Here is a 141,818-nt window from a genome sequence, read left to right as displayed (position 1 = left end):
CAGGAGACAGGTTGAGGAGTTCAAAAAATATGAGCATTATTTTCATGCCAGAATAACACACAGGAAAAGCCAAAAGTTCCAAAGTCCTTGAAGGGTAGAAGGACCTGGAAAAGAACTTCCTCAGAAAGGAAAAGGTGTCTGCATCCCAGCATCACAGTGTAGCTTCCTGCTGGTGTGGTGCCCTAGCCAGGTTTTGCCGTCATCCCTGTCCAGAGACCCAGATCTCTCCTTGCTTCTAAACCAATGAGGATGGGCTGAGGGCAAGGCTTCCAGCAGCTCAGTCTCCCCGCACCTCAGTGTGAAGGAGGAGAGTCGCTGGCTGCGGTTAGGGCTACCAGGCACGGTTGTGCAGGTTGTCAACTACATAAAGGTGCTTAGCCAAGTAGCTAAGTAGGGGGCAGAAATCCAGCCCTGCTCTGCTTCCTGAACCCTGTGCCCTGGTACAGGGCTGAGTCCACTTGGATGAAGGGGTACTGTCTGCCAAAGCCATACCGTTATTGGGGCTGTGCTCATGCAGAGGGAGTAGCTTCCTCTAAGCTTTTTACACAAAGGCACTGACAAGACTACTTGTGGCTCTGGCTGCCATCAGCCATGGGCTCCTATGCTCCGTGGTGACCCATCCCCAGGCTCCTAAGCTTCCCCACTGAGGCTCCCTCCCTCCCCGTGTACATCCTGGTCCCAGGCTCTTTGTTCTTGCCAGCCACCCTCTGAGTACGAGGGAAGAAATCCAGCAAAGGCAGGTGTCTTGGAGGCCGGGGACCACCATATGAAGAGTCCTAGGCTTCTGAGCTCCCTGAGCCCTGCATCCTTCTGGCCCTGCGCTCCGCCCACCTGTTCGGTTCAGCCGCCACATCTTGGATGCCTGCTCCCTTCCCAGGAGTCTGGTGCCAACTGCTTCTCCGAATCGGGGCTCTGACTGCCGTGGCCCCTGTCTTCTGTGCCCTCCCCTCCCAGCTGCCTCTCTGTAGTCCGCCGTCAAAGCCAGAACACAGCCCGTAGGCCAGGAGGGCCCAGATGCGAGGGCGAAGGGAGGGGGGTGCCAACGACTCGCCTGGAGCAAAAGCAGTTTGTTCTGGCTCCCCGCCTGCTGGTCTGGATGGAGGCCTCCTTGTCGATGCTCTGCACCACAGAGGAGCATATGTGCAGGGTAGGCCGGGAGGATGACGGCAGCCAGGAGTCCTTGGCTGGAGAGTTTTGTCATATCCACATAGTGCAGTGGAAGGACCCCACCAGACACCCAGCCTGTTCCCCTGGGACTGCAGGGAAGGGGCTGTGTCAGGAGTAGGAACGGTCTGTAGAAACCTTCCAGGTGTGAGGGCGAAAAGCGGCCAGGTTGTCCTTGGGATCAGAGTAGCTCCTTCTGGCTAGGCCTAAAATGTCCCCTCCCCAACTCCCTGACCACACAGGCCCAAGGCTTCCAAATGAACTCAGCAGGCCCTCCCAGAGGCCAGTGGATTATGGGGCCAGATGGGCTGAAACAAACCACCCAACAGAGTGCTGCTGGGGAAGAAGGGGGCCTCAGGTCAGGACCAGCATGGTGCTAGCCAGAGGGGAAGAGACAGGGAGCGGGGGGAGCAACCAGATTCCTGAAGCTTCTCCACTCTGAACAGGGAGGCCAGCATCTTCTCAGCTGAGCCCCTTCAAGTGAGGACAAGCAAAAGCCCTTGAACAAAGAAGAATGTGAATGGAACAGCAAAGCATTTTCCCTCTCTGCCTCCTCCCTCCTCTTCAAATCCCAGAGCTAGAAGGAGCCAGACAGTGGAAGAAGGGGCAGGGAAGGAAAGCAGAGGGCCTGCCATCAATCTTCTGCCCCACAAGCTGCGTGGTCATGGGCATCACTGGCTCCAGCTGACTCCCCTGGGGAGGGGAGCCGGGTGTGGGTCCTGGCCCGGAAGAGCAGGGGGTTTGAGACACAAGGCAGTGGCAGTTGGGTTCTGGGTCTTAGAGCCAGGACCAGGGCAGAAGGCTGGGATGTACCTCCACAGTACCAGAGGCCCCAGCAAGCCAGGGTAAGTCCAACACCGAGTGGATACTGGACAGGAGCCAAGCCTTGTAGAGTCCAACAGCAGTTCCTCGGCTGCCTCTTGGGGAATAGAAACCACTGGTTTCCCAATGCTTCTTTCACCACCACATCCACACATCCACCCCCCCCCTCCACCCCGGGACTTCTCACAGCCCAGGCCATTACCCATAGGTGGGTGCAAAGCCCAGACAGATATTGTTAGCTAACTGGAAAGGCCAAAGATCTGGTCATGCCAAGGTGCGAGGGTTACAAAGAGGAGGGAATCCCAGATCAGTTAGCTCTCAGTCAGAAATGTCTGCTTCCCGGTTATTTGAACTCTCCTGAAAAGAACCGCACAGCCCGGGCGAATGTTCCAATTTAGTCACGCCAGTGGGCTAAGCCAACCGAGTAATTTGGTGAGGGGGAAGGAAGGGAGAAGGTGGCCTGCAACGCAAGAGCCTCTCATGCCGTGGAGCTTGGGTTCCTCTGCTGGTGAGGCCCTTCTTTCTCAGGAGTCTGGCTGAGGACCTCACAGCAAGAACTTATCTGTTGGGAATTTCTCGGGGGGTGGGGACAGTGGGCGGGAAGATGGGGAGTGCAGGAGAGAAGACTGAGACAGAGAAGAGCATTCCCAAACAAGCATCTACCAGCTCTGGAGAAAGTTCCTGAATCAAATTAAATGTTCAGTCCACTTGCTTAAATTTTGTTCAGTATGTTACAAAATATGCAGCTTCGTTCTAGATTTAATTGGTTTGCTAGGTCTTAAAAAGCACCCCAGCTCTGTGTTCAATAAGAAAAGAATCTGAGTTCCATGAAGGAAAAAGTTCAGCCAAGTACACGTCTCATTCACGGTTTGCTCAACTCAAGCTCCTATGCCTGGGGGAGCCGTGGTAGCCTCTGGGACCTCGGGCTCCTTGCAACCTCACCTTATCTCTAGCTCTTGTACCAGGGTGGAGGGCTGGGATGGAGGGAGGGAGGAAGGGAAGGAAGGAGGGAGGGGTACTGAAGAAAGGGAACCCTTCCTCCTTGATTCTGTCCTGCTTAATGGTTTTCGCCCCAGAAGAGCACTCATTTGTCACATTTAGCTTCAGGAGGTATGACAGAATGATCCATCCCTCAGGCCGGGGCCTATAAAAACCAGAGACTTGGCACCTGCAATCTGCCATTCTCTCCCTCTGCCTTCTCTGGCTGCGGCTAAACTACCCCTGAAACGCTGACTCCTGCATTATACATCATGGAGTAGCACGGCCTGTAGAGCCTGCTTTATTCAAAGCTGCATAAAATGCTGGAGGGGTAGGGGTGCCTGAGTGGCTCAGTGGGTTAAGCATCTGCCTTCGGCTCAGGTCATGATCTCAGGGTCCTGGAATCGAGTCCTGCATTGGGCTCTCTGATCAACAGGGAGCCTGCTTCCCCCTCTCTCTGCCTGCCTCTCTGCCTACTTGTGATCTTAGTCTGTCAAATAAATAAATAAAATCTTTTTAAAAAAATGCTGGAGGGGTAAAGAGTGAGAAGGGCCAACAGAGGGGCAGGGAGGAAGACACTGGTGGCCTGGCCAGATGTGGGAGGAGCCCTGTGAGGCTGGGGTGTGTCTGGGTCTTCCCTGGGGGCCGTCCCCGGGCACACCCAAAGAATGGGCCCAGCTGTTCCAGACCTTTCTCGGATGGGTCTCTCCAGTAAGCAGCTTCAAAGCCCCTACATGGTGTGCTTTGAAAACGTCCACACGTCCCTCCCAGCCACAAAATACATTCTCCATGCTTGGCCATCATCCCCGAAAATTATATTACTGTGTGTTGAGTCATTGTCCTCCTCTGAAGACCCTCATTAAAAATGGACATTTTTTTTTTTTGTCTGAGAGAAGTTTTCATCATCAGACTCATTGGCTTCTACCTGTCAAAAGCAGGGTCACAAATAAATGAGATCCGGGGCAAATATAGCCTGATGGGAAGGGGAGACAGGATATGTTTGCAGCGAGGTGGATTGCAGTGAGCTAGCTAGGTCGTGAGTGATCATCGCTCAGCCAGGGAAGGGAGGACTGGGGACAGCCCAGGAAAAAAATCGAACAACTGGCACCGGTTATCCCTGGAATCTGGTTGTCCATGTGTTCTCCCCTGCCTCCCCAAGAGATAAGATTCCTTCAAAAATCCATGCCCTCCCAAATCTCTGCATTTCCAGGGAAAGCCTCCCTTCTTGTCCCCCACCCTAGGCTGCAAGCACCTGGTTCTCCTGAGAATTCCAGCCACGCTGGTGGGGCTACACCCAGGTTGCTCATTCAGAATCATCTGGGGAGCTTTTAGGAGCTTTGATGCCAGACCCCCCCCACCCCAAACTAAACACATGAGAATCTCCGAGGGGAGGCCCCAAGGGCATCTCAAGGCTTCTCGCGTGATTCGAATATGCAGCTAGCGATAAGAAGTGTGGGTTTAGACCTTCCACGTCTTGTATCTTTTCATGCCGACCAAAATGTGGAGCCCGGTCCTCTTCCTTAATCCCACCCAAATAACCATCCTCCAGAGGCATTGTGCGTAGAAGGCTTTTCGAGGACAGAGGGAGTGAGCTCACAGAAGCACAGACAACTTAAAATGTGAAGTCAGGAAACCCCGGACCTAAGGAGTCCTTGGTCACTCTCCCAGTGAGGCTCTCACCTCCCATCCTGTTCCTGCTCCCCTCTCTTCCCTCCGTTTATTCCCCTCCTCTCTGTTCCCCCACACCCCAAAGTTCTGTTCCTCTTCACCACCCAGCATTACGCTTTCTCCTCTGTTGCCTTGGCACCTGCCTACCCGTGCTGTCAAGGCAAGCAGCTTATCAAAAATCTTTCCCTGAAGACAGTTCCAGTTCTCTCCTTCAGAGGGATTCTGGTGCCAACTGGCGAGCTGATTGAAAGTTCACCCCAGATCCACATGGTTTCGACAAGAGCCCTGGATGGCCTCATCGTTTCGATCTCCACTGCCTCCAAGAACCATCACAGACGCGGGCTCTGCTATTTCCATCCAAAGAAGCAGGGCCCACATCTTGCAGGGGAGGCCCAAAGTTGGCAAAGCATTTGAAGAGTGACTGTCTGTGTATCCACTTGAGGGAGTCTTTGTGTACTTGTGGGTGTCTAGCCCTTATGGCTAATATTCAAATTTGGCCCGTTTGCAGACTCCCAGGACTTTCCCGGGGAAAAACATCCCTGACACAGGACCTGAAAGAACATATACTGTGACTACAAAACGACTTTGAGGTGAAAACATGGCAATCTATTCAGTGGATATTTACTGGTCATCATATGCCAGCCACTGGGCTAGGTGCTTTGGTTTGGGGGTAACCCAAACCTATGTGCCTGGTACTTCTAGTCTAGTGAGTTCCAGCACTCTCTTTTTTGAGTTCCTCTGTTTGAACTAAAAGGCACGATTTCCAAAAACAAACAAACTGAACACTGAGCTCCAAGTCAGGAGTTTCCACACACTGGAAATTCTGCTTGGCAGACAGGTGCGTTTCTGTATACAGCCTGAGCACATTTCCTTTTTATGTGTGTCACATGGTAGCATTTAAAAGACACTTGGTGGTCTTTTGTTAGTCTGTCTGTGATTCTCAAACTGGACTGTGAGGACACCTTGACTCGTAAAACCTTCCCAGAGCTCCGTCAAGTTCTCGGACACTGGCTCAACTAGCTAGCTGACTAAGAGCTCTCAGCACTTATGATACCCCAGGCACCGAGCTTGTGGCTTCACATAGGCCGCCTCATTCTGCCCTCACGACTAGATAACTAGAATTATCATACCTGTTTTACAGCTGGAAAGACGGCTCACCTACTACTCAGTAGCAGAGTCGGGATTCAAACCCAGGACTGTGTGACCACAAGCCTTTCAAAACTCACCACCTCCTGACACTAGCCGCCAAAGCAGGGCTAAGGGGAAGCAGGCTCCCTCATCATCATCATGGTCACTGTCATCCTGTCAACATCATGTCAGTGATCGTTTGTCAAACACCTTTGTACCAAGCACAGCTTTCAGTAATAATAAACCGAAAGAATATTACCAACAGTTAAGAGTTAGTGAATTCTTATTATGTGCCAGGCACTGTCCTAACCATCTTATCAAGATCACCCTAATCCTTCCTCACTCATCCTTCCTCACTGTACTGCTGTCAGATAGATCCTAGTCATAGCCATGTTCTAGAGAAGAGAAAACTGAGGTTCAGACAGGCTCCCAGCAAGCGTGTAGCAGAGTTAGGGTGTGGCCTCAGTCTGACTCCAGAACCTGATTCCCTGTGCCGTACAGCCTCCCACGTCAGGAGGTACCTGCCTTTCCCTTGCTTTCCAGTTCAGGAGTGCTGCCTGCCATTGGCTTCTGATAATGGAAGAGCTCTCCCAGATCCATCGGCCAGCTGGGGGAGGGCGTGGCGTAGCGGACCACCATGGGCGTGAGTAGACACCCTCCTACAGGAGCTGACAGCCCAGACCCTCTCCTTCCCGTAGCCAAGGCTGTGAGCGCGAGAAATCCTCCCAGAGAGGGCCTTCCAGGCCAAATACTTTGCACAGCGGAACCTTGGGAAAATAGGCAACCGGACCCATATAGGCAGGGGTCAGGCAAATGAGGTAACTCCTCCTTTGTGTCTTTTCCTCCTCCTTCTCTAGGGGCTGATTCCAATAAGTGTATATTTTCTCCTCATTATGACCACACACACCCCGCCCCAGGGCATCCTGCCCACCAGCATCTCTTGCTGATGCCTCCCTCTTGCCCCTGGCCTCCACTAACTCCTGGGTCCCTCACCTCCTGTCTCTTCTCAGGGTTATTTCTTCATCACGTCCTTCCATTCCCCTTTGGAAAATGCCTGTTCCTCTTTGCTCCAAATCACCTTACTTTTCCCTGCTTTCATTTCAGCTCAAGCCACATTAAGGTTGTAAAGCATTTTGGAAAAGAGCAGGCATGGCAGGACGGTAAATAGAGTTTTATGGTGTTTTGCTGTCATTGAGCTTGGAGCCTGAAAACCAATGGCAATCCACAACCGTGGCTTACCTTCATCTCTGCAGGACTGTTAACTGGCCCCAGATGAGGTCCCCGGGGCCGTGACCCCAAATGTCTACTTCTCAGACGATGCAAAATTACTCTGGGTGGAGGAGTATCGGCCTGAGCAGCACTTCCCAAACTGGCTTCCATAGTACCCTGAGTTTGAGGCATTAATAGGTATCACGGGGAGAGGGGGAAAAAAAGGTTTCTGAGTACAAACGAGTTTTACAAATGCTGGGTTAGAGAAGCTAAAGTTAAGACACAGGGCTTCGCGGAGCTCTTCACATGCTAATGAGAATGGTGAATCCCCAAGAGGACTGACACTTAGACCCTTGCCACCCGAAGTGTGGCCGAAGGATCGGTGGCACAGGCACCACCATCGCGAGCTCGCTGGACATGTGGACGCTCAGACCTCCACCCCAGACTTTCAGAGTCAGGATCGGCATTGTAACAGCATCTTTGGGTCATCTGTGCACAGGTTCAGTCTCGAGAAGCGCTGGTTCAGAGTGCCTTTATGGAGCTGCTTCTGTGCCTTTTGTCCTCCGAGACATACTTTTGGGGGAGAGACTAAGGCTAGAAAGGCCTTCGTAGGAATTTCTCATTGTCTAGAGACTCCATCAGAAGACATCAGCCAAAAGGACATTTAGAAACGAGGTGGGGGGGTGGATTCATTACATGGTACCCACAGACTCACTTTCCTGGGGCATTTTTTTAAAGATTTTATGTATTTATTTGACAGACAAAGATCACAAGTAGGCAGAGGCAGGCAGAGAGAGAGAGAGAGAGGGAAGCAGGCTCTCCGCGGAGCAAAGAGCCCGATGCGGGGCTCAATCCCAGAATCCCAGGACCACAACCCGAGCCGAAGGTAGAGGCTTTTCACTGAGACACCCAGGCGCCCCTCCTGGGGCATTTTTTAAACAGCACTGCTTGGTCTGTTCTCTGGCCCAGATCAACGCGTTCGTTTCGGAAACCTGGAAGCAGCTCTGGAGTACTAGAGCTCAGGATCCAACCCTCTAAAGAATGTCGCATGGTCAGTCCCCTGCTGTAGGACATGAGAAAGGCAATTTTCTAAAAGCTGGGCAACTTTTCAGTCCGGTGTGTTCTGTTCAGTTAAGCTGTCGCTGTTTTTCTCTTAGGCCTTTAAGCTATTGTGCCAAACACTACAATAGCGCTAGATATTTTGTATTCATATCTTGCGACTCATTTGGGGGCATTGTTAATATTTTATAAGGAACTTCTCATTTTTTTCCATTCACATTTGTGATTTTCAAGTGTGTGGCTGCATTGCATTCATAAACGTGATTTTTATTAAGTCTCAGGGCTCCATGATTTTTTTCCTCCTCAGAGAAACACATCTCCAATTTTATGTAAGAAGTTAAATGGAAAATAGCCTTTGATATGTGAAAATTTGATTTGCAAGAAATTTGTCCAGGAGGCAGTCCTTCTGTAGAGGAAGGGGCTGCCATGCCCAGGCTCTGGTTAGGACACGTGCAAAACTCTCAGCGAGGCTTCTTAGTGGGTGTCATCTGGGCCACCTTCTCCTTGGCCACTTTCAGTGGCTGGCCAGGATTGCCTGCTCAGAGCACAGTCACATGAGAAGAGGAAGTGACGCGAGCAGCAGGATGTCATGTAGGGAAGTGTGAAAGCGGCCCCTCAGGCCAGAGGGCCTGCTTACCCCTGAGGTTTTCTGCTCTGGGTTTGGAACCATCGCTCGGATCTCTCCCGCCCTCCCACCAGGACAGAAGCGGCAGAGAAAAGAGGGAATGGATTATGGACATACCTCCTCACATTAGTTCGGAAGATCCAAGGCTTCACCTGAAGATCTCACCTGCTCAGTGATGCTGGGAACGCTACTCTTCTGAGCCCCATCAGTTTAGAGCTTACTTCGAACCCACCCAGGAAAGGTGTCCATCGATGCCAAGATCATCTCAACCTCTCTCACGTGACAAATGCCCATTTGTAATGTTAAAAAATGTAGGACACTCCCCATGATAGCGATTCTACTTGAATTTTTTTTCCCACTCTACTGATAGATCTACAATTGACATATTCAAAAATTTTCCTTGCAAGATATCCATAGGCTTTTAGGGGACTGAAGGCACACAGATTGTTCTCTATGCTTTATACCTAGGTGTGAATGAATTAAGTATGGCTTCCATTTTGGGGGTGTTTACTATGTGCCAGGCACTGGGCCCAGCATTTTACATGCAGGACTCATCTAATCATTGTAATACCATACAATCCCCATTTTAAAAATAAGGCATTTGAGGCTCAGAGAAGTAGGTGACTTACCCAAAGAAAGTCACAGCGAGTTAGCTGCCAAACCATGAGGAAAGCCCAGATCTGGGGGGCTCCCAAGCTATGCTCTTTATTCATCAAGCTGGGGGACTGGCCTTCATGGCAGAGAGCATCAGAAAGCCTCTGAATTCTGAGGGAAGCAAATGGGGTCCCTGGAAAGCGAAAGGACTAGGGTGTCGAGGAGTGGTAGACATGAGCATTTGCCTCATAATTTTGCCTAGAGCTAGGCCTGCAAGCTAGCAAAGGTTAAGGTTAAGGTTAAGGTGGACCTCAAAAGCCACCTAGAGGTCTGAATCCACCTCTATACACATAGCCATTCATACGCAGTGTCCCAGACCAACTTCCAGGCATGCCGGCCTCCTTCATAGTCCTTGGTCGCTTGAGACACACTCCGTCCCTGGGTCTTGCACATGCTGTTCCTTGTGCTTGAGAGAATCTTCCCCCTGCGAGCCATAGAGCTCACTCCTTCTTTTCCTTCAAGTCTTTGTTCAGCTGAGGAGCACTGAGGACTTCCCTGACTGCCCTTTTTAGAATTGCAACCACTCATCCAGAAACCCACATCCCCTTCCTTGTTTCATCCTTCTCCAAAGCACTCATCATTCCCTAAAATATCAATCATTTCACCTGTTGATCTGTTCATTGTCACTGAAATGCAAACTCTGTGAGAACAGGGATTTGTGTCTGTTTTGTCCACTGCCATATCCCTGGCATCTAGAACAGTGTCTGGCACATAGTAGGAGCTCAATAGATACCTGTTGAACAAGTGACCAAATACGCAGAGAGCTTTAAACATCCCCCCCTCTGGGGCGCCTGGTTGGTCAGTCGGTTGGGTGATTGCCTTCAGATAGGGTCATGATCCCAGGGCCCCGGGATCGAGCCCTGCGTCGGGCTCCCTGCTCAGCAGGAAGCCCGCTTCTCCCTCTCCCTCTGCTGCTCCCCCCGCTTGTGTGGTCTTTCTCTCTGTCAGATAAAATAAACAGAATCTTTAAAACAACAACAACAAAAAAAACCATGGCTTCCCACCCCTGTCAGATATGCAGAGACACACAGGCTCTTTGAGCTAAAACAGGAGGTGAACATAAAAGAGAATGAGTGCCTTTGTAGGTGAGAGAATGTGGGGAGTACTCTGTGCACAAAATGCCCATGATCCTTAATCTGGCTAAAGTCGGGGAACCATATCGTGGACCTCTCTTTTTTTTTAAGATTTTATTTATTTATTTGACAGAGAGAGAGAGAGATCACAAGTAGGCAGAGAGGCAGGCAGAGAGAGGGGGAAGCAGGCTCACCGCTGAGCAGAGAGCCCGATGCGGGGCTCGATCCCAGGACCCTGAGATCATGACCTGAGCCGAAGGCAGAGGCTTAACCCACTGAGCCACCCAGGCGCCCCTCGTGGACCTCTCTTGACAGCAGTTTTACTCTTCACATCCGGTGATTGAGGAACGTGGAATGACCACAAACTGATATAAATGTATGCCATTTTAACATGAATTTCGTTAATTATTATGACATCTACCTAATGTTTGGAAAATAGTGATATGTATCTGTGTGGGATGTTTTAGGGTAGTGCTTAAATGCCAGATCTTTGGCATCTGTCAGCCAGTGTTCAATTTCTGGCATTGCCACCAATTACCCATATGATATTGATCAAGTTGCCTAAACCTCTGTCTTCATGTCCTTGTCTGCAAAACAAGGCTAATGAGAATACCAAGGTTCATAGGGTTGTTACAAAGACTCAATGAGATCTTGCAGGTCAGGCTTATGTAAAGTCTCCGCCATGGAGTAAGTGCTCTTCATCATCATCGCCTATTGATTGACATATCCACAGGGGATGCTGCCAAGGGTACGGCTGCCATCCTTCCAGCAGTCTTCTGCAGTCCTTGCGATCCTGGGCCCACAGTTCTGGGAGCCAGAGTGGTAGACAGTGGATGGTTTTGGAAGTCCAGGAAGAAGGGTTGGCTGCTGGGTGAATAGGGGCAGGGGCATGGGCATGGTGAGAGTGGGAAGGTAGACAAGAGGGAGAATGGCCCCGGGCACCACCTGGGAATGGTGGCCAAGTGCACATAATCAGAGAGGAGGCCAAGCACCCACACAGGGAGCCTTCCAACCCTTCTGAAATCCTCACTGTCCTAAGATGGCTCAGGAAGATGGACAAAGGTGATTATCACCAAATAGCCCCAATAGAAGCTGGAAGTGTTTTATCACCTCCGAGTGTTAGCTCTTGGCATGTGATGAGGCTGCTGTGATCATCACCCCAGCTGGCCTTGCATTCCAGAGAATCCTGAGTTCCAGATGGTAGCCCATTGGTGGCAGGTTGGTCTGGGTGACCTGGACACTTTCTCTGCGAGATTTTCCTGCTCGCCTGCTTCCTAGCCCCCAGATGGGGGCTCCAGAAAACTGTTTTCGAGACACTCTGTGGGGGCTGTGGCACCAAGAGCAACCAACCCGTGGATAGTGGATCTAGGAGCAGAAGTGGGTAGCCAGTGTGCAGGGGTACTTTCTACCATGGCACTTACAGAGCGGGAAACACAGGGCAGATTAATCAGGGGGTTCAGTGAGTCCTGGTGGTTCAAGAGATCAAACAAGAAGGAGGTTAGGGATGGAGTTCAATGTGGGGGGCAGGGGTGAGGAGGAGTGGCCACTCTCTGAGGCTAACCACTATTAGACAGGAGCCAGTCCACCCATGCAGAGAGCATGCAAGCTGTGCCCATTGGTTGATTGATTTGATGAGAGTTGAGTACGGTCGGCGATTTTTTTTTTTCTCAAAATGGGCAGTAGAGCCAATTAAATCTTCCCAGGGAAGAATAGGGAACCCTAGATTTTGGTTTTATTTTAGGAAGCTGATCTTTCTGGAAAGACAAAAAACTCCACTGACACTTGGTAACATGCCAAAAGGAGGCTTCTTCCTGACCTTCAGGTGGAGAGCTCCAACTCTGGCACAAGTCAGGAATGTTTGTCCTCAGACCAAGGATCTTAGAAAGATAGCTCTGTCAGTCTTGTATGAATTGGCCGGGGCCCCTTTCCCATTCTTCTGGAAAACTTGTCTTCATTCTCATCATCATGTAAGTGGACCATTTGTACCTGTCCAGCCCCTTTCTGGACCTGATGGGGCGTTCTCCTCTGGGGCATCATTTGCATAGACAAATGCAAACTGGCATCTGTCAGCTTAGCACCTCAAGCCAAGGAGCTGGAGCTGCGACGGGCAACCTTCTGGGCAAATACCCTAGATATTGGATTCAAAAATGACAGTGTCAAATTGGGGCTAATTTGCATAGGCTTATCAGGTTAATTACTACAATGTCTCCAGGAACTTGAAAATCCTTGAATTCTTATGCAACCAGAATGCTCAAAGTCTGTTGCTATGAAACTTGGAGTGTAAATTACCATGAATACCATTAATCTGTTCACTAGGAGGTTAATTTGCAATTTGTTGGCAAATTACATGTGGGTCTTATAGCAAAAATGTGGGTGGTGTTTTAGTGCCAGCGTGTGGCCCCGCCTATGTCTCTGGGTGTGTGTGTGTGTGTGTGTGTGTGAGTGTGTGAGCACCCGCACACACGTGCGTGCATGTGGCATTGGGACCCGCACTCTATGGGAGCTCACATCCTTGGCTTTCTCACTGCTTGCTAGGTCTCATCGGGCTCTTCTGGCACATTCTGGCTCCTAAGGCATGTGTTCTCAGGGTTGGAGGGCTGTTGCGCCGAGCAGTCTTTGGCCCAGTGCCAGTTTACGAGACATTAGCTCCTCCTGAGACAGGATTGCAAAGGTATCCATTAATGCTTTAGAATCATCGGACTTTTCTGAAAGATGCTCTTTCCCGTTAATGGTTCTCAAGTTGTTTTTGTATGCCAGCAGGTTACTCCTGGCAAAGGAACTCAGTCATCAGGAGGAACCAGGGCAGGGATGTTGCATGGGAGTAGGAGATGGTGACACAGACCACCCTGGGTCCAGGTGAGGAGGAGAAGTCTGCTGAGCAGAGCCGGGAGGCTTCCGTGGCTGCCCTGGATTATTGTTCATGGCGGGGGGCAGACAGAGTGGGTGATAGAGATCTCACCCCAGCTGTCCTCACCTGCTCCCTCACAAAATACCAGTATTTACGACAAAGTACAAAAAATCCCCTGTTGACCTAGGGGACAGGCTGTGAGGTGTGACTGAAGGGGTATTGGAACCCCTCTCACCTAGAAATAGCTCCCCAGCTAGCCTCCCTGGGCTGGCAGTCCACTTTGGTTGGAGGCATTGGAGATTCATATTTGTTTTCTGGGAAGGAAGACCCTCATGGGAGGGCCTAAAGGGAATGGGGCCGTGAAATATCTCCATGTGGATGTGCAGGAGGGATCCCCCAGGAAGTGCCTGGTGCTTTGGGGACACCCTGAACAGCCTGGGAGATGGAAACATGTGAGGGGCTGTTCAAAGGAACCAGGGCATGCTGAAAGTTGGGGAAGGCTGCAAAGCAGCACATCAGCCTGCCCCTGCCCCACAGGTGAGCCTTAGCATAACCCCGGGGCGGGAGGGACATAGAGAATTGATGATGTGAGTTTGAACAGCTTGGCGGTGGCGGGGAGCAGAAGGAGATTTAGGAGGTCTGCCGGACCAGAGAGCCCCAGAAAATGTAGCTGCTAGGCTGTCCTCTCGAACCTTCCTCTTCCTGACATCCCCGTTCCCCCCTCCCCCTGCCCAGCCCATGTCAGTCAGCATTTCCCAAGTACCTCTACTCTACTCCCTTGCCCTGCCCCCAACAAGCTCACATTCTGAAGGAGGGTAGACCTTTAAATTTGCACCTCCTTTAAAGGAGGCAGGGGAGGCTCAGCATGGGGGTCCCGAAAAAGGTGACTCAGGCAGAGTCCAGAAAGATGTATAGGAGTTTGCCAGGGAGACAAGGTGGTGGGGGGCATTCTGTGCAAGGAAAGAGCAAGTGTAAAAGCATGGAAGTATGAAAGAATTTGGCATGATCTCCATAAGCAGGGCAATACTGCCTTCTCCCTAGAGAAGGAAATGCCATCCTCCAGAATAAAATGTGACCCAGAACTTCCACGATGGCCCCGAGAAGGAGACCGTTTCAGCGCGGAAGAAGCATCTGTAAGATTCACCTTCCCCTGTCTCGTTGACCCATCACAGGGTATTGTTTCGATCAGGCGGACACTTTCCAGACAAAACCCTATATTAAAGGCTAGGGGATGACAAAATGGAAACCAACATTTGTCGAGGACTTTCTCTGAGCCAGGCGTTATTCTAAATATACATGTATTATTATACTCATTGAATCCTCAGAATAACCCCATGAGGTAGGCATGGTCCTATAATTATCATTGTGTCCATTTTATAGATAAAGGCCAGGAAGCTAATCTAGACAGTTTGCCCTGGAACGTACCACCCATCTTTCACTGCCAGGGTCCTCTGGGGACCCATTCTTCCTTCCTAACTCCCAGCGTGCCTCTATGGGCCAGAGGCCACCTATACAGTCCCAGTCACCTACAAGTGCCCCCCACAATGAGCACCCAGCCTTCCCTCTCCCCACATTAAAGAGGCAGTCAAGGGGGATGGGGTGGTTGGCCAGGGCCAGAGCCAAAGGAGACAATATATTCACTAGGGCAAGAGCAGATGTATGCCCAAGAAATATTTCATTCTCCTCTTTATTGTTCTCTTAATAAGAATAGCACCACAACAGGACCAGAGCAATATTGAATGGCAGCCCACACCTGACCCCGTGGCTAGGGTACAAAAAGCATGGTGGGGTTTGGAGTGACCTGGAGAGAGCCCGTCCCCTCATCTAGAAGGGGCACTGCTCCTTAACTCCAGCTGCTCACGGTCAGGTGGGACTTCACAGGCCCAGGGTTGCCAGGTAGCCAGAAATCTAGATTCTTCCATGAACTCTGAGGATTTTTCAATGCTAGCAATGAATCAATTGTGTGTTTTGTTTTGGTTATTTTTAATGCTGTGCAGGCCAAACAAAACACACTTGCTTACCAGCTGGGTGAACTTTGGGCAAGTGACTTCACCTTTGGGGCCTCAGCTCCCTAATATAAAGGAGGGGTAATATCACTACCTACTTCAGGGGATTAAGTGAGCTAAAAGAAGTGAAATGGCGGTTAGGGTGATTATTATTCCTTGGGAGTTCCCATCTTTTACCTGAGTAATATCTCTTCCTAGGTGATTGACATGAAAGTCTCCGTCCTTCACCTCCGGAGAGACCTGAAGCCGTAGTCAGGGAATTTAGCTCCACCCCTGCCAAGCAGAAGATTCTAGGGCTACACTTACACAGTAATTGGCCAGCAAGTATACATGGGGAGGGGGACGTGTCTCTTTCTTTATACCCTTCCACACAGCACGCTCAGAGCTGAGTGATTTACCCAGCCATCTAGGGCCTGGGGAAGGGCTGAGAAGGCCTGCAGGATGGTTCCCTTCAGGCAAAAAGGAGGGAACTGAGGCAGGGAAGCGAGGCCATCGTCCATATTCCAGTCTACCTACCTTCAGTTTTTCCTGTGGACAGCCACGGTTTTCAAGAAAGCTCTCCGCTGCTAAAGCTTTTACACCCTCGTCTTCCTTTCAGGCAGTGGTTCTCTTCCCACCCCTGGGTGTATATGAGAAACACTGGGGCAGCTTTTAGAAAAGGCTGATGAGGGGGGCCTGACCTTGAGAGATTCTGTGACTCCCCCCACAACACACAATCCTAAACAAAACTGGATATGCACGCGTACACCTCTGTGCCGTTTTCTGGGCACTTGGCTGGGGCCTCAGAGGGCAGTGTCCATAGTGATGGCCTAAGCATGCGGGTAACAGCTGTGGTTCTAGGATCACACAGTATCTGCCCACACAGACTGGCCTTGTCACCTCTAGGAGCCCCAGATTTCTCCCCGGCCCTGCAGGGCGCAGTCATCAACACCCTTTTTTTTTTCTCAGCGGTGGTGTGGGTGGACCGACCTACGGAAGCGCCCACAAGGAAGGGCTTTGAAAGAGCCTCACCCCCTCTCCACAGGGGAGGGCCAGTTATTACAAGGTTAAGGAGGGTGTGGGTGGGGAGGTAACAGAGGCAGGAGGGAAACAGCACTGCACATGGAGAAAAGGCCACGCGCACAGCACTGCACATGGAGAAAAGGCCACGCGCGTTAACAAAGCAGCTCACAAATGCGAGCAAATTAACACAGGGCCCAGCGAGAACAGAACATTCGCACCGCAGGGGCAAAGCACCCATTGGAGCAGCCAGGCCTTGGCGGGGGGCGTGGGGGTGGGACGGAAGAATAGCAGAGGGAGTGGAGACAGGGGCCAAGCGAGGGGGGTTTTCAGTGCTAGGGAAGCTTGCTCTGGCGAAGAGCAGAAGGGAACCATGGGCGGTGGGATACGGAATCAGTGCCCCCTTTGGGGACTAGTAGGAGGGGGGGTGCCTCCAACTTCAACACATTTGCCTTCACCCGCTGGCAACTGGATCCAGACCACAAGGCGGAGGGTTACCAAGGCAGCTGCTACTAACTACAGAGCCAGACCCCCCACTTCCTGCGGCTTCTTTCTTTTCCTTCTTTCTCTGAAATGACCAGGACCCACATGACTCAGAGGCAAGGAGCCGGGCATCCCTCTGTCTGCGAAGCCCTTGACAAATCTTCACAGAGAAATGGCCGGGAAAGGGGGAGGGGCACTGGATGCAACTGGAATCCCAGAAGAGGGTGATATTAAGAATATCCCTAAAAAAAAAAAAAAAAAAGAATATCCCTATGGGGGTGCCTGGGTGGCTCAGTGGGTTAAAGCCTTTGCCTTTGGCTTGGATCATGATCCCAGAGTCCTGGGATCAAGCCCCACATCGGGCTCTCTGCTCAGCAGGAAGCCTGCTTCCCCCTCTCTCTGTGCCTGCCTCTCTGCCTACTTATGATCTCTGTCTGTCAAATAAATAAATAAATCTTTAAAAAAAAAGTAAAGAATATCCCTATGGGTGTATGGCCTGGACACTGACCAGCAGGATGAACTGCCCCGTAGAACTAGAGCAGTGTTCCTGAGGGCCCCTTCTGGCCAGGCATTAACCCTCTGGTTGCTGGATCAGAAGGAGGTCGGTACCCGTCAGAGGGCCCTGGCTGTGGGGGTGGGGGTGGGGGCGTGTTGAGTGATCACTAAGTCAGGAATGTAAAATCTGACGATGTGATGGTGTCGTGGGACAGGTGTTCACGGGTAAGGTCAGCCCCGACCTGGGACAACTGGAATCAGCCCTGGAGGGCACCAGACGGATTAACCTGCAGAGAGCTGCTGCTGGGGACCTGAAGGGTCCTGTCTGCAAGATGGGGCGGGAGCAATGAACAGATTCCACCTTTGTTCCCTGGCAAAGGTGGGTCGGACCCTGGTTGCGCTGCTGAACAGCAAGGTCAGGCTCACGCCCACAGCGCCAGCCCTTCGCCCCCATCTAGCTCCTGTGCACACACAGTGCCATGCCTAGTGTTCTGGAATGAGGGCGCATGCTGGAGGAGACATCAGTCTACTTCAGTGCTGTATAGCCTAGAATCTGAGCCTGGGAAGAATAGGAAGGGACCCTACAGATCAGCTCTCTTTTGTCATGGAGAGACCGAGCTCTAGAAAGGGAAAGTGTAGGGCTGTACATCTAATTAGCTCCAGAGCCCGGATGAGCAGCAAGATGTCCCTGCTCCCTGCTCGGTGTATTTTCTATTGCTTTCTTTGCTGTTATTCCAAGTCTTCATTATAGCTGAGGGAAAATGCCAGAATATCCTCAGGGCCAGCCTTACCTGTAGGTAAACATGATGTGATCAAATATGTCTCTTCAGTTGCCTGTCACTCTGCCTGAAATTTCACCATCAAGGGAGTCTCTCCTTTGGATCTTGAAGCTTTCTGGTCTTTCAGGGGAATATAGGTGTGGGATTTATTGACAATCATTGAGAGAAAGACTTTGCAAATTGGACTCAGGCTATGTCATTGGAAGAGAGTAGCAACAGCCGGCCCCTGGAAGAAGACATGGGTTGAGGTAGGCTTGGGGACTCAGGCTGAGGATCTGAATCCAGAGCCCAGGCCATGGTGGTGGGGTTGTGGGGGGGGGGGTCAAGAAGGAGTAGTCGATATGCCCACACCCAAAGCTTCCATCATACCTTGGCTCAGGTGCTCAGGAAACGTTTCTCCAAGAGGGTACTGTGACCCAGGAGGCCTGAATCACTGTTGTGTGGCCCAAGCTGGGGAGAAGGGTGGGTGAGTGAAGGATAACATTGGGCTATCTAGAGTGGCCTCAGGGGCACTTTCTTAAGAGGAGCAGCCTAGGAGAGATGGATGTGACAAGGGAATCTATGAACAATGAGAGGAGCCTCAGCTGCAAGAGGAATGGGGTTCCAAGACTGCCAAGGGAGGCTGGGTGTGTGGAGTCGGCCTGTTCGGTGCCTTCCCAAGGCACCTGCTGGCTGAAGGTGCCCTGGCCAAGGCTGGGCTCCTTTCTCTTGCCGCCTCTGACTTCCATTCTCCTGTGGCTCCAGAGCTGGGAAGAGCCACTCCAGGCTTGGGCAGCCCTGGTGCCCAGGCTCCTGAGCCCCCTTCCTGTTCCTCCTCAGTTCTAGCACTTTCTTAGGGAAGGGGCTTCAGGGTGACAGTCTGATGGGAAGGGGGAGAGGGAGGAAAGAGGCTATCGGATCTGTCTGGAAAGGGTTTGGCTGGCGTTTCCTTAGAGTCTGTGTTCACTTGGAGTGGCAGGGGGTTGGGGAGAGTGCTTTGGGAACTTGGGGGATTTCGTTCAAAGCTGCATTTGCACAGCAAGCACGGTGTCGTAATTTAGACTGTGGCTCTATTTAGGTTGAGGTGGCTTGCTGGGGTGAGCTGAGCCAGCTGAAGACCCTCCTGGAGGCTCCTCTAGTTCTGCTATAGATCTCAGCTAGCCAGGCCAACCCAGAACTCCTAGCTCCCTGCCAGAGAGAGCATCCACCCTCAAGGCCAGCTTGGGCTGTCTGGCATAAGCCTCTTGCTCCCTAAAGGGGTGTCTCTGGAGGCCTCAAAGGGCTTTCTACCCGTCTCCGTGTGTGGTCCTGGGCTTGGTGGGCTCCAGTCGGGGGAGGGACGCGGCTGTTGCCAGGAATTAGAGAATTAGAGACACAGAGCCAAGACTGTCCCCTGGGTCCACTCAAGTCCCCCAAACAATCTCCCTGGCTTAAAGCCAGGCCATCACTAACCCGAGTGTCAGGGGCACTGCTGAGGGAGGACGATATTTCACAGAGCAGAACCTCCTGCCCAGGTGCAGGACTGGTGATTCGGGGAAGACGGAATTCAGTGCAATCAATTTGGGAGAGTCAGCCAGGAATTCTTTTAAGCTTTACTTCCCAGCAGCCCTGCTTCCACCTCGGAGAGGGACTAATCCTTGACATTTGTCTAGTGGCTTTATACTTTTCAAAGCTCCTTCGCAACCATTATGTCCTCACAAACACCCCCGTGAATGAGGACAGGAAGGTGTTATTACCTCTGTTCGACAAACAAGAAAACTGAGGTCTCAAAAGGATACATGACTCATCCAGGGTCACACAGCTATTTAGGCAAAGAACTGGGACTTAAAATCTGTTTCCAAACTTCCCCCCCTGGGGTCCCCCCCCCCCCCCCCCCGGGTGCGGACGCCCCCACAGAATCGTGGAGGTGCCCAGCATCTGGCATGCTGCCTGGCATACAAGAGAGCCTAATAAAGTTTGCTAAATGAATGACTGAATGGATAAGCAGGAATGAGGCAGAGAGGACTACAGACTGCTCTTTTTTTGTGATCAGAATGTAAAGGCAGGAATACTGTGTTGTCTCATTGTTTTGACCAAAAAGGAAGGAGTAAGAGATGGTTCCCATTTCACAGATGTCACTGTCAAGGTAGGAAGATGAGGATAGCTCCCTTAGGGAACCCACAAGGCTTAATCTCCCCACTGGCTGCTTTCTACACACACTCGAAAGAGGAATGAGTGACGTGGGCCCTCCCTCACTCCGGGACCAGGAAGGAGTCACAATCAGCCCTATAGGAGGAACACCCTCCACACCCCGTCCCTCTGAGTCTCTTCTCTCCCCCGGTCCCTGCTAGAGGCTCCGTGAGAACACTGGCTGCTGGCCCCCTTAGGGCCTCTGCACCCCCCCACCTTTGATCCTTCTAGCGTAACCCAGACCTCCCAGGCTCAGTGCCTCTCTCCTGTATGGCACCTGGACCAGGACTAAGTCCTCTACCTTCTCCGGTGTCCCACAAGGCCAGGCACACAGTAGGTGACTCATCTGAGGTAGAGAGGGATGGCCACTCCCTGGCACCCAGCACTGCAGACAGTAAGTATCCTGCTTCCCGGGGTCCCCACCTCCACCGTCCCCAGCAAATCGGCTGGAGTCGCTACTTATCACTAGTCCTGTCACAGAAAGGGGGAAATGGGAAGTGGAGACGCGGGTATTCAAATGTTGCTTTGCAACAGCACAGAGGGGCTTTTGAGGCAGGCGACAGCGAACCTGAGATCCCCCCACTTATTACTAGCCCGTGTATCTGAGGTTATTTGCTTCGACCCCTGGACGTCGGTTTTAATTTCTATGAGCTAGGGAGGATGCCCGAGTGGGAAAATGGATGTGGAGCACGGGGGCCGGTCCCAAATGCTCGCCTGGCCGCAGCTGTATTATCCGCACAGGCCCTCCCCGGCTCCCCCGCGCCCCCGCCCCCCAGCCCCGCGGCCGAAGGAGGGGGAAGGACGGGAGGGGGGCTCCTCCGAGGCAGATTGCGGGCGGCCGAGAGGCAGCAGACGCCGTGTTTACCAGAGGCCTCGCTAGTTCGCCACCTCAGCCGCGGCTCTGGGGCCGAGCCAGTCGCCTCCTTCTTTAAGATTCTGGTCACAGCAGGGGCTGGGTTTCTAAGGCAGTCGTGATCTTTCTCTTCTTACAGACGCCGCAGCCGCTACGGTCGGCGCGGGGCACAGTCCGGGGCAGCGCGAGGGGCAGACGGCGACAGGGTTCCCGGGGCCGGGCAGCAGCCCAGCCCCGGCCCAGAGAGGGCGCCGACAGTAAGTACGGCGCTCCGAGCAGCCGGGGTCGGGCTCGCCTGGGAAGGGGCCGGAAAGGGTGGCACCCGGTCGCGGAGGCTGGGGGCTGCCGGGGACGGGACGGTATGGGAGTGGGGGGCCGGGGCCCGGCAGCCGAGCGCTTTGGTCTCCGCCGGCCCCTCGGAGTGACTCCCGGAGGCGCGGGCACGTCCCCCCGGTCCCGGGCGCGCGCCCCCTCGGCGCCCGCTGTCAATGGCGGGAGTTGGCGCGTCGGGAGCCAACCTCCCTCCACCCGGCCCAGAGCCCCTAAGGGAGCCCGCGGGGCCCCTTCTCCGCACCGCCCGCGAGGAGACTGGAAGACAAGATGCGCGGGGCTGAGGATGTGGACGCCCGTGGAAAAGTGGCGGTGCGAGCAGGAAGTTTTCCGCCGGAGGGGGGGAGCGAGGAGGGCGAGCAGGAGCGAGGAGAGCGGGAAGCCGGGAGGGCAGCCCCTGGCCAGGGGGGCAGGGGCGACCCCTCCAGGGGCTCCGGCTCCGCTCCCCTCGCTCCCCCCCCTACGCTGGGCTTCCCCCGCCCCAGGCTATCTTTCCCACCACCCTCCTACCTGCCCCTGAGAGAGGAGCTCCCCCCTCCTCCACTCCGTGTCAGCAGCGCCCGGGCTTCCAGGCTCCCTGTCCCCAAGACCCTGGCTTCCCCAGGGCCTCGGCCCCCTGGCCGGCCTGCCCTCCTTGGAGTGCTCTCAGCGCTCACGCAGCATCATGAGGCCGAGAAACAAGATCATCCCATGAAGTGGTGCGTTACTTGTAGAAACCTTGGCAAATCAGGACACGCAGGCACATACCTGCCACTTTCTCTTCTTGAGCTGTGTACCATACGAGGGGGGGGGGCAGCTGAGATCACAAAGGTGAGTTTATCCTAAGTCACTTAGTCCCACCCATGCTCAGAAAAGATCCCCCTTCCTTCATCAGCCACCAGTCACTCATCTTTACTGACAGTAGGGGTGATCACAGTAGGTACTGATCGCTTTTGTGCTCGTGCTCGGCATTGTGCTAACTCTTTAGGTAGCAGTAAGAATCCTGGTACGATAAGGAAGGTAGCTGGCACTCGGTCAGAGCTTTCTGTGTGCCTGCCACAGTTGAAAGTGCTGGGCATGTATTATATTTAATCTTCACAACCCAACCGCCTCCCCTTCCAGGAGATAGATCTTCCTATTATCCCATTTGACAGATGAGGAAATGGAAAAGATGGAAATTGAAAGGTGGACAAGCCCCAGGTCCCCACAGCCGGTGAGAAGCAGAGCTGGGATTTCCACCCTGTCTTACTTCAGCAGCCCCACTATTAACCGCTAGAAATGTTCTGAGAAATGGGTTTTGCCGAAGTAGGAAAATGGTTTGTCTTACCCCACAGAAAAGCTAAGTCCTTTTGTAGATCTGAGGTCAGGGCTCAAGGTCCAGAGAGATCTGAACCACCCTCATTACGTTCTGTGGGGAAAGGCAGACCAAGTGGGCTGCAACAGGAAGGCAGACCCTGTTGGTAGGTGCTTATCTAATAATCATTGCTAATAGCCATGATCTGTGGAGTGCTCACTTTGTATAATCAATCTTAACGGAGGTGGGTTGAAGGAGGTACTAGCAGGAGCCCCCTTTTACAGATGAGGGAACTGAGACTCGGGAGCTTGAGTAACTTGCCGCAGAGTTGGGATTCCAGCCCGGATCCACTACCTCCGGAGCCCAGACGGGAGCTAAGCTTTGGGGGATGTGTGCCAGAAGCAGAAATGCCCCCATCACCTCTCCTCTATCCCAGCTGGGCCCCTTGAGCTGCCCCCGACCCCCGCCAGTTGCCTGGAGTTCTGCGCTGTTCCCTCTTTTCCTGAGCCCCGGTTGGCATGAAAGAAGGGATCTTACAGGTTGCAGAAGAAAGGGTTTCCTAAAGAACATGCAGCATTCTGCATGGATCTGGGCTTTGTTGTACTACTTAATATCATGCCTGTAACATCAATAAGTTGTTCTGCTTTATAAGTTTTATTAATTAGGCAAGTATCTGGTCTGCTGGCTTGGAGTTGTTAATCCAACATTATGGCTCTATCTGAGTACCTCTGTTAGGAATTATTTTCTGAAAAGTTTTTGGAGCCTTACTTGCAATGCTGAGCAAAGCTATCTTCCCACCTCCTGGGGAGGGAGAGGGGGCTTGTTTCTTGGCCAGGATTCCAGCAGCAGGAAACACTGCCTGTACTTAACTTGCCTAGTAGAATTGCCCAGGGCCTGTTGATAAGTCATCCCTCCTTCCCCCAGGGTAGTCCCCGTGGGCTGAACAGAATGTGGCCAGGTCCCAAGGGGAGGGGCTCTTCCTGCGTCACTTGTAGTCCTGCTGTGGTTCTGCTGGTAGTTAGCTCCCCACCATGGGCCCCTGCCCATTGGATAGAGCTGGCTTCCGCAGGCCCTCTTCAGTGTGGGCATAATAGGGTATGGGAGCATTGGGACTTTGGTCTCCATTACCATGGGAGCATCTCAGTGCATCTGCGGCTGGTCTAACCTTCCCTCTTCCTTCTGTGATGTGGTGGGGGGGCCTCCCATGTGTACCTTTTGGGTAGTACATAGGGTGCATGGCTGACGACCCAAGGGCTGGGCGGTGTCCCTGGCTGTCAATGTGGCCTCTTCTGAGTGCAGCACATCATCTCACAAGGCCGCATGAAAGGAACCCGTGGGTCACATAAATCCTCTGCCCTCATTCCTGCAACCAGAAACTGAAGACTCCCTTCACTATTGCCTGAATTGGTTCTCTGATTTCTTCTTTTCATTGCAGTGGCTTAAATACCTAGAAGTTTCCCTCTTTCCTAAATCGTCCTTATTATTTGTTTGCTGTCACGTTTGACATTCCTTTCCTGGATTGTCCTTCTCTGCCTTGACCATTGGCTGGACTCCTCCTCTTTACCTTCACCATTCAGCTTAGCCTGGTGGGGTGGGTGTCTGCTGGAATTCGTGGGGGTGGTAAGCAACGGGCCCTCCTCTGGACTCTCCTCACATCCTCTGCTGCCCCTTGTGGTTCCAGGTGACACATGGTTTTATGTTGTTCACATACCTGCCCTCCCCCCCCACACCCCCCACACCCCTCACTCCAGACTGCAGCCTCCCTCAAGGGCCTATTTTCTCTTCTTGTCTCCAGTACTCAGCACCATGCCCGGGCACATAGGAGGTACTTGGTAAATTTTTGTTGAATCTATGAATAACGCATGCCTGAGTGAATGTATCTAAAAACTGGTGGGCAGAGCCTGTGCTCAAGCAAGGGACTCTGCTCTTATTCTCCTTATAAGAAGGGAGACAGGAACAGAGCTTGCCTTGTTCTGGAATAGAGTCCCACCTCTGTAGATTTTAATCACTGAAAAAAATACAAATACACTGAAATGCCAAAACCCCAAAACCTGAATGCCTGGGGAAGGGCTTTTCTGGTTAATAGAATGTTCTGGGTGACTGAAGCTCAGGCAAAGAAAAACAAAAACAAAACAAAAGCAAACAAACAGAAAAAGCAAAAAACACCCTTTTTTCCTTACCCTTCTCTCTTCTTTCTGAAATGCCTGATTCTGGTTCTCTACCTTAGTGAGTCAAGTCTGGGGTCCGTTGTTGAATCTGTGTTGCTGAGTAGGGAGCCTGCGAGCTCTCGGGAGCCCCTAGGATTCTGTCTCCCCCCAAGCCTGGTTGGAGAGTAAGGTGCCATCTCCTTACCACCACCATCCCCACTGGAGACAAGCTCACAGTCTCTTTGAAGTTTGCAAATTGACTGTCCCCACCTCCAGGAAACAGGCATCCCCCACCCAAGACTAACATCACAGGAGAAGTGCAGAGTGCTTGGGTGCTCGCTCATGCTCTCCGAGATACTAACTCTGAACCTGCTCATGCCCTTGGCTTGTATTCTTAGGCAGAGGGTCCACCAACCTCCCTCCCCCTTTTTTGATTCCATAGGCTCTTCCCTTTTCTTTAGGAAAGACCTTACCATTCCTTCCTCCTTCTCAGCGGGGAGAGGCAATCAGGCAGAATAGAAGGGTTCTGCTCCTGAAGCTGTATTTGGCACCTCAGGACACCTCCAGGCCGGGTGATGGGAACTTACCAGGCCTCCGCTCACATAACCTCTTTTATGGAGCTGTTTCTTGGCCTGATTCCTGCACTGCCCCCACCCAGGTACTCCTGCAGGGAGAGCAACAGTGCAAAGACAGAGCACAGGGGGGAAGCCGAGGGTTGCTTCCGTCTGCTCCCTCCCAGGAGGTCAGCCTGGTGCCTGCTGGGCATGGTGCCTGGGTTTCAGATACCACCTGCGGCGTGTCAGGCAAGGAGAAGGCAGACGGGCATGGAGGCAAAGCCACGGGATAGATGGGCCTTTCTTTGTCCAGATATAACTAGACTGGCCTGCCCATCTACTCACAGGCTCCCCACGGGGGCACTGGGGAGAAGACCTTCTGCCCCAGCAGAGCCTGATGAGACAGAGGGAGAGAGCGAGGGAGGAGAGGAGCAAATGTTTACTCTCCATTTCCCTGCGTTGGCTCAGCTTCCTGCTTCCTGGCTCACCTCTCCCTGCACCCCCTCCCCCACTCCCGCTGTCATCTTCACACCCCTGCCATAGTCCCCTACTCCCTTCTGTCTCCAGACCAGCATGCTCTCCGTTCCCGCCCTGCGGACTTGCCCAAAGGCAGACCCTTCTCTAGAAAGCCTTTCCCTGCCGCTTCTGGAAGTCTGTAGAGGGTGGGCAAGGGTGAAGTAAATAACCTCCCAGGTCCATGCCAACTGTGGGATTTGGCCGTTTGACCAGAGTCAGGGCCTGGAGGCATCCCAGGCTGGTGGCCCAGGCCATCAGTGCCTGACAGCCTCACGGAGAGGAGGGAGACTGCACAGCCAGCCAGCCGAGGAGGCCCCTGTTTGGCTTCAGGAGGCTTTGCTGGGAGCCCTGTACAGCCAGAACCTGCCAGGCAGCCCCCTGAAGGGCACTATTTAAGCCCTGGGTCTTTGGCTGCTGGAGGCAGCCACTTGTTAGGATGCTCCCAGCAGCTCCTGCCCACACCTGCTCCCCCTCTCGGGCCTCCAAGCCTTGTTTACAGTTCAGCCCTTGGCAGACTAGCGGCTAGGATCCAAGAGGAGAGAGAGAGAGCTGGGTGGCCAGGGACCCTCTCCTGGCCTAGCATTCTGTGCCAGAGCACTGCCACCCGGCCTGGCCTCGGAGAGACGTGCTCACTGAGGGGAATAATTCAGGTCTGCTGCTCCCTTCTCTGCCAATTCTACTTTTCTCATCATGACCATTCCCTCCCACCTTCTGGAATCCTCTCCCCTTCTGATTTTCTCCAACTGAGTTCATCCTCTTTCACAAGAAAAAAGCACAGCCTCTGGCGGCTGGGGAATCAGGCCGAGTTCGGATGGCGTCCTGGGTGTCTTCCTCAGGCTGTTTCAGAGGGGCTGCCTGGCTCACCATGGCCCCAGCCATGAGACGGGCAGGGCCGTCAGTGGTGTCAGTGGTGCGTAGTCACAGTGCCCTTCCCCAAGAAGCTTGGTCACCCCAAGTCCTGTAGCAGAAGGCTCTCATTGCCCGCCATGTGGCCCTCTCATGGCTGCGAGAGACTGAGGGCAGAGCTGGGGGTGGCCTGGGCATTTAAAGAGCAACCTGCAAAGGGCTAATGCAGACTGGAGTTGGTGGCCATGGGTTCCCTGCCGGGCTTGCCTTCCTCAATCAGGTCCTTTCTCCTTCCCCGTCTCGGAGGCCATCCTCTTGTCTCACTGCTCCATGTCTGTGTTTTTCTCTGCCTCTTGTCATGCCCCCTCCCCCCACCCCGGTTTTGCCGGGCCCCCCTTCCCACCCAGCTGTCTTCTCCTCCATTCCTTGTCCTCTCCCCACGGTCTGGCTCAATCTCTGCCTTTCCCTCCCTCGGAAGTGGAAGTCTTCAGTGTGGCATGTGGACAGTGGGGGCTGGGGTCCCCAGGGCTCTCCGGAGGGACACAACAACTCCTCTCAGCTCCTGTGAGGAGTCCATTGCTCCAGTTCCCCCTCCCCCCATCTCTGCCAGTGACAGGTGAGTGGGGACTCAAATGCGAGGACCTCCCCACTAACTCTGCCACAGCTCAGAGGCAGCCGCTTAGACCTTGTGACCCGCGGTGCCATATGGCATCAGCCTCACATCTGGCACAGGCCTCACAACTGTCACTGGGCTGGCAGCCCCAGCAGGAAGGGTTTAGGAGCGTGTCTGGGCCTATTAGACAATGTGTCTGAGGCTACAGGATGCGTAGCCCCTGAGGGGAGCAGTAGGGAGGAGGGGGGCGCTTCCCAGAGGTCCCCCACAATGTCCTCCCAGAAGCATCAAAGGGTCAGTCTTTTGTGAGGTGACTCCGGGCTCCCAGGTGTTTGTGGAAAGACAAACAGCCTTTGTCTCTCTACCTGCCCCTCGTGAGCTGCCAGAACGGGTGACAGGTGTTCTCCATTCCAGCCCACTGGGGAAAAGCAACTGTTTGGACAACCAGAAAATGAATCCAGACACCAGCAGGTTTTCCAGAAGATGCCTCTCCAAGCTCAGCTGAGGAGGAAGTTGCAGGGCCATGAAGACCTGGAGGAACAGAGGGAGGGAGGCAACCCTCAGAAAAAGAAACAGATCTTCTACCCAGAGACTGCCAGGAATGGGAAGGGCTATCCGAAGTCAGCCTGCCCACCACCCCCCAGACCTCTGGCCATTCTGAAAGGAGAGTTGTTTGCCCTTAAAAGAAACATTCCTTCCCTGAGAAGGAGTAGCTGTTAGATTTCCCACCCTCAGGCCCCCAAAAGGACTGGAGCCATGCCAGCTTCCATCTCTTCTTAGATCGTAGCCCTCCCGGAATTTTCCTTTCACTCGGATTCCTCCCTGCCTTTGTCTCTGCCCAGAGATGTTAAGGAGTTTCTCTCACTGGCCACACTCCCCATCCAGAAACCTTTCACAGGCTGAGACAGAGCAGTAGGCATTCGGTAATGCATCACGTGGACTGCCCAAAGAATCATGATCTGTACGCCTCAAAATCACTCCTACCCATGCATCCATCGACCCATTCAGAAAATATTTATTAGTCACCTCCTAGGTGCCAGGTACCATACTATCTGGTGGAGACACAATGTTAAAGAAAAGAGACCCAGTAAATAGTCTTAGGGAGTTTATAGACAAATAATCACATAAATGAATATAGATCGTGATGAGTCTCCTGAAGGAAATGAACAAGCTGTAGCAATGGGGATCACCAGGCCAGAGTTCTCAGGGAAGGCCTCTGTGAGGAGGTGACATATGAGTGGAGACCTGAAGGGTGGAAGATCAGCCATGTAGAGAATGGGGAGAGAGGTTTTCAGAGGAAAAAGGAATACCAAGCAGGAAGGCCTTGAGGTGGCAGAGAACTTGATGTGTTCAGAGACTGAAAAAAGGCCAGTGGGGCCAGACCATACCAGGCAAGAGTAAGAATAGCAGGAGACGGGGTCTGGCAAGGAGGACAGGAGGAGACCACACGGGCCTCTTGTAGGCCAGGAGAGAAGAGTCTAGATATTATTCACTTGTAGCGGGAGAGGTCTCTGGGGTTCTAAGCAGGGGAGCAACAGGATCTGATTTGGACTTGGCATTATCTCCACGGGGAGACCAGGAAGGAGGCTGCTACAGGAATCCAGGGGACAGATGATGGTCGCTTGAACAGGGTGTTAGCCGTAGAGATGGAGACAGTTGGGCAGGTTGTGAAGGAAGAGCTGCCAAGACTTACTGAGGGATTCGCTGTTGGGGGGCGGGGGGGGGGGTGGTGATGGAAAGGGAGAGACAGGACTCCAGGATGACTCTGAGGTTTCTGGCTTGAGTCATTAAAGAGATGATGGTGCCACATACTGAGATGAGGAAGGCTGAGTGAGGCCTAGGCTAGAGGAGGAAAAGAAAATCGAGAGTTCAGCTTGGGACATCTTAAGTTTGATATCCCTGTGAGTCACCAAAGCCGAGATGTTGGAAGAGATCATTGGAAATAAGAGTTTGGGAGCTCACAGAGAAGGTGGAGGTAGACTGAGAATGTGAGATTGTGTGCATATGGGTTGTACTTAAAGCCAGGGGACTGGTGAGATCACCTGGAAAGAGAGCAGAGGAGGGAAGGCCTGGGACTGAGTCAGGAAGCATGGCAATATCCAATGGTTAAGTAGCAGAAGAGAAGCCCATAAAAGAGACGAAGAAAAAAGCGAGCAGAGAGGTTGCTGGAGACTCAGGAGATCATTGCAGAAGTCAAGAGAGGAGAGCACCTTGAGGGACTGGCCAACTCTGTCCACAGCCAGGGAGAGGTTGAGTAAGATGAGAATGGAGAATTGACCTTGAAGGCCACTGGTGACCCTAACAAGGACGACTCTGGGGAGTAGTGGATGTGGAAGGCAGATTATAGGGGATCGAGGGGCAAGTGGCAGATGACAAAGTGGAGACAATAGGTGTAGCAAAGTCTTGAGCAGTTTTGCTGTGAAGGGGAGCGGGCCAAAGGGACCATGTAAGGGGACCAGAGTGGAGGGAAGCGATTTCTGTTTATTTTCTTAAGAATGGGTGATTTTCATCAGCATGCTAGCATGATTCCAGAGAGGTGGAGAACTCCATGATTTAGGGAAGAGAGTGAATGCCCAAAGGAGCAAAATCCTTGAGGAGATGAGGGGATGGGACCAGAGCATAAATGGAGAGACCTGCCATTGGTAGAAGAAAAGAAACATCCCCCATTTTCATTGGAGGGGAAAGGGAATCATGGGTTCAGAAATAGGTAAGGTGGAGTATAGACATGGTGTTGGTAAGATGAAGGGGTTGGGGTAGCTCTTATTTGATGGTTCACGTTTTCTCAGTCACATATGGGGCAAGGTCATCAGCTGAGGCTTGTCGGGGCCAGTGGGGGAGGGGGAGAGGTGTGGAAGATCGAGGAGAGAGGAGGAGCTATGACATAGTCATCTGAGAGAGTGAGAAAATGGTGGCCAGACAGCACTGAGAGCCCACACCAGGTTGGAGACAGTGAATATAAAGTGAAAGCCTTGGACCCAATTGTGTGGTTTTTCTCCAGCTGCCTTCAACTAGTTGGATGCAGGCATGGGGAAAGCATATAGTTGATTTCATCACGGAATGAGGTTTTGCAAGGCAAGAGTAGTAAAGGGAGAAGAAAGGAAGGGAGTTGAAGGTGGGTACGAGAGAAGGATCAGGTGGACCAGGAGCTCTAATTTGAACATGAAGGGAAATGAAGATAAGAAGGAGGTTGGGGGACGGTAAGAAAGTAAACAACTAGGAGAAGGGCTCCAGGAAGGCCTCTCGGAGGAGATGACATTTAATCAGAGACCTGAAGGATGACACAGTCATCTTGCCGATGCAGAGACTAGAGGAAGAGATTTCTAGGGAAAGGGAGTACCAAATGGGAAGTGAATAAGCGATCATGATGCTTCTGATTATTGCTGCAGTGGGGGTCCTGCGGAGGGAAACTGGCAGGATAAATGGGGTATTAGTGTAATCTTTTTTTTTAAGATTTGATTTGTTTATTTGACAGACAGAGATCAAGTAGGCAGAGAAGCAGGCAGAGAGAGAGGAAGGGAAGCAGGCTCCCTGCTGAGCAGAGAGCCCGACCCTGGGATCATGACCCGAGCCAAAGGCAGAGGCTTTAACCCACTGAGCCACCCCAACACCCCAGTGGGGTAGTAGTGAATGGGATGTTGGCAAGGGTGACCAGGGAGGTGGTGCACGCCCCAAGTCTAAGTGTGACGATGGAGTGAGTGACTGAGTGGAGGAAGCTGTTGTTGGAGGCCTCCCCGTCATCATGTCTATGCTCAGCTCGCCAACGATGATATCAAGAGTTGGAGTGGGCACACCCACTAGGACGGTTATCATCAAAAAACAAAAACCAGAGAACAGTACCAAGTGTTGGAACGCATGTGGAAAAACCAGAACCTGTTGGCACTGTGGCTAAGAATGTAAAATGATGCAGCTGTCGTAGAAAATGATAGAGCAATTCCTTAAAAAATTCAACCTAGAATTGCCATTCGATCCAACAACACCGCTTGTGGGTATCTATCCTGAAAGACATGAAGGCAGGGACTCAGACACTTGCACACTTAGGTTCACAGCATCTTTATTCACAAGAGTCAGAAGGTGGGAACAAGCCAAGTGTCCATTGACACATGAATAAAATGTGGCACATATATACAAATGGGATATTATTTATTTTTTTAAAGATTGTATTTATTAATTTGAGAGAGAGAGAGAGAAAACACATAAGCGAGGGGGTCACAGACTGAGGGAGAGGGACAAGCAGACTCCATACTGAGCAAAGAGTTCAACTCAGGACTAGATCCCACGACCCTGGGATCACGACCTGAGCCGAAGGCAGACATTCAACCTACTGAGCCACCCAGGTGTCCCACATATGGGATATTATTTAAACTTTCAGAGGAAGGGAATTACGACCCATGCTACAACTCAGATGACATTATGCTAGGTGAAATAAGCCAGTTACAAATGTCCTACGCATCCGCTTATATGAGAATTCTAGAATCGGCAAATTCATAGATGCAGAAAGTAAAATGGTAGTTGCTGGGGACTGGGGGAGAGGAGAGGGGAATGGGGAGTTGGCGTTTCATAGGTCCCAAGTTTCAGTCTGGCATGATGAGAAGATTCTGGAGATGGATGGTGGTGATGGTTGCCCAACAATGTGATAAAGTCCATGCCACTGAACTGTACCCTGAAAAAGTGACTAAAATGGTACCTTTCATGTTCATGTTATATTTTGTCAGAGTAAGGATCGGAGTAGAGGGGAAGATCACATGCAACCAGGAACTGAAGTCCTCAGTGAATGTGGGGGCTACCCAGGAAGCTGTAGAGAGCAGTAATGGGGGAAATGGGGTGGTAGAAGTGGGCCGCAGGCGTGGTGCTCAAAGGAGCAGGATTTCTGGCAAAAGGAAGGGGGAGTACTGGCCTGGAGGTAGCACTGGCAAGCAAGGAGGACACCTACCCCCACGTGTAGGTCCTGAAGGTGTTGAGATCTGAGTGTGGGGGGGAAAATCCAGCTTCCATTTGAGGGAACTGGTGGGCAAGTGATGTTTGTTCCTCGAGGAACAAGTGAGGCCTTCGTGGGGTAAGAAGGGTGAAGGGTCCTTTCAGAGAAGAAATTGGCAACGTGGGAGAATTCGCTGTTGACTGAGAGTTCCAGAGGGCATAATGGAAGTGTTGGAAGGGAGGGGAAGGGTATCATTAGTGTGTGAACAGACCACTGTGGGGAGAGGAGAGTGTAGGTGTCCGAGGGACAACCGGAGGTCAGGGGACATCTTTCTGGTGATGACTGAAGTTAATGGGCCCATAGTCAGACCCTATGAGCTGAAGCCCCCGCATGGGAGGGTGGACTTTGAGGCGTGTGAGAGGTCAGTTCTGAGTTTGCAGCGTGTCTCCTCCACTGGGGTGACTCAAGGGAGGCCGCTGTGGCAGAGAGTGCAGGGGTGTGTCCCATTTCACTTGTGGAGGAGGGGTCTGCTGAATCCTTCCACCTGGTCTCCTCGATGTCACCCGCTGGGCATCTGCTCAGGCCACAGGCTCTTGGCAGAAATGGTGTAGGAAAATGAGTTGCTTAATCTCTCCTCCCAAAGCTCAGTTTCCTCATCTGTAAAATGTGTCGTTGTGGGACCAGAGTGAAGCCATATGTGGACAGAGTTGTTTTCTGCACTTTCCTGTCTTTGTTCATCCTCCTCGCCTTAGTCCTGGATGTCTCGGGTCCTCAGGCTTTCCTTCTGCTGACCAAACTCTCCAGTGGAGCTAACTCAAGCCCACTCTGTCCAGCCATTCCTGTCCTTTTCCCTCATGCAACCTCACTTGTCCTATTTCATATCCACGTAGAGCCCTCCCTATTCCCTGGTTCAGCCAGTGAATCCTTCGTTGGCATGATTTTATGTGTCCTTTTTCCAGGAAAGCATTCTTCTTTTAACCGGGGCCTCCGATGCCATAACCCAGTGAAATAAAAACCCCTCTGTCCTCCCACCGGACTGTGACCTTCCCATTGTCTGAGAATTGCGTTCTTTTTAGATCCTTGCTTCTCCGGGTGTGGTCTGTGGACCAGCAGCATGGGCACCACCCTGGAATTTGCTAGAATCTCAGTCAGTTCTCCATCAGCATCATGGTAGCAATACCCCTAGGTGATTTATATGCGCATGTAAGTGAGTGAGGAGTAGCTAGCCAAAGCAAGGCCCCCTTAAAAGAAGAAGGGTTTGTGCCTGAGCTCCTTACAAGAAGACACTCAGGGCAGCGACTTCAGAACCCCAAGGACCGGGCTCCCATCCCTGACACCAGGAATAGACGGCCTCTCCTGGCGGCCCAGCTGCCATGCTGGATCTCTGGAGCTTCTGGAAGAACCCGGCTCCTGTGATTGGAATCAGAGGGCTAATTGGTCCCACAAGGCTCCAAATCCTGCCAGTTGCGAGGGGAGTGACAAGACTCCCTAAGGAGCCAACCAAATGTAAAGAAAAAGGAGCCAATGGCCAGGAGAGATGGAGAGCCGAAAGCTGATGCCTGGGAATCTAGCTGTTACATTTCTATCTTCCTGCCCAGAAGTGCCCGGGAGAGAGCATTAGCTCCGAACCAGTCCATCTTCTCAGTTCGCCTGCCCCTTAGCCATGTCCTGCCTAACAACAGTTGTCGGTAGGCGCTGCAGCTCGTGGTCTGTCTTTGGACGGCAAGGAGGGATTTGTTTAGCCCACAGAGGAATTAGTGTTAGTGTCCACAGAGAGCCAGGCCACCTGACGGCTGGATCAGGGACGGAGCTGCCTGGGGAGCAAGGGGACTGAGTCCACTGTGGGGCTGCCCCTTGCAGGCAAGGAGTTGATGGGGGACGGGCCTGGGCTGCAGGAAGCGGGTGAAGTTTATCTTCAGCTTCCTCTCCCTGCCCCTCCAGCCACCCAGATCAAGGCTACGGCTAATGTCGCCGCCTCCACAACTATGGGATGCGTATAACCTTCCAAAGTGCTTCTGTAGCCATGATCTCATTTCATTCTCCCAACAACGCTGAGTGAACAGGATCAGAGACAGGTTAATTAGGACGTGGGCCGGCCTTCCAGACTCAGCCAGGACGTGGAGTGTTGTTGGCCGTGGGGCCAGGCCAGCCCTGCAGTGAGGACTGAACAGCCAGAGAGAGGGTCCAGGCCCCTGTGTGACTGTAAGCAGTATGGCGGGGTGGGGGTGGGGGGACGCCAGGATGGAGGGCCCCACCAGAGAGAGACTTGGCTCCAGCTGGGTTGCTATTGTGCTTAGCCTCCGTGGGTCCCTACTTCGTCACCTAGCTTGGAGGCCGGGATGAAGGAGGAGCAGTCACCAAGCCTCTCTGGCAGGATAGTTAGACTGTGAAGAGATAATGGATGTGAAAGCACCTTTTCTCAGATGAGGTAATGGGTGTAAAAATGAAAAGAAGCACTTGGCTATGAAGTGTCACTGACTAGAGGGGGCAAGCCTGGAGCGGGGCGAAGGGACACCTTTCGGGGGCCTTGGGTAGGCAGGGGTCAGAACAAAGGCATTGCACGTGTCTGGAAACATAGAGCAGGTCCCGGAAACGAAGCTGGGGTGGGGGTGGTGGGTAGGGGAGGGAGGACCACAAGCTTCAGCTGCTCCATGATTTTGTTCCCGATTGCCCTGTTGGAAGAGATCAGAAACCAAACATCTTTCAAAGTGAAATTGCCTCCCCCTCCCACCCGCCCCAGGAGGGAAGCCATGTGACCTGTGGACAGCTGAGCTCCTGTCATCCATCACCGCTTGCTTTCATTGTCACTCCCAAGTCTCCAGGCACTTAGCAAAAATTTCAGAGAGACTGCACTACTGTCCCTGAAAGATGCAGACCCCAGGAGGGAAGGGCCGACTTCCATTTGCGCTGTAAAACCGCCTTCTGTCTGGTAATGGAGGTGTTTCTTCCCTGACCCGAGATAACTTGGGAGGGCTCAGGCAGTGGAAGGCAAGGGCTGCTTGCTGACTGGGGGGGGCGGGGGGGGATCTAGTTGGGGACAGTTAGTCCAGCTCGGTTAGGGACAGCCCAGGGGCGAATGTGCTTCAGGCTCACCTGGGAGTGAGACATGTCTGCGGCTCTAGGAGAGGTAGCTGGGATCCCTGGGCGAAGATGGGGTGCCCATGTCTAACAAAACTTAGACCTTAATTATGGACCTTCGCTACTGTTCTTAGTTACCACTCTGATTCTTCTGTTCGGTGTACACCTCTCTTTCTTCCCCCACACTAGATTGGAAGCTCTTTGAGGGCAGAGACCTGTAGCTTATGTGTCCCTCGAAGCTCTGAGTAGGCACTCAATAAATACTTGTTGATGAAGGATCGTGAGTCAAAACAGGAAAGCAAAACACCTGTGTCACAAAAGCCTCTTAGTGCACTGGTTCTTCTGGCTCCAGGAGCGGTTCTTTGCATCATTATTGGCGGGGCCTTCGGCCCTGCCAAGGGTCAAGTGTGCCCGGCTTCAGAAAAAGGAAAAGGCAGCAACACTGAGCCTGCGGCAGCCAGGGGGCCCTGAGCTCAGGACAGCGTACTGAGTGAGTTCTGGAACCCATGCCTGGGAGTTCCTTGCCAGTGTCCCTGCTCTCCGCACACATCCTCCAGCCTGCCCTGGCTGGGGCCCATGTCAGAAAGGAGCTGGTGTCACCCTAAGAAGAGGCTCCTTCGGGTGCCAATGAGATGAGGGCCCGGAAGGCGAGGGGCTCATTTCGGAAGCAGCCCCCTGGTGAGGCAAGATAGCAGCTGCAGGAAAGATGCTCTCTGTCTCTCTTCGAGGCCAAGCTCCTGCCTGCCACCTGGCTCAGACGCGAGAGAGGTGCCAGCCTGGGGCCACCGTCATCAGGGCCCTGTCCTGGGAGGGTGCCTATCTTAGGACAGCAGCCAGCCACGGTCCAGCTTCTGAGTGACTTTCTATTGAAAGTGACCATTTGTCCTACCAGCGCAGGAGGGCGGGAGCCAGTTTCGGAATTTGCCTTCAGGGGCCCTGACCACATCCTGGCCAGCCCCTTCTGCCTCCCTAAGGGACGATAGAAACCCCCCAAGCTGGCTTGGTTGGGTGCAGCCAGAGTTAATGTGACTGGCATTCAGGCAGCTGTGGTCTGCCTTCCTCCTTGAGGTCTTCTGTGAAAGAGACAAGCCCCAGACTATGTATTTCCCTTTTGTACAATTACTCTAAATCTCCCACCACCACCGTCCCCCCTGCTACCGATAAAGAGTCCTAAAGTCTAATTATCGAATTTGTGTCCTGATAAACAACCTAATCGCTTGAAACCATTTGCAACTGAGGAATCCGGTATCCTGAGCTCTCCGGCAATCATTCTCCCCGTGTCAGAACCTCCCACCTCTTTTACGAACCTTATACTAGTTTGATTAATCACCTCCCGCCCCTCTGTATCTTGTTTCAACGGGCCCTGCCTGGAACATTGGTTTTCAGGAATACACACACTGAGGCTGGGGAACTCAGCCCCGTTTGTGAGACCAGAACTCGCCTGGGGCTTGAGTGGTGCCACATCCTGGAGCTAAGACTCTGCGAGCCTCTTGGCTCTGGTGCCCTCTCACCTGCACCTGCCCCGGCCTGCCCATTGGCCATTCATTGCCCTCTTTACCTCCTTCCCTGCCTCTGGCACCTGGTGCCCTCCCAAGCTCCACGATCCCTGTGCCCTTAGCCTGGTCCTTGCTGTAGAATCATTCTAAAGTCCTCGTGTTAATTTTTCTGAGCTTCAACGACTCCATCTGTGGGCATCAAGAGAGCTGTGTGAAGTCTCTTCCAGGCACCAGGGCGGTGATTCCCCGCAGCCCATTGGGGTTCACATCTGCTGGCAGCCACGAGACACAGCTCCCCTGCTTGCCCATAGGAGCCACTTTCCTGTTGTCCCATTACCTGAAGTAAGTCGGCATGACGTATGACTGAGTGCGTATGGTAATGGTCCTCCGCATCAGCACATTGGTTTATGTACGCCAACTAAATAGTTTGCTTTTATATAGAACCTAAGGGATATCAGAGTTTAAAATTGCCCAAGGACTTCATGAAGGGCTATTCTGAAGTGACTTCGCCTTCCTTCCCCCACTTACTTGCCCGCCTCGTGGTCCCTTCCTCGAGGTTCTGGTTTCCCTTAGGGAGCCACTAGCCAATTCAGCGGGTGTTGCCAGTCAACCTTTGGAATAACATACCTGCACTTAGGCTCCTTCTAGAGTCCCAGTATCTTGGAGGAAAGGGCTGACTCTAATGTCAAGTTCCGTGGCAACAGATTTTTTTTTTTCTTTTGGCTCTGGCCCCGTAGACAGTGGCTTTTCCTTGCCAGATTCCTCTTTCTCCAAACTGAACTGTGAGGCCGTCATTGCCTCTGCTGATTCTAGAGGACACTGGAAGCCAATCGTGTGAGCCCCCATGTGCCATGGCCAGCACCCTCCTCCGTGTCCCCTCCCAGCCACTTAGGAGGCTTAGTTGCCTTTGCATCTTGTTTTGCTCCCATCTCCCCCTTCCCTCAGTCATGTGATGCAGGAAGAGAGCACAAATGCTATGGAATGGGAGCAGCTGCCAACAGAGACGCTCCGACAAGTGACCATTCACCGAGACCCTATATATGACTTTGGCTTCGTGGCTGGCAGTGAGCGGCCCGAGGTGGTGCGATCTGTGAGGCCAGGTAGGTGTTCCTTAGAGTGTCCCCCTGGCCCCAGCTCCTTTTCCCCCAGCACCCACCCATCTTCCCAAAGAGCAGGGCTCCCCCCATTCACTGTGGTGATCCCAAAGAATTCACAGACAGCAGGTAAAGTCTCGCTGGCTAAGGACCGTGTGAGGGAGCTGGGCTTTAAGAATGATGGACACAAACCCCTGAGTCTTCCTGGGGCCTAGACAGAGGCTGCCGTTGATGGTTTAGTAGAGTCTTGGTAGAACCTTCATAGTAGAACCTTCATAAAAGAGCCAGGCTGCATTGGATGAGAAATGTCTATTCAATTCCATTCAACAAGTATCTATAGATTGCCCACTCTTAGCGAGGCAAGATGATAGGGAAGGATAAGACACAGTTCCTGTCCCCAAGCACTTAACCACCAGGCTGTGGAGACTGGTACACACTCAAAAGAAAGGTCAGCCATCGAGGGCTGGATTCAGGATATGGACCAGAAGTGGGAGAGGAGGGGGAGGGGAATGAATCTCCAAATGCCACAGTGGCTGTAACAACAGCTGCCATTGATTAAGCGCCTACTGTGTGCTTTCCTTGTCTTGTTCATTCCTCCCAGCCAATCCTGCAAGGTGAGTAGTCCCCCTTCCCTGTTTAACCAGATGAGGAAACCGAGGCATAGAGGAAGAGAAATGACTGGTTCAGGGGCACTCAGGTAGGAGGCAGCGGAGCCGGGATTTGGACCTGGCTGGGTCTGTCTGATGCCGATGTGGGAGAAGCGGGGCTTGACTGGGACCAGGTGGGAAGGAACAAGTGGAAGCCCGCACCTGAACTGTGGAATCCCGCTGTCATGAATAAAAGGGGCAATGGCCTAAGTGCCCTTGCGTTCCACATCCGCTAGGCGTTGACAGAAAAGACAGACAGAAAGGAGCTTTATTCCTGACTTGCTGGGCCCGAGGCTTTAGATGTTTACAACAGTTTCTCACTCAGTCAAGAGGAGCAGCCAGAGTACAAACTGGTCTAGCAGAAATTTGATGAATTTTGCAATCCTCAAAGGAAAAAGAAAAAAAAAAGGGTTTTGTAAGCTCCCTTTTCAACTAGAGGGCATAAAGGAAAAAACAATCCAGTACAGGAGTTCATGGCTAACCCCAGGCTCCCGAGTCAGTCGTGCAGTCTGCTGGAAGGTTTTTGAGTCCCTGATCGGAAATCAAATCTGTCCTGGGTAAGAGGAATCGGGAAAAACTTAGTAGCAGGCCACCAGGAGCCCCCGCTTTTGACCTCAAAGGAGACGGGATTTACAGGGCCAAAGGAAGCCCCTAGACAAGGGGGGGGATCGGCTTCAAGCCATGTGAAATTGAAGAGGCGGAGTTGGAGGGGTGGGGACAAAGGAGAGCCACAGGTAAGAGCCATGGAAAATCATGGGCTTGGCAGGCATAGCCCTATAAAGACATAGGCTGCTCCAGATTGCTGCTTCTGGCCAGGTGGCCCTCAAGTGCAGAGGATTTTTTGGTTCTGTATTTAAGATGGTAAGATGAAAGACAAGCAGCATCCCATAGAGGACCAGTCATGGTGGGGCCAGCCTCCGGGAAAGTGGCAGTAGACTGACACCTACCAGTGCCAGCAAGAGTTGAGTTTCATGAGGTTGGCTTCCATCAAAAGGAAGGGAGGGAGTGGGGAAGGGGTACGGTGGCCGCGCTACAAAAAATATTGGCATGTTGGCAGGAGGAAATAGAAGAAATGCAATGAGTTGAAGGAATTGCCCCCGCTGGAGGATTGTAACTACCGTCTAGCAAGTTCGTACTGACATCAACCACCTGAAGTGCTATGCGCTCATCATCTCATGTATCCACCCCGCGTTCTTATAAGGTAGAGAGGTACTGTTATTTTCCCATTTTCCAAATGAGGAGAGACTCACAGAGATGAAAGGTCTTGTCTAAGTTCACACAACCAGTGAGTCGCAGATTTGGAATTCAAGTTCGAGTCTGGCTAGCTGACAAGAGCAGGGCTTCTGCTGACCACTACCCCCCCCCCCGCCCTGTTCCCTGCTCCCGAAGTCCCTGTGCTATCAGGAGACTTGACCCCGGGGCGGGGGGCGGTGGCCGGGGCCAGTGCAGGTGGAGTGGTAAGTCTCCCTGGCCGAGTTGCGTCGGCTGCCTCAGCTCACAGACCCCACGCTCCAAGAGCCACCGGGTCATGCTCAGCTGACAGATTGTTTTGTATGTTCTTGCTTCTGGCATTTGCACAGCGCACTTCTTTGTAGAGAGAGGAACAGTTGGGATCTAGCCCTTGGAAACAGGCGCACACAAGAGCCGAGGCTGGTTCAAGAGTGGGCCCTTTCAGTCCACATTTCTTTGGGGGCTTGAGTTAGGCTGGGCCTGACTTATCATTCTCCCTGAATCTCTGAAAAGCTTTTCTCCAAGGTCTTGGCTAAACACCAGATTCAGCACACCCTGTGGTACCCCTTGACCCCCATCCTTTACCCCAACCAAGAAGGTATGGCCCTCAGACAGGTCTGCTTTCTTAACCTCAGCAGTGGAGATGGGAAGTGCAGAAAGCCAATTTCCAACTACCCGTAATTTGGGGTCTGTGCTTGTTCCCCTCACTTACTGAAGAGTGGTGTCTCTCAGAGATGAGAGAAGATAAACCCTCTGGGTCTTTTAGTCCATCCCCCCGTCTTCAGGCAAGTGACTGCCTAAATCATTCCCGACCAGCAAGTAGAAATGTTGTTCAGGTAAGAAGATTCCTTGTGGCTCCTGCCTTCACTTCTACCTCCTTCAGTGATCTGCAAGTCATTCCTTGGGCCTGAGCAGATCCCACCTGGTGAAAGGGAAACCTATGTCCCTCTTTAGAACCCAACCAGGAAAGCACGTATTCACCTGCTCTGGGGGCCAGGCCTAGGCTTGGGACCTTTTGCTCCCACACCACTGGCAGCCACAGGAGGTCCGAGCTATGCTCTTTCTTCCGTCTTCTGCCTTCTGTCTAGCACAGGCAGCCGTGGCACGAACACCGCTACCACCAGGCCGTGAGGCCTACACTCTTTCCCGCAGGCTCCGGTACCGGCTTCAGCTCCCTCAGGCGCTGATGGCTCCTGCCCAGGCCTGTGCTCTCCCAGCAGTGGTCCCAAGTCCTCACACCTCTCTCCTCTCCTCTCCTCTGCAGGAGGCCCCTCTGAGGACAAGCTCCTGGCGGGTGACCAGATTGTGGCTATTAATGAGGAGGACGTGAGTGAAGCCCCCAGGGAAAGGTTCATAGAGCTTATCTGGTAACAGGGGCCTCTTGGGCCTTGGCAGGAGCTGAGCACGGACCCCTCACCCAGCCCACCAGTGACATGGGGCTTCCACCGTCCTCCCTGGCCCTGAGAGGGAAGCCCTTGAGGCAGAGCAGCCCTAGCCAGGGATCTTGGCTACCCAGGGCTCCAGAGGCCAGCCCTGCTGGGACCCCAGGGTCCCTCGCGCTCTCTGGCTTAGCTTTCTCCAGTGATGTGGACAGAGAACAGCCTTATGCAGGAACTCACCTCACCTTCCTCCCCTTTACTGTGTCCCTCACTGAAACCCCTTGGTTTTTGACTTTCAGTGCAGGGGGACAGACCCAGTGAGCGATGAGAATCAAACAAGCCATTAAAAGAACACTCTGGAAAAAAAATTTTAAAGGGAGAAAGAACACTCTGAGATAAGCGAAGTGTGAGCTAGTTATTTTTTTCTCACCTATCCATATTCCCCAGCACCAAAAACAAACAAACAAACAACAACAACAACAACAAACCTGAGGAGAAGAAAATCTGAATCCTTGGCTAATGGGTTGAGGAAGGGAAGCTGCTATTGTGGATTCTGCTCAATGTGTGGGACTTCTTAGCGCCCTCTCCAGATGGGGTCAAGTGAGAGAGAGAAAGGAGTGTCAGAGGCGGGTGACTTTTCCCCTCCTCACCCCTACACATACCACACACACACACACACACACACACACACACACACCCCTCCTTGCATAGATGTGTTGATAAGGAATAAGAGATAGAGGTAAAGGCTCTAAGTTCCGTGGGTTACCTTCAGCTTTGGTGACCTTGGCTGTGTCCCCCCAAATGGAACTATGTGCGTCTCTCTCTCTCTCTCTGCCTTGTGTGGTCTGTCCCATCTCTGCCTCCATCTCCTTCAGGCCCTCTTGTTTTAGAATGTTCTTCATCTCATTTTGTCTTTCTTTTTCTCCCGAATTCCACCTGTCCCCAGAGACGCTCCCTCCCCTTCAAAGGCAGATTTAGCACACTGTGGATAGAACAGCCCCCTCTCACTTTCTCTGGAAGCATTTGGAATGCTCCCTCCCGAAGTCCAGGGCCAGTCTTCCTTGACTTGCTCCCCTCTCCAGCTCACATCTTGAAACATGTCTGGTCCCTAATGATGTTTGGTTTGTCTCTCCTCCAAGTTCAGTAGTCCATTGCTTCTCCCTGCACCCAACTCCACCCTTCACCCTCCACCACCACACCGAAATGGGGTAAGTCCTTTCAACCCCATTGAGGACATGTTGGGGTTCTTCCAGCCTGATCATCTGGAAGTCTTTGCTCTGCTTCTAGTGAATATCTTTGCACCCTAGAATAGGTAGCCCAGTTTCGTGAGGGACTCCGGAGCTCCTTCAGGATTAAGACAGAGCTCACTCATTTGATAACCTCAGGGGCTAGCCAATTTTTATTATTTCATTCATTCAATGAATATTTGTTATCAAGTATCTACTGTGCACCAGGCACTCTTCTAGGCACTGAATACACAGCAGTGAATAAGAGAGAAACCCCATTGGAGTGTACATTCTCTTGGAAAGAAACACGCCTTAATGATAAACATGATAAATGTGTAATTGTACAGCAAACCGGAAGTGGATGAAGGCTATCGAAGGATAGAAAATGGATTGGAATAAACAGGGTCCTGGAGTGCTGGGCACAGGGGTACCAATGCAACTTTAAATAGCCTGGCCAGAGTTAGCCTCATTGAGAAGGTGGCAACTAAAGCAAGACTGAAAGGAGGGAGGGTGTTAGAGAGGGAAGTGTCAGTGCAAAGGCCCTGAGGCAGGAGTGTGGCATGTTTGGGGAGCAGGGGAGAAGCCAGGATGTGAAGTGGAGTGAAGAGGGGAAGACCTGTAGCCACTATAAGGACTTTGGCTTTGTTCTATGTGAAATGGGGAAATATGGCAGAGGCTGGGGCAGACAGGTCACATAATCTGACTTACGCTATGCCCTGCCCTGTTCAAGAGACAGATTTTCCTGTGGGGCTTCCCAGGAACACAGCTCCTTCCTTCTCCCAGGAACTCCCCATCCCTGGACTTGGCCTCACTGAATGTGGAAAATGTTCCAAGTCCTTGAGCAGAAGGCCTTGGCGTTCCTTGAATATCTAGAAGCAAGTGATCTTGACTCTGCTTCTTGAATACCCTTGTTCCCAGAAACACATGAAAAAGTCCAGTGAGGAGAGGGGAAGCTCTTTCCAGGCAAACTCTTTCCATTTCTCTCAGTTATTTTAAAGGATTGTGTATTCCCGGGGGAGAATTTTCATACCTCGTGGCCTGTGTGATCATTGGCATAAGTCTTGTCGGAGGAGTTTCAGATTCCTCATCCCTTTGAATATTTGCTGTCTGGAGATCCTTGGTTCCATCTGTTGCTCCCTGGCTCTCGTTTTTTGGTCCTTCAATTAAAACAAATCTGCTGAGTATGAGTCATGATAACCAAATGACCTCCTTTGGGTTTTTCCTTTGAATTTCTCCTCTTGCTTAAATACCAAATTGCCAATTCAGTTCTATAATTCAGGCCTTCAATTTCCCTCGAGAATTTTCTATTCTACAGAAAAAAATGCTCCTAAGGCTGGGGGAGTTCTACAGAGTTCTACAGAGAGGGAACTAGAATGGGAAGACCTGAAAAATGACAGCCCCAGAGATTATGATAATGCCTTCTTTAGATGCCCACATGAACCTCTATGGATGGTTTCCGTTGACTGCCACAAAAAATGGGAGGCGAGGCAGCCGGACAGATATTCAGAGTGCCCACTGGCCTAATCCGTATCCCTGAATGCAACCCAGGGGAGAATTCTGGTGTTGCTTCTCGTGCAAGATAAATACCTAGTGCGTGATACACAACTGTCCTGTTCCTTCTTCTCTCTGTAGGAGCGCTAAAGAATTCATCGTTCTTACAGTTCAGCACACTCATCAGGTGAGTGAGCTGCTGTGCCAGCCACCCCTCATCCCTACGGAGGTGACAGAATCCCATATTGGAAAGTGACCGTGATGGGAGGGCGGGTGGACAGCAAGACTAGAATCCACATGTTGGGAGCCAAGGCATGAGGAGTGAAGGCAAGTTGTACCTTCTGAACATCTGACTCTGCTTTCTACCCTCAAGGCTTGGGGATTTTGAAAAGCTCTCCAATGCTGTGTTCTGCCCTGTGCATTTTGCTTTACGCTTTACCCCCACAGAGGCCGCATGCTCACTGCCCCGGGTCCCAGACAGATTTTCTACTTTTTTTTTTTTTTTGCTATGCCCCCTCAAAATGTACCTGCCCAGGGTCCAACTCCCATAAAGTCCTTGCAGATGGTGGGTGCTAGCTAGTCTCATTCATTCATTCATTCATAGCAGTATTTCCTAGATGCCATGCAATGTATGAGGCCCAGCACCACAAGGGGGGAATTTAGTATGACGTTGGTGGGAAAGTACAGTTGGACAGACGGGTTCATCTTTGTCTTGATGTAGTTACTAACTGGCTGTTACAGTAATCTCAAATGCACAGACCCAGGTGCAGAACTTTAATGTGCAAAACTCAGAGCCCTCCTTCCACCTCCAGCCTAGTTGTCCCTTCTCAGTGTCCCCAAGACTGCCCTGCCCTCCAGCACTAATGTCCCACCCCCATGGCCACAGGAGAGGTCCCACCTTTTGGGGTTAGGGGGCATGAAATCAGGAGAGCCTTCACAGAGGAGGCTGCACCTGAGCCATACCTCCAGAGATGGGGCAGGATTTCCCAGGCAGAGACAGAGGGAAAGATTTTCCAGAGAGTTGGCCTTTCCGTGCAAAGCCAGGGACAGTGTGCAGGTGCAGGGCTCGTCAGTCAGGGATGGGTTCAAATCAAGCTCTGGCACTAACTGCCTTTCCCCATGGCCCCAAGCCATCCTCAGTGTGAAACACACACACACACACACACACACACATATACACACATTTATACAGGCACATTCTCTCTCCCTCCCCTCCCACTCTCCCTCTCCCTCTCATACTTGCTCTCTGGCAAATAGGCTTTTCTCAGTAGCAATCCTCCTGTAGCTCTGGGCAGGCAAGTTCCACCTTAGCAGGTGTAACAAATAGACCCCTCCCTCCCTCCCTGCCTTTCTGCACAGCAAGTTGCCTAGTGGACAGTGGACTGTCATTCCTCACTCCCCAGGCTCCTGTCATGAAATGGCTACCAGTTCTCCCCCCACCAAAAAAAAGAAAAGAAAAGAAAACATGCTTGTTGTGTTTTACCTCTCATTGTGGGTTACTGTGTTACTCAGTTCTCCTCAAATGTCATCTCTTAGAAGCCTTCCTTGACTACCTTTTTTAAGACAGCATCGACCTATCCCCATCTCCTGATACTGTGTCATTTCTTTCCTCAAAGCAAAAATATTTTATCTGTAGGCTTTTCACTGGGAGATCATTATAGACTCACAGGAAGTTGCTAAAGTCATGCAAAGCTAGTACACACAGCCGTGTGTACCCTTTACACTGTTTCTCCCAAGGGTTACAGCTCCCAGAACTAAACTTCCATCTCGAAACCAGGACATTGACACTGATGCAATGTGTGTAGAGGGTTCAGTGTCGGTCTGTCACGTGTGGTGTGGGTTCACCACGGGGCCACCAGCATAGTCAAGTCACTGGACAGTCCTACCACTACAAGACCCCTCACCTTGCCCTTTTAAAGCCACACACACCCCCCGACTTCAGTCCCCATCAACCACTAGTATGTTCCCCATTTCTGTAATGTCATCATTTCCAAAATATTATATACACCAAATAATACAGCACATAATCCCTTGGGATTGGCTTTTTTTCACTCAGCACGGCACCCTTGAGAGTCATCCAAGTTTTGGCCAGTATCAGCATTCTGTCCCTTGTTAATTGCTGAGTAGTGTCCCATAGTGCAGATGGACCACAGGCTGTTTAGTGACTCACCCAAACCTTATTAGAATGTCAGCTCCACGAGGACAGGGCTGTGTATCGTTCGCTGCCACAGAGTAAGCATTTGATGAGTATGTGTCGAAGGAATAAAGGAGACCCAGCTCCCAGCCATCACGGCAACCCAAACTCAAGTGTCCAAACGTAGGTGCAGAATAAAAAGTCTAACACTGCCCCCACCTCTCATACCAATGCCCCCAACACCCCTCTGCCCTCCAGTTCTGATGCCTGCGCTGTCCTATTCCAGGGCCTCTTTGCTGTGGCCAGGCTGCTTTCCTTCTCCCCCAGTCCAGGTCTTAGTTCTTATACCCTGCAGGCTTCTGTCCTTGTACTGCTCCACACTTCTTCTAACACGGGTCTGTTTCCTTGAACGCCTGGCTTGAGACTCTTCCAGACACCTCAGCCTGACCAACCTCAATGAGAGTTTCTCATTTGTGGGTCCGTTCAGCAAACATCTGTTGAATACCTACCATTCAAGGTGCTCTTCTGAGCTGGGAACGTGGCAGTCCATGGCACAGACATGGCTCCTACCCTCACAGAGCTTATAGTCTGGTACTTGGCCTTATGCTCTCTAAACCCTTGGAGCATAGAAGTGAGGACAAACACACAGGGGCCATAGTCAAAACAATTAACCTGTACAGTCAGAGCCTTTTGATCAGAATGTAAGCCAGCCATGGGCACTGGAGCAGAGTCTTGGAGGCCTCCTAACTGGGCCAGGTGTTAACCCTTAGTTGACCATTGGTAAAGAGATCCCAGAGCAGAGGTCAGGGGGCACCCAGGAAGCTCAGGGCAGTGGCTACTTACCAATCAGTGTGAAAGAAACCCTCACAATGGGAATGGCCATGCCAGCACCTCCCCAGTAAATGTCAGTCTTGCATACATGTGTAGTCGATCCTCACTATTCTGGATTCTGCATGTGCAAGTTCACCTACTCCCTAAAATTTATTCGTGACCACCAAACCAAGACCCATGGTGCTTTTCTGCTCACTTACGGACATAGGCAGAACATGAAAAATTAGAGTCTCCCAATGCACACAATTCCGGCTGAGGTCAAACAGGGCAGCGCCCTGCCATCTTGTTTCAGCCGTCACACGGAGGTGTCTGGAAAATAGAGATGGCAGGGAGCAGTGCCAGGTAGTGCAGGAAGGTCAGGCTCTGGAGCAGTTGGATGGGCTTTGAATCCCAACTCTGGCACCCGTTAATGGGGCAGCCTCAAGCAAGTCACTTAACACTTCAGAACTTCATTTTCTCCCAGTGAAAGAAAATAGAATCTACCAGGATGAGTTGTTTTTAGAATTCAAAATTATCATCTGTGTGAGACATACACATACACTCGCACTCATGCACGCACACACATGCACGCCTGTGTGTGCGCATGCCACACTCATACATACACGCACACACACACACATTTCCCCCAGGAGCAACTGTTCAGTATTCATTCGTTCGGTGTTTGAGGTGACTTTATAAAACATAACTACCGTGAGTCACAGAAATGGACTGAGACAGAGAGTCTTCTCTCAAGATGTGATGAGAGCTTATCTATACCTCCCCTCCCTGCAGCCTGTGTTCATTGTGATTACTGTTTCTTCCAGAAGACAGTCTCCCGGTAGGTCCAGCCTGTGGCCCAGGAATCCTCATACCTCTGAGGCTCCTTCTGGCTTCCACATTCTGTGGCTGAGGAGGGTCTAGTACAGTGGTTCTTGACCCTGGCTATACATTAGAACCACCTGAGAAGTTCTTAAAACTATTGATACTTGGGCTTTAGCCCTGAGCAATTGAATTTGAAGCTTTGGGGACGGGACCCAGGAGTTGGTCTTTCAAAAAGGCTTCCATAAGGATTCTTATGCAGCCAAGATACGTATCAAGAGCTACTGATCTAATATGCGGTCTCTTTCAGATGACACTGTTCTTGTAATAGAGTGACATTTATGATGTCAGACCATTGAGGGTGTTTTAGTGGGGGTGATCACAGGGGTCCGTTCCCAGGGCCCGTCTATGCATACTGCCTCTATAGCCACTTACTACACCCATATGTATTTAAAAGAGTTCCTTAATCTTCGAGTGACCGACTATCCCCCGTGATTGACTCAATATATATGCATTTTGGTAACTTTAGACCTTGGCACATGGTAGGTCCTCAATCAATATTTTTTAAATACTTTGTTGGGACTTAAAATGGCCCTCGTGAAGAAAATAGACAGTCCCTTCAAATGAAACTAGTTTTCCAGTACTGAAGACTTACCTATACCCAAAGAGCCAGGATCCCCTCTGCTTGGAACCATCTGCCCAGAAAAAAAAGGCCAAAATAATGAGAACTACTCCAGAAGTATTAGTTTTCCACAGAGCTTCTCAAGGTATGGTGCTTGGCAGATGGTAGGTGCTTAAGCCGTATCTGCCAAATTGGTGAACTAATGCATTATGAACCTTAGCAATCAACTGCTCTCTTTAAGTCTGTGCCTACTCTACACTTGGTGCTAGGGGTAAGTAGAGTAATATAAAATCTCATCTCTTCTTTTACAACCTAGTGGGGGACATGAGCTCCAGCAGTGTGGGTTAACAAGGAGTACTGTAGGGGTACCTGGGTGGCTCAGTCGGTTAAGCTTCCAACTTTTGGTTTTAGTTCAGATCACAATCTCAGGGTTGTGGGATCGTGCTCCATGTCAGGCTCTGTGATGGGCATGGAACCTGCTTAAGATTCTCTCCCTCTGCCCCTCCCTCCACCTCTTTCTCTCTGAGGGAGAAAAGGGGAAGAAGAGTACTATAGAAAATCTGGGGAGGGGACTGGAGGAATTGGGGAAGAACTCAGGACCAAGGTGGAATTTGAGCTGGGCTTTAGAGATGGCTTTTAGCTAAGCAAAGGGGACACTGGGGGCCCAGAAGGGCAACGATGGTGAAGAGGCAGCATGAGGTGGGCACCGGAAGTGGGAAGCAGCCCAGTGTGCCCAGGGCAGTGTGCCCAGAACAACTTTGTCGGGGCCAGAGATGAGGAATGCGGGTCATGTGTGTCTTGCAGGGGGACTTGGAAGCCGAAGAGAGAGCATGTTCACCTCCAGGCCCCAAGAGCAGATCAGAAGGCCCTGGGTCCCTTATCAGTAGTCCCATGAAACTAGGTTGGCTAGGTTGGCCCTAGGTTGGCGCTCAGACTCCCACAGTGGTTACTATGGGGATTGCTTAGAAGGAGGCTCAGGTGTCAAAGACAATAAACCAGTGGAAAGGAGACTAGGAGGCTGTCCGTGCTGCAGGAACCCAAGCTTTATCCTCTCACAATCCAAGTGGGGCTCTATCTTGCACTAAAATATTGGGCCGTATACCCGACTTTGAACCCAACCCTGAAATCTGTCCTAACAGAGCCACCAAATTAAAAAGAAAAATGGTCAGAGAATCACCAGCTGCTGAATTCAGTCCTGAGGGAGAGGCAGGCCCTCTCCGCTATTGCTTATTCCACTGAGCTGCTAGCTTCATATTGGCTTCAAGGGGCTTACAGTGGCCCCCAACGGTGCTTCCTGATTCTGGTCCCGTGTTCCCAGCCAAAATTCATTTTCACCAGCGAGGGGGCCTGTTGCAAAGTGAGATTCCCAACTGCTTGAGGGGGAAAAACGGGGTCAGTGAAGAGCTCAGATGTCCCAATTAATCTCTGCCTGATGGGCTAGGACATTTTCAACAATATAAATTCCTGTGCCTTATGCTCCTAGAGATTCTGACGTTTTTAAGTCTGGCGTGGGCCTAGAAATCTGTGCTTCGGCAAGTGCTCCCCAGTGATTCTTACCATCAGGAAGGTTTTAGAAACAGTGGGGAGTGCATGCTAAAAAGTTAGTGCAGGGGTTAGCAAACTTTTTTCCCTGTAAAGGGCTGTCTAGTAAATATCGTAAGCTTTGTAGGTGATGCATGATAGTTGCAAAAACAAACACAGGTGGAGCCTGAGTGAAGATCACAACTGTATACCAATAAAGTTTTATTTATAAAAACAGGTGGCAGGCAGGATCCAGCCCAGGAATTCATTACTCCTCCCTGGGACCACATTCATGCTTTGATCAGGGCCTTCCCAATTCTTAGTATTTTCACTCAAGAGAGTGACGTGACCCTCATGTTAAGAACATCAGGCCCTGTAGCTGAGCTTCAAAAATGCTTTGGAACAGGGTGACCTTTGAGAGCCCCTCCTATCCCACTGCAAGGCAGACGTCACCTGTGTGGAGGCACCAGGCTAGACGTGAGTCGGTGACATGTAGTTGGGACCAGCTGGCGATGAGTGAGTCACCATCAGTGATCAAGTCTGAAGACTGAGAATAGAACGGAGTCTTAGAGACGGACAGGACAAGGGTCAGTGAGGAATGAGGCATGAACAAGCTGAAAATAGCTCTACCACAGACACCGGAAATGATTACAAGCCCTGAAAATATAGGCAATTCCACTTCCTCCTTCATGGTTTTGCTCCTATAAAAATATCTGGATCTTCTGTGTATAGTCGTATCTGTTGGGCAGGATCCAATCTGAGACTTTTGGTAGGGATCCCAAGGAGGCTGTCCCCTCCTCATAGGTAAAGACCTGGAAGGATACCAGTTGTGGTCCTTCATATGTTCAAAGGTCCGTTCAATAGGACCAGCATCAAACCGGAACCAGTGGAGGAAAGATGGGGAATGGACACCCCGCTTCAGTGGGCTATGGGGCCTAGTCACCAATCCAAGACGCTGGAAATCTGGATTCCAGTTTCAGCTCCACTACCAAATCATTTTGATACTTTGAGCAAACCCTACCCTCTTCCCAGGGGCCTCCATTTTCATGTGTAAAAATAAAGGGTGGACTACACAGCCTACTGAGGCCTCTAGAGATGCCTCATTCCCCATGGTGCATGAAGGCATCCGATGACAGATGGTTACAGAAAAAGGAGGGAATGATGGGTAGAAGTGAAGATTTCACCTGCCTTGTGTCTGTGGTGCCTCAGGTGGACATTCAGACTACTATGGAGACAGAGCCAAGCAGCGCTGCCTGAGCAGAGTTCCAGATCTTTCTATCTTGCCCTTGCCCTGTGCTCCTGCTGCAGCCTGCAGCCCCTGCCCAGGATTTAAGCACAAAGCTGCACAACATCCAAAGGCATTTCTTGACTCCCACGAACAATCAATACTGTAATCACTTTCTGCAACGATCTCCAGGCCTGGATTTTGTTGTGCCATACCGTCTGCTGCCAACAAACCACCTCTGTGGCTCAGGATGAGAAGTCTACCGTGCCTTTAGCTCAGTGGTTCCCCGCAACTTTAGCCACATTTGGAAGTCATTGGAAACTTTAAAAAAAAAAGAAAGAAAGAAAATGCCAATGCCTGGGCCCCAGCCCCAGCAATCTGAGGTCATTGATCTGGGGTGGGGCCTGGGCATCAGGGGTTTGGAAAGCTGCCCCACTCTTTCTGCCATGCAGCCAGGAAGGAGACCCACCGCCCGAGGTTCGAGTGCACCTGGGTGGAACAGGTGGCTTCCTGCAATCCACCCTCTGTGGGGAATGAGATTGCTGGCTCCAGAAGAGACCCAGCTGGAACCAGGGCCCAAGCCCTGATGAGGACATTTGTTTCTGCTGTGTCTTTATCTTAGGGCCCTGCATTCCTGTGGCTGATCTGGTAAATGGATTTCAACTGCAGCATTAATGGCTGAAAATAGCATAATGGATCCCCTTCCCAGTTGGCAGAGGCCTTCGGGACCTTAACTCTCAGGGATTCTTGATTGTGGGACTCCAAGGCTCCATGACAAAGCCAGTAGAGGAGGTGGTTTGAAGGAGCCCCAATCCTGATGTACCCCCTAGTCCTGCTCACCTTAGTAAGTGGCAACTCCGTTCTTCCAGTTGACTCCTCTCTTTTTCTTGCCTCCCACATCGGATTCGTCAACACATCAGCTCAGTTCTGTCTTCAAAATAGGTCCAGAATTCACTCCCTTTTCATCACCTCCATTATGACTACCCTAGCCCAGGCCACCATCATAGTTGAACTGTGTTATTTCAGGAGACTCCAAACTGGTCTCCCTACTTTGGGTGTCGACCCTCCTACGCTGTTTTCCACACCACAGCCAGAGGCATCCTTTTAAAATGCAAGTCAGACCGTATCTGCTTAAAACCCTCCAGTGGAGTCAAATCAAAAGTTCTGACCATGGCTGACAAGGCCCTACGTGACCCAGCCCCCACCTGCCTCTTGGAGCGTAACTCCTCCAGCTCCCCCTCTATCGCTCTGCTCTGGCCACACTGGGCTTCCTTGCCGTTCCTCATGCGCCCGGATCCCCCTTCCACCTCAGAGCCTTTATCATCCTTTCTGCCTGGGAGGCTCTCTCTCCCTCACTTGCTTCTGGTCTCTGCTTAAATGTTCCTTCCTCTGAGAGATCTCCCCTGAACATCTAGTCAAAAATAATGCCCTCCTCACTCACCCCTCCTCACTAGTGCGTTCTCTTGTGTAGCCCTCCACCCTGCTTGATTTGGCCTCAGAGTCCTTGTCTGCTACCCAAAAGGAACTGATTTGTTTATTGTCTCTCTGATCCTGCGAGAATGATGCTCTTTGAGGCCTGGGAGTTTGGTGTTGCTCCCTGCTGAATCCCTCGTCACCTCGAACAGTGCCTGCAAATAGGAGGTTCTCCCTAAATTTGCCACACAAATGAATAAATGCCCTCAAAGACATGAAGGGGGCCCCTCAGCAAGATTCCTCGTTTTCCTTGGGTCATTTTCTATAATCTCCTTCCTGGGGGCAGGGCATATCTGTGAGATGAATAAGATCATTCCTTTAACTCCTTTGAGGTGCTCATATTCAGATGTAATAAAAGCCACCATTTAGGTATATCTCACACTACGAACACCAAATATGTAATCATTCAGTGGATGTTATTACTAAAGAATTTTTGCCAACTCCCCTAGGCCTAGAGTGTTAATAACGGGATTCAATTTACCCAAATTCAATGCACGCCCAGCTTTTCTCAGAACACACCAGTCGTGGAAGGAAGCACTTAGCACGTTGCCTTGCACCTAGCAGGGAATCGATACTTATCGACTTATTGATCAGCAAGGCGAAGTGTACCCGTACTGAGACATCTTAACTCCAGCATGGCAAAGGTCAGGTTCTTTCTGGGGATGGAGCACTCACCGGCCCTCTGTTCTTTTTCCAGTCCCCCAAATCTGCTTTCATCAGCGCCTCAAAGAAGGCCAGGCTGAGATCGAATCCTGCAAAGGTCCGATTTTCTGAGCAGGTGGCTGTTGGAGAAACAGACGCAGTAAGTGCAGCTTTAGCTCCCTGTCCTCAGCCGTCGGCTAGAATCAGCTGGGCCCTGGAGGTCTCCCTCTGGAGCAGGCGCTCATCTGCTGCTCTTTGGAGCGGGCGGGGCAGGCGGCCTTATGGGGCTGGACGAGGAGAACCACAGGGCTCCAGGCTAGCAGTGAGTTAGGAATATGTGGGCCTCCCTAGCCTAGCTCAGGCTCAGAGCCAGCGCTCCACAAACATCCCTGGGCTATTTGATAGAAGCAGGAAGGAGGAGGTAGTGGTTTTCTGAAGATCCCAAGCCAGAGCGGCTGGTGAAATCGATCTCTCTTCGCATCAAAGTGGTCCTGCACTGGCCCAGCTTGACCCAAGAGGACACCGGCTAGCAGCCTGGGGGAAATGATACAGACTCTCATTGTCACAGAGCTTTCATTAGGCACCTGCTGTGTCCCCAGCACAGCAAGGGATGCAAAAGAAACACTTCTTCCCTGCCCCTGCATACAGCTCAGTGATGGTGGGGGGCTCTGGGGGGTAGTGGTTTGGGTTGAGATGACGCAGTGTCCCCCACTGGGTGGTATGGTTTCAACGAGCAGGTGATCCTTGACAGTCCATTGCTGTGCAGCTGCCAGGCTGGGTGGGGGGAGGTCATGGCCAGCCCGCAGTCTTTCTCATTGCTCTGTTGGGGTTTCCCTGAGCTGAGCTGCCTGCTCCAGATAAGCCCAGAGAAGAGATGGGTGGAGAGCAGGGAGGTGTGTGTTAAGCAGTCATGGATTATGGCCCGAGTGCCCCAGGAGCCTGCAGAAGTCCGTGATAGCCAGGTCGGGGTGGGGGTGCGGGGCGGGGAGAGCTGAGCTAACAGCCGTTTGTGGGCTTTTACAGGCGTCTGCGGGCTAGGCTCCCAGGAGGCCCATGGCCCATCTGTACAGAGGACAGCTGCCATTGAGAAAAGCCAGCAGGCCCAGCTCGAGCGGGGAAGTCAGTGGGGTGCCAGGCACTGGTGTAGTTCTTTGAAACAGAGCCACTCAGAAGGGTTAGAGAACACAGGTGTCTTCCATGGCCTTTTCCCCGGCACTCATCCCAGCCTCAGCCCAGGCCCTCTTCCATCCCCGTTCAGGGAAAGCTGAGAAGCCAGGGGACTCCAGGGTCCCCCTGGGGAAGCCATCGCATAGTTGGGTGTTTGGGCTCCATCTCCATCAAGAGAAGTAGGAGGTTGGTATCATGATAAAGGACACTCCAAGGGCCAAGCCACTAAGGGGACATGTGTGTCCTAAGCCCTCGAAAAGCCAGAGGAGATGCAAATTGAATCTGGAAAGGACAGACTATCCTCTTTCAGTGTTACAGAGTAATCACTCAAGACCAGGCCACCCAGTGAAAACCTCCCTTCCATCTCTCCTCTCCTTCTCTCCTCCCCTCTCTGCCTTTCCCTTCCGCTCCCCCTTCCTCACTCTCCCCTCCCCCCAGCATGACTCCCCTCTCCTACATCTCAGCTAGCCACAGTCAAGATCAAGGCCCGACCCCAGACGAACCTCAAAGCCAGTGCCCCAGAGTGGCTGGGACCCGCCCAAGGGTCCTTCCATCACTCCTGGACAGGCCACCACGTGCAGTGTGAGGCCCTTGACTAAGACAGAAACAGACAGACATCAGTCTTCCCACTCTAGCTATGCTCCAGAAGAGACCTGATGTCACAACCCCCATCCCCATGCAACCAGTGTGGACCCTAGCAGCCTCACCGTTGCTCAGGACCTAGGGGAGTCCAGGCCCAGGTGACTCCAAGACTGTCCCATCCTCCCTCTGCCTCGGTGTTCCGGGGCTTTATTAAGCAGCCAGAGCACAAATAAATCCAGTGGGCGTTCCTTGCCAACTCTATTTTTAAGCAAAATCAATTAAGTAATTATCTGAGTCCAACCCAGTGTGCTAAATAAAACGTGCCACGGCTGGGTGTCATCAGCCTGGGCCTGGTGGGAGGAAGGCATCTCAGGATCAGGCCGAGAACCAGGGAGCCACGTCTTCCCAACATTATACCCACTCCTGACTCTCCACCACCCCCAACTGAATCCCAACCAGGGAGGACTTGCTTGTTCATTTCTTCATGTCTGTGAGGGTCCCCAGATGTAGACTGCTGTTCTTCTGGTCTTTCTAACAGTCTACTCCCACCATTAGGTCAAAATCTAATTCACCTCACCTAGGAAATCTTACCCATCTTATACCTGTTGGTTTGGCTTTGGTTTATAATTGCTTTCTAGTGGATTCACGTGGCCGTGCCCGGTCTCTACAACAAGATTATAAGACCAAATCCAATCCTCTCTTTTTGCCTGGCCCTCATGGAAGGTACTTAGCATAGTGTGAGGTATATACGAGAGGCTCAATGAATGCCCACTGAATTAAGAATTTCTGGCCATCTTAGAAAGCTTTTTGGTTCCTCTAAAACTGGTGATGGCCCAGGAAAACAATCGGACTCTCCTGATGATTCTAATCATTCAAGTAAGCACACATTACATATCTACTGCTCATATATTCAATACCCATGTATTGTGCACCAACTATGTGCCAGGAACTCTGCTCAATGTCAGAACTACAAAGATTGAATAGGGCTGAGTTCACCATTTGTGAAAGACAAACATTCTTCAAAAATATGCTAAGAGCACTGAAAGAGGTGTGTGTGACATTACCCTGACAACACATGGGAACACCAGGTCCAAGTGCCTGATGAGTTTGGACAAGAATTTACAGAATTGGTATTTAAGCTGGGTTTTGAAGGATGAGTAGGAGTTGGCCACAGAGGGAAAGAGGAAGGCAGAGAGAACAGTCTTTATTTAACACATATTTATGGAGAACTTAACCACTCTATAAATCAAGGGACATTGGGCTGAGGCTGAGAAAACTTTTGCTAAGAAGTTACCAGGTGTTCAAACATGGGCTTTGCCAGTGGTCCTCAGTCAGGGTCGGCACTGCCCCCTCTCAGCTTTGGGAAATGTCGGAAGGTGTTGTGGGACATGCCAATGACTTGGCATGCTATTGGCATTGGGTGTTTCAGGGTCAGAGATGTGCAGTGTCCTGCAGGTAGTGACACAGTCCCTGAACGATCAGTTGTCAGAAGTATACAGGCTGAAAGGGCAGGATGGGTACCTGGACTGGCAAGACAGGACTCTGGAGAAGTAGGCAGGGGCCAGGTCAGAAAGGACCTAGGAGACTGTGGGGGTTGGCAGAGCAAAGGCACGGATGTGGACATGATCTCGGCCTGCGAAGGGGCTGGTAGAAAGGGGAGTGTCCGCATATAAGAGCAAGTGAGTGAGGTGGGTCCTAAGGAGGCCTTCCATCTGCTGTTTAGGGTATGGTGGTATCTGTGGGCCAAGCATCACCCCTAGTTGTGGAACGCTGAGCCGCAGTAGAATGGGGGTGCGCCATGATACCGAATGAAAGGTGAACTTTTGATATGGCCCAATGTTTTCATAGAGCATTTGGTTCTGGTCTGCAGGTAACATGATCACTGATCTGTTCTTTCCTCTGTCTCCTTGTCCTTCCATACCTTTGGCTCCCTGTCTCCTTCACTCACTCCCTTCTCTTCCTTCCTATACCCCTCCTCTGGCTTTCCTCTGCCTTCGAAATGAGCCCCTCTCCTTGACCTTTCCCTGCCTATTCACAGAAAATGATGAAGAAAGAAGCTCTTCTCCTCATCCCCAATGTCCTGAAGGTCTTCTTAGAAAATGGGCAGATCAAATCATTCACTTTTGATGGCCGGACTACTGTTAAGGTACATACAGTCTCCCCTCTCTCGGGTCAGACTTTGCCCTCTCTGGGGCACACACGGCTGCTCGTTCCTGGGTGTCTCTGGGTCTGTGGAGAGTTGCTGCTGGGGAGCAAGGTGGCCTTGGTGCTTCTGCCTCTGTGAGCCCCAGGCTGCGAGAACACATAGCCCTTGGATGAGGGTGTGTGGGGGGAGGCGAGAATCTGAGTGCCCAGCTACGCATGTCTGGTGTGTGTGTGTGCATGTGCATGTGTGCACCTACTTGTGCACTGCTCTGTGTCCATGTTATACCGGGTCCTTCAAGGCTCTCAGGAGCTAAGGAGCGTGAAGATCATTAAAACATTTATACAGCAAAAGTGATTTATATTGCTACGATAACACCTATGTACATTTACACACAGAAATCAACAAACACAATCTCTTGGGAGATTAGCCTAGCCATGCTTTGCTTTTTAAATAACCATCGGATCTTAAGCACTGAACCAAGATTTGAAACGTCCAGCAACAGTCCCTTTGGCTATTCCTTTCTCAAGAAGAGCAATTACTGAGCTGTGACTCTTAAGAGCTCAGCCAGCTGTCCAAAAGCTGCAGTGATTCCCTTCGTCCTGAGGAGGAGAGACAAGGAAACGATTAACCCCCAGGTTCAACTCAGATCTGGGACAGAAATCACCACTCCTACTTCTTCCAGACCCCCTCCAGAAAGAGAATGCCATCCTCGGAATGAATTTCCACGCAGCCAGTGAGATAGCATCTATCTGCCCAGAAAACCCACTTGGCTCATAGGTGTCCTGAGGTCCCCAGGCTGGGGCCAAGACAACCTTATAAAGAAGGAAACCCCTGGGCCAGGAAAATTGTCTAAGAGGAATTATCAGGTGTTCAGGGTCGGCCTCGCCGGCGGTTCTCAGCCAGGGTTCTCAGCCCCTCCCGGACAGCATTTAGAAATTTGGGGTCATCCCATGGTTTGGGGTGCTACTGACATTGAGTGTCTCCAGGTCAGAGATGCTGAGCATCCTGCAGGGAGTGAGACAGTCCCTGAATGACAAAGAATTGTCCTGCCCAGAGTACCAGTAGCACCCAAGTTATAGAACACTAGACCTACCCCGTGTGGATGGAACTGAGAGTCTCTTTGGAAGGCTTAGGCCTGGGTCGGTCCCCCAAGGGGCCTAGGACCAAAACGTATTCCTTAGGGTATCCTGGGATGGTCTCTGGCCTATTGGAGGTCTCAGCCTCTGAAAGGGACATCGAAGCCCAGCTAGGCCGCCCAAGGGTGTCCAAGTGCCCCTCCTCCAGATGTGGCCATTTCTCTTCATCAGTATGTCCTCTGAAACTCTGTCTCCGCACCAGAACACTTGCTCCTCTCATTCCCCTCGGAGACTTCTCTGAGCGTCCCCCGACCTCACAACAACCCAATGACACAACGACATTGTTGCCTCTGGGTACCCCCAGCCTTTCAGGACAGCAGTGTCCCCTGGCTTGTGATCTCATCCTGACCTCAGCCAGCCATTCCTTGGAACTCAGACAAGCCGCCAAGCCACTTGTCCCAGAGAGAGGTACCTGGGTATTGAATCAACAGCCTAACACAGGGGCTGTGCCACTTGTCACACCAGCTTGGCAATCAGCAGCTTGGCCATTCGCAATCTCGGGGCAGCTAAACGGCAAAGAAAACCTCATTTGTCTCTGCCAGAGCTCCAGCCACACTCGCGCCTCTATAACTACTTGAATGCTACAAAGAGACACTCTCAAGTACCCACCAGTTTCCAGCCTCACGTCTGAATGGCTTGGCATCCTTGAATGTTCACGGAGGGGCTTGTTTGGCAACTCTGGATGTAAGGGAGCTGTGCATTCCCGTGCCGGCTGTTCTCCGGCCTCTGGGGGGTGAGTTGTGCTGACTCCATGAACACACACCCAAACACACACAGACACAGTGTGTGTGCTGCAGCGACAGCAAATAGATGGCAGAAGTCTCAAAACTGACATCTGGGCAGCCCCCAAGGACATGTTTGCAGACATCCTGATATTAAAAGTAGGGCAGCGGAGCAGACAGAGCCTCGATGTAGTCAGATTTATGACTGTACACAAGACACGTGATGTGGTTTCTCTGCATGGACACATTTTTCAAGCTGCTAAATTGATCATCTCCAAAAGCCAGCTACAATCAAAAATGAACATTTTGCCAGTGACTCAAGTCATTCGATTTAGATTATGAATCCAGAAATAGTCTACTTTTTAATCACGTAATTGGGGCTCTTGCTCTTGTACGCTCCTGAGGAAAGGGTTGATGGACAAGCTAGAGTGAACGTCCTGACTTATGCAAGGTGGGGGAAGAACCAGCATCGTGCCTTCCTTATTCAGTGGTGCACTTGGTAGGCACTCCAAAAACATTTTGTTGACTGCAAGGAGGGAGGGAGAGCCATGACCACCTTTTGCCAAATGTCTGGCCAGGCCAGGTTCAGAAACCTCTCCGTCTACCACCCTGCACCTTTGCTGTTCCCCAGAGCCCAAGTACTCATGGGTTACTCTCCTCAGCCTGGAGGAGGCCTGGGCCACCCTAAAAGCCCGTGTCTCTGTCTGGTCACTCTCCTGGGCTCCGCCTCCTGCCCAGGACCATCTCTTGGTGTGTGGTCCCCCTCTCCTATGTTTGGTGCCAAGAGTGGTATAGAACTGGAATGTATCTCCCTCTCAAGGCTCTCTTCTCTTCCATAGGATGTGATGGTAACATTACAGGACCGTCTTTCCCTGAGGTACATTGAGCACTTCGCTCTGGTCCTTGAGTATGCTGGGCCAGAACAGAACCACAAGTTCCTGCTTCTCCAGGACAAGCAGCCCCTGGCTTATGTAAGTAACTCCTTCGGCCTGGCTTGGGAACTGCCTGTGGCCTCTACTAGAGAAGAGGACTCCGGGCATCCTCTTTCTGGAAAATTCATAATGATTTCCTCAGCCAGCCAGCCCCCAGAAATGAACAGTTCTCAGTTAAGGTCCATACTAACCACATCCAGTGGGCTTTTGGCAATGTTCCTCGTGACCTGAGAAGGGCATGAAGATTGTTAGTCTCGGTCTCTAGTGGGGAAGGTGTGGGGTGGTGAGTCACGGCTTGGCTTCCAGAATACTGGGATGGAGAGCGGTGTCAAGCCTGCTGTCTCCTGGAGGCCCTGCCTGCTAGACTTCTCTGCCTCCGAGGGGAAACTTGGCCTTCCGATGAAGGCTGTAATATGAAAAGGTCAACAAGTGGGGTCTACTGAGACCACTGAGGCCGGACAGGCGTGGGCGGAGAATGGGCTAAGTGGGGGATGGGCAGCATGTCACCCACATCAACTTTCAAGGTAGAATAGGAGAAAGAGTCTAGGGAGAGCCTGAAATGCTGGCTGGTACTTCACTAATGGGGAAGCACCAGGAAGAACCAGGGGGGCCCACCAGGATTCCCAGAGAGGGAAGGAGGAAATTGGAGAGGGGCCATTGGGAAGAAATGCCTAAATGGATGTGCAGCAAAACCCAAAATCAGACACATACACACACACACGAGGATTTTAGGAAAGAAAATTCTTCAAGGTTGGCTCTCAGCCAAATGCCGTCCAAAGCCTCATGGGTTCCCACCTATAGAAGGAAGATTGTTAGCTTGGAAGGGGGGCCTACACACCACCCCGGCCCCTCAAGAGGCCTTCTGAATCCAATTGGTCTCTTTTTCTAAATGGGATTTTAAACTTTTTTATTGAAAAAAAAAAAACACCTCAAACATCTGCAAGAGTAGAAGGAATTGTATCATGACTCATCATGACCTATGGCGGCTTCAACAGTTACCTATACAAGTTACTTGCATCACCTATACCTACAGATGGGGTTTTAAAGCTTGACTTGCTTTTCATCAGCCACTTAACTCTGCTGGCACTGAGCCTCTCTGCAAGGTGAAGGCGCTAGCCCCGCAGCGAGAAAAGAGTCAGCGAAGTTAACAGGAGCCCCCTCTTCCCATCTTGTGTCTTGGGCCTTAGACCCCATTGTTGACAAAGGCCATGTCCTGCTTAAGTGATTCAAAAATCCTAGTCAGTTTGGGGTGCCTGGAGTGGCTTAGTCTGGCAAGAGTCTGCCTTAAGCTTGGGTCATGATCCTGGGGTCCCGGTATCGAGCCCCACATCGGGCTCCCTGCTCAGTAGGGAGTCTGCTTCTCTCTCTCCTTCCAACTGCCTCTGCTTCTGCGTGTGCTCTCTCTCGCTCTCGCTCTCTCTCTCTCTCAAATAAATAAATACAATCCTTTTTTAAAAGGTCTTTAAAAAAAATTCTAGTCTCTTTGGACCAGAGGGGTAGGCAAGACATTTCCTCAAAGGATAATTGGGCTGGATCAGGTGGGAGGCAATGGCAAGCGGCCACCTCACTCAGCCCCAAGCCCAGCCTTGAGAATACACCTCAAGGTGTGTGTGGCTCTTACCACTACAGCCATGGGCCACGGATTCCCAGATCTCTTTTCCTCACCCCTCTTATCCCTGGGATTCAGGTGGTACAGCGGACACACTACCAAGGAATGAAATGCCTCTTCCGAATAAGCTTCTTTCCCAAAGACCCCGTGGAACTGCTGCGTCGAGATCCTGCTGCTTTCGAGTACCTGTACATCCAGGTAGAGTCTGATTGGGGATACACAGACAGACAGACCCATGGACAAACAAGCAGTCAGGCTGTTCTGCCATCACTATGAAGTCTCTATGTAAGTTACTCCAACCTCCAGGTAACTCTGAAGGCTCTCTCCTTTGCTGCTACCATTGTGGGCCACAGCCACCTTATTCAGCTCAGTGACCAGAGCTGACTGTGGCTCAAGTCCCGCCTAGATGTTTGGACAGAGCTCCTCGGTTTGGGGGAGCAGGCAACCCATGTCACTCTGTCAGCATCACAGTGTCCCAAGGTTTACCAAGCCCATTTGAGTAGCAGGGGGGCCCTATTCCCAATGCCTCGCTCCCTGATGCCCAATTCAGTTCATTCGGAAACATTCGCTGAGCACTCCCTCCAGAGCGGGCCCTGTGCTAGGGGCTGGCCATCAAGATAAACAAAGAATTGTCCCAGCCTGCTAGATCTCATGGACAGACATATGCACAAGTGAGTAATAAAACAGCATGATGGTCCTATGATGACGTCTGAGTACGATGTCACCAGGAGCAGCCGGAAGCAGTTTGCCAACTCTTCTTGGGAGGAGGCCAGGGGAGGCCTCACAGAGGAAGTGAAGCATGTGTGCTCTTAGCCTCAAAGGATATGTGGACATTGGCCATGTGTGGAGAGGGAGTGGAAGGTGTGCATTCTAGGCAAAGGGACGGGCATCTGCCAAGGTTTGGTGGCATGAACCAGCACAGGACGTTGAGAGAACTGTGGGCAATTTCTCATGCCTGGAGTGCAAAACAGGAGGTGAGGAGCAATAAAAAATGAAATGGGAGGAAAAAAAAGAAAAAAGAAATGAACTGGGAGAGACCAGAAACAGGTGGGGAAGGGCCTGGCAGGTCATAACACACACAGAATTATTTAGGCCTGCATTTTAACAAGCCCTCTGAGGGATTATGATGCCCAGTGGTGTTCGGGAACCACTGCTCTAGGGCATTGGGTCTTACCCCTAATTGCGCTTAGAATTATCTGAGAAGATTTTGGGGGAAAAAAGCATTCTCCTCCACCCAAGACCAAATCAATCAAAATCCGTGGGAATGCGCTCCAAACACTGATGTTCCTCAGGTGATTCTCAGTGGGTAGCCAGGGGTAAGGAAATTCTGCTGCAGAGCAGGGGTACAGAAATGTGGAAAGGAAAGCAGGTCCGGGCAGATAAGCAACTTTGAAAGATTACATAGGTGCTGAGGGAGGCCAGAACCGGGGCAGTTTTGGATACAGGGGTGGGGGAGAGGATTCAAGAGATAATGAAAAGGTGGAACCAATGGGCTTTGACTTAATACGTGTCTGGGAGAGGTGGTCTCATTCTGCAAGTTAAGGAGTACAGGGGGTTTCTGGAATGCGTTTGGGGAATAGATGGGATCAGTTGGGGATGTGTTGAGTCCTAGGTGCCCATAGAACGTACAGAGTACTTGATGAGAAGAGAAAAATAACTCCAGACTCATCTCTGATGATGTCAGACATCACGGTTGTCTCTTCTAACAATCCCAAACGTGAGGAACATTTCTCAAACAGCCCTGGGCTCCTCCACCAACACTCTGGCGGCAATGAGTTGTGGCTCCTCTCTGAATTTTTTAAGTTTAGCTCTCTCATTTCGTTGACCCTAAATCTCTTCATCCAAGCTTCCAGGGATCATCTTGGTTCGATTGTTTTGGAATTTGTAAGTCAAGACCATGTCTACCCTGTCCCTTCCCTTCGTGATGATATGAACTTCACCTGTAATTTCTTCTTTTTCATATAGAACAGCTTTATTGAGGTCTAACTGACATATAAACTGCACATATTTAAAACAACCATTTGGGCGCCTGGGTGGCTCAGTGGGTTAAGCATCTGCCTTCAGCTCAGGTCATGATCTCAGGGTCCTGGGATCAAGCCCCACATCGGGCTCCCTGCTCAGCGGGGAGCCTGCTTCCCCCTCTCTCTCTGCCTGCCTCTCTGCCTACTTGTGATCTATCTCTGTGTCAAATAAATAAATAAAATAAAAAATAAAAAGCAACCATTTGATAGGTTTTGACATAAGTTTATACCCATGAAACCATCACCACAATCAAGATATAGAGCATATCAGGCTTCTGTTTCATCCCCTCCCCACCCCTAACCCCCAAGCAACAAATGAGCTGCTTTCTGTCACTATAGATGAGCTCACATTTTCTTGAGCTTTTATAAATGAAACCATACGGTATGTACATTTATTTTGGTCTGACTTCTTTCACCCGGCCTAATGATTTTGAGATCTGCCCTTGTTATGTATTTCATTACTCCATTCCTGTTTATTGTTGAGTAGCATTCCATGGTGTGGATGTACCAAAATGTTTTTATCCGTTCCTCTGCTGATGGACATTTGGGTTGTTTCCAGGTTTGGGCTACTAGAACAAAGCTTCTATGAACATTCATGCACAAGTCTTTGTATGACATGTGCTCTCTTTTCTCTTGGGTCAATACCTAAGAATGGAATGGTTTGATCATACAGGAGATCTCTCTTTCTTTCCTTTTTAAAAAAGAAACTCCAATACTGTGTTCCAAAGTGGCAGTACCATTTTACATTCCCACCAGCTGTGTATGAGAGTTCCAGTTTCTCTACATCCTCATCAGTACTTGGTATTGTTAGTATTTTTTTTTTAGTCATTTTAATAGTATTCAGTGGTATCTCAGTGGTATCTCACTTGCATTTTCCACCAACTAATGATGTTAAACATCTTTTCATGTGTTTGTTTGCCATCGTACATCTTTTTTTGTGAAGTGTCTTTTCAAATCCTTTGCCTACTTTTTTATTGGGTTTTTTTGTCTTCTGGTTACTGAGTTATGAGACTTCCTTCCTGGATACAAGTTTCTTGTTGGATATGTTATTTGCAGTTTCCTCTCCCAGTCTGTGGCTTCTTTTTCCAGTCTCTGAACAGTGTCTTCCATGGACCAACTTGAAGAAGTCAAATTTCTCGGTGTGTTCTTTGATGGATAATGCTTTTGCAGATCATGCCATATCGAAGAAATCCTTGCCTAACTCATGGTCACAGAAATTTCTCTTTTTTTTTCCTAGAAGTTTTAGCATTTTAGATCTTGGATTTAGGTCTGTGATCCATTTTGACATAATTTTTTTATGCAGTACAAGGTATCGACTAAATTTCTCTCTCTCTCTCTCTCTCTCGTATTATGGATATCCAGCTGTGCCTGCACCATTTGTTGAAAAGACTGTCCTTTCCCCACTGTCTTGTCTTTGCACCTTTGTCAAAAATCAGTTTATAAAGGTGTGGGTCTATTTCTGAACTCTTTATTGATCTACTGGTCTATTTTTTATGCCAACATCACACTCTTGATTGCTGTAGCTTTGTAAGTCTTAAAATCAGGTAGCACTTATCCTCTAACTTTTTTCTTTTTCAAAGTTGTTTTGGCTGTTCTAGGTCCTTTGTATTGAATTTTAGAATTAGCTTGTCAATTTCTACCAAAAATCTGCTATGCTTATGATTGGGGTTGGGTTGAATCTATAGATCAGTTTGGGGAGAATTGACATCATACTAATACCAGGTCTTCTGACCCATGAACTTGGCATATTTTTACGTTTATTTAGATCTTCTCTAATTTTTTTCATCAGGATGTTCTAGTTTATAATGTACAGGTCTTTCACTCATTTTGACAGATTTTTCCCTAAATATTTTATATTTTTGATGCTATTATAAATGGTTTTGACTTTTAATTTGAATTTCCAATCGTTTGTTCCAAGCATGTAGAAATGCAGTTGTTTTTTGTGTGTTGCTCTTATGTCTTGCAACCTTGCTAACTCATTAGTTTTAGTAAGCATTTGGTGGATTCCATTGGATTGTCTACGTAGATGATCACTGATGAAACATTCATTTTCCACTCTCTCCTGTGCTGCCGTGATACCACTGTGGCTCCCTAGTCCCTCAGCTCATCCTGGTTTCACCTCAACCAAATGGGCAACTGGTCTAACCGAGGCTGAATCATCAAGAGCTGGGACTCTGACACTTAGGGTTTGGGGGCTGTCATAACTTTAGTCAGTAGTTCCAGGGGACCCCCCCTTTAGGATAACAGAGAAGATTGACTCATTGCTGCTTTTGACCTTTGGACCCCAAGGATCAGAATATCTGCCCCATCCCTCTGCAATCCGTCTCTTACCCTGGGCTTTGGGATCAGAGCGCTATGGAGAGCTCCTCCCCGTATCTCTCTTGATTCCCATCTGAGCTAGTAGAGGATCCCTGTATGGCTGGGGAGTGAGTTTAGGCCTCTTGGAACAGGACAAAAGAAAGAGAGTGGTGTCGTGTCTCGCTTTTGCAGTGACCTAGATATTCTGCCCATTTGGGCCTTGCCATTGTGTGCATCTATCCCTGTGAAGCCTGTCCGGGATCTGCTAAATGAAGCAAAATATTGTCCCGAGACCTAAGATTCTTCTGTTGCCTCTCCCCTAAGGGGAGAAACTTCCTCTCCCCTTTTACTAGGATGTCTTACTTGATACCACAATTCTTTTCTGGGATACAGGGGAGTAGATGGGCAGGGAGGCTGGAAGGGGGTTGGGGGGAGGGAACACCTTTTTTAATTGACAGGTTTGGACTGCTGTCTCCTGCAGAGTCGGAACGATGTTATCCGCGAACGCTTTGGAATGGACCCCAAGCCGGAGATGCTTTTGGGCCTCACTGCCCTCCACATCTATATCACGGTCTCAGCTACTCGGCCTAGTCAGAAGATCTCGCTCAAGAATGTGGAGTGAGTTGTGCCAGGGCCCTTTGGGAAGGGGGCAAATAGCTGTAAAGGGAGAATATGCAATGGTTGAGCTGTGCTATGCTTTCCAGGAATGTAGGGCCTGGGGTGGGAGTGAGAATTATGGTTCCCCACCCCTAGACCGCGATGCCGTTGAGCTCCAGCTTCTACCAGGGAATCATGACCAATGGAATTCTCTTGCCCCGTCCTTCTCTTTTTCTTACAGACTGCATCCCTCTGCCTCTCAGATTTAATTTCTGCCTCACCATCTTCTTTTCTCTGCCCCACTTTGTTGCCCTCACTCATTTCTTGCTTTTCTTCTTTCTGCTTTTAGGAAGGAATGGGGCCTGGAGCCCTTTCTTCCCCCCTCCCTCCTACAGGGCATCAAAGAGAAGAACCTCCGGAAGTCTCTCTCTCAGCAACTGAAGGCCCACCAAACACATCCTTCCAGCAGCACCAAGGTACCCAGTGTCATCCATTGGGTGCCCTGCTCAGACACTAGCAGCTGTGGGACTCTCCTGTGTGGTTTCCCAGCAGGTCTGGTCTTCTGGGAGAAACCCCCTCCCCCACCACACACACACTGTTTTTGACTCAGGTACACATCCAGCTTGGCTGGATATGGGGGATGATGGTGGAGAGTGATTTTTCCCCAAGCCTGAGCCTCGCCCAGAGACCGCTCAGGGGCAAATCACCAGTGGAGGCCAGGATCCTCCAAGCAAAGGGGCCAAGATGCAGGAGGAGGCAGTTCTCAGATCATTCCACCCATTTCCTCTGTGCCAATTGAGCACTTGCTGTGTGTGGACAGCACTGGACTCTGGGGAGGCCTGTTTTCCACAGAAAGAACTGCTCTGTTCTTCATTAGTTTTCTAATCTGTCAGGCGGGGAATAGGGAATTCTGGGAGATGAAAGCTCAGCCGGGTGGGACACGGCCTGACCTGGAGAATGGGTCACTGGGCGGCCAGTCGAGAGTTCACGTCACTGCAGTACCCTGTACCCTCTGAGGGACTCCCAGTCCCCACCCCTCCATCCCTGAAGGTCTCAAGCCCTTCTCAGTCTTCTGGTTGCTTCCTGCCCAAGAGGCAGGAGGGGTGGTTAAAGGCAACATAATCAGCATACAGACGCAGAGGAGACAGTGGCCCCCCCCACCAATATACTACCCTTCCGGATTCCCTGTATTACCCACAAGCTTCTCTTTTAAGATGCAAATTTCCCCAGAGACTTAAGCCAGGCCTACCTTGCTGTGCATATTTAATCAAATTGTTTTCCTCCCAGAGGGAGAACATCAACGCTCCCTGACCATCTCCTCAGCAAACACATTTTTTTGAGGACACCCCCACCCCTAGTGCTTGGGCTGGAGAGGCGAAGATGAAAAAGGCCTGCCTGCTCCCCAAGCTTAAGTCAGGCACAGGCTAGTGGGGAAACACGACAGTCTCAACACAGAGCGACAGTCAGTCACAACACCATGCAACAGGCGTGGGGGCTCTGGAAACACGGAGGAGGAGGAACACCCAGCCCAGCCTTAGGGAGATAGGAAAGGCCAGGAATTGGTGCGTTTGATGCCAGATCTGGGTCTTGACAGACAGATAGGGGTTTGTATAGATGAGAGGGAGGTGGGAGGAGGAGGACTTTCCCAGGCAGGCAGATCCATCTGTACAAGGCTGTGGGGGTATAAGAGAACATTGTGCATGGAAACAAATGCAAATAATTCGGCATAAGCAAGTACAGAGAGTGCAAGGCACATGCCTCGGGGTGGGGGGGTTCTGAGAGAAAGCCAGAGAAGCTGGCAGGAGTCAGTTTCTGGAGCATGCCGTGTGCCATGGACATCGGGACAGGACATCCTGTGGGCATCGGGAAGCCACAGAAGGATTTAAGCGGGTGACTGACAGGATCGAACTGCTGTTTTAGGCTCTGCCCTTAGAACAGTGCGGAGGGGTTGAGGGAAAGGAGTATGGATAGGTCAGAGAGGAAGTTAGGAGATCCAGTCAAGGTGAGATCTTGGCTGGTGGCCATCAGGTGAGAGAATGTGAGGGGAGCCCAGTGTGATACAGGTTTCTGGCTCAAAGGCCGAGGGGAAGTGGGTACTGTTTCGAGAGACTTTTCTATGAGGGGATGGCAGAGGAAGAGCAGGCTTGAGGCTTAGGGGTGCTCAGGATTAAAGGCATTGATTGGGACCCTGGCTGGGGATGGCTGGTACCAAGGTGGCAGGAGGGGATCTCAGGACAGAGGTGCAGACGATGTGGGACGTCTGAGTTAGGGAGAGGTGTTGAAATGACCCTGAGAACAAAATGAGTAAGCTGGGTTTTTAAGGCAGGAGGATCAGGAGGTCAGAGGAGGGTTTAGAAAGGGAGACAGGATGGCTGGAGGCAAGAGTTGTCCAAACTGGAACCTTCCTGCAGTTTTCCTGAGGGTCTCCTCACACACCCAGTGTGGCTTGCTGGCGCATCTGACTAGCGCCCATCCTAAGATGTTGATGCTCCTTCCTGAGAACTCAGGTTTGCTTTTCCTGTGCAACTCAGGCTTCTCACGTGCCTGCATGGGTTATTTCCACAGGGCTCTGCGATTCAGGCAAAGCTCCAGTATCTTCGAATTCTGAACGAACTTCCGACCTTCACAGGCGTTTTATTCAACACTGTGGGCCTGGTCAGTGAGGGCCATGGTGGGGAGGGAGTCCCTTGCGTGCATCTGGGTTTGGGTGGGGGGCAGAAGGGACTCCACTAGAGCTTTAGGGTAGCATTCTCTGTCAGCAAACACTTCTAAAGACCTTTTTCTTCCTCCTCTTTCTCCCTCTCCCTCCCCATGGTGCTCCAGTCCTGCCTTTGGTAAAATGGTCAAGTAGGAGGCCATATTTGTTTTCAGTATCCCTCCATGACCGTTCTGCGTCCCCTTTCCTCGATTTCAGGGCTCAGCAGACTTGTTGCAGAAAGAGCTAGGTGGTGCATATTTTAGGCTTTGCAGGCCATGCGGGGCTCTGTCACAACTATGTAGCTGCCATTATAGCATGAAAACAGCCATAGACGATGCAGACACAAATGAGCATGGCTGTATTCCAGTATCTCTTTATTTATGGACACTGAAATTTGAATTTCATGGGATTTTCACATGTCAGAAAATATGGTTCTTTTGAATTTTTTCCAACCATTTAAAAATGTAAAAATCATTCTCAGAGTGTGGGCCGTGTAAACGCTGGAGTTGGACTGAATTTGGCCCCAGGCCAGAGTTTGCCAACCCCTGCTCAGCCTTATCGCCTTTCCCCCTACCCCTGCAGCCCCTCCCATCCCCTCCTCCTGCCAACCTCAGGCTTTCTGAGTCTGCATACTTCCCCCTACCTGCCCAGGGTCCCCACTGTAGTAACACCCCTCCCTGGTGGCGCACAGGGAGGTCCCCCTAAATCTTCGCCCCAGGCTAGTCCACCCTAGTGAGCCATGGTGGAAGGGAATTCAGATCACCTTGCTTTCTGGATGCAGGTGCTTGTCATGCTCGGGGGAACACGCTGACATGCTCGTGGGTCACACTGATGGAAAGCCGCTTATCAAAGTGTCTATAGCAGACCCAAAGAGGTTCCTTGGGGTGAGGCTAATGCCAGAAAATGGGCCAGCAGAGGGCTCAGGCTTGATAGTGCTCAGGTGCAGAGGGATGAATTTACATACTGGTACTTGCAGATCCCTGAAAGCCTACTCCCCTCCCTCCACCCCTGTCTACCCTCTTGCCACTGCTGATATTCGTATAGGTCATTCCTTTGGGTTAAGACTGCTGTTTTGCTGGGATGCTAGTGTGGCTCAGTCAGTTAAGCAGACCTGTGCCTTCAGCTCAGGTTATGATCGCAGGGACCTGGGATCGAGTCCGGCTTTGGGCTCCTTGCTCAGTGGGGAGCCTGCTTCTCCTGCTCCCCCTGCTTGTGTCCCCCGACTCCAACAAATACGTTCATAAATAAAATCCTTTAAAAAATAAAGTAATTTTTTTAAAAAGATGACTACTGTTTTGCCAAAGAACAGATGTCCTTGCAGGGAGGGGCTCCCCCGACCCTGCTCTTAAGCCCCCAGTCGACTCCCAACACCTGAGGCTGAGTGACTGTCTGTCTAACTTTTGGCACCAGATGCGGAGTGCAAGCTTAGGTGGCTCTTGGGCAAGGAAGTGAAGACCAGACACAGGATGCCACTTGCTTGGGCAGAACACTGGGTTGGGGTACCGAGTGGCCCGCAGCAACAAATGGAAAGCCCCTGGGCTTGGTGGGGAAAAGGATACTGCAAAGCTTTAAAACACAAACCTCCCCTATGTCCCGATTTTGCTAGAGCCAGCCCTATCATGGACCACCTCACTCAGCCTGCTGCTGAGGCTAAGGCATCCAGTGACCCGGGGCTTGCCCTGGGAATAGGAGCAAGACCATTTGCCCCTCATAGTTGTCCCCCTGCGCTGGCCCTAAGCCCCAAATGTTTCCAGACCTCCCAACAGAACCGGTTCAATGCCTGTTTTCTATTTCCTCCCACCTCCTCTGCCACCTCCTCTGCCCTTCTCTCCGTGAATGCTGCCCACCACACTCGGTCCGCAGGATGAGAAGCAGTCGGCCACCACTCTCCTGGTGGGACCCCGTCATGGCATCAGCCATGTTATTGACCTCAAAACCAACCTCACCACTGTGCTGTCCGAGTTCAGCAAGATCAGTAAGATCCAGCTGTTCCGGGAGAACCAGGGCGTGGCCCGGGTGGAGACCAGCATCATGGATGCCAAGGTAAGCCCAGCTTTGAGGAGCTACTCCTCTCCAGGGACAGGCCTTAGGAACAGAGAGAGGAGTAAACTTGAGAAAGAGAGTTTGAGCCTTTCCAGTGAGGGTCAGTGATTCTTAAGTGGTTCAGAGCCTGGGCCCCTTTGGGTTCATCTTTCTTTCCTTTCTCAGCCCTGTGGGACATGCTATCTTGGCCATATAGTATGGTCAGCCAGTGCTAGAGAAGGCTAGGAAGTGTCAGATTAACCCACAAGGGGTCTTCAGTAGAGGGCAGGGCAATTGGACTTGGAGCTACCCCCAGGCCATGGCTTCCCGATCTTTCTTATGTCACAGCACACACAGAAAATGACATTCATGTGGAATGATGGGATAAATGGTCCAGCCCCAGAGACTATGGCCTCCCCAGGCCCTGTCTGGCCACCCCAGAGGCTGAAGGGATATGCGCACACCAGTTGGGGAGCCCTGCCATAGGCATACACACTTGGAATCATGGAGTAGGGGGTGCATGAATATGTGGACGGACCCACGGAGGCCTGGGGAGACAGGGAACAGGCTGAGCCTAGTCCACATCTGACCTCCCAGAATCTAGCGCTTCCAGAATCTTAGAACCTTTCCCACAGATCCGCTCCTTCAGACTGGCAAGCGCCTATTACCTATGTAGAGTCTGGCAGCCATGGTCAGCCGCCCACTCCGTGGCTCTCCTGTTGAACACCCAAGTCACCAGTGTGGGGGTGGGGGCAGCCTTGCTTGCCTGCTAGCCGAAGTTGTTAGAGTAGATGCAATTTTCCTTTCCTAAAGCATTTCCCAGGGGGGTGATTTTGTTAGCAAATTAAGAGATGCACTATTTGCTGTTTCTAAAAGACCAAGTTATTTATTTTTGTCTTTGTGAAACTCATAAAGCTTTAATATGTTAGTTTTTCCACCTGTGATTCCCAGCATTCACGTTGGTTTAGGAACCCACCTGGAGCTGATACCTAATTGGCTTGTGGCTACTTCCTCCACGAATGATTGCTGCCCTCCGCCAGTGTTGTTGGGTAAAAAGCCGGGTGGACAGGTATGGAAGGGAGAGGAAAAGACAAGACATGCAGGGTAGATATGGCTTCCTGAGAAATAAAAAGGGTTTAAAACAGAGAAACAACTTTCCAGATGACTCTTCTCCTATGTTGTATGAGTCACTCTCAACACTTGACTGCCCGACAGACTTTCCTTGAGAACATCTTAAAAGTGCAGATGCCTGGGTCCTGTTTCCAGAGCTTGTGATCAAATTGGTCAGGGTGCAGCCTGGGCATCAGGATTTATTTACTTTGTAGTTCCCCAAGTGATACTGTAGAATAGCCAGATTTGAGAACACTGACCCTTGGGTCCAGAGATCCGGGAGGAACCAAGCTGAGCAGGGTCAGTGGGTATTAACTGAGTGAGGAGCACTGTTCTCATTTCTAGGAGCAATCCAGCCACTGGTGTGGGCATGAATGCTGCCCAGGTGGAACCACAGTCTTACCCCACTAGCCTCACAAAGACACACAACCTGCCTTAATAACACGACATCAGAACATGTATGGAGCTCTGGAATCTGACAGACCAGGTTTAGCTCCCAGCTCTGCCACTTCCTAAGCCGTGTGTCCTTGAAATTGTGTCTTAACCTCCCTGAACACTGACTTCCTCAACTGCACAATGGAATGCCTATCTCAAAAGGTGGTTGTTCAGGGTTAAATGAGAAAATGTAGGCAAAAGGTCTCAGCACACTGCCTGATACATGGTAAGTACTAAACAAATGAGACCTGTTATTTTCTTGAAAAGCAAAACAGCAATGAAGAAAAGTTAACATGAAGTAAATTTTGCAGAACAAAAATGTTGGAACAAAAGAATGGGAAGGGGTTAACAAGAACTGACTTCCCACAAGAGCATGTTTTAAGCTGGATCTTGAAGTGATAGGCACGGATTAGCAGAGAGAAGTGGGATTGTGTTCACTGGCAGAGAGCAAGCACAGAAATAAGCCAGCCATATGTGCAGGTCGATAAGCATAGTTGCCTGGCTGGAGAGGAGACTAATGAGAAAAAAAGATTGGAGAGATTGAGGGTGGGCAGAATAAGCTGGCTAAAAGCTTTGAAGGCAAGGCTAGTGTGAAGCCAGGGAGGTGAGGAGGGGATGCTGGCCCTAGCGCAGGGATTAAGTGACAAGAGCAGGGCCTGAGCTCTACAGACAGCAGTGGACATGAGAAAGAGCCAGTGTGAAATATACAGACTCAACAAGCGCATGCGCACAAATGCCCACACACGTTCCCCTCTTTTTTTTTTTTTAAAGATTTTATTTATTTTATTTGACAGATAGAGATCACACGTAGGCAGAGAGGCAGGCAGAGAGAGAGAGAGGAGGAAGCAGGCTCCCCGCCGAGCAGAGAGCCCGATGCGGGGCTCGATCCCAGGACCCTGGGATCATGACCTGAGCCGAAGGCAGAGGCTTTAACCCACTGAGCCACCCAGGCGCCCCACGTTCCCCTCTTGTACACACAACGCACCTGTCTTATTATACTTAACCCTGCCTGCCTGCTGCCTGTATCATGGTTACACTGAAGACTGGGGCTATGCACACAGCACATGGAGGGGCCAAATGGCGGGTGCATGGAGAGATGAGAGATCGCATCACGGGATAAACAGGACATCGCATGGGTGAATGGAGGGGGTTAGGAGAAGGTTGCACTCTGCTGAGTGGGAAACAGCACATGGTTGGGTGAGCAATGCAACCGTCAAGTGGTAGATAGTTCAGGTATGCCCCACTTGCAGCAGGCAACACGGTGCATATGAAAAACCACAGGGGAATTATCCATTTTGCATTAGAATGTTTCTGCGAGGCAGAATAGTGGCCCGCTCCCACAGATGCCCATGCCCTAATCCCCAGAACCTGTAAATACCCCATGTGATATGGCAGAGGAGAATTAGAGTTGCAGATGGAATTAATCAGATGACCTTAAGATAGGGAGATTATTCTGGATTATCCAGGTAAGCTCTGTGTCATCACAAGGGTCCTTATAAGTAGAAGAGGGAGGTAGAAGAGAAGGTCAGAGTAATGGGGGGGTGAGAAGGACTCTGCAGGACCTTTTTGGCCTTGAAGATGGAGGAAGGGCCCATGAATCAAGGACTGTGGGTTACCTGCAGAAGGGACGCAGCCCTGTCGACCCTTGATTTTAGCCCAGTGACGCTCGGGTCAGACTTCTGACCTCCAGAAGTGTAAGAGAACAGGTGTGTCTTCTTTAAGCCACTAAGCCTGTGTTGATTTGTTGCAGAAGCAACAGGAAACTAACATAACTGTGAGATTCCTTCAAGTAGGAAACTCATCCCCTACATTAACGATAGGATTTAACTGAGAAACGTGCTGCTCACCCCCAAGTTTTGTTACATAAGATCAGATGCATCTGAAATCAGAGATGTCTGCTATGTGTATCGCTGCAAAGCGGTGCCCTACGAAATTGACAGGATGGTTATTTATACTTTTCACAGATAAAGCAGCAGAGCCAGGATCAGGGATATGGTGATGGGAGAAAAAGAGGAAGATTGAGGGAGGAAAAAAAAAAAAGATCTAGGCTTCTATCTGAAGGTCATTTAGTATGAACTCAGTGTTGCTAGGAAGCAGGGGGTTTGGGAAATTGACAAAGAATACCCATCAGGACTTCATAGAACTTGTTTAATGTTTCCCAGCACATCACCGCATAGGGTATACTGAAGAAAGAATGTCTGAATTCCCTTAACTAGGAGCATGGAAGTTAGAAACCAGACTTGGCTCATTTCCTCCTAGATATGCCACTCTGGCCTGGGAATATTCTGGAAGGCCCTGGTGAAGCTAAGAGTCTTCACTCAGAGCAGTAGTCCTTAGCTCTGGCTGCACATTAGAGTCATGTATGGAGATTTAAAAACCACTGGTTGCCTGGGCCCTTCCTCTCTGGCCATTTAAACTAAAATGTTGGGGGGGGGTGAGGCTGGGGTATATAGGTTTTTCAAGCTTCCCAGGGGATTGTAATGTGTGTCTGGCCTGAGAACCACCGCCTTACAGCAATAATCTGCCTTGTTTCCAGATTGGCTGGTTATGCCCGGTTAACCTTCCCCAGGGCCCTGGAGGCAAGACCCCAAATCCCCTGGGACCCAAGGACCATCATCTTGCACCCTTGCCCTTCTGTGTCCCTGGATTCCCATCTTTTTCCAGTTTTCAGAGACGCTAGAGTGCACTGAGTCTACCCCAAGAACAGTCCCCTCCCTAGTTGGCATCCCAGAGTGCAGGATGCCTGTGAATTCCCAGCACACTCTGAGAACCCCACGAAGGAGTTGGGGCTGGGGCATAGCAAATTAATCCCTGCTCTACCTTCTCATGGCTGGCCATGCTTCCAACCCCACCCCCTTTTCTCCAGTAATGTTTGAAGATGGCCTGGGCATATTTGGTTACAGTTTTCACTCTGCTTACTTGCTGTTAGTGGATTGACCGTGAGATACTGCAGAGCTCTTTCTCCAAGAGACAGCCGTCTGGGACTGACACACCACTGGGCCGTGACCATACCCCATTACCACAGAAGCACATAAGGGGGAAAGGAAACCATCAAAGAAATGTCCCAAGGGATCTCTTGTGGCCCGGTGTGTCTCCTGTTCTCAAGTTTGAGCTTTATTGCTCTAGTGCTTTCTGTAGGGACAAGCATTACATTAGACATCACGATTGTTAAAATCCTATTTAAAATAAAATGTCTTTGAAGGTTCCTAAGAAAACCTATCCAACCTCTTTGCTTGCCTGCCTTTGATTTGATTTTTACACCTGCTGGTGAAAAGCACATCTGTGTTCCTTTGACAAGTTCCTTTTGGCCCATGCTGGGGTGTCCCCAGTTGGCCATGTGGGCGTGCAGAGGACGGACTCCTGATGTGCTGGACTGAGCCAGCTGGGGATGCCTGTGGCCTTCTCTGAGCATGGGGTTTTGCCTTCATGCTGTTTCATTACCCACATCAGGCTGTATTTGGGGTAAGAGATAAGCAAGGGAAACTGAAATGAAGTCAGACAGGTAAGTCAGTTGGCCAGCTGGTTTCTCTGCCTCTGATCCATCCATTAGCCAGCCAGCCAGCCAGCCAGGCAGCTAACCAGTCAGCGTGTCAGGCTATTAGGCATTCTGCCTGTCCCGCAGCCAGCTTGTGAGCCGGAGCACCAGTGAGTCAGACAGCTCCTCAGCCAGCGAGTCAGTCCATCTGTCCATCAGTCAGTCAAGCCAGGCGGCCTGTACTTTGGTCAAATGGAACGTCATTCTAGTCATCAGCCAAGGTTCTTTCCTCAGAGAAGCTCTCTCCAGCTTCTGAAACCGATTGGTCACAGGAGCACACGTTCACACCTACCTACCCACACACTGATCCAGAACATTCTACGTTTTGATAACTCTCTGGCTTTCCCTTCATAGTGCTTATCACACCTTCCACTCATATTCATGATTATTTGATTTATGTCTTATTTCCTGTTAGATTATAAGCTGCATGAGGGCAGGACCTGTGTTGGCCCTGTTCTGCGATGAACGGCTGTCATCTGTCGGTGGGTTATGCTGTCCACGAGCTATCCCACCAGCATGTGGCAGTTCACCCGGTGGGCAGAGTTGACCGCAGGCATTTCAGCCAGAGAGAACAATGTGAGTCAAACTAGGAAGTGATCAAAGAACGTGGCATCTCTGGAAAACTGAAAATTCTGTGTCATTGCTAGAGCATAAGGAGAGGGGCAGGGATGGGCAGAGGGCACAGGCGAGCTAGCGGGAGATATGCCTGGAGCTGTAGGTTGAGTCCAGGTCCTAAAGGGTTTATGTGACATGAGAAGGTAGTAGGTTTAAGGTGATGAGATACATTTTAAGTGAGAGTTGTGTTTTGGAACCTTGGGCAGCAATATGGAGGTGGAGTGGAGGGAAGTGAAGTGAAGAGACTGGAGGCAGGAAGGCTGGTCAGGAGGCTACTGGGATTCCTGAGATTAGTGTGTCCCCACATTTTCCATATCATGAAAAATGCCACAATGTATGGCCCACTAGAATAAGCAGATGAACCAGCTTGGGGCGAGACGCAACAGGACCCAGAGGCCGAGGGGCTCGGGATCTCAGCCCTCTTGTCACCCATTCACACATACCTTGAGAAGTTTTGGTGTTGGAGGAGGATAAAGAGGGCCTGAAGTAAAGCAGTGGCAGCAGAAGCAGCCATGATGTCAGGGAATGCTCTTGAGGCAGACCTAGTGAGTCTTGGGTCCTCCTAGTAATGGTGGTAGCAGCTGTTCACACCCAAACCTCTGGGTATCCTTCTGCCATTAATGGCAGGGGGTCAAGGCCCTCTTCTCACCCCCATCCCATTCCCCTTCTGTCTCTCCTTTGTTGTACACAAGGTCAACCTTGTGTTCTCTTGCATGTACAGATTCTGTTGTACACATTCTGTTGTGACAGAAGCATCCATTCACTAGAGGTACAAACACTCCCTCTGCCCCTTCTTAATAATAACCCAAAGGGTGTGTGTTAACTAACTGGAACTAAAACAAAAACTAAAAAAACAAATGACCCAAAAGTGACATCTCATCCCTGGTCCCCTTCTCATTGGAGACAGGAGCCACTTGCTCCTCAGGGTACAGATGGTCCCTTTTCTTCCTGATGTTGTTGAGTGAGCTCCACAGGAGTATCATCAACTCAGGCCTGGGGGATGGAATCCAAATGCCTTGCCATGGCCCACAGTGTCATTGGATAGAGAATAACTAAACAATTCAAGGTAGGATTTGATCCAGCAGGAGACTATACGATAGAGACACAGCACTGAGGTAGGCGAAGAGTCCGAGAGGGAAATAGGCTGAGGATGGTGATTCTTGGGGGGCTCTCCAAGAAGAGTGAGCCAAAGAGAGAGATGGAAATGGTCAGGGACTACAGAATGAGAATCCAGTGCCACCTCATGGGAACAAAAGCAAAGAGAAGAATTTCCAAAAGAGAAGGGGATCGGTGTTGGCAAATGAAACAAGCTGAGAGCTGTGAAAATGAGTGTGAACATTGTGTTGGGCCGAAAAGAAGCTTCCCTCCTAGATCAAACCAGACCTGACCCACTGCTTGTTTCTGTGCATAAGGTTTCCTTAGACCCCTGTCACACCCACTGTTTAGCTCATAGATTATCTATGGCTGTTTTCATGCTATGATAGCAGAGTTACTGCCTAAAGCATTTGCTGTCTAGCCCTTTACAGAAAAATTTTCCAGACCCTGGTCTGATGAACTACAAAATAGTCAACCCGAGCTGTGTGTCAGGATCCTGGGAGATAGCAAAGGGACTTGGGCAACTTTATTTAAAAGGTGAGCTGGTTTGGATTCAGAATTGTTCCCCAGGTGGTGATCCAGGCCAAGAAGGCTAGTCTAATTGGTGACCAAGTTCAACCAAGTCTTCCACGGTGTTCCTTTTATTGCCACTACCCTCGTGGAGGCTCTCATCACCTCTCATTGGACTGTTGCGATGGCTACCTCACTGGTGAGAGAAGGGATTCATTCCATCCTAATTCTTTCAGTTCTTAATGCCTGGTCTGGGAACAGCCAAAAGTCAAGGTGAGTCATGGCCCCATGGCTCCCTCTTCAGCCAGTCTCCATGGGTCTTTATCTGGATGGAGGCCACTGCACTGTCCCAGGACGAACACTCCCACTGCTGACTTCAATCTGCTCCAGACTTCTTTCAAGCCACACTTTGACAAAATCATGATACAGATATTGGGAAGGTTTCTTGGAAAGGTATTGATTTGGGAGGGTCTGTCTTTCCTCTGGTGTATCAGTGCCAAGTCACTGAAACAGTTAACCAGCTAATCCTGGGGTTAATTTGACTGATTCAGGGTCCAGAACAAAAGTCAACAGAGTATGCTAGCATTTCCTAAAATAGGTTTAAAAAAATACAACCCTATTACCATGAGATTTTCTGTGAAAATAGATGGTTTTGGTCAAATAATTTGGAAACGTTGGAATCCTAAAGCCCCCTGGCCACACTGTCAACATTTCACAGTGCACATTCCTACGTGAAAGTGTCTGAGAGTCTGAGAGTTCCTGTAAGTACAAGTCTCTGCGTAACTTTGTTTGACCCATTTATTGGACCAAGGAACTGTTTCAGAGGGCACCAACTAACATCTTGAGGACAATCTAGGAAACAGGGGGTAGCATGGAGGTCTGAGCAGGGCTGCAGGCCAGAAAGGACTGGGTCCAGAAGGCACAGTGAGGATTTTGTTGCATGGAACATTCTGGGTACTGGGCGCAAAGGGCTATAGATGAGCAAGAGATAGTTTATGGGTTCAGGAACTTTCTATCAGGGATGTTCCCCAGTCCAGCCAGGACTCCCAGGTTCACCCCATCTCTCCAGTTTCAGCCCCCGACAAACAGAAATACAACCACACAGCAGGCACATGATATTATATAACTTTAATCTTTTTTTCAGTAAAGGTAGTTCATTAAATGTGAAACTAAAGTTTGATTTAATTTTGATACCTGGGTAGGAGTTCACTATAAATAAACTCTCAAACCAGAAGAATTGGTCTGTCAGTCCACACGCCTCGGTTTTTGGTTTAGAAAGTATGACTCCGGTACCTCTGCAAGTCATCTTTTCACTGTGGTCCCCCTGGACGTGCACCTGTTCCCCTCCTTCCCACGTCCTCATGGTTCTTCTTGTTTCTCCCCAGCCTCTGGTGCTGTTGATGGAGTGGCCTGAAGCCACCAACTTTGCCTGCCTGATTGCGGGGTACTGCCGTCTCCTGCTGGACTCCAGGAAGATGGTCTTCTCTAGGCCGGCCAGCCAACCTCTTCCGCCTCCAATGATCAAGGCAGGTAGGGCTCAGCCTCAGTTTTCAGTATGCCGGAGCCCCTTTGGGACCCTGGAAACAGGGAGGGAGGGGCTCTGCTGCCTTAGTGCTTACCCCCATTCCCCCAGCACCCTGATTTCCCAGGAGCCAGTGCTATACTGCTGGGTCCTTCCTGGCACAAGCCAGTGGGAAAGAAAGCTGACGTTCAGATGGGCCTGTCCCACAAAGGATGCCTGTGACAACACATCACAATCGAGTCAGTGAAGGAACGTAAGATGAAAATAGCAAATAAGCAATAAGTAGAACCAGTTAGAGAATTGCATTAGATCTAAGGCACAGCTTTAGACGTATAGTGATCTAGGAGAGAGGCATGGGCATTCTGGCTTTGTGGAAGGTGGAGGTTGAAAGTGAAGATAAGATTGTTCTCTTATTCATCATAATGGGGATTGACAGAGCTGCCTGAAGTTAAGACGTCATGGAAGACTGGGGTAGGAGAGATTGTGTGGGTTTAGACTTTATTCTAGAGATAGGACGGGATGACCACCAAGAACAAGGTCAACTGCAGCCCCCAACACCAGGCTTCCCAGTTAGGCAACTCCGTGCAGCTACCCCTCGGAGCTGTCCTGGTGCTGACACAAACAGGGGCCTTGGGAACGATCAGCCCAGTCCAGATCCTGCCGCCCCAAACCAAACCAGGAGACCTGAACAGCACACCCTCACGTCATTTTCTCTTCATCACAAGCACCATGACAAGCCCATGTGTACATCTCCTAACATTGCCCACAAGACGTAGAAGGCAATCCACCAAACAGAGAGTGGGGAAAGGACAGGTGGCCTTAAGGACAGGTGGCCCCAAGGCATAGACAGAAGTTCCACGTGGAGAAGCAAAGGAACTAACTAGAAATAGGAAGAAGCTAGGAGGCTGAGTTGCCATGCATCCTCAGGTGAATAGCTCCCAAGCGGATGGCCATAGGTATTACCAGGCTTGCAGATGGCCAAGTGATGGCCAAGCCTGTGTTAGTATTGTCATTGTCCCCTTTGGTCCTCTCTGTCATCACAGCTAAGTCAATGTTGCCTATCCTAAGCAGGATAGGGACAGAGAGAAAGGGAGAAGGGAATACAGAAGAAGGAGCCTGGAGCCCAGCCAAGAACCAGATGAGGGAGTGAGGGCTCTTTAGGGGGAATCTGCTTTCGGAAGGCCCCAGAGATGGCTCTGTAATCCCACCTGCCTTCCAGAGTGTTCTGTCATCCCATCAGCACCGTGGTCGGTGCTGCCCTTAAGTATGCATCTCTCTGTGGGGATAATGGCACCAAGTGAGGGCACAGGCTTCCTGTTTCCCTTCAGTCTCACTGAACACGCCTAGAGTTGCATCCCTGTTGCTTCTCCAGAGGCAAATCAGGACCGTGAGATTCCCTTGAAGGTGTTGCAGCCTGGAAAGAAGGCTTCTATAAATGCCAGGCATGGTTTCCAAGCCCTTCCCTGATTCCTGAGCATCCCCCTTGGGACCTGCAGAGGGACAGTGGCTTGGCTGTCGCTAGCACAGGGCCCATCTCGGTGCAGGAGCCCAAGGGACCATGATGGCATTCCCCTTGTTCTGCTTTGCCTCTCCAGGGGTGTGGGTCCATGCCTGGGCCCAGTACTTAGCCTTTTGAACTGTTAGCTGTTGGCTCGAGGGCAACCACTAAGTGCTCCTGGCGGCTGGGGCAGGGTTAGAGCCCTAGCCCTGCCGTTCGGGGGCTGGCGTGCACATCTGACCCCATGGCCCCAAGACACGAACAGGGGGACTGCAAGCAGCACTCTGAGGAGCCCTCCACCCAGGTCACAGTGCAGGGCCATCGGTTCCTGGTACAAAGCTGAGAGACATCTCCTCCATGCCCCGCCCCCCCCCCCACTTTCATCCCAGAAAAGAAGCCCCGGTGCCCAGTTGTTGTTTAGTGAAGATCTCTAGGGAACAGGCATCCTGCAGGCCTCCTTTGGGCTTTATCCTCAGGGCCAAAGCTCCAGCCCACTTAAGGGCTGATCTGTCTGCCTTCGTCCATATTCTTGTCCCAGAGCAGCTGCCAGCTAGCCCCACCAGCTCAGTGCTCAGCTGCCATTTCTCTCCAGTATCCTGGGAGAAATCCAGCAAAAGAAGGATTTGGGGGCCTCAGTGGGGACCCCAGTCAGAAGAACTCCCTGATTTTCTGCCATGGTTAGGAAACAGCTTGGTCTGGTAAATTGAATATTCTGATTAATGGCTACTGTATATCCCATGCGTGGCTCACCCATTTTCACGTAGTTAAAACCCAGCAACACACAAGAGATCTAAAGCTTGACTGAACATACTAGGTGCTTTTTTGGGTGATTCAGAAAGAACTTGAGGGCCTCTAAAGGCCTCCAGATCGTCCCTTTGACCAGTATTGATCATCAGACTGAGAATATAGCAAAGGCAACTAATAGAAAGCTGGTAGATTCCGTGTTGCACTGTGTGTGTGTGTGTGTGTGTGTGTGTTGTGTGTTGTGTGTACACTGCATATATTTTGAACATAACTCTAGTTGGATCACCAGCCTGTTCTTTGCAAGCATTTTTTTAAAAGTCAGTCTTCTGAGTGGCTGAGTACAGAGAGCTAGACTAGGACATCCCCCTTGGGGAAAGCTGATGAGCAATTTACAGCAGATTTGAATCTGAGAGGCACACTGTTCCAGCCATCAGCCCAGCGCACCTGGCTCTCCTTGTATGTCTAACCTTATGTCTGGAGGAGACTTGGGCTTTTCCAGACATATCTTCTCCTTCGCACAGCACTGTATCGCTCCTCAGATCTGGAAATCACAGTACCAAGTGGTGGGCTAGGCCTCCCCTGGCCTTGTCAGCCTGCTGTGGGGAAATGTTCCCACCTTGCAGGGAGGGGAGCCATCCTTAGACCTCCAGCCCTCATCTGAGAGGAGTCACCACCTGCTTTTGGACATGCCCCCGGGAGCCACCTCTGATGGCAGCTTGTTGCCAGGCTGGCTGGGCCGACTGTTCAGCTGTCTCGTAGGTAGTCAGCACCTGGTGCGTGGCCCGGACCTGTGGTCAATGCCTGAGGATAGAAACCTCCGGAACTGATCATTCGTGCTCCTGGCTTAGCACTGCTGTAGAGCGCTTCTTCACTGAGGCTCAGAGGGTTGTGACGTTAATATTCCCCCAGCTGATCCAAAGTGCCCTAGATCTAGATACAGCCACCAAGGCCTGATTGACCTGATTATGTGGACTCTGTATTGAAAAGGGCAGTGGGGTCTATGGAAGACAGCGAGGGCTTGGAATCTGAAGGTAGAGACCATGTCTTAGCCACGTGATCATGAACAAATTCCATAAACAGTCCCAGTTGCTTCATCTGGAAACTGACGATAACAGCTCCTACGTCAGGAGAGATTTGACAGGATTATGGTGAGATAAACCCCATGAAGTTCTTTCAAGAGCAGAGCACATTTTTTGGCTCTTTTTATAATGATTGAGAGTACACTTGGTGCTCAGTGCTGTGCTTTTTTTTCTTAAATAAACAGCTTTTCTTTTAAAGATTTTATTTCTTGGGGCGCCTACTGTGGCTCAGTCGTTAAGCATCTGCTTTTGGCTCAGGTTGTGATCCCTGCTCAGCGGGAAGCCTGCTTCTCCCTCTCCCCCCCCCGCCGCCCCCGCTTGTGTTCCCTCTCTCGCTGTCTCTCTCTCTGTCAAATAAATAAATAAAAATCTTAAAAAAATATTTTATTTCTTCACTTATTTAGAGAGAGGGAGCACAAGTAGGGGGGAGGTGCAGAGGAAGAAGGAGAGAGAGAATCTCAAGCAGACTTTATGCTGAGCGTGGGCCTGATTCAGGGCTCAATCCCACCACCCCAAGGTCATGACCTGAACTGAAACCAAGCGTTGGACTTAAGTGACTGAGCCACGCAGGCGCTCCTTAAAGAATCAGCCTTGTTGAAATATAATTTCAAAGATAGAAAATTTACCCATTTAAAGTTCACAACTCAGCATCTTTTTTTTAAGATTTTATTTATTTGACAGAGAGGAAGATAGAGAGAGTATGCACACACACAAGCATGGGGAAGCAGCAGAGGGAGAGGGACAAGAGGACTCCCCACTGAGCAAGGAGTCTGACGTGGGGCTCGATCCCAGAACCTTGGGATCATAACCTGAGCTGAAGGCAGTTGCTTAACCGACTGAGCCACCCAGGCACCCCAACAACTCAGCATTTTTTTAGTATATTTAATATATTTACAGGATTGTGTAATCATTGCCACAATTTAATTTTAGAACATTTTTACCCTTCCTAAAAAAACGCTGTACCTGTTAGCACTCATTCCCTGGTTCCCTCCTAGTGACCACCCAGTTCTAAGCAACTATGCATGAACTGGCTTTCTGGGTCTATAGTTCTGCATATCCTAGACATTTTGGGTAAATGGAGCCATACAATATACAGTCTTTTTTGTGGCTTGCTTCTTTTTTTTCATTTAGTGTAATGTTTGCAAGGGTCCTTCGCGTTGTAGCCTATATCACTAACTCCTTCCTTATGGCTAGATAATATTCCATAGTGCTGAAAGACTGCCTTCCGTTCATCCATTCATCAGTTGATGGACAGTTGTGTTGTTTCTACCTTGTGTCTATTACTAATAATCATGTTATAAACCTTTATGTGCAAGTGTTTGTGGAGGCATAGGTTTTCATTTCTCTTTGGTGTACAACTAGAGCAGAACTGCTGGTCAAACAGTAACTCTATGCTTAACTTCGAGAAACTGCCAGACTGTTTCCCAAGAGGACTGTGCCATTTTACATTATCATCAGCAATATCGGAAGACTCAATTTCACTGTATCCTCACCAATACTTATTCCTGTCCATCTTTTTTTTTCCTTTGAACATCCACTGCAGTGGGTGTGAACTGGTATCTCATGGTTTTGATTCGCATCATCATAGCTGATGCTGTTGTACATCTCTGCATGTGCTTGTTGGCCATTTGTTTATCTTCCTTCATGAACTGTCTATATTTTTAAATTGGGCTCTTTAACCATAAACATGAAGGTTTACTTCCTGGACTCTCAATTCTATTCCATTGACCTATGTGTCTCTCCTTGAGTCAGTACCACACCATCTTGATTACCATTGGTTTGTATTAAGTTTTGAAATCAGGAAGTGTGGGTCCTCCTACTTTGTTCTTTTTTAAAGATTGTTTTGGTTATTACGTGTCCTTTGTGTTTCCATATGGATTTTTTAATTACCTCATCAGTTATTTTCAAAGTCAGTTGGGATTCTGATAGGGACTGTGTTGAATCTGTAGATCAGTTTGGGAAGTACTGCTATGTTCTATTGGAAGGCACACAAGATTGGGTCTTCAATCCATGAATATAGAATGTCTTTTCATTTATTTAAATCTTCCTTAATTTCTTTCACGAATGTTTGTAGTTTCCATTGTACAAGTCTTGCACTTCTTTTGTTCAATTTATACCTATGTATTTTATTCCTTTTGGTGCTATTGGAAATAGAGTGTTTCCTAATTTCATTAGTGGATTATTCATTGATACTCCCTAACAATATAATTAATTTTTGTATTGTCCTTTACCATGTGATCCTGCTGAGCTTATTAGCTCTAATAATTTTTTGCGAATTCCTTGAGATTTTTTTTCTATACAAGGTCATGTCATTTGCACATAGAGATAGTTTTACTTTTCCTTTCCAATCTGGTTGCCTTATATTTCATTTTATTGCCAAAATGTCCTGGCTAGACCTTCTAGTACAGTGTTGAATAGAAGTGTTAAGAAGAGAAATCCTGGGTTTTGTCGTCACGTTAGGGGGAAAGCTTTCTGTCTTTCACCATCAGGTATGTTTGCTATGGGTTTTTCATAGATAATCTTTATCATGTTCAGGAAGTTCCCTTTTATTTCTAGCTTTTTCAGTTTTATCATGACAGGGTGGTGGCTTTTGCCAAATTATTTTTCCGAAGTCTATTGAGATGATCATGTGTTTTTGTCCACCATTCTATTAACATGGTGTATTACATTAATTGATTTTTGGATGCTAAACCAACCTTGCATTCATGCAATAAATCCCATTTGGTCATGGTGTATCATACTTTTTATGTTGCTGGATTCAGATTGCTAGTATTTTGTTGAGGAACTTTGTAGAAGAAATATGTGGAAGAAATGTTGCTCTATAGTTTTCTTGTGATGTTTTGTCTAGTTTTGGAACCAGGGTAATATCAACCTTGTAGAATGAGTTGTGAAGTGTTCCCTCCTCTTCTGTTTTTTGGAAGGGTTTATGAAGAATTTGTTTATGTTTTGAGCATTTGGCATAATTCACCAGTGAAGCCATTTGGGCCCAAGTTTTATTTTTAGTGGGGGCATGGGTGGGTACTTTTAATTACTAATTCAATTTATTTTCTTTTTATTGGCCTATTCAGGTTTTCTATCTTCTTGAGTCAGTTTTAAGCATCTATTTCTAGGCATTTGTCCATTTCATCAAGGTTATCTAGTGTTTTTTTTTTAGCATAAGCTTATTTATAATAATCCCTTATAATCAAGTCTGTACCTGAAGAGTCAGTAGTGATAGTCCTTCTTTCATTCCTGATTTAGTAGCTTGAATCTTCTCTCTCTCTTTTTTTTTTTTTTTTTTTTGGGTTTTTTTTTTCTCTTTAATTTCCTTTTTTTTGTTCTTTTCAAAGAACTAACTTTTGAGGTGCCTGGGTGGCCCAGTCAGGTGAACCTCTGACTCTTGATTTGAGATCAGGTCGTGATCTCAGGGTCATGAGATTGAGCCCTGCATCAGACTCCATACTGAACATGGAGCCTGCTGGCAATTTTCCCTCTCTCCTTCTCTCCCTACCCCTTCCCCCATTCACACATGCATGGAAGCTCTTTCTCAAACAAAACAAAATCAAGTTTTAGTTTCGTTGATTTTCTATTGTTTTTCTGTCCTCTATAGTTTACTATTTCTTTCCTTCTGCTTATTTTGGGTTTAGTTTGCTCCTCTTTTTCAAGTCTCTTAAGGTGTAAGGTTAAGTTATGGATGTAAAATCTCTTCATTTTTAATGTATGTGTTTATAGCTATAAATTTAATCTCTAAACACTAATTTAGCTAGATCCCTTAAGTTTGGATATGTTGTATCTTCATTTTCATTCATCTCTAAATATTTTCTAATTTCCCTTGTGATTTCTTCTTTGAACCATTGGTTATCTGGGGATGTTTGGTTTAATTTCCATATTCTTGTGAGTTTCCCAAATTTCTTTCTGTTATTGATTTCTAATTCCATTATGCTAAAAAAAACCCCACATATTTTGTATGATTTCATTTCTTTTAAATTTATTGAGGCTTATTTTATGACCTACCATCTGGTCTATCTTAGAGAACATTCCAGATGCCCTTGAGAAGAATGTATATTCTGCTGTTGGTAGGGGGCATGTCCTATAGATTTCTGTGACTACTTAGTGTCTACTTAGTTTATAGTTGTTCAGGTCCTTTATCTCCTTGTTGGTCTTATGTGTAATCATTCTATCCATTATTGAAAGTGGGGTATTGAAGGGTCCAATGATTGCCGTTGAATTGTGTGTTTCTCCTTTTGATTTAGTCAGTTTCTGCTTCATGTATTTTGGGACTCTGTTGCAAAGTGCCAACACCATGTTTTTGTGATGGTTGGAAGCTCTTGTGAAAAGCAACACTGACACGCTGACTCCATCAAACTGGAAATTGAAAGGCATTTTGAAGTTTTGTTTTCTAGCGTCTTGACTGCCATGATGAACAATAGGGTACTGGTTAAAAACATGGGCTTTGTAGTCCCTCAGACCTGGGTTCAAATCCAGGCCATCATTTATGATTCATGTGACCTTGGATAGGTCACGTAACCAAATGGATCCATTTCTCTCTCTGCAAAATGGGGATAGTGACCTCACCTACCTCACTGGCTTGTTAGGATTGAATGGGATCATGTGTGATGACCTTAGCCTTCGTTAGTGCTTGCTTGCCATCTGTTGTTCTGTCTGCTGCTAGCAAAATGAATTGGCCTTATCTGAGTATATTCTCCCAGATGACATGGGGAAGGGCCCCAAAACAGTCTACAAGAGAGAATGCATTTAGAGAGAAAGCATTTCATTCTCTATGGATAATTCTCAGATGTGCATACTGACCATCATTAAAAAGCTGTTGGCAAGAACACTGCGTAGTATGCAGGCTAGCCCTGCCCAGATACAGAGAAATAATGAGATGTGAGGGATTGGAAGAAAGCTCCCCCTACCCTCCTCCCACATACGCACGTCCCAGCCTATTTCCCATATACTTTACACATTCAGATGCCCAGAATACTACCAGTAGCGCTTTAGTCTTCTAGGGTCCTTCCGTAACAGTCCTCTTCGAAATGGGAATTTTCAGGCACCATATGTGGCCTGTTTTGCATTTTCCCACTAAGGCACGAGGAACTGGTCAGGTTATTTCCTTCTGCTAGTAGAGATCCATAACAGAGCACTGGGGGTTGGAAAGGCTCTGAAAAATATGGGGATGGAGGGCAGGAGGGCGTGCTGGGCCAGTTCCAAGGGGGACATAAAACAAATTTCACTTTTTTTTTAAAAGTATGTGGACAGCTGACTTTCAGACCAGGCATACTTGGGTGAGAGCCCAGGCGTACCCAGATGACAAGGTGCTCAGCTCCTCCCCCATCACCCCATGCCTTTTCCCATGGGGCTGGTCTCCTCACTCTACTTTGAGGGTTGGCAACAACATGGCTGCCCCTTCCCCTAACCTCTAGCGGCCAGGTAATCCTCTCTGTCAGTACCTGCCATCCAGTGGCACCCCACATACACAAAGGGAGCTCAGCCACAGTCCTCGACACCAGGGCTCATCTGTTGATTCTCTTTCTGGGTTTAGATTACATGCACAGTGCCCACCGCCCTGTCCCTGGGGGCCACCTGGGGAAAAAGGAGAGTAGTTATGTGGGCAGCGTGGGCACCAGCCCCAGGAAGTCGAGCCACAGCACGCCCCCGCCTGCCGACTCTGAGCTTGTCAGCTTTTGCTACCTCCACATGCGGGAACAAAGGAAGGAACAGGAAAGCCGGACTGATGTCAACGAGAACTTAATCTTCTTTGAGGAGACCAGGCCCCGGACCAAGTCTGACCCCACGTCCAAAAGCTCTGGCCAAGGTTACGACGTGATCCCTGATGACTTTGACGCAGCCAGCCTGGACCATGAGCCTTGTGCCAGCAGGGCCCGGTCCTATACCTTGGACAATTCCCTTGGGGCCGAAGCCCTGAATTTCTACTGTGACTCTTGCAAAGCCAAACTTCAGGAGCAGCTGGGCCCTCGCAAAGGTGGGAGGCCCGGTTCTTCTCGTGACAATATGGTAGACTTGATGTCCCTCCCACCCCCTGGGAGTGAGGAGGAGGAAGAGGAGGAAGATGAGAGCACGTCGCTGTTGCCTGCCATTGCTGCGCCCCCTCCTGGTTTCCGAGACAACAGTTCGGACGAGGATGACCCCAAGCGCCGGGCGGTCCAGAGCCAGGAACAAGGACGCCACCTGCGTGGCCTCCTGTATGATGAGATTCCAGTGACACTGATCGACAGTGTGCAGACCCGGACAGTCCGAGATCATGCCCAGGAACTAGATGATGCCCTGGTGTCCACTCTGCAGGCTCTGGAAGCCCTGGCAGCCTCAGAGGATGGACCCCACCCCCAACCCCCACAGACTGCAGGTAACGGCCTGTTCCTCCTCCCTCTTGCCTCCCCTTCCTTCTCCTGGCCAGGCAGGGCCAGCGGGTGATATTGCTTCTTCCCGAGCAGAGGTCGAAGTCACCGTGGGGTGCCAGGACAGTGGACAGCCAGAGGTAGCTCAGATAGGGTCAGGGGATCAACAATGCCGAGTCAGGGACCGGCTGCTTAGCTCCTGCTGGAGCTCTGGCTCTCACCATTCCATCTCTGGAAATGTCCTGCAGGTGGACCTCAGGGACTGGGGCTGTGACAGCTACGGAGCCAGGCCAGGATGGAGGATCAGAGCAAAACTGCTGAGAGATCTAGAAGACAGGCAAAGAATATCCAGCATGCACATGACTGGAAGAAAAAACAAAACGACCAACCAACCACCTAGTGCCCTGGGGTCAGGGGAGGCCAGGAGCCATCACGGCTCAGGGCTGAGGTCCTTACCTTGCCTGAGAACATGGGCTCCCACCCAAGTCCTGGCTTCTTCACTCACTTTCAGTGCGACCTTTGGCAAGGCACTTAACCCTTTCTGAGCCTTGCTTTTGTCATTTTCAATGGGTCTGGTAACAACAGTCATATCATGGAGGCTTGCTGTGAGCACAAAATGAAATCATTCGTACAAAGCACTGCCTAGCACATAGGAATAAAGCTATTAGTCTCCATCATAAGTAGTAGCTAGTAGTGGCAGGTATTATTTGGTGGGAGAGCCATATGACGTGCATGCTATTCCCTGTTACAGACACACGTGCGTCCACCATGTAGCCAAGTACGCGTGTCAGACTGTACCCCTACTCACGATACATACCTCCACACACATACACCTTAAAAAGAACAGGTAAATGCTACAGCAACACAAAAGGAACAGGGAAAAAGAAGGCGTATGAGAAAGCGTGCGAGGCAGGGGGCACATGTGGACAGAGAAGAAGAGCTTGGGGTCAGAGGCAGCCTGACTAACCAGGGAGAGACCCAGCCCCTCCCTTTTCTGTATGCAAGGGCATCCTTGGTGGTGGGCAGCCTGCATGCGATTGGCCACCCCCCTCCCTGACCCCCCCACCCCTAGCATTTCTCTTTGCTCAGAGTCTGGAGCACCCGCTCCCTGGCTAGCGAGAGGCCCCTTGTGGTCGCCAGAGAGAGGACACACTGAGGCACAAGGGGCTCAGCTGTAGGCTGGCCTGGCCAGATGAGGAGGGCCAGATAGAGAGGGGCCTCTCTCTGCCAGCCCTCTTCAGGACAATTGACAAACATTTCCTCACTATTGAGTCTAAAAATAGTGATGATTAGCACGTTGTTCTGCATGCGCTGTGCATGTTAATTTGCCGTCACACTGCCCTGTCGATCTCTTCTATGCCTCCTTTGTTTCTTTTTCGGATTCCCGCCCTTCAGGAGCCCTCTGCCAGCTGGTATCCCTCTGCCCCTCCCCTCCCCTCCCCTTCCCGCGCCCTCAGCCCTATACCTCCCACTGCCTGCCCCCTCCTCCAGGCCAGTCCTGGGACTGACCTAAGGGCTTTCTCCCTGGCTGCAAATACTGCTGGCTGCCCTTGCCCCCTCACTGGCCCCCACCGCCCGTAAACTTCCTACGTAAGGCTGGCGAAAGGACTCGATTGGAGTAAGTGCAGCAAGCCCCCTCCCTGTCCCTCTAGGTCTGATTGTACTGGCCACCATCACCCCTGAATCATCGCTGGACTCGGGCCACGAAACCAACTCTTCAGAGCTCACAGACATGTCAGAGATGGTGTCCGCCATGAAGCAGCACCAGAACACCACCTACTTCCTGGCCCAGCACCTCAACAAGGAGAGCCTCCTGGCTCGCAAGGACCTGCCCTTCCGGATCCAGAGCTGCGCCGCCCAGGCTGTCCTCACGGCCCCTTACTCTCTTGGGCGCCCAGATCCCAACCCAGCCCTGCAGCCAGCCGTCACAGGCCAGAGTCCTGGCCCCCCCAGCGCTCGGAGGAAGCTGCCCCCGTCAGAATCCCAGCCACCTCAGAGAGAGCGAGCATACGCCCTGGCTGTGCACCCAGCATTGTCCCCGCAGCTTAGTGAGAAGAATCTGAGCCTGCTGTCCCCAGTTCCTGAGGACAAAGGGCCCGGCCATGCGAGGGCAGGCCTGGAGATGTCACTGAGGGCAGCCACACCATCCCTCAGTGAAGAGCAGGTGTCTGAGCTAAGGGAGAACCTGCCCAAAGAAGTCAGGTTGAGCCCCAAGCTTATCCTGGACCCAAAGGGCAGCGTGACCCCTGCTATCATCTCGGCCGCCCTCCAGCAGGTGGTTCACCCTAAGAGCCTACCTGCCCCCAGTGGGGCCATAGTGACCCCTCCGAGCAGCGGGGAGAGAAGGCTGGAGGCCAGCATGGGGAGGCCTGAGGTCAGCATGGGAAGATCAGAAGTTAGCATGATGGGCAGCAGTGCAAATAAGAATCTGAAGTTCAAAATGAGCCCCGGTGCTCCAGAGACCTCACGGAATTCCCAGCAGCCGCTGAGCCCAGAGGTCTCTTCTGGCTCCAGAGCGCCCACAGGCAGCCGGGCTGACAGCCTGCACCTCTCCCCACAAGAGGACCGGCTGCCTGGGCAAAGTTTCCCTCCTAAAAGTTATCTTTCACGAGCGAATCGAGAGTCCCTGAGCAAGCAATCCATAGGGGAGGTAGTAGGCAAGGCCGGGCCAGAGGGGGCTAAGCCTGCCCTGCACAAGCCGGGCGCCATCTCCAGCCAGGGGGAGAAGGGGCAGCTGGAGAGTGTGCCCCAAGGCAGCAAGATCGAGGAGACCAGCCTGGTGCCCCGAGCCAGCTACTCCATGGCTCTCCCGAGCCCCAGCGGCCAGTCCCGAGGCCACAGCCCCAGCAGCCAGTCCCGAGGCCAGAGCCCCAGCTACCAACCTCGAGGCCAGAGCCCGCTGAGGCCCCAGGCTGCCAGCCGGCAGGTGAGCACCATGCCCTCCAGGAAGCTTGAGACAACCCTGGATGGAGGCCACTCGGCCTCCGAAGGCCCCACCAAGCCCAAATCCTCCCGAGGGCCCTTCCGGCTCCGCAATTTATTCTCGGCCACCTTTCCAACCCGCCAGAAGAAGGAGACTGATGAGCGGCAGGCCCAGCTGCAGAAGGTGAAGCAGTATGAGCTAGAGTTCCTCGAGGAACTTCTGAAGCCTCCCAGCCAGGGGGAGCTGCCGGGCCCCGAGTACCTGCAGCCCCCCGCGCCGGGCCGCTGCAGCTGCCAACTGCGCAGCAGCCCTGTGCAGCAGGGGCCAGGCATGTCACGGGAACAGAGGCGCAGCTGTGATTGCAAGCGCATCTGCCGCGGGGGCCGGCCGCAGGCCCCCCAGACGCCCGTGCCCGGGCTCCGGGGGCGGGAGAGGGACAGGGTCCCCCCTACCCAGAGGCAGCCGGAGGCCGGCCCAGGCCTGAGCCTCGGTAGCCCCACCAACGCGGGGCGCCTCCGCTCCACCAGCCTGGAATCCCGGGAGTGCCGATCAGACCCTGAGAGCGGCGTGTCCTGCCTGACCACGTGTGCCTCAGGGGGGGAGTGTCTGGGCGCTCCCAACTATAGGAAGCTGATGCGCCGCTACAGTATCAGTGAACTGGACCAGGGCGACAGGGCCTCACTGACCTCCGATATCTATCCACACCCACCCCTGGGCATGCTGCCCAGGGAGCCCAAGGAGGTAGAGGCAGGCCTCCCCCTAGGCTTGGGTCCCAAAACCAAGTCTCTGGAGTCGCCGACCCTGGGAGACCCCTCATACGTCCAGGTTGCCCCCGAGACCAAAGGTCCCAGACAGATGGCAGTGTTCTCGCTGCCGGAAGAGGTGTACCAGAAGCCCGCTGACCTGGACGAGGACAGTGAGAGCGGCAAATGCTGCTCCATCCGCTACTGCTTCTACTACCGCAAGTGCGACATGGCGGATGACACCAGTGACGGCAAGGACGAGCTCTCCTACTCCATCCCCATGAAGATCCTGCCCGGCATGAAGCTGGACGAGCAGGTGGTGCCCGTGGTGAGCAGGACCCTGCAAGTGCTGGATGCCGCCACCTGCAGCAGCAGCAGCCCCGAGGCCTCCCGCACCCAGGAGATCGACCTGCGTGTGTCCACCTTCGAGGGGAGCCTGGCCAAGATCAATGCCCTGCGGGCCCATGCCTATGGCCTGCCCGACGGCTTCCTGGCTGCCAGGCTGGACACCAATGAGCTACTGACTGTCCTGCGCCAGTGTGTGGCCAGCCCCGAGGCCCGTGCACCTAAGCCCTATGTCTCTCAGATCTCCGAGTACAAGCTCGAGCTGGCTCTCAAGTTCAAGGAGCTCCGGGCTTCGTGCCGCCGCGTGGCCAACGTGGACAAGAGCCCGACGCATATGCTGGCGGCCATCACGGGCAGCTTCCAGGTGCTGAGCAGCCTCATCGAGACCTTCGTGCGGCTGGTGTTCATCGTGCGCTCCGAGGCCCAGCGCCAAGAGCTGCTGGCCAAGGTCGAAGAGGTGGTGAGGAACTACACCTTTCTACTGCGCGCCGCTGAGGAGTCCACCACCCGGAACCTTAACCAGCAGCAGCAGCAGCAGCAGGCGGTGGCAGCTGTCAGCGCGGCCACTGGGCACCCCCCGGGCTCCCCAACTTCAGCGACTGTTATGAGCACATTCACCCGCTCCTTAAAAACCCTCATCAAGTAGGGCACCTGCCCCGGCCTGCCCCCTTCCCCACCTACCCCAACCACGGCCCCAGGTTTGAGCTTCGTGGTCTTTGCATCTCGTGGTGAGTGTCCGTGTCTGCCCGGCCAGTCGGGGTCCGCGGGCCTTCAGTCTTCGGGGAGTGAGAACTCCCCGGATGAAGGCTGTTCCCTGAGGGCTCCGGGTGGCCACCACCCTGGGCACCCTCGCCCCTTCCCCGGCCTCTGGTCGACACTGTGAGGGCCAAGGCCCCTCGTCACTGCGCCTGCCTGCCTGCCGCAGAGCTGGATTTTTATCTCTTCTTTAGGGCTGACAGGTGACATCAGGCTCACCTTCCTGCTCCATTCTGGGGGGCCAGGGGAGCCAGGGCTTGAAGCAGGCAGGCCCACAGGCCTTGAGCTCCTCCTGGCATCTGCTCCCCACCCCCCACGGAGCAGTAGCTGTAGCACCAGACACCATGCCCAGCGGCGGGGTGGGGGGGTACACCAAGGGCACGCCCCCCAGCTGTGCCCGCCCACCCTGGGCTCACACTCACGAGGCAGAAGCCACCCTAGAGGGCCTGGGTCCTGGGGGCAGGTCTGCAGAAAACAGCCACCACTCAGGGCTGTCGGTGGCCTGCCTCACAGGCTGGCGGCCTTGGGAGCCCTTGCCCCCCAGGCCCAGTAGCTCCACACCAGCCATCCCCAAAGTGCCCTGTCCCTCGCTGATGGGCAGGGTGGCTCAGTCCACTAGGGAGCAAGCATCTGGGATCACCCCACTCGTTCTGGGTTAGGTACCTGGTGATAAACGTCTGCCCCGGGGAGACCCGGAGCAGGCCCCGGAGCCTGCCCGGCCCAGGCCATCTCAGCCTGGCCCAGCCCAGCCCAGCGCCAGGGCTGGCATTCCAGGCGAGCGGTTCCTCTCTCAACATCTACCAGACGGACTGTCCTTAGGAGTTTGACTTAGCTACGGATTGGGGATGGGGGGTGGGGGGAGGGGGGATGGGGGTAAGGGTGGGGGGTGTTGATGACTATATCTTAAACTTCTGGAAGCTAGCGTGATATGTTAATCCTGAGTATATGCTTTTGGCTGTGTATTGACCCTGTGGATTTGTCTCTCTAAGAAAAGAAGCTGAGCGCCTTACCCGGTGCAGTCCTGCACCTCTCTCTCTCTCTCTCTCTCTTTCTCTCTTTCTCTCTCTCTCCGGAGTCATCTGGAAGGGAATTCACACTGTTTAGCATCCTCCTTGACACACATCTACCGCTGCTGCCATGTCCCCACCCCCTCCAGTCCCCCCCCAACCCGGCCCCGGCCCCACCCCCGTCCCCCACAACCTTCCCGGGAGTGAAGACACGGAGTCCCTACCAGCTGCCCCACTGTAGGGAACAAAGAAAGCCAATGTTTCTTCTGTATAGATTGCTTCTTGTCCACCTCTCCATACCTGCCCCACCGTTTGCCACATGCTCATGCCCTGTGTCTGCCTCTCTTTCACCATTATGTGAGAGGTCTGTGGGAAATCTCTTGTTCTTATGTGAGTTTTGTAAAGATGTACACTGTGCTTAACCCCCGCCCATCCTTGGTACCCCCCCCAGCGCAATAAATTCCCCCCCACCTCCCCGAGTGGTGATTTCTGCCGGCAAGGATCAGGGGAGCCCCTTCTGCAGAAGCCAGCCCCCCATTTCCTTGCTTCTCCTCCCCACCTAGGACCAAGTCATTCAATGGGCCAGAGATGCAGCCAGTGGGGAACCCTTTCCCCCGTGACCACTGCAAGCCCCAGGGCTGTCGTGGTCTTCCTCTTCTCCCAACTTCTTGATCCTGCACCTTCGCCACTCAGCCCACCGTCCGCGTCATTCCACCACCATCCTTCACCTCTCCCTCAGCCTCATGGAGAGGACACATTTTCTAATGTCTGTATATAGTATATATACTACATAAAATATATAAATTATATATATATATATACTAATTTATGTCTTGTTTTTCAAACAAGAATGATTAAATCTATTCATCTTACTCTCCCAATAGGTCTTTGCAGTGCCTCTTTGTGGGTGTCCTTGTGTCCTTGAATCGCTGGTTGGTGGTGGGCCCCCGCTTCCACCCCCGACTGCTCTCCCTAGCTTCTGCTCCCATCTACCTGGGCCCCAGCGAGTGACAAGAGCTTAGGACCCTGCTCATGCTGCCTCCCCTTCGCTCCTCTTAGAAGCCTCCTGTGGGTCGTAATCACGGGAATTGAATATGGTCTACTCCTTTCTCTTGAGCCTGGCTGTGACCTCAGAGCTGAAGGGAGCAGAGGGTGGGGATTAAAGGGCCCAGGAGGTAGGGGATGAACAGGGTTGGGGCAGCTCTCTGGGTGGAGCTGGGAAATGGGTACTCTCCCTCTGAAACGTGCCCAGTTGCCTCGGAGTATAGCTTGGCTGGCACAAATCCCCTACAATGCCCTCTGGTAATTTTTTTGGGGGGGGGTCGGTGTTTCAAAAGGATAAGAGCAGCAGGACCCTAAGCAGGGCTGACCTCTCTGGCTTTTCAGAGTTTACAGCTAATGGAGAGAAATTATTTTGCTTCTCCCATCCTCTTATTTTCTTCCGGTAATCACAGGTCCCCAGGAGCATATGAGGCACCCCCATGCCAACTAGATAAATATTCTCCCTGCCACACACACTCCCTGTGATGAATTAGAAAGAAAATCATCCTCGGGGTGACACCTGGGCACCCATGGGCACATGAAGGCTTCAGCTCCATCTAGCCTCCCCCGGCCTTGCTGGCCCAGTAGGCAAACAAGACAACCATGTACCTTCGCCCTGATGAATCACTTCCTCCCAGAGACCAGAAACAGATTCTCTTCTCCCGTCTGCAGAGGTCCTGGCTAAAGTGGTTTGGGAGCAGGGCACAGAGGAGGAGGCAGAAACAGCATAGTCAGAGACCCCCTCTGCGTGCGGGAGGTCACGGGGTAACAGGCCTGGCCCCTGCCGCAGAGCTCTTCTGGGGGCTGCCCACTGGGGATACTGTCCCACAACCCCAAGGCTGGGACTCAGGGGAAGGCAGTGCCAAGGTAAAGTGAGACCTGTCAACCACTTAAGAGAACCAACTGGGCAGTCCAGAAATTTGGGGCCCTCTAGCCCATGGGTGGCTCCCTCCAGTCAGCATTCTTACTTGGTTCTAGACCCTGGGTACCTACCCATCCACACAGGACCCTGCATGTAGTAGGTATTCAAGAAATATTTGTGGAATGAATGAGTGTTGGATGAGATGACTGTCACAAGAGAGCCCTCCCAGACCTCTGTACCTCATGCGAAGGGCCCTCACTGCCCTGGGAATGGCTAACCCAAGGCAGCGCAGTTGGACGAAGCCAGGCAGCCTGGCCTCCTCCTGTCAAAGAATGAGAAGTCAGGTCCATCGTCCAGTGTCCCATTCACTCAGCAGACTTCCACACACTACTTTCCCAAAGCTTCAGAAGCTCTCCTGAGATGACCGATGGTCTCCTTTTCTGTGGAACCAGGACCACTGTGTGGTATCCCCAAGCACTGGGGGACTCCATCTTCCCACCAAGTATCTATCCCGCCATCTTCGGCCTGAACCAGAGCCCGAGGCGGAGGCTTTTCAGCTGCCCCCTACCAGACCTGAGTCCCCAGAGCTTGACTGCCGCTTTCTGGCTACAGCCAATTATGGGAAAATGGGTTCGTGCAGTTGGCATAGACCCAGGAAGCCCATGGTGCTGGCAGAGTCACATTTTTGTCAAGCTGTTGTCAAGGCACTGTGGATAATAGGCAATTTCATCAGAAATGAATTATAAGGAACTGCCTCAGCCAGAACTCTCCTTTGCCAAAAGGGGCAAGGGAAGATCAGCTGCCAGCACTGGGAAGGGGCATCGATGTATATACCTTAGGATTGAATTCCTCCCAACAGCTGCTAGGATGAGAGTGAGAACCGCATCCCATTCCCCATCCTGTGGGCTGGAGGCCAGACTCTGGGTGTGCATCTGGAGCGAAGAGGAGCTCCTCCATGCAGTCAGAGGAAATAACCACTGAGGGTCAGTCCTAGGCCCTGGAAAACTGGCCTGAATTCCAGGAGGGTCACTTAGTTCCAGTGGCCTGAGCTGCTAGAAGCCACTGTGAGGAGAATTATGGAGGCCAGCCTTCTCACAGGGACAGAAGCTCTTGAATCACTTCAGTGCTTCTAGCAACTTCTCACCCAGGCCACCAAGCCCTTGGGTGCTTTCCACACTCCCAGTATTACTGAGGCATATTCTGGCACCCTCTCAGACATTTCCAGCTGTAGGTTCTGGACCCACCACTTAGGAAAGAGCCCCAGCCCTCCTGTCTGTGATGTCTGTCTTTCCCTCTGGGTGGTGACCCCTCGTTCTTATTTTCATGGTTTGGGCTAAAAGGAATATGAGAGAGCCTTCTACAATGCAAAAAAGTTGATCCCCGCCCTTAAATATTCAAAAACAACTGTGTGGTCACTTGCCATATGTCAGGCACTGTGCTAAGTACTTTACACGCATGATCTCATTTAATTTTCCTAGCAACCCTTTGAGAGAGAGAGCGCATGCAACTTTGATTTCAGGGTCATGAGTTCAAGCCCCACAGTTGGCAAAGAGCTTACTTAAAAATAATAATAAATAATAAAATAATATAAATCAAATTATAAATATAAAATAATACAATAAAATAAAATTTATAAATATAAAATAAAATATATATATCATTATTTTATATATATATAAAATAATGGGACACTGGAATTCAGGCCATATATATATATGGTTTTTTTTTTTTAAGCTAAAGTGAGAGAGACTATGATCATATTCATTTCTCAGGGGCACCTGTGTGGCTCAGTTGATTGGGTGTCTGCTTTTGGCTTGGGTCATGATCCCAGGGTCCTGGGATCAAGCCCCACATTGGGCTCTCTGCTTGGCCAGGAGCCTGCTTTCCCGTCTCCTCCTCCCCCTACTTGTGCTTACTCTCTCTCTCTCTCACTGTCAAGTAAATAAATAAAAATCTAAAAACAAAATATTCATTTCTCAGAGGAGAAAACTGAGGTCGAAAGAGGTTCAATCCCTAGCCCGAGGTCACACAGCCGGTAAGTGGTAAGCCAGCCAGGGTTCAAACCTACCCAGGCTTTCAATGGCTGACCCCCCCGACTCAGTCCAGCCCCACCTTTGAGGCAGTTCCCCTAGAAACAGAGGCACAGGTGCAGCCACACTCATCAGAAGATGGCCCATCAGTGTTGCTCGCAGATCCAGGCAGCAAGTGGGTAACCAACAATTCACTGGCAACATTGGGGTATGAAGTGCGGGATGCTGCAAGGCCCCCCGCCCCCCCACCTCTCTTCATCAGGCTGCCCCAGTGCCACATGCCCCTCGGAACCCCAGGGTGGAGTAGCATCTGTGCATTAAAGTTTGTGGGTGGAACAGTGTGTCCAAAAGGCCACCATCAAAATTATGGAACACCACCCCCACTCCATGCTCCAAACCAGAGTCTGAGTCCACACTCCTTATGCATTTGCATTTTTCTCAAAGATTTGGGAGAAGGATATCGTGTGAGTGATACATTAAATATTTTTTGTGGAAAAATACAGCAAGGAATGCACGAGTTGCATGCCTTGTAAAGAATACATATCATTTTGGGGCGCCGGGGTGGCTCGGTCGGTTAAGCCTCTGCCTTCGGCTCAGGTCATAATCTCGGGGTCCTGGGGATTGAGCCCCGCATTGGGCTTCCTGCTCAGCGTGGAGCCTGCTTCTCTTTCTCCTTCTGCCCCTCCCTACTATTCATGCTCTCTCTCTTTCGCTCTCAAATAAATAAATAAATAAATAAGATCTTAAAAAAGAAAAAAGAATACATACCATTTCAGACACTTGAGACTCATGTCTGACACTTTCAGCTTCATCCCCATGCCCACCTACCTAGTGTCCGCTATCCTCTACTACTAGATACGCTTTGGTGGAAATACTGGGCACGCTCCAGGCCCATCAGGTGAGCTGATGGCTGGCATGGTAGGACATCAAGGACTGGCCTATGTCCGTGAATCTGGGCACACAGCAGAGGTCAGACACTCTTTCAGGAATAAGACACCTGGCATGACACGGTGCCGGGAAAAAGTGGGGTCAGCCTCCCTCCCTCCCTCCCAGCCCCTGCCTCCCATGTTGCCTATTACACACTGTAGCAGAGGGTCGGCCCCAAGAATAGACAGAGAGCCGGATTCCCTCCAAGCTGGAGAATTTTGCACCTGCAATGAGCAAGGCCGTGTGGGCTAAGTTGAGCAGTTCCCCAGAATAAGGGCTCCGTGCTATTTTCGGCACAGTTGCTGACTTACTATATATGATGGGGGTAAAAGTCATTTTACCTCTTTGTGCCTCTTCTTTAAAACAAAGATGACTGGGTCTTCAGCCTCTCTTGGTGGCTCAGAGGGCTGAAAAGCAGCTATAAAAATCCCCTGTTCAAGCTGTTGGAGCTTAACAAGTGCAACGTCCCCCCCTTTGCAACTGGTCCGGAAACTAAGCTTGTACCAAGAGCCTGCGACTAGAAACCCAAGGGCCTGTTTCTTTCAGATCCCTGTCGTCCTCGGTCAAAGCCATCAACCGGTCCATTCCCCTCAAAAGGGATATGCAGGACCCCTGGCCCCCTTGGGCCTTTCTTTTGACATTGGGCACCTCAGTGGAGAACACTTGTTCTGTGGTGGACACGTTCAGGCAGACCCGAGGCTCTTCTTGGCCTTTGGCCGGTGCCCTGGCTTGTCTCCCTGACATCCTCCTGTCCTCTGTGCATTCTGCTCCTCGCTAGAAGCAGCTATAATTGAAGGAGGCTCGAACTTGTAATTTTTCATCAACGTTTAGGCTTCGCTCATAGGAGAGGGCTTTCAACCCCAAACCCTTAGCCAGTTTTCCAGAGGCAGCTGCAAGGTCTAGCTGCTATGCCCAGTGTTTAGTTCTGGGGGTGGAGGAGGTCCCACCGCCACCCTAGCCATGTGCCAACCTATGGTGTCCCGCGGAGGGCAGCAAGAGAAACGAATTTCAAAGACCTGCGGGGGATGGGGAGAGTTCAGCTCCCAGGATCATGGCAAAATGGCTTAGGAGGCTAAGGTGGTCTTGTTTCCCTCCCGCTGGTGGCCCTCCCTACCCCTTTCTCATCAGGACATCCTGGGTCCTCACGTGTTCCTCTGGCTTCTCATTGATCTACATGCTGACCACCCGCTAGGCCTGGCCTCCCTTCTAAAAGACCTCTTCTTCTTCCTCTCCCCCAGCAGAAACCGGTATTATGATCATATGTTCGGTTTTAAGCCATCTGATTAACAAATAAAGCAATTTTTGTTGTGCCTTAAGGGCTTCCTGCAATGTTAGATATTGTCATATCCAATAGGGATGCGGTGAACTGCTCTTTTAATTGGTAGGCATGCTGCGTGGCCTTGGTTGGTAACATGGCTGTTGGAAATCCCTTCTCTCATTATGGGATTTTGACCATGGGAAGTGCCCAAGCCACTGAGGTAACACGTTCTCTTTGACTTTCCTAGAACCCTAATCACTTGGTACTTCAGCCTGCCCACTTGTAAACTCAGGAGCCCATCTGCTTCTCCCTGCCTCATCTACATTTGAGGCTAAATCTGCAGGATGGCCAAGCAGGTTTGCAGTTTCTTGGGAGTAGCTGTCATTCCTGCTTCCTAGTATCACTTATAGGCAAAACAGTGTTTGATGGGAATGGCAGGACTCTTGGCCATCAAGGACAGAGGAATCAGTAGGAAAAGTGTGAGCAAGGACAGACTTGTCTCTTTCCTAACTTGGCATGGCAGGGATATTCGTACAATGTCCCCCAGGGACCTGAAAAGAAATTCAAAAGAACCAAGTAGAAGGTGGACAGTCCCCCCGCCCCCTGCCCCAAGCATTAGAAAAAAACTGATTTGAATTGCCGGTTCTGCAGCCCCAAGCCCACGATGCTCGATGCTCGATGCTCAATTCTCGGTGCTTGCTTGGCTCTGTAACAGAGCTACAAGCAGGAGCCATACACCAGGAGCCAAGAGACTTTTGTTCTACTCAAAGCTCTTCCAAGAACTAGCTGTGTGACCTTGGGCATTCACTTTCTCTCGCTGGGTATCAGGTTTCTCTCTAAGTAAAATGAGTAGGTTGAACTGGAGGGCCTATTAGCTTTTAAAAGGCACATTTTTCGACATTCTTTGATTCAAGCATTTTTAAAACAAAGACAAGTACTTCCAGCATCACCCAAACACTCCCCAAATCAGTCATTAAACTGGGAGGACTCCAAAGCTCATAAAAGTCAAACACCAGAGCAAACTACAGAGCCCACTTGTCCCTGCAGGGTTTTTTTATCCAGTGCTAATCTGCCCAGGGGGTGCTGAAGTCTCCCATCTCTTAAATCTCTAGATGATTCTAGATTCCTGGGACACGGACCTTGTACAATCAAGCCCACAATCACAGGAAACCAATTTATGAGAACCCTAGGAGAGAATGCATCTGAAGGGTCCGGCCAGATCCTACTTAAGGCAAAACAGCAAACTTGGCTTTGTGAGATAAAGCTTCTGGAATGGGAGTAGTTTTAAGATAGACTTTGTTAATAAAAGCCATGATTTACGTATATGTCCTTTGCTCTTTCAAAGGACTCCTACATGGAATCTTTTAGAAAAAGCCCCAAATACTCACCTCCTCAGTTATCTCCTCCACTCCAGGGGTCTGTGCTAGGGGCTATGGGAGAACATGTTCTCTGCCCTCAAAGAGTTTGCATGCTCCCTGAAGACACAGAACGTGAGACGAGGAGTTCAGGACCCAATGGAAGGGCCAGCTGCTGACAGCTGGTGAGCTCAGGGGGGTGAGAGCACGTGGGGAACTCTCTCCAGTTGTGATGCGCTTTGCTGCGGCCTCTGAAAGCCCTCCGCTGTACTTACACGCAAGATGCCCACCCGCCATCACCGAACAATATGAACCATGAGGACAGGTCATTGCTGGCCTACCGGGGAAAAGAAACAGAACAGAGAAGACAGAAATGGTTGCAGGATTTCTTTCCCCTCGGTGGGTGCCCATGGTTCTTGGTCATGCAGCTTCCAAGAATGAAGAGGTAGACCAGATGAAGGGTGGTGGGCAGCAAAGCAAAGTTTATTGAGCGACGGTATGAAGTTCTGGAAGAGGGAGGGGACCCAAGAGGGTTGCTACAGGAGTTTCTGAGTCTACGGGTTTTTTTTGGGCTTGTTGGCGGGCTGTTTTAATCCGATTAATCCTCCACACACTTGTCAGCGAATCAGGAATCAGGCTTTTGTCATCTACCTATCGCCTGGGAAAGGGTGGAGGGCTCCTTCCAAAGGGGTGTAAAATCCTTTTAAGGGTGGTTTCCTCTTAGGGAAAGAACCCTTGTCCCTGCAGGCCATTCTTCCCACTATCATTCCTCATCATTAAAATGAGAAAACCTCTTGAAAGGGAGGGAGCCCTTCCAAGGAAGAGGGTGTTTTTTTTTTTTTTTAAAGATTTTTTTTATTTATTTGAGAGAGAGAGATCACAAGTAGGCAGAGAGGCAGGCAGAGAGAGAGGAAGGGAAGCAGGCTCCCTGCTGAGCAGAGAGCCCGATGCGGGACTCGATCCCACGACCCTGAGATCATGACCTGAGCCGAAGGCAGCGGCTTAACCCACTGAGCCACCCAGGCGCCCCCCAAGGAAGAGGGTGTTTACAAAATTCTCCCAGTGGCCCCGAGCTTTAATCGGATGAGTCCACAGTCCCAAGATCAGTTATCTGGAGAGGTAGATGATCCACAGTGTTCACAGAATTCTCGAAGGCAGCCGTGATCTCCAAAACATTGAGACTCACAAATCACATTCTTCCCAACCCACTTGTTAAACCCTCTAACTAGTGGCCCAGTTGGGGACATGACTAACTTACCTTCCTAACCTGGGTCACCTGCCTCCAATCTCTATTATCCATCCTCTACAGATAAATTTACCCAAAGCACAATTATGATCATGTCCTTCCCTTTCTCCAGAACAATGGCTTCCCATCACTTGCAGAATAACTTCTCAACATAGTACCTGATACTCCAGCCAAGGTAGACTACTTCTCTTTCCTGAAAACCCCTCTCTACTCCCTCTTAAAACCCCCTCTACTACCTTTGCTTCAAGCCCAGGGAGACCCACCTCCTCCCAGTCATTGCCTGGTCAAACCCTACTCATTCTTCAGCCTAACTCATGTACTTCGACCTCCAAAAACACCTCCCAGGTTGTGCAGCTCAGAGGTGACACCTCTTACCACTGAGCCTGCGTATCGCTTTGTTTGGATCTTGTGGCCAATGTCTAGTTATACCCCCAAAATCAATTTTCCATTCCTGCCTGGGCACAGGGCCACCTCCCAAGGTGTTTCCTAGTCTTGCTTGCGGCTAGGTGTGACTTGCAACTAAGCTCTTGCCGTGTGACAGAGCTCTTGCCAAAGGGATATGACGGAAAATGAAATGAACAAATTCCACCTGACTTGCTTCCGAGGAGGGCCCTTTGCTGGACCTCTTTCTTCCTTCCCATGAGCTAGAATTGTGGATGCACTCATGTCCTTGCATGGAGCAGAACTGTCCCACTGGGCTAGGCTGGCCAGCATGTGATGTCAGAAATCATCCGTCTTACTTGAGCTGCTGCGTTTGAGGGGCTCCTCTGCGCTAGTGTATTAAATCGTTCTATGGCTTATAAGTGTCTCATTTTCTCTACTGAGAAGCCAACACTTTATTGGTTTCCCTGCTTTCTGTTATGACCCCTACACTCTATTCTCAGCTGAAATGATCTTTTCTTTAATACTTTTTATTTATTTATTTGAGATGGGAGAGAGCATGAGCAGGGGGGAGGGGCAGAGTGAGAGGAAGAAGTAGGCTCCCCGCTGAGCAAGGAGCCCACTAGGGGCTCGATCCCAAGACCCTGAGATCATGACCTGAGCCGAAGGCAGACACTTAAACAACCCAGCTGCCCAGGCGCCCTTGAGATGATCCTTTTAAAAGCGAAGTCAGATCATGTCATGCTTTGCTTAAAACAACAACAACAACAACAACAAAAAACCACTTGACTGGGTAAAAGCAGAAATCCTTCAAATGGCCCACAAGGTCTTACAAGGTCCATGGTCGGCAGCCTCCCACCAATTGCTCTTACCTCACTGACCTTATTTTCCTTATTTTCTCTTACAGGTATGCTCCACTCCCACTGCCCCAACACTCCCTCCACACCAGACACACTGACCATTGTACCATTCTGCAAACAAGTTAAACACTCTCCTGCCTTGGGGTTCTTGCACCTGCTGTTCCCTCTGCTTGTCCCACATAGGAACATGGCTCCTTCCTTTATCTCCTTCAGGTCTTTGTTCAAATGTTGCCTTCCCAGGCTGGCTTTCTCTGACTACTCCACTTAAACCTCCCTCTCCCCTACTACCATCCTGGCACATTATCCCGCTTCCTTGCCTCATTTTCCTCTACAGTACTTACCACCATTTGACATATTATATATCGTCTTTATTTATAAATAAATAAATATTTCTTGTTTGAGAACATAACCTCATGAGAGCAGGGGCTTTGAACTGTTTACTATCATATTCTCAGTGCCCGGAACAGGTAATTAAAAGTATTCAATAAATGTTTTTTAAATGAACAAATCCCTTGGGTGCAAATACTTTCTGCCTAGCATGCTGCCTTTTTAAAAAAGATTTATTTATTTATTTTCGAGAGACAGAGAGTGAGTGGGGGGAGGGCCAGAGGGAGAGAATCTTTAAGCAGACTCCCTGTTTAATGCAGAATCCAACTGGGGGCTGGATCCCAGGGCCTATGAGATCATGACCTGAGGCGAAACCAAGAGTCGGCCACTTAACTGACTGAGCCACCCAGGCACTCCCACACTTCCTTGTATGCAATAAAGCACTCAGTAAATATTTGAGGAATCAACTATGATGGAAGACTACTAACATTCTGCCTTGTTATCTGCTGCCTTCTCCAAGTACCCCTCGACACCTGAGCCTACATTAAATTTCTGCACTCATGAAAGTATAGCAAGAGGTCAGAAGGAGAGGTCCTCCATGGACACTGCTGTTTTGAACATGGCAATGAGAGAAACACAGGATGCTGCTTTGAGTATTTTCTGCCTTTGCCACTTAGACAAATCCCTTCCCATCTCTGGGATTTAGTTTCACCATATGTAAGATAAAGCTAGGAGACTAGATGATTTCTGAAGTCCTTTCTATTTTTACAGCTTGTAGTTATGGTGCTCATGACTAAAATTGTATGATTCTAAAATTGTATGATTTTTCTCTTCTAACCTGTGCTTCGAATATGCTGAGTGAAAATGTGGTGTAGGGATGAAGGCTCTCTTTGATTCCATTAGTGCATGTATCATTATAAAAATAATAAAATACGGTGTAAAAGGCCACATTAGCAACATGCAGATATGACGCTGAGGCTCACATGAGGCAGAAGACCAAAAGCTAGGTTTTCTGATTCCTTCCGGGCTCCTAATCTCAAGTCCCATACATATATACGTATATTTTCTCTCCTTTCCAAGGGTTAGCTGAATTAGACCTTTATCGCCAGGGTATTTTGGAAAATCCACAACCCTTCACTTGTTTGAACACACTTGGTCCCATCGCCCAAAACAAAACACAACTTTCTCTAGCCGTGGTTCTGGATGATGGAGGTGGCGTGCGTTCAGCCACTTTCCAAACCTTGAGACTTGTCTCCCAGGCAAAGGCAAAACAGCATAGTTGCAAAGGGCAAACACGCCTTTTGGATGCACCTGTGCCACGGGTGTCTCTCGGTGCTGTCGACGTGTTTTATATCACCCCGCCCTTATAAAGAGATAAAAATCACGTTCAGAAACAGGCAAACTTCTGCTCAGAAATCTCCCCTTCGTTCTGACAAACTGGCTGCCATCCCGATCAACAGATTTTCTTAAACGGAACTGCAAACCAGAGCCAGACTTACTCCCTGCTGCCAAAGGGGATAAATAAGCGTGCCTGAATTCCCGCTTGAGAGCAAGAGCTGGCACGACGCGTCACCAACATCCCTCCACCCCCCAATCAAGCGTGGTTCGACTTGGCGCTCGGGAGCCAGCGCTCCCCGACAGCCTAGCTGCAGGGGGCGGGGCCGTGCCTTAGCCTCGCCCTTTTCATGGCCTCCAGCCAACTGGAGGCAGGCAGAGCTGCCGCGAGAAACCCGCCCCTCGCTCCCGCTCAGCTAATCGGGGCGGCGGGGTGGGGACCTCCCCGCTGACCCCGCCTCTCCGGCGCTGGGCAATTTAGAGCCGCGCGCCGGGCGGGAATGTAAGATGGCGGAGTAGCAACGCGAAGCGGTTAGCACTGGGTCTCTTGGCCGACTTCGGGTCCCGTCTCGGCAGCAGCAGTGATCGCTGAGCGGAGAGTGCCTAGGGTAGTGAGCCAAGATGCCGAATATTAAAATCTTCAGCGGCAGCTCCCACCAGGACTTATCCCAGAAAATTGCTGACCGCCTGGGCCTGGAACTAGGCAAGGTGGTGACTAAGAAATTCAGTAATCAAGAGACCTGGTAAGGGCGAAGTTGGGACCCCGACCGGCCTCACCTGCCGGGGCGGCGGGGTTGACGCCGGGGGGACAGAGGGTAGGGGGAATGGGGCCGCCGCGGGAGTTCTGTGCGACCCGGGTGGGGGGCTGGGGTACGGGAAGGGGCAGCTCCGTGGCAAATGTGCCCCGCGGGTTGTTTCCGTTATGTTACCTCTCGCGGGAGGGTCACGTTCATTCTCACCGTGCCGTGGGGTGGAGTCAAGATGGAGCGTGAGGCAAAGCTGCTGGGTTTGAAGGCAAGGGTTGGAGGACCCAAGGTGGGGACAGCGGCTGCCTAGAGCGACGGAAAGGGAAAGACGCTTAGCCTCAGCCAAGGGGACACGTGGCTTTGTCGCTTCTCTGTTGAGCCATCCAGACAGGACTGGGTTCACTTTAACTCTTGGACCAGCTTGCTTGGGAGAACCTTACTGCGTACTGAGTCCTCCCGGTGTTTTTCTTAGAGTCTACGAAGCAGCTTTTCAATTCGAAATGGTGTAGGTCGGGTTTTGTAGTGAGGGAAATTGACATTAGGTACCGAGGGCGCCAAAATTATTACTAAGGACTTCCGCTGGATTGGCAGGCGTTAGCTTTTCACATCTCTAGCATCACATCTTGAGAAGCGGAGCTCTATTGAAGTTAAATCTAGCTGCTCAGTTAAAGTGGTGCATCAACTCTGCATCCTGATTGCCAGCATCTCGGCTTAAGCCATCCAGAAAATGTTAGGTAGGGAACCTTAGTTCTGGAATCCTTGACCTTCCCCAGTGCAGCTACTGGTACAGATGATACATACAGAAACCTATTTTTCAGTTAGCAGACTGAACTTGTCCACTTCCCTTGGCCCCCGTAGAGAATTTCGGAAACTGTTTTATTATCCCTGAGTGTTAAGATAATGGAGGAAAGATAATGGAGTGGAAGACCGGAATTGCATAGTGCATTGCAGCTTGAATTTTTTTCATTGCCTTGCTAATTAAACTTGCTCCCTCCCCCCACTTTCAACTTCCTCCTGCACCTTGAGGGCCATCTTAGAGATAAACTTAATTACCTGATCCTTCCACCAGAAGGTAGAATCTTCTGGTTCTGATATTCATACTTTGTGTTCCTTTGCCCTGTTGATCAAATCAGGACAGTGCCCACAATCTCATGGGCGCAGTCATCTGTTAAGGGGAAAGTTTACTCCAAACCCAAGAATCAAGTTAAATTAGTTAAGGTTGCTTGTAACATTTATTCCTAGATGCCTTTCCTTTTTCCTTTCTTTAAACTTACTACCCTAGTGTAACTCCCTTATCCTTCCTAGACCTGCTGATAAAAGCATTCATGTGTAGTGGACAGCTTCCTTCTGGATACTTACTGTGCCGCTGGTTGTGATGCAGATGATAGTGCAAACACTGACACAGTCTGTAACCAGGCAATAGCTTAGTCAGAAGAGGCTGGCCAAGCTGCTGTCTTTGGCTGTGACCACGCCATTATGACACCATAATAAGAAGACATTACAGGATCAGACTTTGCCAGTGGCAGTATAGGTAGGGGCCAAGAATGATTTTCATTTAGAGGGGTTTTTCTGGCCCCCTTAACTCTGGTTGTTAAATTCTTTTCCTACCCTTCTAGGAAAAATACAAAGACTTTTATTTTTCTTTGTGTTAACCCTTCACCCTCTGCCTAATGCAATATCCTAGAACCTGAAGCTGTACTGGGAGACAGGGAGGGTGAGAACAATTTAGTGTTCTGACTCATCTGAATTCATCAGCAATCCCAATCTACTTTGGAGATCAGGCTGGTTTCATTTTTAAACAGCTGAACAATAGCATGCTTGAAAATCCTGGCTAAGATTAAGCCCAACATGGAAAATTGCTGACTGGTTTGGTTTCCCTGTTTCAGGCTTAATCATTAGCTTTTTGGTTCCTTAGATGGTCTAAAATCTTCATTGAACGTAATGGACTATGTTACCTATGGAGCTTCCCCCTCTCCATCCCCCCCTCCAACCTTTGGCTCTTCTGCAGGACTCCTGGGCTCTAAAGGACATGGACAGAGCAGCTCAGTGGGTACTCTGGGTCATCAGAGAGGGGAACTGCAGAGCCCAGCCTCAAATGAGCCAGTTTTACTGTCTGTACAATTTGATAGAATATCAGGGGTGGTGCTCTTTTGAGCAGAGTGGCTTTTCTCGAGTCAAGATCATCCATTGCTATCCAGTTATAAGGAAACATGCATACATACATACATACATACATGTAGTAGGTGGGTGTCTCACACACACACAGGTAGATAGGACGGATTAGAAGTTCATGCTCTGGAATCAGAGAACCAGCATTTGAAATCTTTGCTTTTCTTTGCCCCAGTAATGTCATCTGTAAAGTAATATCTACCCATGGAATTATTGTGAAGATTAAATGAGATAGGAGTAAAGGAAAACACTGTCCCACACAATAAATGCACAGTGAATGTTGATAAGAAGTGGAAGTGATTATATGCAGAAAATGTGGAAAATACAGAAGAGGACAAAGGGGAAAAAGACATCCCAAATAATCCTAGCACCCACGATCACCTGTTCACATTTTCATCTATGACCTTCCAGATGTTTGTGTGTTTAAGTACTTTTTCAAAAATGCAAGATGTTTGGGGCACCTGGGTAGCTCAGTCAGTTAACTGTCTGACTCTTGGTTTTTCGGCTAAGGTCATGGTCTCACGGTTGCATGATCAAGCCCTGCACTGGGCTCTGTGGTCAGTGTGGAGTCTGCTTCAGATTTTCTTTCCCTCTCACTCATTCTCTCTCTGTCTCAAATAAATAAAAGAAATCTCTAAAAAAAATTGAGGTGTTCTAGCTTTCATCATGTAGCAATATTTTTTGAATAATTTCTCCCCTTAATATTTAGTCCACATGGTTTAAAATAGCTGTAGAGTCTTGTCTTATGGTTTTACCATTATTTTAGATAACCAAGTCCCTGCTAGTAGTTATTTCCCATTTTTTATTAATGCTTTTATATGAAAACCTTTGAACATAAATCTTTGTCCATTTCTTTTTTTTTTTTAAGATTTTACTAATTTATTTGACCGAGAGAGAGAGATCACAAGTAGGCAGAGTGAGGTGGAGGAAGCAGGCTCCCCGCGGAGCAAAGAGCCCGATGCGGGGCTCGATCCCAGAACCCCTGGACCACGACCTGAGCCGAAGGCAGAGGCTTAACCCACTGAGCCACCCAGGCACCTGTGCTTTATCCATTTTAATCCCCTCAACCCTGCTGAGAAGTTACTATCCCCATTTTATGGATGAAAGAACTAAGATTCAGAGGTTAATTTGCCCAACTCTGGGTATTACTGTTTAAATTTTTGCTGATCAATTATCTCATCTGGCTTTTAAAATTTTAGTATATTCAAAAGTTTTTGTTTGTTTGTTTGTTTTTTTACTCTTTTCAATAGTGATAAGGACCTTTGGTTTATTTCGTTACTCTGGATAGGCTGAGAGGGGGAAGACTAACTTCGGTTGCCTAGGATTTTCCTAAGAACCATATCCCCTGGTTAGTTAATCCCTTGCATTTTGCACATGCCAGTGTCTCCGTCTGAATTCTTGAGATTTTCTTAAGACTACTAGTTGCTTTCTAGATTTCAGTTGCTTTCCTTCTGTGTAGCCTTCCGTGCTAGTTGGATGCACTTATGCCTGATGCTAAAGGAAAAGTAAAGGAGAAGCTAGAAGCTAGTTTTCTCATTGGATGGACATAGCCAGTCTGGCCTCACTAGGAGATTGGGAGAACGATTGGCCCAAAGCCACTTGGAAAACACGCCATTAGCTAGAGGGAGAGAACATGGGATGTTACCCTTTAAATTGCTAAACCAGGTTTTTCCACCTGATAGAGTATATTAAGAGCAAACAGTTTTAGGCACAGCTGTTCTATCATCAGTCACTGCCTAATTTATCATCTCTTTGACTTAGAGGAAGCCATAAGAAAAATACTAAGATTTTTTTGAGGATTCCTTGGACTGTTTCTTGACCGAGCTGTATAATCTGAGTGTCGGTTGCAGGCTTTTTAGGCTTTATGAAAATGTACACTACAGTACTACTGGAGGAAGGGATTGATCTTAATTCGCGAGATCAGTTATGCACAGTAAAATAAGGCAATGTCCTACTTTACTTGCACCACTTCATTTTGATTTATTTATTTCTTTGAGAGCGGGCTCACAAGAGTGCATGAGTGGGGAGAGGGAGAGAATTCTTAGAGCAGATTCCCCGCAGAGTGTGGAGCCCTGATGGAGCTCCATCTCACAACCCATGAGATCATGACTTGAGCTGAAACAAAGAGTGTAAAGCTCAACCACCTGAGCCAGGCGCCCCTGCACCACTTTATTTTGAATATTGTTTAATAAAGAGAATTTCCAAGTTACTGGATACATGCCTGGTCATAACACCTGTCTGTGCTTGAGGGTAAGTTTTAGTCCTGAATTTGGCTTTGGGAAGTTGCTGAACGGCAGAACGGCTGGGTGATACAATAACACAGAAGTGTTCCCAGCAATTGTGCAGGGTAGTGAGCTGGTGGTTTTTTTTTTTTGTTTGTTTGTTTTTTAAAGATTTTATTTATTTGACAGACAGAGATCACAAGTAGGCAGAAAGGCAGGCAGAGAGAGAGAGGAGGAAGCAGGCTCCCTCCAGAGCAGAGAGCCCGATGTGGGGCTCGATCCCAGGACCCTGGGATCATGACCTGAGCCGAAGGTAGAGGCTTTAACCCACTGAGCCACCCAGGCGCCCCGTGAGCTGGTGTTTTTATAAAAATTATTTTTCAAACCTCTGATGTTAGAATATAATTTCTAAAAGAATCACCTCTACCAAAGTATTATATTCAGCAAATGGTCCTGATGTGTAAGTTGGCAGTGATAATTTAATTTTACAGTTCATACCTTATCTGCTTTCAAAAAAGGATTTGAAGCGTGTTTCATGATGTGTCACATGTCACGTGTGTCACACGTACAAAAGTTTCACTAAATAGATGCATTAGAAGCCCTCTAGAACAAAGGACTATCATAATCATGCCAAGAATTTGGCATAAAGTGATTACTGAAGTTCAGTGTTAATTTAACTGTATCCCTTGGCTTCCTGGCAGCCAAAGGGATAAAGACATATGCAGTGGATCATGTAGTTTTTATTTTCGTAAGATACTTTAGACACCTCCAAGCACAAAATTTTAGGAATTTTGTGGATGGGATCCTTAAATAACGATATTGAGTAACATAAGGAACAATGTAAGCAATTTTGTGGGTATTTTTTAAAAAGATGTATTTACTTATTCCAGAGAGAGAGAGAAAGTGCCAAGAGAGCCAGTGGGGGTAGGGGAGAAGAGGTGGCAGGGGGAGAAAGAATCTTGAGCAGACTCCCTGCTTAGCATGGAGCCCAGCACGGGGCTCAATCCCAGGGCCCCAAGATCCGCAACCAGAGCTGAAGTCAAGAGTCCGAGGCTTAACCAACTGAGCCACCCAGGCGCTCCTTTTAGATATTTTTTATATCGACCCCGGTAATTGAGGCATTTTTTAAGAGAGACGGCATCATGGTCTACGGATATTGCTTTCTGGTCTTACTTGAAAATAAGAAACCTTTGAAATAGAGACAGCCTTTCTCTTAATGCTCTCTTGGACCACTTGTTAAACTACTGTTCCCCTAGCTTCTCATCAAACAACCTGGTTCTGGTTGAGTGAACGTCTGGACCACGGATGATATTCTGTGTTCTTGATTGAAATAAGAGCCGTAGGCCTCCCATATCAGATGTAGAGACTACCGTTGACTTTATTGGAAATCATTGTGCCTGACTTTGGTTCTACTCCTGGGAAATGAAGATCTTAGTCAAGGAGGTCATGCGGTATGGGGCTCTCACCATAAGAATTGTGAGTTTTGAAGTTGCTCAGATATTTGAAGTACCAGGTCAAGACCCCGGAATTGTGCACCATAAAACGTAGAAGGAGCTCTTGTAGCCTGGAACTTCTCACAGGGTGGGCAGTGTGAGTAAAGGAATTGTGAGAAGTCTCTTTAAACAGGAGACCAGCACATGGTCTCCTCCGGGAGGTGTTATTCAGCCTTGTCTGCTTGTGGTTTGTAATTTTTTAATACTCTTTTTTATTTATCCCAGCATATCCCAAAATAGGGTAGTTTTAACACTTAAGTGACATTAAAATTGAGATACGTTTTTCCTTTTATTTATACCATCCTCACAATAGAGTGTGTATTTTATGCTTCTAGCACATTTCAGTTCAGTTCCTCACACTAGTCACATTTCAAGTGCTTGGTAACCACACAAGTCCAGTGCCTCCCAGATTGAACGGTGCCATTCTAGGACCTACACTTTGGAAACGTGGAAGTTGCGCTCCCAGAAAGCCCTTCCTGGCTCCCTCCTCCTTGTCCATTTGAAATTTTTTTTAAAGATTTTATTTATTTATTTGACAGATAGAAATCACAAGTAGGCAGACAGGCAGGCAAAGAGGAGAAGCAGGCTCCCTGCTGAGCAGAGAGCCCGATGCGGGGCTCGATCCCAGAACCCTGAGTTCATGACCTGAGCTGAAGGCAGAGGCTTAACCCACTGAGCCACCCAGGCGCCCCTGTTCATTTGAATTTTTGAAGAGTGTCTTCAGAAAGCAGTTTTGGCATTGGCATAGTTAACATTACTGGCAGAGTCTATTGCTTTTTAAGGCTGATCTTGGTGATTAATAGATGGCAGTTCACAGGGCATCTGGGTTGGTCAGTCGGTGAAGCATCTGCCTTCGGCTCAGGTCATGATCTCGGCTTCAGGGGTCCAGTCCCACATGGGGCTCCCTGCTCAGTGGGGAGTCTTGCTTCTCCCTCTGCTCCTCCCCCCCGACTCGTTCTCTCTCTTTCTGTCTCTCTCAAATAAATAAGATCTTAAAAAAAAAAAAAAAACAACTAGCAGTCGGTTAAGCTAAACCAGGGTCCACAAAATTGTCATATTGTTCATTAGGTTGCCTCTTGTATCAAGATTGCAGGATCCTGCCATAAAATTCTTCGTAACTCTCCCCACTCTGGTGGGCCCAACAGGTTGTGGTTCTACCCAAAACAAAATCTCTGCCAGCTGGGTATCTATCTGTGGAAAGGGTATGAGCAGATTTATCAAAATCCTAAAGAAACAGGTTGGACCCACTTGCCTCTAGTGTGAAGTGAGTTACTTTGTGAGGGATGATGGAAGCCAGGCTTCTGAATCTTCTCAGTAGCGCAGCTGCAGAAGGTTTGCATTCTGACTCAAGTGAGTGGCTCTCAAGGGGCAGCCTAATCCTGAGGGGGTGCTTACTAATTCACTGTGTCCAGAAGAGCACAACAGATCTGGTCCCCACCCTCACGGAGCTTGCAATCCAAGGGAACAGATGACCATTAGCAAGTGGGTAAAAAATAAAGCGGTAACAAGTCATGATAAGTAGTAAGTTGTGAAGGTAGTAATTGGGGAGGGTCACTTTGTTAGGGAACATTTTAAACAAACAGAAGCAGAATAGTAGGGTGCCTGGGTGGCTCAGTGGGTTAAAGCCTCTGCCTTCAGCTTAGGTTATGATCCCAGGGTCCTGGGATCGAGCCCCACATCGGGCACTCTGCTCAGCAGGGAGCCTGCTTCCCTACCCCCTCTCTCTGCCTGCCTCTCTGCCTACTTGTGATCTCTGTCAAATAAAAAAATAAAATAAAATAGAAGCAGAATAGTATAATGGTCTCCTCCAGTGTACACATCACCCACCCAGATCAAAGGTTATCAATTACTGACTTTAATCTTGTTTCATCTGTCAATCTCCCCTCCCACACACCTCCCCACAATTATTTTGAAACAAACATGGATGTTCTATCCTAACACCCATATGTATTTCAGTAGCTACGATACCATTTTCTTGCCTAAAAGAGCACTAGGGTTTCAAATTTCCCTGTTTCATAATTGGGAGGGGGGGCTTGCTTTCTTGAATCGGCATGCAAATGAAGCTCATATGGCACAATTGGTTGATTTTTATTAAGATTTTTTATTTATTCATTTGAGAGAGCAAGTAAGAGCACGAGCAGTGGGGAGGAGGGAGAAGCAGACTCCCCACTGAGCAGGGAGCCAGACAGTGCTGGGCGCAGTCCCAGGACCCCTGGATCATGACCTGAGCTGAAGGCAGATGCTTAACCAACTGAGCCACCCAGGCACCCCGGTTGATTTTTTTTTTTTAAGTCACTTTTAATCTTTTGGTCCTCAGGGAGGTCACTTTTTTTTTTTTTAATTAAGATAGTCAGAGGACACACTTTGACTGAAGACCTGAGAAATAAATGAGCTGCTCACAGAAAGACCATTCCAGGTAGTGGGATGAAGTGCAGGGCACTGACGTGAGGAGGGATGTATGCAGGGAACTTAGAGGAAGACAGACCATGTGACTGCCGCATAGTAAACTAGGGAGAAGATATTTGGAGAAGAGCTATTTATCAAATCAGAAAACCGAGTTTTCCAGATTCCCTCACTGTATTAACGTAGTTTCTCAGACCGTAATCCAACTGGACGAGAGGGACGTAATGCCCTTTGTTGTTAAAACCAAATTTCACAGCAGTCGCAGATTCACATGTAATTGTAGGAGATGATACCGAGAAATCCTGTGTACCCATTTCCCAGTTTTCCCAAGTCTCCCAACCAGAGTTCTTCCAAACTATAGTTTTTTGGCAAACTATAGTGTTAATGCGAGAGGCATGATACTGCCCTTGAGGCAGTCAAGATACAAAACCATCCTGTCACCGCAAGGCTCCTTCCTGTTGTAACCACACCCACACTTCTCCCTCTGTGTAGTTTCCTTAGCTTGCTTTTGTCTGCTTTGGGTGTCTCGCTGATACTGGCCTCTTAAAATGTAAAATGCGTTGGAAATATTCCCACCTCATCTGTGTTCTGGAAAAGATGGTGCACAATTTGTGTTCATTCTTCAAATGTTTGATAGAGCTCTCCAGTGAAGCTGTTTTCTGGTTAGTCTTGCTAGAGGTTTATCTTTTTTTTTTCTTTTTTCAAAATTTTTTGAAGTTTATTTAACTAAATTCTGTACCCAACATTGGGCTCAAACCCACGACTCCAAGATCAAGAACCACTGAGCCAGCCAGGTGCCCCGAGGCTTACCAGTTTTTTAATTCCCCTTCCCCCAAGAGCCAGCTTTGTGTTTCACTGGTTTCTCACTATTGTTTTCCTGTTTTCAGTTTCACTGACTTCGCTCTTACGGTTATTTTCTTCTGCTTACTTCGGGTTTATTTTGCCCATTTTCTACTTTATCAGTATAGGACTAAGATTATTGATACTGATTTTTTTTTTTGCTTTTTTAAAGGTTATTTATTTATTTGAGCTAGAGAGTCATGAGCAAGAGGGAGAGGGAGGAGCAGACTCCCTGCTGAGCAGGGAGCCCCACGTGGGGCTTGACCCCAGGACCCTGAGCCATGACCTGAGCCAAAAGCAGACACTTACCTGACTGAGTCACCCAGATTTGCCTTATTGATATTGATTATTGAGAAAATAATGCACTTTTAATGTGAGGATCCCTAGTAAAAAATACTTCTTGAATTCAGTGCCTGAAGGTTTATCTCCAGATAACTCCAGACCAATGTGTTTTCCTCTTTGTTCTGGCTACCAGGAATCTCAGCCTCCCTGTTCTCATTGATTTCTGGCTTGATTTTTACCATTAGCGCTTATTTTTCTTGCTTTGTAATATAAACTAATCCCATTCTTTTTAAAATCAACTGTCGCTTGGATTGGAAAGGAATAAATATTAAATAATTCTCTTCTGTATCAGCTGCTTCTGGCAATGGAATTACCTCCCGTTGAAGTTTTGCTCTTGATCGCTAGAAGTCATCAGCTCTCTGGCCTAGTCCTGATTGATACACACTACATACTGTACACACACATCCGCAAATAACCCCTGCCGTCCCTGCAGGTTTAATTCGGGAAGTGGTGTTGCTGTGAGGTGTCACGGAGGTTATGATTTTTTAATCCTAAGTTATTCTTGGTAAGGATCCAAGCGTGGCTGTTAAAACTTTCTTTTTATGGTAAAGTATAGCCCTACTCCATAATTCCTGTGGAATGTTTTTTAAACAAGACTTACTAATTGGACAGAATACAGTTAGCATAAAATGGAAGCAAGGGCCACATCTGTTTTGTTCTCCACGTGTCTTTGGCACTTAGCACAGTGACTGGCATATGAACATGGACTATTTGTTGAGTGAAGTGCCAGTGTGGTAGATATATTGGCTTCTGTAGAAGGCATCATTATAGAACAGTAGTGACTCACTCCTTACGTGATCCTTCTGCTTTTGTTCTGGGTGGATTGTGACAGTCACAGATTTTGTGTCAAATTTGCATTCACATGTCCTGTTCCTCTCTATAATGAGATACATACAGTTCACTGAAATTACGTTCCAAGTACTTGTGAGTGCTTTAGCCAATCTTCTTGCCACATCACATGTAAAAGTAGCTATTTGTATGGCATACTGGAGTAAACTGAGGCAGTAGACTGTTTCTGGTACAGGGGCTCCTCCAGGGGCTTTCCCAAAGTGAGGGAATGTGTCCATATGACCGTGTCCACATGACCCCCACTGGGCTGTAACCCATGAACAGCACAGTAGTAGGGAAGGTGTACTTTTTAGACCTCGCTGTCTGTCCGTAGAAGTGTAGTATAGTGCTTTAAAATCTTTTGTTTTTTGTGGCCCCTGGGTGGCTCAGTGGTTAAGCCTCTGCCTTTGGCTCCAGTCACAGTGCTGGAGTCTGGAATCAAGTCCCATATCAGGCTCCCCGCTAAGCGGAGAGTCAACTTCTCCCTCTGACCCTCCCCCGCCATGCTCTCTCTCTCTGTCTCTCTCTCTCACTTTCTTGCTCTCAAATAAATAAATAAAATCTTTAAAAAATTTTTTAAATAAATTATCTTCCTTGTTTTTGCTTTCCTTCCTTTCTCGTTGTAGTGTGGAGATTGGAGAAAGCGTACGTGGAGAGGATGTCTACATTGTTCAGAGTGGTTGTGGCGAAATCAATGACAATCTAATGGAGCTTTTGATCATGATTAATGCCTGCAAGATTGCCTCAGCCAGCCGGGTTACCGCAGTCATCCCATGCTTCCCTTATGCCCGACAGGATAAAAAGGATAAGGTGGGAGCAGAATCTCCTTTAAGAAAAAAAAAACCTTTTTTTGTTTTTAATCATAAGAAGCACTTGCCCAAAGTCACAAAAACTCCTTAATCCTCAGACCCATATGTAGAAGGTATATTACTTTTTTATCACATCCTCATAGGTATCACCCAGTGTTCAGAAACAATTGACGTGGGGTTGGTTTATATAAATCAACACATTCATAGTCTGTGTTTGTTCCACCTATTCCTATGTGACTTCCAGTTAGCTCACTGCGACTTTTTCGTTATGTCAGTAGGACTAAGCACCAGCTAGCTACCACGGAGGAGAATTATTTTTTAAACTCTGGTAGCATCTCTGGGACCCTCTCAGAGTTCCAGCTGTGACCTCCTCATCAAACTTGGAAGTCGGTTACACGAATGCTTAGTCTCATTACACACATACACATCTCACCTCATTTGTCTGCTGTATTAGAGGCTAAGGTAATACACATAAAACTTTGCCAGGACTGTTGTAATAATCGGTGCTTAGATTTTGCATACAATGACTGGGAGAAGGCCAGATATTTTTATTCTGAGAGAGTATAGTGCTCCCACAGAATAAAGCGCAAGGCCTTTGCTGTTTTATAGTGCAGCAGGTGTACTTGCCTGTTCTTTTTTAAGTCTGCCTGGTTTAAATAATTGAGCATTGCAACACTCGATAGGCTGAAACTATGCACATTGAGTTAAGAAAACAAAAGGTAGGAAGGTATTTTTCTTTTCGGAAAGCCTATCCTGATTTGGAAAAGTGATACTCCGCTTACTATTCATGCTGGACTGTGATCTACTCATGAAGTCAGTGTCCACGGCACTTTCTATGAATTTCCTGGCAGCACAGTGCCCTGAACCTAGTAAATGCACATTAAAGGGATGCTTCTCCAGCAAATGAATTGTTTCTCAAAAAGGCTTTTTTGGTTTTTTTGTTCTTCTTTCCTCCGCCTCCGTTTAGAGCCGGGCTCCAATCTCAGCCAAGCTGGTGGCAAATATGCTGTCTGTAGCAGGCGCGGATCATATTATCACCATGGACCTGCATGCTTCTCAGATTCAGGTATCTGGAAGCGAAATAGTGGGCAGCAGAAAGGGGGTTGGGGAGGAGAGAGCTGATAATGCTGGAGACCGCAGAGAAGCAAAAACCTGCCCAAGTGCCGCTCAGATTAAGCAGAACACTGACACTGCTGCACGCGCGCTCCCCTTCAGCGCGCTCCCTGACCTTAGTCTCTGGGGCGGACGCGTAGGGGAGGCCGGCTGGAATCCGGAGAAAGAGCATTGGGTTTGGGTTCAGACCTGGTTTGAATATTGGCTCTGACAGTCGGCGGCTTTGTAACCTTGGGCGGGTTATTTTAACTCCTCTGAACACACGCTGCGTTGTTACTGTGAGTGTGAAATTTACGGTGGAACGCGTGGCCCAGGACAGGTGCTCAATAAATAGGAGCTGTTTGAGAGCCACAGCTATCGGAACCTACTTCCTAGCATAAACCCAGAGAAAGGGGAGTGGGATACTACCTTCTGTTTTGTACTATTTAAAGGGACTTTCGGATCCTCCTTGGAGGCTTGTGGCGACCCAGTGAGGTACCGGAGTAGGTGATTCTACCCATTTCGTAGAAGAGGAACAGATTTGTTGAGAAACACAACTAATTAATAGCAGCTAGTATTAGAGTTACTCTGTGTGACCATTTATTATTATAAATACATTCCACTAGCTTCTCTAACTAGTTTAGCAGTTAGCTCTTGCTCCCTAACAAACCAGTCCAGCATTTAGTGGCATAAGGCAGTATGACCTCACGAGTATACACATTGATTGGGGTGTTCTGGTATCGGCTGAACTTGGCCATTCTTCCCAAGGGCTCGCTCATGTCCCCTTCCTCAGTTGTGGGTTAGCTGAGGGCAGGCCTTGCCCATCTTGGCTGGACTCTCTTGTGCCGCCCAGGTTTGAGGAAGCCATTTTTAGTCTCCTCCACCAGGCATGCCTTCCAATCAGTCTGAACGTTACAGAAAGATATTCGTTGGGCAGATTATTATTAACCTCTTTGTATTGGTCATTTATAAATGGAAGTGCAGAAAAACAAAGCAAACGTGACTCAGCTTCTTTCTACAGGGCTTTTTTGATATCCCCGTGGACAATTTGTATGCAGAGCCGGCTGTCCTGAAATGGATAAGGGAGAACATCTCTGAGTGGAGGAACTGTACTATTGTCTCACCTGATGCTGGTGGAGCAAAGAGGTATGGCCGGAATGCATATTATTCTCAAAGTACTGGGGAAGTCGTTCAGACAGTTGTGTCAGAAAGTGGTATTTTTTTCTTTTTTGTAAAGATTTTATTTATTAGAGAGAGATAGAGAGAGGGAGCATATGGGTGGGGGAGAGAGCGAGAAGCAGGCTCCCTGCTGAGCAGAGAGCCTGGCTGGGGGCTCCATCCCAGGACCCTGGAATCATGACCTGAGCCGAAGGCAGGTCTTAACTAACTGCCTCCCCCTCCGCCCCGCAGGTGCCCCAGGAAGTGATACTTTTCTAGCAGGTGACAGTTTTTAAGTACAGTTGACCCTTGAACGACATGGGGGTTCGGGGTATCGTCCTCCCCACTCCCCGTGCGATCAAAAATCCACATAGAACTTTTGACCACCCCAAAACTCCACTCCTGACAGCCAACTATTATCTGGAAGCATTCCCAGTAACATAAACAGCTGATTAACCCTGTTGTATTTTATGTGAATTACATAGTACATTACAAGAAAGCAAGCAAGAGATAAGAAAATGTTACTGAGAAAATACGTTTTCAGTACTCCACTGCACCAACAGAAATCGGCTCTTAAGTGGACCTGCACAGGTCAAACCCATGTCTTTCAAGGGTCAGCTCTACTTCAGAGTGGGTGGAGCTGGGGCACAGGCTGGGCATAGTTTTACTAACCCTCTTTTACTGGCCTGAGTCACTGCCTGAAAGGCAGGGCAGCACAAAGAGGGCCCTTAAGTAGTTACCATGTTGTAGGCTTGACTGAAATCCATGAGTCAGCTTGGCACTGCAGAGCTAGCCACACCACTGGGAAGCTATCCAGAACGGTGGGAAATTGGGATTTCTAATGAATGGCACCTGCTTTCAAACTACGTGCTATTAGTGGACAAGTAGGCGTTTTCCGTGCCTGATGATGCCGGTGGTTAGGCCATTTTCATTCTGGCATGAAGATATTAAGCAGGAAGGAAAATAAAGTGGAGTAACTTTATTGAAAAACAAGACCTTAACATTTTAAGCAAACTGATTGCCAAGGATTACCAGTTTGGGGGCTTTACAGTTCACCTGGTGCAGACTAAGAGCTCTTGATTTCCTTGGTGTATCACTCACTAGTAATGCATTCAAAAGGATAACACGTGTTCTTCTTGTTTGTGGAAATAGAATGAAGAAGCTACAAAACACAGATGATTAGGAAAAGCTAATTCAGATCCTTCTGAAGCCACTCAGATTTTCAGTGACTGTTTCTCAATAACCTTATTATTTCACTAACTTCAGCAGAAGCACCAAACTGAGAACTTGGGTTCCGTTATTCAGCCAGAGGCATGGCTTCATGAGTCCCACGTAATTGCTAGTTACCATCTGTAAAAGCGGTGCACCTAAGAAGCATCCCCTTACTGGTAGTTGTCAAACTTGTCTTAACTTGTTGGCCAGTAATTTCCCATCTTGCCATGGGACTTAGAAAATAGTCATGTTTGATTTAAATAAATAATCAGGCAAGCTTTTCTTTCCAAAGTTGGGTACAGGAAAACTGCCTTCAGTAGGTGACTCTTTTGTGTGTGTGTTGATAATGTTCTTACAGCAGTGGAGTGTTTTCAGAGTGAGTGGCTGTTATCACTTCTGCCTTGGCAGGGTTTTCGGAGTAGGTGGAGATCCCCGTGTGCTGGTGACTTGCAGTTTCTCCCCTCAGGGGTATAGGGAATGACATTTCCAGCCCTTCTGCTTTGTCGGTCATTGAGTTTGTTGGCCATCGAGTCTGGACGGTCGGGGACACTTGAGCTAATTTGATCATGCATTTGTCTTGGATAATAAATGTTCCAAGCAGATGGGTTATTCTTGATGTTCCTCTTGCCCACCCAGTAGTCACGGAGAGCACAGGCTGTGGTCCCTAGGTCAGGGTACAGATGCCATCCAAGTTGTGGTTCGGATCTTCTGTGTTCTCTGTGACAGGGTCATGCATTCTCCGCTATCCAGCACAACACCAGTCACGTGACCATAGTCACAGCAGAAACCGGGCATAATGCTTTGGTTAGATCAGTGCTGCATTAAAAAAAAAAAAGACCCAAGGCACAGGCTTCTTCATGGACGGGGGGAGGATGGCACAGCAGACCACGGGCCTGCACGCCATTTACACTGAGCAGCTCTCTGTCATTTACGCTGAATCGATTTCTGGTCGAGTGAATTATTATACGGGACTTGGTCATTAGAGATCGGTCTTCCCGTCCCACCCTCTAGTTCGGTTTGTATTATTGTGTAATAGCAAAATGAGACTGACGTTTTGACTTGGAGATACTTCGGGCTGTGCGGCCAGATGTCCAGTTTTCCTGGTTAATTGGTATAACTTTCTTTCTAGCGCTCCTAAAAGGAACTTCCAAGCTTGGTGTCCAGGTACAGTTGACATTGACAGTTGGTGGAGCACTGAGGGGAGTGTGGTGAGAGCACAGGCATTCTGACTCCTCTCCTGCCAGGTTCAGGTTCACTTCTCACAACATCCGCATGTCAAATTGGGCCAATCTGTGCACTCGCGGCCTTAGTTAATGACGTCTTCTCTCTCTCCCCCTTCTGCTGCCAATCTATTAAATGAACGTGCCTTCGCATCCTACTGCTTCCTGGGACTGGTGAGGCATCTGGCTATCCCCCGCTCGCTGTAAACCAGAATTAATTATAATCGAAGTCTGACTAATACGCTCATAAACTGCTCTCAGGATATGGAGGCTTTAGTCTATAAAACCCACTTTGTGCCTTTGGCCTCTGAGAAGTCAATCAATGAGAGCTCTTTTCTTCCAGCCCTGGGAACAGTTTGGTTTCAAAGAGTGTTCCCTCCCTCCCCCCGCACCTCCCCGCCGGAAAACAAGCCCGTCGTTTAGTCCCTGTCTTTCGTCCTTAGGTTTAACTTCGAACACCCTGTTTTGCAGAGTGACCTCCATTGCAGACCGGTTGAACGTGGACTTCGCTCTGATTCACAAAGAACGGAAGAAGGCTAACGAAGTAGACCGCATGGTGCTGGTGGGAGACGTGAAGGACCGGGTGGCCATCCTAGTGGATGACATGGCTGACACCTGTGGCACAATCTGCCATGCTGCTGACAAGTGAGTGAGGAGAGGTGGGGCCAGTGGTCAGAAAGGGAACACATAGCCCGCTGCCATCTCAGTGCCTTACGCCAGCGGATTCTCATGGAAGTGAGTCGAGGGGGATGGTAACTAGCTTTGGGAGATTTCTCACCTGAGGCTTGAGTTGCAGTGTGCATACGTTGATGAATATCCCCCCTCATATCTCCTGACTTTATTATGCTAAACCATACAGAGTATAAAATTGGCCGTTTTGAACATTAGGTGTACAATTCAGGGCCATTAGTTACATCGGCAGTGTCGTGCGACTGTCACCACTTTATTTGCAAAATGTTTTGACCACTCTGAATACTCGACTTTTTGTTTGTTTGTTTTAAAGATTTTATTTTTATTTATTTGACAGAGAGAGAGAGAGAGAGACAGTGAGAGCAGGAGCACAAGCAGGGGAGTGGGAGAGGAAGAAGCAGGTTCCACGCTGAGCAGGGAGCCCAATGTGTGGCTCGATCCCAGGATGCTGGGATCATGACCTGAACTGAAGGCAGATGCTTAACAACTAAGCCACCCAGGTGGCCTTGAGTACTCGATGTTTGGTAGTTTTTTCTTTGTTTGTTTGTTTTTTAAGATTTTATTTATTTATTTGACAGACAGAGATCACAAGTAGGCATGTATGGGCTTGAAAAGATAGGAATTGGCCCTTTGTACAGATTTGAATTGTGTGAGTCCGTTTATGCATTTTGTTTTTATAAATACAGTGTGGTACTATAAATGTATTTTCCTTGTGATTTTCTTTTTTTAAGATTTTATTTATTTATTTGAGAGAGAGCGAGCACAAGTGGGGGAGTGGCAGGCAGAGAGAGAGGGTGAAGCAGAACTCCCTGCTCGGCAGGGAGCCCGATGTGGGGCTCAATCCTAGGACCCTGAGATCATGACCTGAGCTGAAGGGAGACAGTTCACCAGCTGAGCCACCCAGGTATCCCTTGTCTGCACTGTTCCAAGCCGTGCCTTCACTCTGTTCGCTCTGCTGCTAGCCACCAGTCTCTTACCTCCCCAGTCCATCTCTCTCATTGCCTCCCCGCTAGCTAATCTACTGAAACTAAGGCTAGAACCCATCACTCCTCTCCATAAAAACCTTAAGTGGCTCCCCATTCTTATAATCCACACGACTGTGGAGAGCCTTGTTTCTCCTAATTTTTTCTTAACCTCGGGATATCTGTGCCATGCCCAGGGCCTGGCATATAGTAGGGGCTAAGAAAGTGTTTGTGGGCTGAGCAATTCCTGATTGGGATCCTGGAGTACACATTGATAAAACTCATATCGTCCTTGTATGATTAAGGTGACCCTAATGCCTGTAACAGATCAGCTCCCTGAAATGTCTGTTCATAACCATGATAGTTTCTTGTTCCTGGCTTACTCTGGTGCAGGTAAGTATCCCTCTTTCGGTTTTGTGGTGCTGCATCTTTAATATACGGCTTCCAAGATTACCTTGGAAGACATTTCCAGTTTGGCCAGCCAGAAAGAGAAAACAAGAGCATGGAGAATCACCATGGAAGATTCTTCTAAGCCCAGCCAGTGGTATACATTGCATCTGCCCACATTCTGATAGCTAGAATTAAGTCACAGGGCCACTCCTAACTTTGCAAGGGAGGCTGGGAAATGTAGTCCAGCTGTGTGCCCAGGATAAAAAGGCGATGGATTTTGTTGAGCCTAGCAGTCTTTTCCAGTCTTAATTCGTTAATCCAAACCAGTTCAGGTAAGTTCTTAGTCCAGTTATTTCTCTTTGCTATGAACTATGAACTGAATCATGTCCCCCTAAAGTTCATACACTGGAAGTCCTAACCTTCCAGTGATGGTATTTGGAGATGGGGCCCTTGGGAGAGGTAACTAGGTTTAGATGAGGCCATGGTGGGGGAACCTTATGATGGGATTAGTGCCTTTGTAAGAAAAGACTCCCGAGAGCTGGATCCCCCATGCGTAGGTGCACACAGTGAGAGATGGCAGCTGCCAGCAAGCCAAGAGAAGAGGCCTCAGGGTGACAGCTACCTTGTCACCATCTTGATCTTGACCTCTAGAACTGAGAGCAAGATCTGTTTTTTTTTAAAGATTTTATTTATTTATTTGACAGACAGAGCTCACAAGTAGGCAGAGAGGCAGGCAGAGAGAGAGAGGAGGAAGCAGGCTCCCTGCCAAGCAGAGAGCCCGATGTGGGGCTCGATCCCAGGACCCCGGGATCAGGACCTGAGCCGAAGGCAGAGGCTTTAACCCACTGAGCCACCCAGGCGCCCCAAGATCTGTTTTTTTAAGGCACCCAAGCTGACTGATAAAATCCCCTCCCCACTAACTCAGGCCCTTTAGTGACAAGTGAGTAATCCAGAGCAACTCTGCTTTTTCCTCTAGACTTCTCTCAGCTGGAGCCACCAGAGTTTATGCAATTTTGACTCACGGAATCTTTTCTGGCCCAGCCATTTCTCGCATTAACAACGCATGCTTTGAAGCAGTAGTTGTCACCAATACCATACCTCAGGAGGATAAGATGAAGCATTGCTCCAAAATACAGGTGAGGAGGGGACTTTTGCAAAAGAAGTCTCTGTGAGGTATTTTCAGGAGGCGGTTGCCTGTGGCGAGTTGGGGGTCTGGATTCTGAAGATGTCCTCCTTTGCCCTTAAGGGCTGAGTCTGTCATCAGGACCTGTGACCCCAAAGAAAAAAAAATCACGCTTAAAAGTTCAGATGCAAGGCGAACCTCTGGAGGTCAGAGGACTCTCTCAGTGATGGTGATACACACTCCACTTTGCAAGTCCATGCTTTACACTGTGCGTGTGTCACTCTTAGCTGTTGGCCCCTGCAGACACAGTGGGAAACCTGTGAACGGGGGGTACACCCCTCAGAACTTCAGTGTCTCAGAGCCGGCTATGGAAACAGCCTAAGTTAATTACCTAGGGTTCTTGTTAAAATGCAGATTCCTTGGCTCCATTTGAGACCCACAAAACCAGGAGGTCCTAGGACCACTCCTTTAATTCCCCCAAGTAATTATTTAAGATCTGTTGCACTGAAAGAACAAGGCCTTGCTTCATTAAAAGTGTGTACACGAATCCCTTGAGTCTCTGAACTTCATATGGAGAAATACTATGCAGAATATAGCTGGGGTGGCTCACGAGGGGACACAGCCCTGTGCTGCAGTCTGAAGGGGAAGGCCCCGTGTGACGCTGCTCACCAGTGTCGGCCAACGGGTCGGTCATCTGTGTGCCACTAACCTGATGCTCCTCTCGGCTCCCGTAGGTGATCGACATCTCCATGATCCTGGCAGAAGCCATCAGGAGAACTCACAACGGGGAATCCGTTTCCTACCTGTTCAGCCACGTCCCTTTATAATAGAGTAACTGCTGAGGCTTTTTACAAAGTGAACCCCACCCCCTTGTTTTCCCTTGGTATTTGATGACAAATTCCACAGAAGGCCCGGCTTTCTAAACCCCTCATCAGGTGTATTAGCATTTCTCCTAAATGTAGAGAAAGACAGATTGAGACAAACTGCTGTGATTTCCAGCCCCCCACACCCCCCCGCCGCCTGCATTGTCTCATTCTGGCTTGACGCTGCTTTGAGCCTTGTAGCTTTACCTGTAGCCCAGCAGCGAGATTTCAGGCTCTGGAGGGCGCTGTGCAGGGGTATTTGAATGTGGCCCCGGGGAGGAGGGGGGGAAGCACAGACTACTTTGCATGTGAATACTTCAGGGTTTCCTTGGTTCAGAACTCCTGGCAACGGAGCCACCCCGGTTCCCCCCTCCACCCCCAGCCTGTGACAGGCTCTCAAAAGTCTCTGTGAAATGACAGCAAGAGCCCTAGGCAGCCCCAGCTTGGGCCTCTGAGTCCTGTAAGGCCACTCTCTGGAGGGGGTGGGGGTGCCCCGGGTTGGTTGGGGAGGCAGCACACAGGGCAATGACTGCTTCTTGGGAGGAAAAAGCCTGATCGTTCATCCCCTGCTCGGGGATTGTGTCGCTTGGATTCTCCTTTGTGGCCATTCCTTTCCATTTGGCTTGACCTTCAGCCATCTTGCCCTTCCCCTGGCCAGATGTCCTCTGGGCGCAAGTGTTCCCCGTACCAGTCTTCTGGAAAGCAAAGTCGCTTCCTGCTGTGTAATCTCTGACATTGACACGGGATTATTTTTGCCATAGAGTAATCTTCCATAGCCCGCTACCACCATGGTAGTAGGTTTTAGGTGGGGTCGTAGTGCCTTTTGATTAATTTAAATATTTCATCTTCCTTCCATCTCTTTGGTCTCTCCAATGACCTGAGATTTCTGTTAAAGACTGATGTTATTGTCTCTTGTAGAGGAAACTAATAAAGTGTCTGTGTGTGATTTGTGGGTCCGTATCGTGTCTGTACCAATCTTTCTGTTGCAGATTTGGTCTAAGGGGGTCTTGCTGCCCAATGATAGCTCTTCCGCGTCTCTAGACTGTTAGCTGCATGGTTCAGCCAAGAGAAGACCTTGGCCACAGTTCCGTTCAACAGTAAGACCTTAAGAAGTCTGGGGTTTACTGAGAACTACATATGGTTTAATTCTGTGCCTTATATACCAGAGGGTACATTGCATGTCAGGCCTGCTGGATCTCTGGTACTCCCCACGGCTGGACATTCAGTACTTTTCTCATAGGAAGAGTGTAGTTTCTATCATTTATTCATTTGGAACCAATTTTGCCAAATGCAAAATTTCCCTCCATCGGTAGTAGACACACATGTGGCATTTCGTATCAGGCCTCCTAATTAAAAACCAGGGAAGATAAATGTGTACAATTGAAGAATGAATTATAATGCATTCCAGAACGCTCAGTGGGGTTTTTTTGTTTTGGTTTTGTTTTTGTTTTTGGTGCCTCATCAAATAAGGGTGCCCTTTCTCTTCGGGAGAAGCCACGTGCTTCCAGAGCTTTCTGCAGAGCTCAGCGCCCTTTTATCTTTGAAGCCTCGTTCTGCTTTTGTTTGCCTTGGTTGCACTTTACGTTGAATATTGGGGTCTCAACTTTACAGTGAGTCTTTTGGGAAAAAAAAGGGGGGTGGTGATTCCAAAGGGACTGAGGTGGGCTCTGAAGTATGTGCCTCTGACCCGCTAGTCCACATTCACCTGGTCGGGCTGCTGCTCCAGGAGCCACTGACATGAAGCATCAGTGCCCTAACCTGCCCATCATGCAGCTTCCTGAAGTACTGGGTCAGTGGGTCAGGGCTTGCTGTGTCCAAACATTTCGACTCTACTGTGGGCCCCCTTGGGTCACTCAGTTCCTAGGATGAGGTTTTAAGGTCACTCAGGAGAGGCCCTTGGTCCCCACCTTTGGCCCCTCTGCCTGGGAGAGGGTCGGTATTCAGTCCCCTATGGCACCCAGCCAAGTGCCACAAGCTCCTCTAAGCGGGAGAGCCCCCAAGTGCCCTGGAAGGCAAGTGGATCTCAACTAGGGAACGGCGGCAGGAACAGAGGTGGCGGGTAAGAGGGGAGGCACCAAAGCCAGGATCAGCCTGCACCTGTAAGGGCCTGATGCCTGCTGCTGAGCGAAAGGCATCCCCAGCTTCTCCACATCCCTCACCTTCCACCCTCTGAGCCAGAGGAAGGGAGAGGCCTTGGGACAACAGAAACCTCACCTCAACGGAGTCCCCAAGCTAATGCCTTTATAAGAGATTTCATTGCAAATTGGGGCTACCAATCTCCCTGCCAGATTGGGAATAGAAGCGTTTTCTGCTAGAGAGTTTATTTAATTGGACTGTTAATAGCATGTAGCCCTTGGCCTGAGGGCTATTAGGATCATGGAGAAAGCCTGCAGTTAAAAAAAGAAAAACCTAGGGCGCCAGGGTGGCTCAGTCGTTAAGCCTCTGTTTTCTGCTCAGGTCATGATCCCAGGGTCCTGGGATCAAGCCCCCACATCGGGCTCTCTGCTCGGCGGTAAGCCTGCTTCTCCCTCTCCCACTCCCCGTTTGTATTCCCTCTCGCAGTGTCTCTCTCTGTCAAATTATTTAAAGAAGAAAGACCTGCCCCTCTTAGCGATCTTGCCTAGTAGTCTCTTACTAGCTCTGGTTGTGGAGTGGGGAAGAGGCTTCTGGAAAGCGATCTGGGTATTGGAGGCACACCCCCAGAAAGAACTTCAGAAGTAAGGATGAAGGAAGAAGGTTCTGCCCTGCTTTGGGGCCCCCCATGCAGACTAAAGACCACTGAAGGAATAAATGCCCTAGTGGTGAGAAGAGCCATTACATTCGGTTAGGAAGGGGAGGCAGCCTCCTACCTTTCAGTGGACACCTCTAGCCTCCCGCCAGATGCGTCCTCCAGCAAAGCCAAAGCACCACCCACCTCCGCCCATCACATGGTAACAGCTTACCAGAGTCCTCTATACTGCCCTCAATAGCTGCAAATGGGAGAAGGGAGGATTAGAATTAATACAACCATGGGGCAGGAACATACTGGAAGTTAACTGACACCTCATTTTCAGGCCAAGGATTGACCTTGTGCCTGTTAGTCATTTGCTGCCTTTTTGCCAACTGCTGGCTCTCCCAGAAGGCTGTTCTTACAGGCTCAGCCTTTTGCAAAGGCTTTTATCCAAAAGAACACACCGGGGGTATCTCCCCTCAAACCCCCTCCCCACCGCCCACCCTACAGCTGCTTGGAACAGGTAGCTCCTATCATGACGTCAGGTCATGATTTAAAGGCAAGAATGCTACAGCTCAGGACTCCCCCCTCCTCCTTTATTCCGGCCATGTTTTGAGGCCGGTCTTTCTCCTGCAGACCTTTTTTCTACTACTCTGAGACTCCCTGTTGAGGAGTAAAGGAAATTCTGCCCCAAATCCTGATGGATAAAGTGCAGTGTTCCACAGAATCATTGATAACATGTGTCTTCTAAGTCCCCTTTTTCAAAGTCTAGGTATTTGTGGGACAACTGTGGTGGAGCTAAGATAGCCACAGGTATATTCAGACCCAGAACACCCATGGTAATGATTATCTAGTTCTGCTCTCCATGGCCCCAGTGATTGCAAAGGGAAAGGGCTTGTGGTGGCTGGACTGATTCCTACGACCTCACCTTCCGGAGATCACTTTGTGTCTCAGCGCCAAGGGCTCCAAGAAAGCAGACACTTCTTCCTGATCGCCATCTTCCATTCCCCTCTCCGCCTCGCTCTCCTGCCTGCACACCTAAATGCCCCTGGCCTCTGAGGTTCCTTAGTAGTCTTGCCATGAAGCTTATTAGGCCCACTTGTCTTTTTTTGAGGATGTTCTCTTGTGTTTTTGCTTGTGAGTGAAGGGAAAGGAGAGACCAAGGGGCAAGGTAGCTTTTTCCATTGCAGCCCTTGGTCACCTCACCAGCTCCTCCGAGACTCAGAAAACTGGCTGATTCCTTGCTCCAGCCTGAGTCTGTGCGAGTGTGATCCTCTTTGTCGCTGGCCTGTTGGATGCCCCTCAGTGACAGGCTACTGTTCCTACGCATGCCCTAAGCCACCAGAGTGAGACCCTTCTCCCATCTTTCCCTTCCCCTCCCCGCCCACCTTTCTTCCCCAAGGCCTTCCTCCAGTAGCTCAGCTACCAACTATGAAATTCCAAATGGGGGAAGGGAAAGCTCATTTTGCAGCAAAATCAAACCAACGGGCCTTCATCCCATCCCCTTCCACCCCGTTTTGTGTTTTCAACTGACTCCATTCTTAGATTTTCCAAGTCCCCACGGCCACACTCGGTGCATCCACTCATGTCGCAGCTGGGTCTTGTCGTTTCATCCACAGTGTTGCCCTGAGCTCACTCGCATTTGTGGCTTGGATCCAGGGTTTGAATATAAGACAAAAGAGGGCAGCCAGGCTTGACTAATCCATTTTGCAAGGGCAATACACGGAACAGCAGTTTTCTACCTCCAGCATGGAAGTTAGCCTGGAGCCACACTACCCGACTTCAGTCCTCACCCTCAAAGCTCGTGGGGTAGGACCTCTGGTGGCCCCGTGGATGGGGACTCTGTGGCTGCAGCCAGGCAGTTTAGGGCTGCCCAGTAGGAGTTGAAGCCTGGCTGAGGACGCTTCCCCTGCCCGTCCCTTTCCTGCCTGGGCCAACGTGGCCCACGGGACCGGTCACTGCTGCCCAGCTGCCACTAGGGGGAGCCAAGCAGAGGATGGAGGGAAATAGCTCCAGCCTTGAGAGGCACCTGCGGGTCCTCCAGGTCCGCTCTTCCCCTTAACACCCCGGCAGCCAGGGAGACAACACGGTGCCTGATTCCCACTCATTCAGCAGACAGGAAGGTGCGCAAAGTTTCAGTGCGCAGCCCAGTGCCTTTTTGCAAGCCAAGCGCTGTTCTAGATGCTAGGGGCACAGAAACGAATCCAACAAGGGCCCCCTCCCCCAGGAGCTCTGGTCCAGAGAGGAAAACGGCTTTACAGTTGGGTGTGATTAGCACTGTGAAGAGGGAAGAACAAGATGCAATGTGAGCACGGGGCAGGCGGGGGCGGGGACCGGGAGCGGGGACACCTCAGCCAGTGCTGGGAGTCAGGAAGGCATCCTGGAGAAAATTATTTTGACTTTGGAAACAGTTGGTTAGAAATTCGCCAAAGGGAGAATGGGGAGAAGGATCTTTCAGGCAGACAGAATAGCATGTACTTACGTGGGCACCCTAAAGAGTGGTGTGTGTGTGTGTGTGTGTGTGTGTGTGTGTGCGCGCGCGCGCGCGCGCGCGCATGCGTGCCTGTGTATGCCTGTGTTTCGGGGTTTGGTGGGGAGTGGTGAGGAGGGATGGTGCTGCTGAGACCAGATCATGAAGGATCTTCGAAGTAGAGTGACCACACACCTGTTGTCCCAGTGTATTTATTGACGGCACCACCTTTTGCTCTCAAAAGCACCCTGGTTAGGATAGGAGTGTAAGCCTATTCTGTGGTTGCCCTACTCACGTAAGACATACTGTGGCGTTTGAACTTTATCCAGGGAGCAAAGAGGAGCCACCAAGGGGTTTAAGCAGGATGCTGTCGGGATGGGAGTCACTCAGTTACAGTGGCACTGATGTGAAGACCAGATTGGGTGGGGTATGGTAAGAGTGAAAGAGGGAGGCCAGGTAGACAGCCGTGCAGTCGTCTCAGGGGAGAGGATGAGAGAAGACCCTTTTACAGTGGATCCCGGAGGAAAATGCTGCAGAACCTGGTGACGTTTTGACGTTGGAACTGAGGGAGAAGGAGTCCAGGACAACTTACGTCTTTCTGGCCTGAGTGCCTGGTAGACGCTGGTACCGTGGAGTATGGGGGATGAGGCTGAAGTTCAGCTGAGGGGCTGCTCAGTCCAAGGTACCCCGCCCGGGGGCACCTGGCCAGGAGGGCTCAAGGGGCAGGCACTGCAGCCAGTGGAGAGGTGGCCATCCATCCATGTGGGCCCAAATGCCCTCTCCAGATAGTCCTGGAGTGGCGGGGCTGCAAACTAGGCCAGGCTTGAATATTCTGGGTGGTTGAATCCAAAGGGCAAGCAGAAGTGAAGGTATGGCTGAGTGAAGCAGGAGCAGCAGCAGCAGGTTACCTGAGGAAGATTACAATAACAGTTTAACAAGTCCAAGGCCAGACTTCGAAGGCTACCTCAGCAACCCAGATAGGGAATGGCAATCAGAGACTCATGGAAAGGGGGGGCGGGGTGAAGGCTCCAGAGCCTTGTGCCAGTGCTGAACAGAGTCCCTTTGCCTTTTTTTTTTTCATTAAAATGCTGATTCTGAGATAATTACAGATTCACATGCAGTTGTAAAAAATAATAGAGATCCCATATGCCCTTCACCCAGTTTCTCCCAGTGTAATATCTTGCAGAACTGTAGTGTAATATACAACTGAAAGTGATTTATTGATACAAAGAAGATACAAACAGGGCCATCACCAGAAGGAGTGGGCCACTGCCTTGAATAACCACGACCACTTCCTTCCCACCGAGGGGACCCCCCCCATGAACCCTTGGCAATTAACACACCTGTGCTCCATTTCCAAGATCTTGTCATTTCAAGAATGTTGTAAAAATAGAATCTGACAACATGTAAACTTTTGCCTTTTTCTTTAAGCTACAGCCTTATTTTCTGGAGGTTCATCCAAGTTGTATGTTTCAATAGTTTGTTCCTTTTTAGTACCAGTAGAATTCCATGGTATACATGGACCAATTTGTTTAACCATTTACCCAGTGAAGACATTTGTGTTTCTGAGTTTTGGCTGAGAATAAAACCACTGTTGACATTCACGTATAGGATGCTGTGCGAACCTGTTTTTACTTCTCTGGGATAAACACCCAGAAATGCAGTTGCTGAGTTGTATGGTATTTGCATGTTAAGTTGTTTTTGTTTTTTTAAGACACCCCCAAACAGGTTTCCAGAGTGGTCATGCCATTTTGCATTCCTACCAGCAATGAATGAGTGATCCAGTTTTCAAACTACTATAGAAACATAAAGATGGATGAAAATTAAGATGGACATACTAATGCTTCAGTAAGGCTTGACTTTGAGCTAAACGGATTTTTCTCTTCCTCATTCTTGAAGCCTCCCTCTCCCCTTCGCTTGTTTTTCTGTAGAAACCTTTGTTCTAGGAGCTCTATTGATATTGACATCTCACTGACCTCAATGTATACTTAGTAACGAGACTGGGATGGTCCGGCACTTGTGCTAGTCTAGTCATGAGACTACCTTGGAGACATGATCCAACGTGGCTCACAGCATGTACCAGATTCCTATCAAAACCACCCAGAATCTGCATTTTTCCTATAAAACCCTTCAGCCTTTTCCTCCCTGGGTGGGTCTGCAGTTTTGAAAACATTAGCCTGCTGCAGCCTCCTTTCCCTGGCAAAGTAATAAAAATATAGTGCTCCTCTTAATTTATTTAATTTTTTGAGAGAGAGCAAGTGAGCAAACAGGGGTGGAAGAGCAGAGGGAAAGAGAGAGAATCTTATGACTTAGAGCTGGATCCCACAACCCTGAGATCAGCACCCCAGCCAAAATCAAGAGTTGGATGCCCAGCCACCCAGGCACTCCTATCATTCCTCTTTACCCACAAATTCTGTCTTTGTGTTCTATTTCATGTCCAGAGCCCAGAGATCAGTTTTCCACAAGAGTCTTTCTGCTCACCAGCATTCAATGTTGTCACTATTTTTAAAAGATTTTATTTATTTATTTGAGAGAGAGAGAATGAGAGAGAGAAAGAGAGTATGAGAAGGGAGAGGGTCAGAGGGAGAAGCAGACTCCCCACCTAGCAGGGAGCCCAATGTGGGACTCCATCTCTGGACTCCAGGATCATGACCTGAATTGAAGGCAGCCACTTAACCAACTGAGCCACCCAGGCACCCTCACTATTTTTTTTTTTTTAATTTTAGCTACTCTGATAAGTGTGTAGTGAGGGCTTATGGTGGCTCTCATTTTCATTTCCCTAGCGGCTAATGGTGTTTTACATCTTTTCACGTGTTTATTTGCCATCCTTCTACCCTCTTTGCTCCCATCAAGTCTTTCAAAGCTCTCTCTTTTAGCTGGCTCCCTCTGACACTGTTTCAGCCCTGGAAGGGGAAATTGGCATCATCTCGGGATTGCCAGCTGGGGGTTGAAGTGCAGGTCCCACTCAGCATCTGCTGACAACCAAGCGGGGAGCCTCCTTGTTCCTGCAGGTGCGATTGGGAGTAGTAGCTTCCGCAGGCTTCCACTGATACCTCCTGACTGGGAGGGGTAGGACTTCCTTGAAGCTGCTCCCCACACGACCTCCACTGACACCACAAGGTTGGAGGAATGTGGTCTCACTACTGCTGGGTGATGGTGAAAACCGTAAAGTCTCCACCAGATCTGATATTACCCAGCAGGAAGGGTAGTTAATATTGCCTAGTGGGGATGGAAGTCGGGCCGCCCCACACGGTCTCCACAGATACCGCTAGCCGGGGACCTTCATTATCATTCAACCAGATGAAAGCCCCGCCTCTCTACTCGCTCAGCCTTCTCTGACACCCCCTGGTAGGGGGTGCAGGCGAGGGCTTGGGGTGCTCTTTACAGCCTGAAGTCCAAGTCTCTGCTCCCTGTGTGGCCTTGGCTGGTGGGGGTGGGGCCACAGTTTTTCCTGTGCTGTCTGGCTACAGTAGAGAGATTGATATCTAACATTGTCTGTTTTCTTATGCTGTCCCTTTCCTTGGGAGAGATGCCTTTGCTGGGGTTCTTTGCCTACGCCCATTGGCATTGCCCAGTCGGCTTCTTCAGCTTCAAGTCTGGAATATATGAGGCAAAAGGAAAACCCAGGGAACTCACGACCGTGTTGTTCCTTGACTCAGGGACCCCTACCTGCTCTGCCTTCTGTCCACCTCCCAGAAGTCTTCTGTGGTTGCTTCATAGCTAGTGTCCAGAGCTTTCAGCTGGACCTACCAGAAGGAAAAGAAAAAGTATGTCTACTTGGTCTTCTCAGAACTTTGTATGTCTCTGAAGAAATCAAAAGTTTTTGTCACATAATATATAGAGAAGTTGACAATTCCCAAGTTTATTGCTCACTGAATTTTCACAAACTAAACATACCCAGAACCCAGATCAAAAGACAGGACATGGGGAGCCTGGATGGCTCAGTTGGTTGAGCATCTGACTCTTGGTTTCGGCTAAGGTCGTGCTCTCCGGGTCGTGGGATCCAGCCCCACGTGGGGCTCCACACTCAGTGGGGGGGGTCTGCTTGAGATTGTCCCTCTCCCTCTGCCCTTCCACATGCTCGTGCATGTGCGCACACGTGCACACTCTCTCTGAAATAAATAAATAAAATCTTAAAAACAAACAAACAAACAGAACAGAACCTGACCAGCACCCTCGTGACTCCTTCCAGCACCACTGTCCACACTAGAGTAGCTGCTACCTCTGGTCCTTACGTGGCTGCCCCAGCTGAAGCGCGTCAAAAGCTTGAGGTGCACTCTGACCCCCTTCAGTTCTCCTGTGTGTGTGTGTGAGAGAGAAAAAAAGAGAGAGAGAGAGAGAGAGACAAGGCCTCTTGCGTGTGGGCTTGTGGGTTCGGGCACACAGCTTTTACGCATCTGACTTCCTTGCCTACATTTGGGGATTTGAAAGTTCTTCACAGACCTAGATTCAGATCTGAGTTCCATTACTTACTAAGAGTGACTAAGAGTTTGGGCTTCGAAGTTGAACCTGAGTTCAAATCCCAGCTCTGCCGCTCCTCAGCTGTGTGGTTAAGAAAGGGGCAGTGATGGGGTGCCTGGGTGGCTCAGAGGGTTAAGCCTCTGCCTTCGACTCAAGTCATGATCTCAGGGTCCTGGGTTCGAGCCTCACATCGGGCTGTCTGCTCAGCGGGGAGCCTGCTTCCCCTCTCTCTCTGCCTGCTGCTCTGCTTACTTGTGATCTCTCTCTCTGTCAAATAAATAAATAAAATCTTAAAAAAAAAAAGAAAAAAGAAAGGGGCAATGATAACACAGACCTTGAGGCTGTGGCATGAGGATGAAATTAAATGACTCATGCAAAGTGCTTAGAACGGTGCTTGCCGCAAAACCCAACACTCAGTCAGTGGCAGTATTACCATTACACGCAGTAGGACGGTTGTGAATATTGACACAAATTCTAGCAAGCACCTAATACCGTCCCTGGCACTCAGGCTGTTCCTAGCACTCAGTAGGCCTGAGTTCGCCTCCTTCTTCCCTGCAGGGAGCAGCAAGGAGTTAGTACCAACTGTAACTTTGTTCCCATGGGTTGGAGGGAGGGAGCGAGGGAAGGAAAAACTTCCAAGGAGGGGGAGAGTAGCTGTGTTGTGCTGTCCTTCTGGGGAGGGGGGGCCCTCCTGAGAATACGCAACATGCTTCCTTGTGACAAACTTCCTTCCCCTGCTGAGGAACAGGGTTAACTCCCACTGCCTCTCTTCATGCCCCTACTTAGGAGTCTGTCCGCAAAGGCCTAGATGGAGTAGAAAGCAATGGGGAAGGAAAGCCAGCCTATTTCCGTACGTTGAGACCTGCCTGCTTCCCTCGTTCTAACACTGTTCTACTTCCTTCTTAGTCTGGCAGAGTAAAGGTTCTGGAAGTTTCCAGACTAGCACAACCCCACATCCTGGCTTGTGTATCTGTGAGTCCTTTCCTCTCTCTGGCAGATAGTACGGGCTGCCGTGCCCAGGCCTGCCTTGGGGAGGGCCCAAGGTGGCTCTCAGTTCCCCAATTTGGGTGTTAATGGGAGCGGTTGGCACTAAAAGTCCAAAGTGCTGTTTGACCTGAACTTCATATTTAAACTGTGCCACTACACCTCTCTGTGAGGAGAGAAAGAAACGGTATGCTGAAGTTAAACAGAGCTAGGGTGTTCCAGCTCCCCAAAGTTTGGGGGATCGGCTATGCTAATACATGAGTGTAATTTATGAACTCCTGATCCACCTTGTCCCGCTGCAGAGAAATGAGAAATTTGCCACAGCCTCCAGATTTATGGCGTTGCCTTTCTCTCTGCAGACAGCAGAGGGCATCATTAGCACAAACTCAATGTCCCTGGCAAATCGATGGGAAGGGTGGTTTGCCAAGGTTCTAGAAGCACAGTAAAACTTTGATTAACAGAAATGTGCAAGAAAATTGGCTGTTCAGCTGAATACTCTCTCTCAAAAAAAGAATTTTATGAGCTAATAAGGGCTGAGAAAACCTTATCGTTCCACTCCTTGTAGTTGAAAAGGCACGTAAAATTCCCATATTGTCTTTACGGCCTCAACTAATAATAGGGATCCTTGGTAGGGTTGCCTGCTTTTGAGAATAAAAATACAGAATGGTGGGGCGCCTGGGTGGCTCAGAGTGTTAAAGCCTCTGCCTTCGGCTCAGGTCATGATCCCAGGGTCCTGGGATCGAGCCCCACATCGGGCTCTTTCCTTGGTGGGGAGCCTGCTTCCTCCTCTCTCTCTCTGCCTGCCTCTCTGCCTACTTGTGATCTCTCTCTGTCCAATAAATAAATAAAATCTTTTTAAAAATACAGAATGGTGAATACGGGACATTATATAGTTTAAGAAATAAGACTCTGAGGGTGCCTAGGATGGCTCAGTCAGTTAAGCATCTGTCTTCGGCTCAGGTCATGATCTCGGGGTCCTGGGATCGAGCTCCCTCCTCCAGTTGGGCTCCCTGCTCCACAGGGAGTCTGCTTGTCCCTCTCCCTCTGAACACCTCCCCCACCCCCACCCCCACTCATGCTCTGTCTCTCACTTTCTCTCTCTATCAAATAAATAAATAAAAATCTTAAAAATAAAAAGAGGAGACTCTGAAAGGCAGAGTGAGAAAGCAGAGTAGCTAGGGTCCTCATAACCTGAGCAACAGCATAACTGGGGAGTCTTCTGGATTTTCTTTTTGCCTTGCATATCCTGGACTGGGCACTGGAGACACAGGCAACCCAGAAATGCCAAGGGGCTGAGACAAAAGAAGCCCTAACAAAATCTGCCTCTTTCTAGGCAAAAGAACAGGAAAACAGACAGTCTAACAAGAAAGAAAACTTACACACAACAACCACTCAAGGGCAACCGGATACCGCAAAGAAAACCAGCTCTACCTGCCCCAAGCCAGCAAAGACCCAGGGGGAAGCCAAGATTTCCACCCTCGCTAGGCTGTAAGGCAGTGTCCCTAACCTCCCACCAGGGCCGTTTCAGGAAGGCCTAACATGGGTCCCCCTCACCCCCTGTGCTCTTGGCATGGGGCCATAACGAGGTCTCTCACCCCATATTGTCAGTGGGGGTACTCCTACCCCTTAAAGAGGGGCCTCGTGGGGATCCTCAACTCCCACTCCCATTCAGCCTCTGGGTGTTACTGGAGCCTGAATGGAAACCCTGGACTTCCATCTCACCTGACTCATTATGAGACCACGTCTCTCTTCTCTCCCCGGCATGGGTCTGAGGCAGCTAGCTGAAATAGAAGCTTTAAACAAGATCCAGAGTCTCATAACATCCCATATGTCCAAACAGCTATAAAAAATGACTCATATTTTCACAAACCAGGAGGATCTCAGGCTCACTGAGAAAAGGCAATCAATAGATACCAGCCCCAAGATGACAGAAATGTTAGAATCATTTGACAAAGATTTTAAAGGAACCGTCATAAAAAATGCTTCAATGAACAAATACGAACACGCTTGAAACCAGTAAAAATAACAGACCGTCTCAGCAAAGAAAGAGAGATAGAAAAGGACAATTGGAGATTTTAGAACTGAAAAATACAAAACTAAACAAAACAAAAAGCCAGAGACAAAAACCCAATGGCTAGGCTTAACAGCAGAATGGAGGGACCAGAGGAAAGTATCAGTGAGTGAACTTGAAGATAGAACAACAGAGGTAACTCATTCTGAACACCAGAGAGAAAAGAGATGGAAAGGAAAAAGAATGAAACTTGGGGACTTTTATGACTCTAACCAAAAAAAATCTAACATTCACTACCTCAGAGTTCTAGAAGGAGAGGTGAAAATGGTGTGGCTAGGGTCGCCTGGGTGGCTCAGTCATTGAGCATCTGACTTCCTCTCAGGTCGTGATCCTGGGGTCCTGGGATTGAGCCCCTGCTTGGCTGGAGGCCCGCTTCTCCCTCTCCCACTCCCCCTGCTTGTGTTTCCTCTCTCACTGTGTCTCTCTCTCTCTCTCTCTGTCAAATAAATAAATAAGTAAATAAATAATCTTTTTTTTTTTTTTTTAAGGGAGTGTGTGGCTTAAAAAGTACTAGAAGCAATAATGGCTGAAAACTTCCTAAATTCAGCAAAACAAAAACAAAACCCAAAACCCAAAAAACCATACACCAACAGATTGAAGAAGCTGAGGGAGCCCCAAACAGGATAAACCCAAATATAATCCACACTGAAACACATCACGGTCACGCTTCCAAAACCCAAAGACAAAGGAAAAAAGATCCCAAAAGTAGGGAGAGAGAAATGATACTTTACCTGTAGGGGAAAGAATTCAAATAACAGCAGATTTCTCATCAGAAACCAGGGGATGAGAAGGAAGTTCTGACCGAAAACTATCAACCCAGAATCCAATGCAAATACCCTTCAGGAACAGAGGGGAGGAATCAAGTCATTCTTCAGATGAAGGAAAGTGAAGAACAAGGTGTCATCATCAGACCGAATCTGAAGGACTGGCTAAGGGCAATTCTCTGAACAGAAAGGAACTGACAGAAACAGGAATCGACTCTTGGAACATCACGAAAGAAGAAAACACAGTAAGCCAAAATATGGGTAAATACAAGTGAAATCCTTCCCCTCTGCCTGATTTTTCTAAATCAGGTTTGATGGTTGAAGCCAAACTTGTAATCCTGTATGACATGGTTCTCAACATACTTAGAATATTTAAGACAACTATATGCTGGTTGATTTTACTTCAATAAAGCAAGAAAAAAATTAATGGATAGGATAAAAGACAGCTATGAATGAGGGAGGGTAAAGGGACGTAAAGGGAGGTAAGATTTCTATGTTTCACTCAAAATGGTAAGATGGAGATGTCAGTAGTCCGTGATCAATTATGTATATTTTATATCAAGTTCAGAGCAGTTATTTAAAAAGTTATAGAGGGGTCCTGGGTGGCTCAGTGGTTAAGGCCTCTGCCTTTGGCTCAGGTATGATCTCAGGGTCCTGGGATCAAGTCCCGCATCAGGCTTTCTGCTCAGCAGGGAGCCTGCCTCCTCCTGTCTCTCTCTGCCTGCCTCTCTGCCTACTTGTGATCTGTCAAATAAAAAAAAAATGCTTAAAAAGTTATAGAAAGAGATGTAGCCCAAAGCACTATAGATACGGGCATATCTTGCTTTATTGTGCTTTACAGATTTTTAAAAATATTTTATTTATTTATTTGAGAGAGGCAATGAGCAGGAGCAGGGGTAGAAGGAGAGGGAGAAGCAGAC

The 141,818-nt window shown here is 49.8% G+C and overlaps 2 protein-coding genes across 4 annotated transcripts; both read left to right on the top strand.

Moving 5' to 3' along the window:
• Nucleotides 1-37,111: 37,111 nt before the first annotated feature.
• LOC111161282 (FERM and PDZ domain containing 3) lies at nt 37,112-94,137 on the top strand. The gene is made up of 15 exons (XM_022524865.1): nt 37,112-37,116; nt 37,705-37,859; nt 40,995-41,097; nt 43,968-44,013; nt 53,128-53,232; nt 56,860-56,967; nt 59,665-59,796; nt 61,445-61,564; nt 66,167-66,303; nt 66,632-66,758; nt 68,848-68,937; nt 70,844-71,023; nt 79,688-79,832; nt 88,667-89,488; nt 91,133-94,137. The coding sequence occupies exons 1-15, from the start codon at nt 37,112-37,114 to the stop codon at nt 94,135-94,137; spliced, it is 5,280 nt and encodes a 1,759-aa protein (XP_022380573.1).
• A 13,192-nt stretch (nt 94,138-107,329) lies between these two features.
• Nucleotides 107,330-128,384, top strand: LOC111161303 (phosphoribosyl pyrophosphate synthetase 1). 3 transcript variants are annotated; one of them, XM_022524892.1, is made up of 7 exons: nt 107,330-107,619; nt 118,546-118,729; nt 119,696-119,794; nt 120,842-120,966; nt 123,882-124,055; nt 126,429-126,588; nt 127,310-128,384. In XM_022524892.1, exons 1-7 carry the CDS (start codon nt 107,498-107,500, stop codon nt 127,400-127,402), a joined length of 957 nt encoding a protein of 318 aa, XP_022380600.1. In that variant the 5' UTR covers nt 107,330-107,497; the 3' UTR covers nt 127,403-128,384. The 3 variants fall into 3 exon arrangements, with proteins under 3 accessions (XP_022380600.1, XP_022380601.1, XP_022380599.1); XM_022524893.1 differs by having other exon boundaries at nt 107,371-107,619; nt 118,546-118,736; nt 119,694-119,794; XM_022524891.1 differs by having other exon boundaries at nt 107,371-107,619; nt 118,546-118,771.
• Nucleotides 128,385-141,818: the final 13,434 nt, after the last annotated feature.

The sequence above is a fragment of the Enhydra lutris genome, unplaced genomic scaffold (assembly GCF_002288905.1).
Source record: "Enhydra lutris kenyoni isolate GAN:26980312 unplaced genomic scaffold, ASM228890v2 scaffoldscaffold83, whole genome shotgun sequence".
Lineage (NCBI taxonomy): Eukaryota > Metazoa > Chordata > Mammalia > Carnivora > Mustelidae > Enhydra > Enhydra lutris.
The sequence above is the reverse complement of the archived record's forward strand: the minus strand, read 5'-3'. Positions and strand labels throughout refer to the sequence as shown.

What these genes read in the sequence shown, in the direction of transcription:
- LOC111161282 (XM_022524865.1), top strand. An exon ending in CAGTTCAGCACACTCATCAG is followed by an intron (nt 44,014 to 53,127) that starts GTGAGTGAGCTG and finishes TTCTTTTTCCAG; the next exon opens with TCCCCCAAATCTGCTTTCAT. An exon ending in CTGTTGGAGAAACAGACGCA is followed by an intron (nt 53,233 to 56,859) that starts GTAAGTGCAGCT and finishes GCCTATTCACAG; the next exon opens with AAAATGATGAAGAAAGAAGC.
- LOC111161303 (XM_022524891.1), top strand. Translation starts at nt 107,498, where the DNA reads ATGCCGAATATTAAAATCTTCAGCGGCAGCTCCCACCAGGACTTATCC. An exon ending in GAAAAAAAAAACCTTTTTTT is followed by an intron (nt 118,772 to 119,695) that starts GTTTTTAATCAT and finishes GCCTCCGTTTAG; the next exon opens with AGCCGGGCTCCAATCTCAGC. An exon ending in AGCATTGCTCCAAAATACAG is followed by an intron (nt 126,589 to 127,309) that starts GTGAGGAGGGGA and finishes CGGCTCCCGTAG; the next exon opens with GTGATCGACATCTCCATGAT.